This window comes from Nannobrachium achirus (genome assembly GCF_963921795.1).
Source record: "Nannobrachium achirus genome assembly, chromosome: 19".
Classification (NCBI taxonomy): Eukaryota; Metazoa; Chordata; class Actinopteri; order Myctophiformes; family Myctophidae; genus Nannobrachium; species Nannobrachium achirus.
In genome coordinates, this window is record NC_137826.1 from 33,617,868 (window position 1) to 33,762,046 (window position 144,179).

A 144,179-nucleotide genomic window follows, 5' to 3' on the forward strand; every position below is an offset into this window, starting at 1 on the left:
ACAGGGTATCAGCATGGTTATGTAAGTGTTGACTGACACTGAGGAAGTAGGCTGCCAGTAGCTCTGTTCCAGGTATGCCGGTGGAATATTCGATGTTTGACAGACCTCTCCCTTGTCGTTAGCGGAGATTCTATGTCTGTCGGTTTTTCGTTCGTGTTGTGATTCCATTGCACCCATAAACTCCAGTGTCTCCTCGGTACACAATCCAAAGTAAACGTGTTTGGCGGTAGAGTTTCATCCATGGTTGACATGGTGAGTTCCTTAAGCAGCGAGGTAGCTCGCGGTGCCAGTTCAGCCCGGCTTGTCACTTCAGCTGCATTGATTGGCCAGCTGCCATATTACCCTCTGGGCTGATAAAGCTTTAGCTTGGTTAACTGCTGTATAAACACAGAGGGAAGATATGGCAGCTGACCAATAAGCTTGTCTGTCCTTTCTACAGGGTAAAACCTCTTTTGGTTGGTTGGTTGGTTGGTTGGTTGGTTGGTTGGTTGGTTGGTTGATTGATTGATTCTATTATCAATCAATGAACAGGAAACAGCAGGGTTTTGAATAAATGCTTTCAAAATCAAATAAACTCCTAACACGCCACTACAAAGCCAATGTGGAGTGACAACGCCAAACAAGCTGATAAAAGTGGCCAGCTAAATATCAGAAGTGATATTGCACTATAATTGTAGATCTGTTCATGAGGTAATTGTATAATCCCCATATCCTAAAGGCCGATTTGACTTTTATGCCAAATAAATAAGTCAGTGTCTCCAAAAATGTAGTTACTGCACTTTGGCTTTGTGGGGCAAAGTGTACTTTTATTGAGTTTGTGGAGAGTGGGTGGGTTAAATTCCCTCTCCTTCACACATGATGTGTGATGATGTAACTATCTTTTGTACCATGTCTGTGGGCTGTGGTGTAAAAGAAAAGCAAGTTCAGATGTTAGAAGAAAAGCGACTTTACTGTAACAGATGTTTTCATTCAGTAGGGCTTATGCCACCTCCAGAAGGATCAGTGGCACATTCTGGTCTGCCCGCACTAACGTCCTCTGCCCACTCTAAGCACTGATCCCCATCTAAAATACAACATTACACTTTCTCAATGCAACTGCAATATCAGCCAGAGTGACATGAGGTGCATACACATGTGAGCATGTGCGTTTGATTTTTATTCATTATCACCATCATCATCATCATCATCATCATCATCATCATCATCATCGTCATCGTCATTATTGTTGTGATGAAGCACATGGCAAGATGACACTGTTTACAGGCTTTGAGAAGCACTTATACGAACAGTGCTAAACAAAGCCTGTTTCTTACAAAAAACAACAATAGACTAACATCCCAACATGAATACAATCCACCACGGCAATACAAAAAAATCAATATCAATCTTTCTTCGAGTCATGAGAAACGTCTCCCTATTTTCACATTTGTCAGTGTTTTCAGTAGCTAGCTTCATTAGCTGAATGTGTATCCTGTCGTACAGTAAGCACTGCCCACAAATCCCTATCTTCTACAATAAGCCTATAGGTTGTTGCTACAAATATAAACACTTATATCTGCAGGCCACGACCTGGCTTTCCATCCTTGTTGTTCAACATCAATCACTAGGTCAGCACAATCTTCCCATAGAGTATAGAGCTGGGCGATGTCTGCTCAAATTTGACATTGCGATAGGCAAACCAACATTGTGACGGACGATGGCATGGTCCTATTGTGGATTAGATTAGGATCAATTCACTTTGCAGTTTGTAAATGACACACCGGAGACATCCTTGCAAAGAACAAGGAGAAGACAAATATAAAACAACATGCACTTCCCTTTTACTTTGAAAACTTTAGTTACTAGTTACTTTGTAGATTGATTATTGTTACAAAAGTTAACATACATTAACCACTTCAACCCTTTTGGCCATTTCGGCCATTTGAAAATAGACGATCTACAAGCTAACAATGCGACTCTTTGTGAGCTTGAAGATCTAGTATTTTCAAAAGATTTGTATACATTTGAAAACTTGACACTCTGCATAATGAGTGGGCTTTACTTTTACTTTAAGTATATTTTTATGCCAATACCTTTGCACTTTTACTCAAGTACATTTTAACTTATGGTCACAATGATAATGTGATAATGTGTGTGATAATGTGTGTAATATTAAGATTAGACAACCCACGCTGGGTCCTATAATTTCATTCACGTCTGTCTCCTTGTACACTTGTTCCCTTGGTCGTCGTAAAACCAAGAAATGTGCCGTCCCACTCAGACAGCAGTGTAATCATCAAGATAAATATCACGGCGATGACATAACATGTTTGATAATTAACCTGGGCAGCCCCAGTTTAACTCATGGGATGCCCACGAGGTGTCTACACGCCAATCTCTTTGATGTCGCTGGAGGCCCACAACGTTTTGACGTGTTTACTGTATTTACAGTATTAACTTTAAATCTCACCGTTAGGTTGGGGCTACGCATGGATGTAGCCCATTAGCCGCTAGTCGCTTCGAGTCGACGCTGAGAGCATCGCATGGCCGTTTTTCTCCATATACTCCAAAGCATTTCCCCATCTTTAACGCCCTTTATCTCTGATGTTTGTTTTATGGCTAGCGGCAAAATGTCCAAATTTTGATCGGCAATGAACAGTTATGATCAACACTGGTCCATACAGAAAGTTACACAACAACACCTGTCTGCGCTCATGTGACCAAGTGACGTCATGACGCATGAATTTTACGCAGCAGGGCCGGATTCAATACAATGGTGGTGGGCCGGCCTGGCAGCGAGAGGGGATAAATGGGGCTCAATCCAGGGACACCCGATGTGTTAAGATTGGATCTTTGTTCCCCTCAAACTATAAAATAATCTGGGCAGATAATCGGTTCCGACGTGATAGATGATTTAATAAAATAAAAATAAAATATTTCTTCACCTCTGCCTCTTTTCTAAACAGTTGTTTGCAGCGCTTATGATGCTGAACCATTATCATGGGTGGCCCTTTGTAAAACTCTATATGTGCAGCTGTGTCCTCTCTCTGGCTTTCCTCTGTGATTACACACTGTAATCTGTGTGTGTGTGTGTGTGTGTGTGTGTGTGTGTGTGTGTGTGTGTGTGTGTGTGTGTGTGTGTGTGTGTGTGTGTGTGTGTGTGCATGCGTGTTTTGTTCTGATACCACCAAATATGAAATTGCAAAATAACAAAACAAAAAAGAGAAGAATGAGAGAACGAGAGACAGAGCGACAGACAGACAAACAGACAGACAGACAGACAGACAGACAGACAGACAGACAGACAGACAGACAGACAGACAGAGAGCACAATAAATATATTGTAGACATTAGAGATCTGACACATGGTTATCCATTATGTTGTAATAGAAGGTCAGGACTTCTGCAGGAAACTGTCCTGGGCATTACAAGAGAACTATCGAGTGAGTCTGACCATGTCATTGAGGTTGTCAAGTTAGCATTTACCAATACTGATGTTCCAGTGAAAATCAGGCATCACGACGATGAGACTCAACAATAAATTCTTGGCAGCCCACAACTGTCCCATTTTGTTTTTGCACTGCTATGAACATGAAATGTCCCCCTCAGCACTTCTGAAATAACAGCCCATTCAAAATGTGGGGGAGAGACACACTATCAGAAAAGATAAAACAACACAGCAAAAGGTGGTAATTTAACACTATACTGTAGAACCTCACGGGACCTCTCTTACATTGAAGTAGTTAAATTAATTAGTACTAATTAATGAACATTTTGAACTGGCTAATGAATTGAATCTTTTGCAGTTAACTGGCTAAAATAACTACATCGGCACCTTTGGATTCTGTAATTACTACATTTTATTACACTAGCAATAATTACAAAGACAATTCAGCATGCAGTTCTTTTAAATATATCCATATTACAGTACGTGCAAAAATTGGCCTACATTGATCCTGGAAATGTTCACACAAAACAAAGACGTGCAACCGCTGTCTTTACAGTCAAAATAAACACAGTGGCATATAGGCTACATAATGTGTACATGACCTGGGAAATTGGCCTGAGTGTTTCTTAAGCTTCGATATTATAACAGTGCTGGGTTTCTTCTCCAAAAACACAAAAACAACTTCAGATGTTGCCTAATCACTCATGTTAGGACCCCAAATATGTAAAAGAGGGAATAACATGGCAATAAATCCAAAGCCGCGTAATATATATACAATGGAATATATACAATGGCATAACATTCCATGCCATGGTGGGCTATAATAAAAAATTAAATTAAATTACTGGCTTAGTCTACCTGCAGCTAATATATTACCTACACAAGGCAGAGTTTTCTGGGCTTTGAGTTGAAAAGGTTCATCATTGGTCCATCATTAAATATGAAGGAAAATATGCACAATTCGAGAGTTAGTAGATTTTATTTGAGAACTCATAAAATGCTTTCTACTGTATACACGTGTACATTTTTAACCGGTGACCTGTAATCTACATACATGTAAAGTGAATTTGAAGTCATACAAAGAATGAAAAGAAATTGGGAAGTCATATTGTAGACAAGGTACTATAGATCGACAGGCTACACAAAGTTGTCTTACAAATGTGCATATAGATAGACAGGCAGACAGACAGACAGATAGATAGATGGACAGATGAATGAGCAGTGATTGGATTCTATGGCGCTCTGGGAGCAATTAGGGGTTAAGAGTCTTTCTCAGGGACACACATCGACATTGCTGGCCTGGCCTGCAATCAAACCTCAACCTGGAACAACCAGGGGATCTGTCTCCCCAGGTGGGCTCACTAACCACTCAGCTATGGCCTCCCCCCACTCCGCTATGGATACCTAGGGCCTCCACGTACTCTAGGATTGGCCCTGTGTAGGGTATTTTATATTTTAATAATGTTTTCTTGTATGGATGTGGATGTCCGCTTTTAAAAGGTTGCAAAGGGATTCTGTTGCAAGTGGTTGCAAGATATGAAACTGGTTGCATCATGAATCACTGGTAGGCCTATGGACTTTTGAGGCTCTGTTCCATTTATTGTAGAGGAACATTTCCAGTGAGTCAACATGCATAACTGCAGCACCCTGACTCTGTTTGACCCAAATGGAACAGAGCCTTAATTAGATCATTGGTAAGTAACACCTGAACAGGACATAACATTACCCTAATATACAGTATATGCCGTATGTCACAATTTACTATTTCTGTGTTTGTTGTCCTCATCAAGGTACATACATATGTATCTCTGTCTTGCGCATGCCAACAGAGTATGCCAGCAGAGTATAGGCACAAAAGGGACACACAGGAACTCTGACAAAGCCTCTGACACTATACAAAGCCTCTGACACTATATGACTCAGACATATTGGTTGGATCGGCAAAGCGACGTACGGTAGGTGTGATGTGCTCACTTCACACCTACACACTAGAAAATACTGTTCCTGAAGAAAGAGTGTGGGTTTGAGTAGCATGCCAAGTACAGTATGATGATGATGTATGATGAAGACATACATATGTGCACATCATTATATTGTCCAATCATAAAAGAGACATATACAGGGACGTACTGTACATACACACAAATTCACGAGCAGCAATCACCGATCAATAACTACTGATGTGATGCAGGTGGTTTAGTGTTATTGCGACCGTCAGGTCGCAGTTACTATCAAAACCTCCACCGGCTGTGAGTCAGTCAGTCTGTCAGTCAGTCAGTCAGTCTGTCTGTCACATCACACTTTTCCCCTACTCATATTTCTGCCACTGTTGCCCCTATCCATGCCAAACTTTGCACACACACTCCTTGGCTGCCAAATAGGGTTGCCAACTCCCAGAGTTTAAAATACGGGACACCTCCTTATACTTCTGACGAAACCTTCGGTGCCACAGGCGCCGCCGAAAAATCAGGTATTTTCGGTTATAAAGTTGGCTAAAACGTGTATTTTCCTATATTAAATCATATTTTTCCTTTCACAATATTAATTCGGGTGTCTTTGCTTGCTTGCTTGCCTGCCTGCTTTGTCACCTTGTTGTTTAGGCTATCACCTATCATGGATACATGTCTAATCTGTTTGTACAAATTCTTCTTTTTTTAAAGACATTAAACAATGTTCTGAGCCGAGTACTGTCGTATGCTCGCTCGCACGCACTCTCACAGGCAACTTGTGGACTGAACCTACAGCCCAAGGGATTGGTGTAGGCAGGGGGCGGAGACTATAGCAACACTGTGTTAATGAGCTGCCTACAAACAGCGCAGCGCCTCACACAGCAATGGGATGCAGCACTTATCTCAGAGGAGAGCAGAGTGGAAGCTCACTGACAGGCAGAATCACTGTCATTTCTCAATTAAATCATCCCATCATTCATATTTATCACCCAACCTTAAAATACGGGACAAAGAGCGTCCCGTATCAGTTCAATACGGGACACGTCTTTTAGTTTCCAAACACGGGACGATCCCGTATTTTACGGGACGGTTGGTAACCCTACTGCCAAACCACAACCTCAACCCTTCTCACATGGCCCTCTTCTAGCACCACCATGAGGCCCATTCTTGCAAAACACATTTTTGGACACTGCTCCTACAGATTTTGCCCTAAAATCACGCAAAGCGATACACAGTATCTCTAAAGTCACGTCATCAACATGGATCTGTCCCATTTCCCATATTTCCTCCTGATTGGAAAACATTGCCTTCTAAAGTTTGTGTATGAAGGTCGCTTATCTCCCGATTAGGGAGTCTTAAGGGGAACACACACCAAATGCGGAGGCGGCACAGAGGCGGCGCGGAAGTGGCGCGTCAAAACATACAGGCCTATTATCTTCAATGAACTAACCCACACCGGCGGCGTCAGACGCGCACAGGTGCAGGTCTGCCGCCTCGCCTGCCGCGCCGTTATGCCGCTGTTCTATTTTTCCAGCGTTGCCGCACGGTGAAAATGTTCTCCCCACCGAGAAGCCCCTCACTGCAGAGTTGTCCCCACCAGGGGAAATGGATGCGCCGCACGGCAGCACGCCGCATCCAGTTGGTGTTACCGTGCGGCACTTCACGCACATCAATACCACAACGCGACACTGCGCAGCCGCCCACGTCCAGTGTGTGCTCCCCTTTACTGGTCACAAGGCAACTGAGTTTTCTTACTTCATGTTTTGACAGTGGAGTGTGTATTAACGCTCTTTCCACAGAAACCTGGCAATTGGACATTAGGATAACCTTTTGGATGTTTAGGCATAGAGTTAGAACTCTTTCTAGGAGTGTGAGTTCAGTCACACGCCATAAGATTGCCTTATTCATTACTAGAGGTCTGCTACACGGACCTCACGCACAACTACATCCCACCGCCACTCCAACTGATATTGGGCAAGACATTGAACCCCACATCACCTCCAATGAGTTGGTAGGTGCTAGTTTGCCACCTGATTGGTGTGTGAATGTGGGAAGTGACATGGTGACATGAGCGTGACTTGGCCTCCCTTGCCAATATTAATATACAGTAGGATGACATCAACCTTATTCTGGGCCATGCTCCATCACAGTGGTAGGCCTAAATGTAGGATGATATCAACCTTCTCCTGGCCCATGCTCTCTCACAGTGGTAAACATTTTGGCTGTGCTGGCTGCCTGCTATACAAGTCTGATGAAATAATCTCTGCTTGTATGATCACATTTGTTTATTTACTCTGAATGTAATATTTGAGAACATAGAATAGTGACAATAGTCTCAGTAGTCTTTCAGTCTTTTCTCCATACTTGACCTACAAATTCCATACTTTTCCATGCTTTGGAGACCGACCGATCAGGTTGCATCTGTAGATTTGCCCTGGTGTCGCGAGTTGATAATTGCTGTGAGCTTTTCTGTGGCACATGACACCATTGTACAGTAATGCTGGATTCACACCAAATGCGTTGATAGTGTATGAGTCAACAGATCAAATTAATTTTCTATGAAGAGCATGCGATGTAAACGAGCGGTGCATGATGCACACAACATGGCAAGGTTTTTAATCAGACCGTTTATCTGAAAACTTGCATTAAGTTTGTTGAATTCAACTTCATTGAACACGGCCACCTCGCTATGATCTGGTCAAACTATCACATAGTGCCAATATGAATTAACATTGTATTTCCTGCATTGCCCATTTTTCACCTCAAATGTTCTCAGGGACAAATTTGTTGAACAATTGAATTCAGCTATGAAATGAGATTGTATATCGTGTATTACTTGGCCACGATGACAGTTACAGCAGAACGAACGGCGAAGCACTGCCCAACGAAGCATACATAAAGTAAGTGAACCCTCAAGCATGACAACAAACAATGTAAAGTTTCAGGTAATAGTGTCTTTACTGGTAAGCTCAGACTCAAGGCAAGACAGGAAAAATGTCAAAACTAGATAACAATTCCACCCATGGTCTGGTGAACAGGCATGGTCTAAAGAGGCAGGTCTGGAAAATCAGAGGCATAATAAGGCTGGACCACCGGCGCCTAACTCTGTCCCCACTAGGGGGAGCACAAATCTTGGATTTTTTTTTTATTTTTATTTTTTTTATTTTTATTTTTTTGCGCCGCAAAGCGGCGCCGCGAAAATCGGTTATCTGCGGTTATAAGGTCGTCCTTTATTAAGTCATTTTCGGGTGTCTTTGGGGCTTCAGGGGAGGACCTGGATATGTTGCTTGGTGCGCACCTTTTTTTTTAATAGGCTCTGACATGACCAAATAAATAGAACACTAGGTCTATGCAAGCCTTTCAGAGCTGCACATTAAATAGTTATCCTATTCAACAGTGCCATTTTTAAAAGCATTGATGAATAGACGGAGAACTATGGCAGATTGTATCAAGATATGCTGCACAGTGCACACCTCGTAGTTGCTCATGCAAGACAATATAAATAATAGCCTAGTAAAGAGAAAATACGCCGGCGATGGCCGATCTTGTCTTTTGCACCTGATAACTGCACAGCAAGCGTTTTATTGGAGCTGCAACAACGTGAAAGCCTTGTGATGCCACAGAGAGAGAGCAGGGAGAGGAGAGCGATACATTCTAAGAGGGAAAAGAGGAGTAGACCAAGGAGGAGGAGGAGGAGGAGAGAAGGGAGAGCAGAGGTAGAGTGAAAGAAGTCGGAGAGGAAGGTAGAAGGAGGCGGAGGTGGAGTGAGAAGTGGAATAAGAGGAGATATCGCAGTGTTTCTCAAACATTGTGACACAACACACCAGCATGAGAGAGACAGACAGAGAGACAGATGAGATGCTCTACTCACATAATACTGTATGCTGCTACGGAGATTCCGAGAGGTTAACGTGCCGTATTTCCAAAGTGTGTTCTTGTTTAAGTCACTGCATGGTTTAAATATCCTATCGTAAATATGAACTGTGGCTATAATATATTGTTTAATCCACGTGGGTCCGTGTTTACTTAGTTACACTAGAGTTTCGAGTGTCATGGCAGCTGGGTTAAGACGGACTTCCTCTAAAATCGGATTTCAAAATAAGAGAAATAAGAGACTCTTGTAATGATTAGTCAACACACTACTTTTATTTTTAGGTCTACTTAAAGGACGTACGTGTTAACGTGCAGTAAGTGACTCCAGAGCTAGGGTCTGACGCTAAATAAATAATTAAATAAGTACGCAAAAGCACTTCACGTTGTTTGATCGGCACGCAATATTCCTGCGGGGGGGGGGGGGGGGGGGGGGGCTGCAAATCTGGGGGAGCCGTTGCTCCCCTTGGCTCCATTGAACAGGCGCCAGTGGGCTGGACGGATACATGTAAGCCTCTCTCTCTGTGTGTGTGTGTGTGTGTGTGTGTGTGTGTGTGTGTGTGTGTGTGTGTGTATAGTATACAGTATGTCCAATAGACCTTTGAGAGCCCACTGAAAATCTCAAAAGCATGTTTATCTTATCTTTGATCAATCAAACGATTGTGTTACTGCTTGGCCAATAAAATAACTCACCTTTCAAGGTTTTACAGAAAGAAAAAAATCACACCCGTGTGAACTGAGCGGTGGTTTACCCACCAACCCTGTACTATACTGTACATATTCTGTGTTCTATATCTATGAATTCTATGTGTTCTAGATCTATGAATTCTGTCTCCCCCCCCCCCAGGCTAGTCTCAACAGCACCCTCTTACCCCCCCCCCTCCCCCCTTCCCCCCTGTGTGTGTGTGTGTGTGTGTGTGTGTGTGTGTGTGTGTGTGTGTGTGTGTGTGTGTGTGTGCGTGTGTGCGTGTGTGTGTGTGTGTGTGTGTGTGTGTGTGTGTGTGTGCCTGGCCTGGCCTGGCCTGAAAACAGCGCCCCTCCCTTAACATGTGTGGTCATAAAAGGTACTGTAGGGCAGGCTACATACAGACAGACAGACAGACAGACAGACAGACAGACAGGCACGGACGGAGACAGACATACCCACACACACGGCCACGTATAGGAGCGTTGTGACCACCGCTCAAAAAAACATAATTAAAAATATATATTAATGTTATATTATCCTTAAAATGTTAGTGTTCTGTCAATTAGTTGGGGTCCACTTGCAATATCCTCACAGCACCACCAGCAGGTCCCGACCCACAGGTTGAGACCCCCTGCCCTAGACCAGGGATGTAACAATAATCACAGAGGGATTGACGGGGACAGATCAACAGGCCAGGCCAGAGGATCACCTCCCCTCCCCCAAGAGAAATGAGGAGAGATGTGGTCAAGCATACACATCATGCAGCATACTGTACCACTCAAACAGTGGGTAGACCTATACAGTATGTATGCATACTGTACCACTCAAACAGTGGTCAGGACCCATACTGTACTAGCCTGACATAGCCAGACTATATATCGTAATTGCTGGACTATAAGCCGCACCTGAATATAAACCGCACCTGCTAAATTTAGAACAAAAAACAAATGTTTACCTATATAAGCCTATTTGTTGTTTATTATTTCAAAACCTTTTCGAAAACATTTTTATTAATTCAAAAAACTAATTCAATGATTTTTTTCTTCAGTAATTTAGTGAAGGAAAAAAATCCATAAATTAGAAGAAACAAAGTTAAAGGAGTGATACAGACCAAAATAGGACCCCCCCTGAATGAGAATGTTTCCACAGACCTTCTACGTGGTTAGGTTGATATGCCTCATTTCTGCCCATTCAGAGATTTGTAAATTAGTCCCCTCAGCTAAAACGGGCTTATCGTCACTATCCAAAAGCGCCCATTTCGTCCGCTTAAAAAAAGTTTTATGAATCTTCCAGACATGCTTCCTACAGACACCACACACAGTGTTTTAGCGTTTGAAGTGTTAATAGCTTGTTTACTGGGCAAAGGAAACTGGAGCAGAATGCTGCCTCGAGCTCTAGCAAGATTCTCGCGAGATTTCCGCTCTAGCTCTTGGAGCCGAGGCAGGAAGTGGCCTGCACTGTAAACAAGCTATTAACCCTTTAAACGCTAAAACACCGTGTGTGGTGTCTGTAGGAAGCATGTGTGGACGATTCATTAAAAAAACATTTTTTGAAGCGGACGAAATGGGCGCTTTTGGATAAGCCCGTTTTAGGTGTGGGGACTAATCTACAAATCTCAGAACAGGGGTGCAGAAATGAGGCATATCAACCTAACTAGGTAAGAAGGTCTGTGGAAACATTTTCATTCCGGGGGGGGGGGGGGGGGGGGGTCCTATTTTGGTCTGTATCACTCCTTTAAGAAGTAGTGATAGCTGATCTACAATTAAGCTCACAGCGCGGCACGAAGTGACACGTCGTGATTACATTAACATTAGGGATATCATCCTTGAGCCAGTTCCTGGAAAATGCCTTTTCCGCAGCAACCAGGAGGATCTAGTTAAATATTTGTCCCCTGCTTGTATAGACTCCTCCATGTGAAACATCAAACAGTATATAAAAAAAGAACTGCAATATCAAGCACAACTGCCTTTGCAGTGAAATGTTAATTTGTAACACTGCTTCTAAATGACATTTGGAAAGAACAGTAAAATAAAACAAACTATTTGAAACCTATTTTGGTTGGCATACTGTATTCACCTTATTCCTGGCCTTCTCCAGGGCGCTGCCATTGTCTCTTACAGGGGGCATCATTGAGTTTTTCTCTGTGTGCTGCTTCATTCAACATCTGTTCACTTCCTCGCTAGAAACCTCATTCTGCAGTTCATTGGAGTGACCAGTAAAAAAGGCAAGGCGGAAGTGTGGAAGTGTGGGAGGCACGCTGCCACTCAAAGTGACTACTGGCCAATCACAGCGTGTCTTTTCCAGTGACTTATCCATTAAATTCAATAGAGCTTTATTGGCATGTTTCCTAGCTGCAAATTGCAACTCTGAACTCTTTTTTGTAATATGTTGAATCTAGGGTTGCAATACCACCCATTGGCAGCCAACGCATCCAAACAGTTTTTGCTATTTGATTAGCAAATTGATCTGATTATAAGCAATTCAGAAGCAGGTGGTACACAGGAATGTAGAGTGATTTTCCACAAGCGCTTCTAAACTCCAACACTTGCATGGACTTCTTTACAGACGCTCCAGAACCGAAGGAGGAGTCTACCTTTCTATGTCTATGGGCTACCACAGGTGTAATCAGTGTGTTGCCAGATTTTACAAGAGAAACAAGTGCCAGGTCTATGAAAACAAGCCCAAAAGAAGCAACTAGGCTAAGTTTTACCACTTTACATCGGCTATATGAAAAGGGTTAGGGTTAGGGTTTGCTTTTTTTAAGGAAAAAAGTAAAATATTTTGAAAAACCCAAAGCATGTATGGGGGTCCCTGGCTGGCACCACATATTTTCAGATGGGGGTCTACGACAAAAAAAAAAAGCGCATAATGTGTCATGATGTGACGCATTGTAAGCTTGTAGATAGGCTATTTTCAATAGGATATCTAGGGCTGAAGTGGTTATTGTATGTTTTTGAATAAAAGTAACAAAAGTTTTCAAATAAATGTAGTGGAGTAAAAGTACAGTATTTGTCTCTCAGATGTAGTGGAGTAGAAATAAAAGTAATGGATATTAGAAATACTCAAGTAATGTACAAATACCCAAAAAATGTACTTAAGTACATTCATTAAGTGAATGTACTCAGTTAATTTACACCACTGAAATTGGAAATTCTCAAGTAAAGTAAAAATACCTCTAAACTACAATATGCTACATGAGTAAATGTACTTTACACCACTGCATAGGGCACAACATGATTGTTTTCTTTGAGCGACATCATTAAATATTAACCACTTGAACCCTACTTCATTGATCAGGGTACCCTAGGGCTCAATACTTCTTCTTTGGTCCACCAAATCCCTTTGCCAAAAATAGCTGATCTACAAGCGCACAGCGTGTCACGATGTGTTATTTATCAATAATTTAACAAACTATAGCAGACACATGAAACATCAAACCCGAATATCTCTTTCTCCATGGGACATTTTTGAGTGATCTGCTGTACACTGTCCCTATCTCCCTCTTTCCCTCCCTCCAATAACAGACTGCAAAGTGCTAGCTCTTTAGCTCTTTCTCTGTTTTAATGTATCCCTTTCCTCAAGTCTGTCTCTGTCTGTCTCTAGCACACACACACACACACACACACACACACGCACACACACACACACACACACACGCACACACACACACACACGCACGCACACACACGCACGCACGCACACGCACGCACGCACACGCACGCACACACACACACACGCACGCACGCACACACACGCACACACACACACACACGCACACACGCACACGCACACACACACACCAGTAGGTGACTTGACTGTGTTGTTGTTCATTTGTCATTTCTGAATAACTCTATACAGGATGTATGCCGTTTAAGTAAGCCTTGCCAAGCTCTGAGGCCCATCTCCTGTTTCCTTAGCGCGAGGCAGCTTGATGTACAAGTGCACCCTTACTTACCCCATTGCAACCCTTGATGCTGAGTGCCAAGCAGGGAGGCATTGGGTTCCATTTGTAGTGTCTTTGGTATGACCCGGCCGGGGATCGAACCCCCACCTCCCAGGCTCAGGGCGGACATTCTAACCACAAGGCCACTGAGCTGGTATGTATGCCATTTACAGTGATAATACACACACTGTCCACACTGAACCCCGCTACATTCTTATTTAAAAATAACTTTGTTGACTAGGTTGGGCAAAATAGGATCATCATATACAAATGTACATCACATGTAAGGTTTCCACTGAAGCAGCATGGTACGTATGGTCAGAAATTAACCTGCGGTCACTGAGGATCGGCAACATGAAGAGCATAAGGCAGTCTGATCAGCCTGGGCCTTAATCCGTGGTTGAGGATTAACACAGACAACAATTCGAAAAAGCTTCAAAGTGCACTTTGACTTAAGGGTGGTTGCTAGAGTAAAAGGCATGGGCGGGGTCACTGAAATCAGTAGGGTTCATCGTCCAAGGTAGCCTGACACTCAGCCTGAATTGCATTTTGTTTCACTCCATTATTGAGTCTGAACTTGCTTTCAGCAAAGGCAATTTCTGGAATGGGCGTTGCCAAAGAGGCAGTCTTCTGCAATTGGTTCACCGTCTGACCAACACAACAGTAGCAAAGCAGATGACGTAGTGTTGTTATGTGGCTGGCTAGTGGCTAGCCTGTTGCTTGCTAGTGCTACTTGCTAACCAAAGAAACAGGCAGAATAGGAGCGCTACGAACTAGTAATCAAACACAACATAACATGTCTGCTACTGATGTTTCATAGCGAGATCGATACGATCGCATGTTACCACGACCGGCGACAAAATGTTTATGTTTGGGAAAGTGCGGTCCGGGCCGGCGGCAGCGCTGGGTTAACCCCACCCACGCTGTTCACAAGACGCTGATTCACAACGCTGATTCGCCATACGGATTTCCAAACGAGGAAAACCTCTTCAGTGAGAGCAACACCAGACTCCCTGAATCGCCAAAACAAATATTGAAAGGGGTGTGGCTAGCGATTCAGGCTCTGAACCAGGCTACGTCCAGGGAGCATGAATGCGCGTATTTCATGGCAATCCACCAATTAAATTGGGAGATAATGTTGTGTGCAGAAATGTTGGCCTAAGGGAGCGGGAGGTATACAGGAAAGGCCATGGGGTCATCAAAATCAATAGGGGCGACCATTATGGTCAGCATGAAGGTGTGTTCTCTCTCTAGATCGTCCTCAGACAAGCCCTCCATCGTCGCTTCCAGTCATCCCAGTTCTCCATATACATCTGGCCAGCTCGTTGGTGCTTTGCGCTCCTGCGTCTTTCTTGAGTACATCCACATATGTTAGTGTGGGACGTCCTCATGACCGGTGCCAATGTGTTGGTTCCCACAGCTTTTCTGGCTGTTGTCTTTGGCAGTGTGCTGCTAGTCTCATTCTCCTGGCTGCTATTTTATCGCTCACCGTTGGTATTCCAGCATACAGATTCTTGTTGGTAACATGTGTTCTCTTGCTGATGTTGAGCACTACATGTAACATTCTGGTGTAGCACCCGTCTAGAGACCTCTGCAGAGTTGGCTTCAGGGTCCAGCATTCACTGCCATATAGGAGAACAGATATCTAGATTGTTCTAGATATCTTGTTTGGGGGTCAAATGTGTGCACATGGACATTTTGGCCTAACGGTGGCACTACAGGAAAGGCCATGGGTTCACCAAAATCATGGCAATCCAGACAGTAATGTAAGAGAAATATTGTTTGTGACCAAACTTTTGGATGGCCAAGCAATCGACCTACATTGTGTCCTTCAGAAAAGTGATGCCCTGTCTTTTCTTTTCTTTAAGCCCCACCTCCTTACATTTGACATAAGCTGAGACCCCATACATGCACACACTAACACACTTGAACCCTATACTCCTCGTTCTCTGTGACAAATAGCAGCTATATATAAAAGTAAGATTTTGTAGTTCACACGACGTGTTGTAAGCACATGCTACTGTAGCTATTTCTGACTATTTTGGAAAATATAATGACCCACAAAATGCAAGTGATGATTTTGTGAAATACATTTTTTATTTGGACTACTTCCAAGCAGACAAGGCTGTGCGCTCCCTCCCTCCGAGGTGGTGGAGGTCTCAGCCCACAGGGGGTGGAGCACTCTCGAGGGTCCCCTCTTCTTCAAACTAATTGCCACTTATTGAATCAAGCAAGCTGCAAGACGAGCATGTTCTGAAGGACACAAAAAACAAAACTGATTGCAAGTCATGATAATAGATTGTTTGGCGAATGTCGAATGGACAACAGCAGGCCATGCACCCTGTGAGCCAGCACCATACGGTACATAGGGATCAAATAGGCTAGAGTAGCCTGTGGTTTTCAACCCTTTTCATATCAAGGACCATCATTTATTAGGCATTTGAGCCACACACCACCATTTGATGAGATTTAGCCTCTCAGACCCAAACCATAGAAGATTTTGTTATCGTTGGATAAGATGTTGTCCACAATTCCATGCTGTATTGATGTTGGTAACATAGGAGAGATGACAGGCAGACATTGATCAAAATAACACATGTTCTACATTCTCTAATTGTGTAGACTTCTTGTAAATTAAATAATGCTGATGATTAACAATCATTTAACTCTTGAGAGCTTAAAATGAAACCAAATGGACCCAGTAAGGGTCCATTTGGTTTCATTTTACACTCTCAAGAGTTACAGATCTATAAGGGTCCATTTTGGTTAAGAACTCTCCACCATTTAGCTGGGGACAAACGATTTAAAATAGTGAAAATAGCCTATCTACAAGCACACACCGCCTCGCCTCGCATTGCGAGGTGTTGTGTGCTTGTAGATCTGCTATTTTCACTACTTTTGTGCGACGCTTTTGTATGATGAAGTAGAGCTTTAATTTACGAAAAAACATACAAATTTTAAACTTGGAGATACAAGGTTTCTGCCCGACAGTGACGATATCCTACAGAGGCCAACACCATTACGAGACCTGAAGTAAACATGGCGGTACAGCCAGTGCATGGGAGAATCCGATGCAGCTGCCCATAACATGATGCTCTAATTCGAGGATATCAAAATGATATGTCTATTATGTCTATATTTCCATGTTTTAAAGAGTTGGAAGATTTATATAATGTTTTCTTTTGTTGGTACATCATTATTTAATTCAGTGATGAAAAATGTACGACCAGAAACAGTCCTTCTGGGACACCTATGGGGCCAGGGGCCACAGGACCTTTTGCCCCTATACGGTAGCATGGCTACTGGCCTCACCTCTAGCAGGAATTAATTTCATCTACTCTTAAATATCTACTCTCTCTGGTTTGCTTTCTTCAATATAAAATATATGGTTTTCATTACAGAAAGGCCGTCTCTGATTTCTTTCAAGTCCATATATAATATGTATGGACTTGAAAGAAATGTACCGGTATAGAATCAGAGACCATTATGACATTGGTCTAATAATGCCACAGTGTGATACAATACAGATACATGAAAATGTTCCTGATCCTGTTGCTTTCAGATTATAGCAGCCAACATGAGGGAGAAAGCTCAAGCTTTACTGCCTGTGGGGATTTATTCCTTAAATGTGGTTTTACACAAATCATGTATTTACCTGTAGCACCACACATTATGGAGATGTACAGTATTGTGTTGAGAGTGACATTTTATTTGACGTGCTTTATTTTTTCTTAGTCTACGAAGAACATGGAATGCTCACTAGTGCCTTGGAACAAAAATGCATTCTTGCTTTTTGCAAAAATAAATTCTTGCAGTCCACTGCCTTGTTATGATTTCACCTACTAGACTATAACCAGAACGTTATACTTTGCAGCGGAGGATTATGAAAGTCTGAAATACATTTTCACGTGGATTGCCAATTTCAGTCAATCAGGAGAGAGAGCCCTTTTATCAGCTTCAGTGTTATAGTGTTCCAGTTCAAATGTTGTCTTCTCATTTCTTTGTGTACTCTTTTCCAATTTCACTTGTTTATGCTGTATCCTGTATGAGTTCTCCTGATTGGATAGAATTGTTGGAGAGATGGGAGATCGCTGACAGTGAACAACACTCTGTAGCATTGATTACTTTCACAATATAGAGCTATGTAGCACTTATTTTAACCATGAAATATCATGTTACCCAACCTTTAACAATCAGGTATACCAGGCCTAATTTAATATGAGTGGGCCAATGAGTCAATCTGATCAACGACTTGAAGAATTGAAGGCTGTACCTTCAACAGCCAAGGGGTTGCGGTACTTGAGCGGAAACCATATTTATATTCTCTGCCAAGCCAATAAATAAAAAAATAAGAAAGTGCTTTCTCACTGCAGAAGACCACACAAGAGCACCTGCAAGCTACTGCTGCTTTTGAGCACCTTGTTTGTCATATTAAAACATTCACGTGCAATTTGAGAGGTTTGAGGTGTCAAATACAGAGGAATCGTACTTCAAGGATCCTTCACTCTCTTCACTCAGACTCTTAATATCAACACAATGTGCTTTCTGAGGCCAGGTAGGCCTTTTAATTTTTAGATTCCTCCTACATAGCATGGTGCTATGTAGGTTTAAGGCCTTCACCCGACAAGCCACAATACCCTTAATGCATCTACAGTATGTGCGAAATGCACCTAATATGGACATGTAAAATATGAGGCAAGCCTCTTGTGTGTTTAGCCTAATAAGATTATTAGGAATAACAGGCTTATGATTGAGGTGTGTTAATTGTAATATGTGAAAAGGTAGTATCAGTAGAACAAAACACTCCCTTACAAGTATGAACTGGAACTAGATAGCACTTAACTTCAAACTTTAGGTGTGTGAGTCACATATCAGACAGACAGAGGAGACTTTTTTCCTTGTTGTAAAATTATTATATCATGTTATGTAAAGCAATCACACATTACTTACTCCAATCTCCATCTAATTCTTATTTGAAATAATGTCTGAAGTATTTAATATTGTAAGTCATTGTACGTTAATTTAGTTGTCACATAGTTGTTTTCTTTCAATCTTCGTATTAAATGAAATAAGAATAAATAGGCCTAATGTGGTCTACCACTATCTACCAAGCAGAAGGGATTACCCACGGTGCTGCCTTTAATCAACATGCATAACTTGTTAGCACTGTTAGCTTACTGTTATTATGAAACTAATAACGTGTTTTCAAGACAATTGTACAGTACAAGCCAATATACTAACAGAATGAGGCAAATTACAGTAATGAAGCAAAACAGTGCTGAGAAGTACATAGGATAGGATAGAAATAGTTGTTCACTTGTTAACACGGTAATCCAAATCCAATACTAGAAATATATGGCATTGGTCACATTGTTCAGAGTTGCAAAGACAGAAATAAATCGATGCAAAGGTTAACATTTCTTTGTCAGATCTCCAACCTAGAAGAATCTCTGCTCTCATACCTATTCTGCAGTAAGGCATCAGTGCATTGAAACAACAGGAAAGAAATGGGGGGAAATGCTGACAGCACTTCATTGTTTATAGTGCAGTAAACCACAGCATTGTCCAAACCATGTGCTCTGTGGCCTAATGACCTGACAGATACAGGCTTCTTTGACACTAATAGGCATCAAGCCAATATAAGGAAACAGATAAAATAAATATGACTATGGGCTAACCAATAAAGTTCAAAACAATAATTTGGTATAGACATAAAATAGCAAAATAGTCCTTTAAATTGTAATTAACTGGCAAATAATTCTAATAAAAACCTGTAGAGGCTAGAGTGTGAAATTACATCAATTGTAAATAATAAAATAGACCCCTAGACCCATGCTGTAGGACTGAAGCCATAAGTGCTTCCCCAACAAAATACGGAGGACACGGAAAAGCAGACCATAATTCAATATGATGTACCTCATGCTGCTCACAGTATTCCACATTTATAAGCTATTTAAATGAACATAATTCCCAAACAGTGTGCTAAGAAAGGCACTCATTCAATGGGATAGCCATTTGTAGTTTGACAGCAGTGAGGTTTATGAATTCAATTATGAGGGGGTTCAGGCAACAACATTTCTGCTCTAAACTTAGTGGATAGTGACATCAATGCTTGTTCCACACAGGCAGAGCAAAAAAAGAGGCGCAATGAACCCTGAACCCTCAAGGATTATGAAATATTTATGTTTCATACTGCACCTTCAGAACAAGTTCAAAACCACCAGAAAATGAAATGCAATCAATCAACTTCAGAATTTGCTGATTGTTGTCAACCTTCCTGCTGTGCTTGCAGACTACAGAGTGCCAGTAGTGTCCCCACTGGCTAAGGAGGGGTTCCAGCACCAAGGACAGTGACCATTCAGCAGTGTCCCCACTGGTTAACCACTTGAACCCCAGCTTCACTATACTGGGGAGAACATTTTCCTCAAAATAGCATGCAATGCGTTGTGAGCTTGCAGATCGGTTATTTTTGGTAGAAGGAGATTTGGTGCAGACGGGAAAAAAGCAATTCAACAGTTACAGTGCAGTTGCAACCAGGTCCTTTTTGCTAAGACAAATGGGTTTAAGTGGAAGTTATCTCACGTAGCCAAACAACTATTCCACAATCTTCGAATGCTATATAGTCTGGAACTACACCTCCTGAAATCCGAGTAATGGAAGCTGGCATTTCCGTTCACAAAAATATATTTTTAAATGTAATTTCTGATAAGCAGCAATATACAGTATATGCTTAGATGATTTTGATTCATATTACGATAAATGTGTGTGACTGTAAAAACGAAACAGAAGTGGGGAGGAGGCTTCACATCCGTTTTATCGCTTCTCAAGACGGATACTCATGATCAGAACCTCCATCTCCCAGACTATATGACGGGAGCATTTGCAAAGTATGGGAGGCAACAGTCTGGCTGCGCGAGAATAAAGTAGAAGGGCTACTGCACCACAGACAGACAGAGGCCATTCAGTAGTGTTCTGACTGCTAAGGACTGGCTCCAGCACCAAGGACAGTGACCATTCAGTAGTGTTCCCACTGCTTAAGGAGGGGCCTCAGCACCAAGGACAGAGACCTTTCAGTAGTGTGCTGCCCACTGGTTAAAGCGGGGCTCCAGCACCATGGCCAGCGACCATTCAATAGTGTCCTGGGTCCAGATTGCTAAGGAGGGGCTTCAGCAGCAAGGACAGAGACCATTCTCAATCGTGTTTCTCTACTGGCTAGGGAGGAGGAGATCCAGCACCAAGGAGAGAGACCATTCAGCAGGATGACTTTTATGTTTAAACGTACATTTAGTAGAGCCGTTTGGCCATTTGGCCACATTGTCGGCTTTGAATTAGAAAAGGGGTCTTCAAGGGGGTCCTCTGAGTTACTACAGGGGGGCTGCCAAATCTTTGTCTGATAGGATCATGTTTTTTACATTAAACACTTGAACCATAGCATCCCTATTCTGAGTGGAACATTACCCAAAAATAGCAGATCTACAAGCTTACAACGCCTTGCGTTGCGACTAGGCGTTGTAAGCTTGTAGATCGGCTGTTTTTGGCAAAGAAGAGCAGATTAAAGTATTTGACGGTTCAAGTGGTTAAATGTCTGAATTCTGAAAATACACATTACTCCAACATGATGACAGTGCTGTCAAACATGTCTAAGCTGTCTAAGAAATCTATGAAAATCTATCTTCTGCAACACAATTTTATACAATATGTAATGGGGGTCCCTGCTTTATCTCTCTCTCAGCTAAGGGGTCCCTGGCCTGAAAACGTTGAAGACCCCTGAATTAGAAATATTATAGTGTGTTGGGTATATGCTTAGAGATAACCAAATAAGACATATGTTACGTCTTATAATAGTTAGATTAGTTCGATACATATTTATTTTAAACGATAATAATAATGAATAACCTAACACGTGCATTGACCAGGAATAAGTAACGCCTAGATTAGACTTGATACCGTACATGTCAGGGTGTAAACTGGATTTTCAGCCTTGCAGCTCCGCCACATCTGATAAGTTCAGTGTATCTAAACCTCTTCCATTCAATTACTGTGTCCCGCCAGGACATGACCTCTGCAAAATAAGCAGACTGCTGAGTACTGGACTACAATAGCAGGTGTCAGCTCTTTGGCAGGTGCTGACCTGCTCTGGTGGGACTGTAAGTTGCTGGCCTGTCTTCTGGATTTCTTCATCTTTAACCTCCAATAGCTTTTCTCTCTTGTGCGTAAGATAACTCTATAATGTATTCTGCAGTTGTTTTTTACCTCCACCTACGGAGTTGAACTAAGTTGGATGGGGTTTATATTTTCATCCCAGTCTATTTATTTTTGTGTCTGATTTGTAGGAAACTTTCTGGAAAGGATTGTCATGGGGTATAAGAACTGATTAGCCCTTTACACAGATTGGCCAGTTTTTCAAATGATGATTATACACTTTACAATAGTATTGTATATTAATACATACAATACTCTAATATACACCATAGTATTTTATGCCATGATTAAATCTAAAATAAAATGACATCAACATACTCTGCCTCCTTGGCAGAGTCTGAATATGTGCTCTATTGAGCACATATTCTATTTCAGTAGGCAAATACCAAGCATATTCTCTTGATATTATAAGTCAATACTGTATGTATCATTACCTAGGCAGCATCCTGTTATAGTCTATTCAGAGATGCATAATATTCACAATAATTGCATCTGTTCTGTTGTTGGGTATTTTAATCAGATTCCAACATTTTTCTCTAATTGTGCCCAAAGGCATCAAGACAACCCTCAACCCCCCACGCACACGCGCACACACACACACACACACACACACACACACACACACACACACACACACACACACACACACACACACACACACACACACACACACACACACACACACACACACACACACACACACACACCCCAAACCTGTTCTGAATATCCACATATTCCTCACATTCCCATGTCTGTGGCACACTGCCCCACTTCCTCTGCTCTCAGAGGTTTGGTTGATTGAAAGCGAAGAGCATACACAGACGGATGTCAAGAAGAAGGACAATGTTTACCATGATGTTGATCCCATTTCCTACTAGGTGGTCTGCATCACTCGCTGCTGACTGAGTGCTGAGTTCAAGGAAGCGGTCCACCACTCCCAGCTTGATGCCAGGCTCTGCACTCTGGGTGGCACAGAACACCTACTCTACAATGTTCCATGACAAGAAGGATATAAAAAGATAAAAAATAAATAATGAGTTGCATTGATGGTTTAACATCTAGAATTTAAAAAAAAAGACTGGTATTTGCAAAGAAAACAGATTAACTCTCAGAAGCAGCAGAATAGCAACCTATTAATCCTGCTGTTTGAAAGCCTGAAAGTAGTTAAAGACCATGGGATTGATATCCTACGTGTGTGGTGGTGGTGGTGGGGGGAGAGAGAGATAATCTCTTTTATATTTTTGATCCGTAAATGTGGTGTTTGTCCCCTTATCCCGGCCACTTAGTCTCCGCTTTGGGTACGTGACGCTAAAATGCACTTAGACTGTGAAAAGCAGGTCAATATAACCACATGTGTTGCCCGTGGATAGCCTTGGGATTATTTCTCACAAAATGTCTTAATTCCTCTGTTCGCTAATGATCCCCGGAAAATGCCCTCTAATCTCCCTTCCATTAATTAAAAAGAGCATGAGCCCACAGAAAGCCATCTGCTGCAGTTTCATTCCAGCAGACAGATTGTGTTTTCAGCTTTAAACAAGAAAAACTGGGTCTTTGTTTTCTTCTCTTATTTTCTCTCTTTCTCTCTTTAAGAGCAGACGAGTGAGTCGTACATCAGAGGTGGACAACGAGACAAAACCACTCTATTTGTATCTCCACTCTAGGTTTCATTTTTAGACATTAGAATGGTTAGTAAAACGATGTGGGTCTTTTACATAGACTATTAATTATATTTTCTGGTCATTAGGCTACCTTCCATGATTGGCTTTTTTATTCAACTATAGATACTAGACCACGACTCTCTTCAATAGTGGGACATTGAGTGGCTGGCTAGGCCAACCTTCAGCTGCCAATCTCAAATTGTGTAGCCCATCTGACACATGGTTTTGAGCTTTTCCTTTATTCTGAGAAACATTTACCTGGACATTACCTGGAATAAAATATTTCAATATAGTCTCTAAGCCTACTTAGATTCTGACAGAGGTGGAACATCTATATAGGCCTAACAGGTGCACTTATTATTTAACTAAGAACTCTCTCCAACTTAGGTTTAGGCTAGTTTGCTATTGTTTCACCAAATTCGTCCTAGGAAAGAGGAATTTTATTTGAATTAAAATGTATACAAAGCTGCTGATCACTTTATAATTGTGTATATACTGTATGTTCACTATGCAATCAAAGTTTCCTTTCATTTATTAATAAAAAATGCTTCTGTTCCATGACTGTGTTTTAAAACTATGTTTTAAAGGTCAGAGATGCATAATATTCTCAATAATTGCATCTGCTCTGTTGGGTATTTTAATCAAATTCCAAAATGTTTCTCTAATTGTGCCCAAAGGCAGCAAGACAACCCCCAAACCCTACACACACACACACACACACACACACACACACACACACACACACACACACACACACACACACACACACACACACACACACACACACACACAAATTAAAACCTTTTTTTATTAGGTAGAAATTGCAATTGTGGTGTAGAAAAGTTTTATTTCTGCCAATTAAAATGCATTTGATATTTCAACATTCACCAGGACAGCATGTCAATCTTCTTGCCCCATGGTTGGCTGTGGAGGTCAAGTGAAAGGATAAATGGTCACTTTGGCTATGTGCTATTAGTCTGTTTCCAACATTCTGAATTGTTTTAATTTGTTTTTTTTAGTTCACTTTGTAATGTGTGTCACCTCCTTTGTAGGCTATTGTGTTGGCCTATTATTTTATCTGTAAAAAGGGGGGGAAAAGAAAAGCTCAAGTGTGGGAATTAAGAGCTTTGCTTTTATGTCTAAAGCCTAGAGGCTGTGGCATGAATTTGATCGGGCTAGTAGGCAATGACAGATTATGGTGCATTGTGTTCAAATTGGAATTGGAGCAGATGTGCATGGTTTTTCTCCCTATAGGAACAGTAGGGCCAATAACAGGCGCGCGCGCACGCTGCCCACACCGCTAATCAGAGGAGTAGCCTTAACTCCTGTCCACCCTCCGACCGACACATCCACAGGACTGACCGCGGTGTGAGGCTACACAGACCCAGCCAGCAGCCATGTCAACTTGTAAAGACAATTGTTTTCTCAAAATCTGGCTATTATAGCCAAGTTCAGTTTTGCGCATTTTTAGCAAAGGTATAGCGTGAGTATATGGGTGGGTGACGTGACGTAGCGTTTTCGCTGTCCTCGGTGTCAAACATGTATAAATAAAAAATATATTTGTCAAAAACCTTCTGAATATTGTGCAGGACATTAAGCTTTATGTGAACTTACTCAAGATTAAAACATTTCATTCCTCATTTCTTCAGAATCTTCAACCAAACATGGTAAATGTCATCTGGTGTGACTGTCCCGACCTTGTTTCTCAAAGTGGGAACTTGAATAAAACTAAGAAAAGGAATTGCTAAAATTCATTTAAAAATGAATTTAGGCAAAAAAAAATGTCTATTTGTGAGCCTATATCTTTTCAAAGTCCAAGCATAATGTTTTCAGTCATTTCTGATCAAAAAGATTTTGTCCCCCAAACCAAAATCATCTGGTGTGACACTAGTTTGGAAAAATTAAACAGGCAATAATTTGGACACCTACTGGGCTAGAGAGGTCCTTCTTCTGTAAGGCTATTCAGCACTCCCAGCACAACTGCAAGACAGGTGTCTGAGGGGAGTTATGATTTTAACATTTTCATGAAATGCCATCTTGTTGAAACTTTGACAAGTGTGGCACTTCTGGATGTCATCTGGTGTGACACCTTTTTCATTAATAAAGCAAAAGTTATTTGAAACTTTGGTCATAATTACATGTAAATCTAGGTTGTTTTGTTATAGCTAGCATGTTGTTAGCATGCTAATGTGTACCTGGTAGCCTCAAGGTAGTCCTAAATGCAGAAAACGTCATCTGGTGTGACACTTCGTCATCTGGTCTGACATATCTGCTTGTCACGCCAGATGACTTGATTGTCACACCAGATGATATATACTGTATTTTCCTACAGACATAACAATAAATAACAAGTCCCATGTTTCTTTTGTCCATTTAAAACATTTTAACATGTTTAAAACAACGTTTTAAACATTTTTACATAATTTAATTTAGCTTCATTCGGTGATACAGCAAATTCATCAGACAGAGCAGAAACCCCTTCACAGAAACCTAAACCTTATATTGTGGTAACACTTTATAATAACTATCCGTTATAAGCAGTTAATATAAGACACTTGACAACAGAAAATGGGTGGTAACCGGAATCGCACAAACTGCTTCCTCATGAGCAGCATTCCTTATACATGGGGATTCAAGAGGGTCACCTGGAACTTTTCAGAGCGTTCCCATGGAAAGGGCGCACCTGATGGTGTGGGAGGGGTGCTGAAGCGTAAGGCAGACATGTATGTCCTCGGAGGCAGTGACCTACAAACACCGAGGGATCTGTGTGAGTATTTACAGAAGTCCTCTGAAAAAGTCACTGTCATGTGGATCGAAGAAGAGAAGATATCCAACATGGATGAAATGGTCCCTCCATCAGTGCGTCCAGTGACTGGCATCAGCACTACGCACCAGGTTCTTTCTATCTTCCCGGGAAAGATAGTTTACAGAGACCTGAGTTGTTTCTGCCAGTTTCCTCAGATCTGCACCTGTCACAACCCACGGAAATTACAGTTCGACCAAGTCTCCAGGGCTGAGGTGCCAGGTGACAAGACAAGTGATGAGTAAGTATAACTAAATCATTCTCTTTGCCAATTTTATGATACCTGTAATTGTACCTGTTTAATGACAATAAAGTAACTTATGTCATCCATTCATTCCTTTTCTTCCTTAACTAAGTGGTGGCCCATCTGCGGAACTGCCCCCTTCCCAGGTCAGCTGCAGGCCCAAAACAGCTTCCGGAGCTCAGTGAGTATAACATACTTGGCAAACTTGAGGACTTGCTAGTAATTACATTTTACTACTAAAAACAATCTACCTGACAAATAAATTACATTTAAATGTCTCCTCCTGAAGGTCTTCTACTCAGGTGCTGGACACAAGTGCATCTATTGGAGAGGCCCAAGCTGAGGATTCAGACACCTCCTCAGATGAATACACACAAGGACAGTTTGTCATAATCAAATATGAGGGAAAGCCATATGTGGGGCAGATTGTTACCATTAATAAAGAGGGGCTAGAGATAAACTGCATGAATCAACTTGGAAAAATGAAAAATGGTTTTGTCTGGCCAAAGGGGCGAGACTGCATTTTCTACAAAGAGCAGGAAGTTGTCTGTGGCATAGCAGAACCGCAACAGGGCAAACGGTTTGCTACCCTCACCAAATGTGACTGGCTGATGTACAATACAGTCTAAATGTCTATACCCTCACCAAATGTGACTGGCTGATGTACAATGCAGTCTAAATGTCTATTCTAATCTAATACTTTTGTACTTTCACTCACTGGACTGGACAATGAGGTAAGGTAGGACCCGAGACAAACATAGCGAAAATAGCTGATCTACAAGCTCTCAACGCATTGTGCTGCGAGAGCTTGTAGATCAGCTATTTTCGGAGTTGCACAACCCAGCACTCTTTAGCTAGTGGAGATGTGGTGTAACGACATGATTCGTAAATAAATTTGTTCAACTCAAAATGCTGTGTTCAAGTTCAGGAGACTTCGGAAAAAAGTAATACACCTGAATGCTGAGTTGTTTCCAATAATTGGTGTTAATAAAATGTTGCCTTGGCTCCCAGTGTGGCTATGCACCTTATTGTCTCTTTAAGATCCTTCTGCCGTGGGCCGGCAGAAGACTTAGGTGTGCGTAGCATTCCTGTGCACATCCTCATCATCCATCTACTACTACAATTCTTTGTTATCCTATGTTAAGGCCCAACAATACTATCCTGTTCAGAAATATTAAGGCCATGTTATTTAATGTTAAAGCAATTTTACTGTTGCTGTTTTTCCTGGGTAATTGTTTAATCAATCAGTAAAGTTCAGTACTCACTAATAGGTAGGTTAAAACACAGTTTGCTTTGACACATGAAGATATGGTCATCTGGTGTGACACTAAGTCATCTGGTGTGACATTCCAAATAGTGAGAAATCATACCTTTATTAATGATGAAACCGAAAAAATGTGTATGGTTTACATAGAAAATAGTATCAGGAAGAGTCACAAATATTTGTGTAATTTTAAAGAAAGTTTTTGTCAGAATAAAATTAAAATATGTTGAAAGATCGACAACATGGGCCTCACACAGAGTGTTGATTATGAAAAAAATATACAGATTCAATTAATTTTCACAAAACTATAGTGGATCAAAGGTTAGTTATGATAAAGGACTTTGATAAAGTGAGTAACTTAAGAAAGGTGTACTCCATTTTCATTTTATGAACAATTATTGTCATGTCACACCAGATGACGGTTTTAGGCACAAGTACAACAAACTGCTCAATAAAGTCTGATTCCAATAAAATATCTAAAAACAAAATGTGTTTCCATAAAGTTGAGAGTGAGTAGAACAAAAGTAAATACTTTTTATGCCTGCTATTTAAAGTTTTTTTAAAAACATGTTTTTTGGGGCGTCACGTCACTGACCCATATATAGTTTTATTCTTGATTTGAACTACTGTGGAACTGCGCTTAAATGGATATGCGAGGTGCGGAAAGTAAACGGACGGCGAAATGGCAGGTAATCTGTCTGGTGTTTATTTCATGTTTCTTGAACATAGTTTGTGGACAGATCCGCTATTCGATCCCCGAGGAACTGGAGCACGGGGCTTTTGTTGGGAATATTGCCGAGGATCTGGGTCTGGATGTGAACAGGCTCTCTGCGCGCAGATTCAGGATCGTTTCGGGCACGAAAAAGCAATATGTGGAGGTTAATTTGGAAAATGGCATTTTGTTTGTCAACGAGAGAATCGACCGTGAAGAACTATGCGAGCAGAGTTTGTCCTGTTCTTTTCATTTGCAAGTTGTGATCGAAAACCCTTTGGAACTGTACAGAGTGGAGATGGAGATTTTAGACGTGAACGACAACTCTCCCAGCTTTCCGTGGACCGAGTTTAACCTGGATATATCCGAGTCCGCCGTGCCGGGGTCTCGCTTCCCTCTGGAGAGCGCGCAGGACCTGGACATTGGAACCAACTCGCTCCGCTCCTACTTGCTGAGCGTAAACGAGCATTTCGTCCTGGACATACAGACACGCAGCGATGGAAGTAAATTCGCAGAGCTGGTGTTGGAGAGCCCGCTGGACAGGGAACAGCAGAGCGCGCACCAGATGGTCCTCACGGCCGTGGACGGAGGCGCGCCGGAGAGGTCGGGGACTGCGCAAATCGATATCACGGTGCTGGACGCGAACGACAACGCACCGGTGTTTGATCAGTCCTTTTACAGGGTCCGGCTCGTTGAGAATGCACCCAAAGGCACGGTTGTAATCAGACTCAACGCATCCGATTTGGACGAGGGCCCCAACGCAGATATAACCTACTCGTTCAGTGGCCACGCGCCCTTGAAAGTGCGCGAGCTTTTCAGCGTCGACCCTCGCACGGGAGAGATCAAAGTTAAAGGGCTGATCGACTATGAGAAGGCCAGGATGCATGAGATCTATGTCCAAGCTAAAGATAAAGGGCCTTCCGCCGTGGCGGTCCACTGTAAAGTGTTGGTGAATGTGCTGGACAGTAACGACAACCTCCCAGATGTCATCCTGACATCAGTGTCCACACCTGTCCAGGAGGACTCGGCCCCGGGCACTATAATAGCTGTCATCAGCGTCATGGACCGGGACGGGGACTCTGTGCACTGTGAGATCCCACACAATGTGCCCTTTCAGCTCCACTCCTCTTTCAAGAACTACTACACGTTGGTAACATCCGATTTTCTAGACAGGGAGGACGTGGCCGTGTACAACATCACCATCACAGCCAGAGATACGGGCTCCCCGCCCCTGTTCACTCGGAAAACTATTTTAGTGCAAGTGTCCGACGTGAACGACAACGCGCCTCAGTTTAAACAGCCTTCCTACAGTGTCTATTTGACAGAGAACAACGCGCCCGGCGCCTCCGTTTGCTCGGTGACGGCGCTGGACCCCGATTCGGGTCAAAACGCCTATCTGTCTTATTCCATTCTGGAAGGCAGTATCCAGGGAATGCCCGTGTCGACCTACGTGTCCATTAACTCGGATAATGGCAACATTTACGCACTGAGATCATTCGACCACGAGCAGCTCAGAAACTTTCAAATCAAAGTTCAGGTTCAAGACGCGGGCTTTCCTCCCCTGAACAACAACGTCACTGTCAATATCTTTATTTTGGACCAAAATGACAACGCACCGGTTATTGTGTCACCGGTGCCACAAAACGGCACGGCACCCACCGAAGTGGTCCCCAGATCGGTGGACGCTGGCTACCTCGTTGCCAAAATCACTGCCACTGACGCAGATGCTGGTCAGAACTCGCGTCTGTTTTACCAGATGCTCCAGGCGCCAGACCCCACATTGTTCAGCATCGCGCTGTACACAGGCGAAATCAGGACAATTCGCCGATTGGTGGAGAGAGACCCCACAAGGCAGAGACTGGTCATTCTGGTCAAGGACAACGGTCAGCCACCCCTCTCGGCCACGGTTTCCATCATCCTGTCAGTTGTTGACAGCGCGCCAGAATTACAGCCTGAATTCGGCGACCTCGCACTGAGCCCACATTACAGCTCCAACTTCACTCTGTACTTAATAGTGTCCCTGGGCACGATCTCATTCACGTTTCTAGTGGCTATTATTGTCCTGCTTGCAATAAAGAGTTTCAGGGGCAGACATTCAATCAGGGAATACAATTTCTCCGTCTGTGGCTGCTGTTGCCGCTCACGGTCAGAGACATCTACAGTAGATATGTTCAAAAAGTCCAACTTAAGTGTGCAATTACCCACAGGCACTTCGAGCTGTGCCGAAGCAAATGGCAACGGCACTATATCCCAGGTGTACTGTTATAAAATGTGTCTGACACCAGAATCATCCAAAAGTGATTTCATGTTCCTCAAGCCATGCAGCCCAATAATGGCCGTTCCACAGAATAATGCCAAGAGCACAGACTATCTGACATCTGGATGGAGCACGCTAGACCGCAACGAGATCGTCAACAACAGAGCCACAACTCCAAATGAGGTATAGCCTAGGCCTATATAGGCTATAGGGGACAAAGACGAAACTAAAAATAAAACATGAAATAAGCTAATTACATTTTAGTTTTTCCCAGGATAGTATTCCTGTCCTGGGACGATTTTTTAAGTGTGCCTGCTGCTCCCTAAGTGTGTGCAACCTTGTGTAACTCTGAAACATGTCAAATGACACCACCCACAAGTTTGTACGACAAACGGTTGATGAGTTATAACCAAATAAAGTTTCGGCCAATCAGAAGAGGGTGCGGGGCTAAGTTAAACCAATTAAGCTGAAGAACTCTGAAACATGTCAAATGACACCACCCACAAGCTTGTACGACAAACGGTTGATGAGATAAAGTTTTGGCCAATCAGAAGAGAGGGCGGAGCTAAGTTAAACCAATTAAGGTGAAGAACTCTGAAACAAGTCAAATGACACCACCCACAAGTTTGTACGACAAACGGTTGATGAGTTATAGCCAAATAAAGTTTCGGACAATCAGAAGAGGGTGCGGGGCTAAGTTAAACCAATTAAGGTGAAGAACTCTGAAACAAGTCAAATGACACCACCCACAAGCTTGTACGACAAACGGTTGATGAGTTATAGCCAAATAATGTTTCGGCCAATCAGAAGAGGGGCGGAGCTAAGTTACACCAATTAAGGTGAAGAACTCTGAAACAAGTCAAATGACACCACCCACAAGTTTGTACGACAAACGGTTGATGAGTTATATCCAAATAAAGTTTCGGCTTAAGAGGGACTGGGATTACGTAATACCTTCGTTCCTATTGGCCTAAATCCAGACACCAAGTTTCAAGACGGTACCATGCTGTGAACTGGAGATTTGGCTGTTTAAAGCCCAGCCAATAGGAATCCAGAGGGGCGGGGCTTAATCAATTACAGCTCGTCCCTATTGGCCGGAAAAAGTCCAGTCATGTGAGCGTTTTAAAGTTTAAATCACCCCATTCTAAGTCAATGGGGTTTTTGGGGTGTCGTGTTTGCGAATTACATTAATAATAGCAGTAATAGCACCCCATTCCCGGCCGAGCCGCACGTTTTGATGTATATATTGCGGGGGTGGCGTAAATCATGCAGCAGTTATTACGTGCCGAAATTTGGGGCGAAATGACATAATTAGTGACCTATAGGAGTAATTCACCCCCAAAATGACTTTTTTTCTATTGATTATTCACCAAGACAAAAATGTGAATACAATAAATGTACCCCCATTTGTTCCGGATAGGGACCCAAATGGATTCGGGTCCCCATCCGGAATCAATGGGGGTAGATTTATTCTAATCAAAAAATTTTCTTAGGAATGCGACAAAAAACTAAAAAATATTATTGAACTCAAGTCTCCATGGGGTGAATAATCAATAGGAAAAAAAAAGTCATTTTGGGGGTGAACTACTCCTTTAAGTATGGCGGATTGCAATAAGTGTTTTGCCATTGCATGGCAGGCACACTTAACTAGGCTACTTTGATTGTTCAGAACTAGTGGTGAAAATGAGAAACTTCTGGGAACCCAGATTAGTTCAGAACCAACCTACATAGTTCTTTTATAGGAAAAGAGGCATACTGTATAAATAGGCTTGGCTGAATTTGCATATCTTGAAACATCTCTTGCATGTGTTGTGGGGGCACCATTAAGGCCAGCAAGATGCATAAGATTGTTCTTTTATTTGATATGTTCACTGAAATTCCTCATGTTTTAATTTTACAGCTTAAGAATGCAAACAAGGACTGGACTTTGACAAAGAACCAACGGAATCTGGAATACAAGAGGTGAATACAGTCAGTGGTGGAAAAAGCACTAAAATGTTTTACTTAAGTAAAATTACACGTATTGGTATCAAAATGTATTTAAAGTACCAACAGTAGAAAGTATACTCATTATGCATTGCAGAATGTCCCATTTCACAAGTTTTCAAAAGTATAAATGTATAAAACATCCTTTGAAAATAGCAGATCTACAAGCTGTGATGGAGTAGAAGTAAAAGTACTTAAAATTGGAAATGCTCCAGTAAAGTAAAAAATGCCTTAAAGGACCAGGTCACCTCTGGGACAACCAGATCTTATTTTATTGTTGTGTGGGACACGATCAACACAATCCTGAGTTATTTTTTGTCCCACACAACAATAAAATAAGATCTGGTTGTCCCAGAGGTGACCTGGTCCTTTAACCTAAAGTGCAGTACTTAGTTACTTTACACCACTGAATACAGAGTTAAACCAGGTACAACACATGCATGAATGAGTACATCTAAACACTCAAACATATACGTTTTGTTTCTCTCATTCGTAATCGTAGGTACAGTTCAAATCTAGAAAGGACACTTCCTCGTCCACCTAAACACAATCCAGATGGTTTTTCTTGTCCTGTGGCACCGCAGTATTGGACCTGGGGGAATCACATGCGTGGTGGTATGTATGAAGTACTATGAATTTAGGTTCCTCATTTGCTCTGAGAAGACATCTATGGACATGACACTGATTTGGGCCTGCCTGCACACATGTGCTTTAAATGTTGTACGCTTTCTAATATCATGTTATATTGTACACACAGACCAGTGTTAAGTTTGTCAGCTTATTTAGATGTAGTCTTAGTCTTGTAGACAAATACTTAATATTTGTAGTCAATTATTTTGTCATTTCTAAGACGGTGAAAACTAAAAAGGTTTAGTCCAGTTTTAGTGAATTAAATGAGGACAATACAGGTATTGGATTTAAGACATGACTGGGGGAAGAGAATTATCATAACATATATTATTTCACCACAGCTTGAATTACATTTGTATACATAGCATATAACACAAGCAGCTGCTCAGCAAAGAAAGAAAGAAAGAAAGAAAGAAAGAAAGAAACATTGCCATGAGGAATATAGGCCTATACACAACATACAAACAGTAGATACTGTATACTGTATTCCAGAGCCAGAAACAATCACTGAACATGTTTCATTGCCACCCAGTCATTGGGTCCCAAAATTACAGCAATAGTATAACAGCTTTTATCACATTAGTATACAGACAGCATACAACACAAGCAGCAGAAGCAAATAAAATAAAGAGTTCCTACCTTGAGAAGTCTTCTACTTGACTTCCTCAATTGTGTGATTCATGGCCAGGGTCAAACTCATGGACATAAAGATAAAGCTCACTCTCTCTAGTTCATCCCTGATAGGCCCCAAATGGCTTTCCTCCATACATCTGGCTAGCTCTCCAGTCCTTTCCTCCCCTGCTGGGAGCTCTCTGTGTCAATGGCACCGACCAGCCATGGCTGCCATCTTCCCACTCAGCCTTGGCAGCCCCTCATACAGATGCTTGTTGGTAGCATGTTCATCCTGGTTGATATTTTGTATTGCACATTGCATTCTGGTGTAGCACAGTGGCCAGGGACCTCTGTAGGGCAGGCTTCAGGGTCCAACATTAACAGCTTCATAGGAAAATTGGACTCTAGTCTACACTACAGTAGTAATTCTCAACTAGAGCGCTACTCCACTTCAGCATACAGTATATTATGTGTATTGTAGTCCTCAGCACCATGGACAGCACCACTCCACTTCAGCATACAGTTTACTGTAGTCTTCAGTACCATGGACAGCAGCACTCTACTTCAGCATTGTAGTCTTCATAATACCATGGACAGCGCCAACCTGCGCTTGCTTCCTTCATTTCAAGGACCCAGTCAGTGGTTTTCAATCCTGTTGCACTTCCCCACACTGGCCATAGCATTCAGAGCCCTCCATGCAAGCAAGGGTGTCCCCCTGCAATAGTTGACAGCGTTAAAGTTAATTTTATATTGGATAGTTGACAGATATTTAACCGCAGAACCATCAAAGTAAGGCCTACTCAACTTTATATTTGTAATTTGTATTTTCAATTACTTCAAAACCAAATGATATGTTGAGAGATGTAAATAGTAATTCTACATTTTACCCCTTTATTATTTGTTAATAATTACTGCCATAACTGTGGAACTGCACTTACAAAAGAAAATAATAATGCCTTGATTGAGCAGAGTTGTTATATGGACATTATGAAGTTAGGCTATGACGTAGATGAAATCTTCATGTATTCCTTACACACAGCCAGATCCTGTCCTATACCCTCCTGCGTCGGTGAGTCATAGCGGCAGCATTAAAAGTTGTGACGCACTGGATGTGTCACCCTGCTGCAACTTGGAATTTCATATCACTTTGAAAGTTGTGGCAGAAAACGTGTGTTTGGTAAAATATCTCCACATTTCCACGGGATTCACATGGATGACATTCACCTATACCCCACAGGGTCCAAATGATTGCAGGACTGAACATAATGAAAACTTCCAGGAGCACATTATGTATGGGGCACAGTGCACAGGTCCCCAATGCACCCGTCAATGATGTGCACCCGTTTTCATATGTTCAGTTCAGCAGTCATTAAGGGTCCCTTTGGAGAGGAGAATGTGCTCTGTGTGAAGCTCAAAAAGTGGAGATATATTACTAAACACACATTTTATGCCATTACTTTCAAATGGATATGAAACTAGACGACAATAGCTGACTCCAAGCCAATTAATTATTGGGCGAGTACCCAGGCAGCCACATTTTTTTTCTTTTCCTGCTTTTTTTTTTAGACTAGGCATTTCCCTTTTGGATGTTGCCCCCAGACTTTAAGTATTACAAGCACAATTAATAAATAACCAAGAAAAATATGTTGAATTCTATGGTTTATTCAATAAGGCTATACAGTCAAAAGTGAAACAAGACAAAATAGGCCATCACTTAGTGTGTGTTAGGCAAGTCAGTAGAAGGTCTTCTATTAGCCGTTTGTTTCAACAGGATATGTATGTGCTGTGTTACAAAATGCAACAACTACTAGGCTACTAATACTACCACTATATTAATGTGTAATAATAATAATAATATAATAACCAGTAAGACGCCTAAGGGTGAAAAGTGACCTTGTGCAGGACGGAATTCACACAGGACGGAATTCATTTGCAAGTGTGATTGAGTTTGAGTTGCGGTTTGTTGTTCAAGTTGGACAAAATGTGCACCAAATATGAATATGACTGACGTCTGACATCATAGATGTCTTATGTTGAGACATGAGACTCACACAATATGTCCATATATGGGCATTCCAAGCTATGGGCTTAATATTGATGACATCAGGGATCTCCATATATCTGCATACAAGCGACAAGGACAGAATTCATTTGCCAAGTAAGACTTGTGTCGTGGGAGCTACACTGGTTAGACTGACACAATATGTATGTATTGGCATTCCCAGATATGGGCTTAATATTGATGACATCAGGGATATCCATGTGGTAAAGTGACTGACTTTCCCACTTTGCCATGATTATCATCACTTCCCTTGTTCCAGCCACATGGTCAGCTACAAACATTTCAAATGCTAGTATGCTAGCTACCTCTATGTATTCAGAGAGTTTGCTTTATGCCTTGACCCCCATTATTTGAATTTACCTTCAATATTCCTTCAAGTTCCAAATAACACACAGCACATTTGGTTTGTTTAAAACATACATTATTTATTCAAAAGATCAGCTTTGCTAAACCTTACTTGCTTCCTGTGATGTTACTGCTCACTGATTCTCCAAAAGAGTCTGACACCTGGCTCAGAGGCTCATTTTATAGTGAAGAGCAGGTGATTGGAGCAAACCACTTGACAGGGGAGTTTGAATTGGGCCAAAATGTTTATTGCTCATAAAATGGAACTGGGTTACCAAACAATATAAATGCTTACTTTTATGATTGATAATGATATGTGATGTGTTTATGAAATGTTTTCTTAGCTTGATTCACTTGAATTGAAGTTGAATTTAGGTAGTGTTCCTGATTGAGGAAAGTTGGTTTGAACCAACTAGGGGAGGTCCCTCACTACTTAAGGTCTTTGGAAATTGCTTTGAGTCAGTCATTGTCTCTGCACTAGAGAACTAGGGGGCACAATGCTCAGGGAGAGCTCTGTCCCTTAGCAGTACTGAAGTCCGATAGTACTTGTACCGATTGCTTGCGTTGAGGTATTATGGTGCTTTAGGCATTGTTTTTTTCATGTATTTATTTTTTGTCTATTTTTCTACTTACATTTTTGAATATTTTTGTCCAACCAACTTGCAAGAGAAATAAATCTCCATTTTTGAAACGCTCGTTTGTCTTGTTCTGTACACCTGCCCTCGTCTAAACAAACTCATTTACAGGGCATAAAAGGGATTCCGTAATAATGATAAAAAAGCATAAAATTATACAAGTTGAGACTCATTCAGCATGTCAAACTATCTATTATTGAAAAAAGGGGAGATGACATGCACATCCAACCCTAGTTGGGCAGGTGCTGAGCGAACGAGTAGATACTAGAAAAATAAACAAAAACACTCGCACACTGTGGGCTCACATGCGAAAAAGAGTCTGAAGAAGAGCAGTGTTGCTCGAAACGTCACAAAACTATTATTATCATCAATATGACCTCATAGTACTGACATCGTAGACAAGCTTCTAACTAAGTAGTGGATACCACAATGGGTACAATGAGTACTCTGACAACAAATTACAACGGGTATTGCATAAATGCAATCCCATCTTCCAAGTCAGATATTGTATACAGTATTTAGTTTTTTGGCAAAATCTGGCACCATTACATCAATGTGCATTGTCCCTCTGCTAAGTAAATAAGCCCCTAAGTATGAGATCAACAAATCTACTCAGATGCATAGTAATTAAAGCATTGGAAAACGAACCTACAGTAAGAATTACATCTTGTGTGTCTTTACAGAGTGCAAAATGTCTCTTCAGGAGGGAGCAGTTCCTAACTACTCATGGACCCAAAGGTATACCCAGCCTCAGTCTACACAGACCTCACCCGACTACCAGCACAACGTATACATCCCTGGCACCCCGTCTGGCTATTGCACTCTGAAGCCAGCATCCAGAGGTGAACTAGATGTGTACAACTCCTTCTCTACTTTTGGGAAGAAAAAAAGGTTCCACGCCACCCTGGACAAAGATGATGACCTCAGTGATATCTTTAAATGATACACATCATGTTCTTGAGCTTAGCCTATAATACTATTTAGCCACTTCGTTGCATGACCCTCTAGACAGAATGACGTGCAGTAACTGAAAAAAGTGTCAACATGACCTGTGGTCATGCAACAAAGTATATAAATAAGCCTTTAGTGGGGATTCTATGGCATGTCCTGCTCAAATATATTCTATACTTTACCAAAAAACTCTATTCAAACATTGACATTCTAGATGGCTATTAGAACATTATTTAATATTCTGAGGTTTTGTGAATGGCCATATCTGGAACAAGAATAAAGGGCCAACATGTCAGTTTCACACACCGTTTGCATTTATAGTAAATGGATGAGGAGGACATATTATACTCTCAAATAAACTGTCTTAAGTTCTTGATACAAGGCCTGGTGATGTTACAGTAAAGGAAGAAAAGGTGTTATTAATGTTTTGAATTTATGTCTAACTTGTCCTTTGGCTTTTTTTGTGAATGCAGGGGCATCAACCTTTTCCATTAGCAAGTGAAACTTGTACATTGTTTATTAATTATGCATATATATATATATATATATATATATATATATATATATATATGATTATGTATATGAATATGATTATCTTAAAAAAAAAAAAAAAAAAGGACAGCACAGTAGGCTTTTGGTATTCCTATTAGAACCCTGATAAACAGACTAAACAACTTTACTTTGTTGTATCTCCTGAAGTAAAAATACAGGTTTGTGAATACAGGTATATGGGTGAGACTGAATATAGGCTAATTGAATAAATATTTATTTTAGTTGAGCTAAGGGATCCAAATAACTATGTATATAATGGATGAAAATAAAGCTGGTTTCAAGTTGGATTTTAAAAGTCTTTATCTTTTTTTCCTTAAAAAATAAAATAACTTGTTATGACCAAAATATGAGTACAACAAGACCACTGATAAGAACCAATATTTGATATCAACATCATTGGATGGTCACATAGTGTAGACTCGAGTATAAAGAGCTCACCTCCAACCTCAAATATACTTTCAATATGTTCTCCTTCCCGTGAAGGCACCCTAGTACAAGGCCATACAGTAGTACAGTAAGGGAGTTATTGACTAAAAAGGTAGCAAACTGAATTTGTACAGAAATGGCACAAATGGAATTTTCTTATTAGTGGGAAACCATACAGTTTGTATCTTTTATTTGTTTTTGTTTTTCTGCCTCATCATATCAGCTTTGGGTAATACTTCTACAAGTAGTAGTGAGCACAGAGCTTTGAAAAAACTGTTATTATGCACATTGGCTGTAATATGACATTTCAACAGCAGTGAAAGTGCATTGTGTACCTCCTATGAAAATATTTACACAATGACACTGCTATAGTTATTAAACTCATAAACATGGATTATATTACTTATTACTTAAGGCAGAAACTACTATTAGAGCACTATTGTTCAAATTGGAAATGAGTCAGTGAGTTGGGACAAACCTGGTGCAAGCTTCATTATCGAACTCCTATTTCCCTTTTGACAATCTTTTGTGGACCCTTGGTCCTGTGCTCTACATCACCATTAATTGGCAATTGTGGATTGTGATATCATTTCCATTGGTCACCGTGACAACAACCTATTTCTTTCATCCCCAGTCCCAAACTCCCCATTTCAATATGTTTTCTTTCTCTCTTTTCTTTCTTTTTGAGGGTCCTTTCCTTGGATGTTGTGGTAAAACTGCCTTGTGTCACTTCATCCTACAGTAGGTGTGTTATCCACTTGAACCCTATCAAGTGGATATAATCCATATTTTGGGGGGGGAGGGGCAGCAACTCGTTGCAACTCGTTGTGAGCTTGTAGTACTCCATTCCTTTGGCAGCAACATGATGCTGTATAGTAATTAGTTAAAGGCTCCGTTAGTTATCTAGTTTCCCAAACAGTGGGTCAGGACCCATTTGTATGTCACAGACCAATTTTTATGGGTCACGGCTCGATCATTGTATACCGGTATATCTTTTTTAAGCATTTTAAAGCAAACAAATCAAATACATTCCATAAATAAAAACATATAATAATTAAGAAGTAGCCGATCTTCAAGCTTGCTTGAAAAGTTTGGGAAACACTGTCTAAATTGTAGGACGAAGGCTATACATTCTCCTGGTGGAGGCTCCTGCACTGGCAGGTGAGCCAGTAGGATATGGCAGCAGTGACAACGCAGAAATGTGTGTGGGAGGAATCAATAAAAAAAGGGGTACAAAATAATTGGCTACTCTACAGGTTTAGAACGGTGTCCCCTGCTTGTGAGTTCCAATCAGAAGTCTTGGCTCACTGAATACAATATGTGGGCTGGCAGGGTATGGTTTGTTGTTTGCTGTTTGCAGAAGAGCCACTGGGTGGTGCACTGGAGCAACATATATCTGTGTTTTAATTGGGCTGATAGGGTCTTTAGAAAGGTAATCAGTCAATCCCCATCTCTCTGTTCTCCCCGTCTTGCAGTGAGACTGGAGCCATGACACAGTCTAAAAATATACAGCAAATGGTGCAGAAAGACTGAATTCTAAACTGACTGAACTGGTATGAAAGGTGTGGTGAAGCATAATACAATTAGAATCAGTACAGCACATATAGGATAATGTTACTTCCTATACATTACCAATGACACATACTCTTTCATTTAGGCAGGGGTCATCAATATGTCCATACACGGACAAATGTGTCCTAGTTTGGTATTTTTTACACACCATTATAATGTTCTTATTTTAAGACCCAATTACTAAATGTCAAGTCTCCAGGTTTTCTTCAGAATATACAGTATATGACACTGTGTCCACTAGTACTAGCGCTCACATATATTTACAAGGCCCCGATAACTCCGAGAGTTATCAGTCCATTTGGTTCCATTTGAACACTCAGAGTTCCAGACCTGTAGGCCTACATGTTGGCTCACTGAAAAGGCTCTGCAGAAGAAAGAAAGAAAGAAAGAAAGAAAGAAAGAAAGAAAGAAAGAAAGAAAGAGAAACTGAAGTAAACCAAACACTTAAAGGACAGAGTAAACATTAATGATGTGTTTTCAGTGTGACTTGGGTAATTATTATGTTGTTCAATGTTACGTCCATGAGTGGCAGTAACTCACTGTTTGTGTTCAAAGGTCAATCATTAAGCAGCTTAATGTATGCTTAATTTAAGCCTACATGTATTTTTATACTGTATGTGACATGCTCAATTGAAGGGTATAAGAGGACGGCAGGATTTTGGACGAAAGACTCTCTTTTATTTCTGGTGATTACAGAACTGACTGCCATGCCTGCAAGTAAACTTGTGGTCGTAAATGGCACAGATATCAGACAGAGGCTCTCGTCTGAATGCTCTTATGGTTGATGTAGGCCAGGTGTAAGAATCTGCCATCACCCACGCTGCCTACAGCAGTGATTTCTAAATGTTTTAATTTCAAGGACACCCATGCCTATATTAGCCACATATCCCAATAACTCCGAGGGTCCATTTGGATTCATTTGTACGATCTATACAGACATAAGGGTCCATTTGGTTCCTATTACTATAAATAATTTAACTGAGTTCCAAGGGATCCAGTTAAGTTACCCAGGCCTCGTGGACTCCTGGGGGTCCCCGGACCCAACTTTGAGAATCACTGTCTGGCAGTAGTTTAAAGTCAACACAGACCCAGCTTAGGCCTATAGATATAGGCTATTTTCGGCAAAGAGACCCCTGGGGGACCCCGGTCAACTAGAGTTTAATTTATGTCCTTGCATAATGTGTCATATACTGTAATGAGAACAAGTGCTAATGTAAGGCTGACACATTAACCTAAAATGGAGGGGGGGGGGGGGGGGGGGAGCAGTTAACAGTTACTCAATGATGTAAAGCAGTGGTTCTCAAACCTGGGGTCGGGACCCCAAATTATTTAATGGGGTCCCCAGATGATTAGCTTAATGTATTTTTTTAAATTATTATTATTATTTTATTTATTTTTTATCTACATGCTCACAACACGTTGCGAGGCGTTGTGAGCATGTATCAGCTATTTTCACAATATTCATCTGTGGAACCAAGTCACATTAAATGTAATACGTACAATTGCAAGTGTTTGTCAGGGTGGGGGTCCCCAGTTCAAATATGTTTACTTTGGGGGTCACAGCCTAAAAGGATTTGAGAACCCCTGGTGTAAAGTAACTATTAAAGTACAGTCATTTATTTACTTACTGTACTTTAGTACAATTTTGAGGTATTTGTACATTACTCGAGTATTTCCAATACTAAAACTTTTACTTCTACTCCACTACATCTCAGGTCCAAATATTGTACTTTTACTCCACTAGATTTACTTGAAAACGTATAGTTACTTTGTATATTATCAGGCTAGGCAATACAAAACAATAAAACATAGGCCTACATTAACCACTTCAGCCCTATACATTCCAGCCATTTGAAAATAGCTGATCTACAAGCTGACAATGTGTTGCAATGGGACACATTGTGAGCTTGTAGATCTGCTATTTTCAAAAAGGTTTTATACATTGAAAACTTGTGAAACGGGACATTCTGCATAATGAGTATATGCCTACTCTATACTTTTGGTACTTTAAGTACATTTTAGTAGCCTACTTTACTTAGCCTACATTTTGAATTAGCCTACCTCTTATACTTGTAACCGAGTAGGCCTATTTCTACATTGAAGTATTGATACTTTTACTTGAAATGTGACTATGTGAGTAGGCTGTATACTTTTTTTTTATTGATAAAGTGCTAATGTAAGGCTGACACATTAACTAACCTAAGAAAGTGAGGAGGGGGCATTAATTAACAGTTACTGTATGATATCTTTGTTAAAACAGCCTATGAATCATACATTTCTTAAAATCACACAGCAAGAATGGGGGACTGATCAATGCTTCGTCCATCCCTAAGTTAAATGGGGCCACCCACAACAAATCCTAGCGACGCCTCTGCACAGCGCACCGCTGGAGATCATAGCATCCTTTGGCCTACTGCAACGCAGCATCAGCATCACTACCACGCGTGGAGATAAAGACTGACAGCGTTTGAATTCATCAGCACAAGAACCCGAATCAAACGACAAGCTTGTTGTTTCATTTATCATCGTTGATTCGTTTTGAGGTGGGGGAAAAGAGATACACGATGGCACGCATGAGGGCATGGTGGGTCGCTGGTCTTTATGGCTTCATGGTGCTGTGGGGATTCGCTTTCTCCATCACTCGGTACTCGATACCAGAAGAAATGGAAGACGGGTCTTTTGTCGCCAACTTGGCCACAGATCTGGGACTCGAAATTCGCAGTTTGGTGCAACGGAAAGCGAAGCTTGACGTCGTGCACAGTAAGAATTATTTTGACATTAACAAAGAGACCGGAGAGCTGTTCATACGCGAAAAGATAGACCGGGAAACCATATGCACCAGCAAGACCACGTCTTGCTTTCTGAAAATGGATGTCATACTTGAAAACCCCATTCGCATTTTCAACATCGAGGTAGAGATAATGGACATTAATGACAATGCGCCGGTGTTTCGGAGAAAGACAATGCACTTGGACGTATCTGAGTCAGCCGCTCCCGGCGAGAGGTTCTCATTGACGAACGCCGTGGATGCAGATGTTGACACGAATTCTATCAAGACCTACTATCTCAGCGAAAGTGAGTATTTTATCATTGACATACAGACGGGGAGCGACGGCTCTAAGTACGTCGATCTGGTGCTCAACAGCAATTTAGACCGAGAAAAGCACGCCGTTCACTATTTGATTTTAACAGCTGTGGACGGCGGAATCCCCGCCCGCTCGGGAACAGCCAGCATCATAATCAAGGTTCTGGATATCAATGACAACGCTCCCCTTTTCACCCAGCCGATATATGCGGTTAATGTCAGCGAGAACACCCCCATTGGAACGGTCATAATGGTTTTGAACGCAACAGATCTGGACGAGGGCATGAACGCCGAGTTGATATATTCACACACGCTGTACACGTCTGAAAAGACGCAAGACATATTCTCACTGGATCAGAATACGGGAGAAATAAAAGTGAAAGGGGTGCTCGATTATGAGGAGAGCCAAAGCTTTGACATGTATATACAGGCCCAGGATAAAGGACCAAACCCGCTGTCAGGACAGTGTAAAGTGATGGTATTCATCACTGACCTGAATGACAATTATCCCGAGGTGACCATTAAATCTTTAAAAAATACAGTGAAGGAGGATATTGCATTAGGAACACTAATCGCAGTAATAGGAGTCACTGACAAGGACTCCGGAGTTAATGGTGAAGTTGACCTCACTTTGAATCAACAAGAAACATTGCCATTTGTTCTAAATAAGTCATCAGAGGACTACTTTCAACTACTCGTCTCAAAGCCACTGGACAGAGAAATCATCAGCAAGTATGACATCACACTTAGAGTTACAGACCGAGGTTCGCCAGCCTTATCTGAGAGTGAGACAATCACCCTGGAGATTCTGGATGTCAATGACAACGCACCAATGTTCCCACAGTCCTTCTACACTATCCACGTCGTGGAGAATAATGTGCCCGGGGCGCTGCTGACAACTCTCAGCGCTTTTGACCCAGATCTCAATGAGAATCAGTACTTGGTTTATTTCATAATGGAGAAGGAGATTGTGAACATGTCCATGTCAATGTTGTTCTCCATCAACCCAGAGAACGGTAACCTCTATGCCCTTAAGACCTTTGACTACGAGAGAGAGCGAGACTTCCTTTTCCACATTGAAGCAAGAGACTCTGGCGTTCCTCCACTCAGCAGCAATGTGACAGTCCAGATTATCATTCTGGACCAAAATGATAACAGGCCACTTATTGTGTCACCTTGGAGGGCACAAGGATCAGTGATAGAGGAGGTGATACCAAGGTCCACAGATAAGGGACACCTGATCGCCAAAGTGATTGCCATTGATGCAGACTCTGAACAGAATTCCAGGGTCACCTACCAGCTCCTACAGATTACAGACGCATCACTATTTAGCCTCGATCAGTATAACGGAGAAATACGGACGACAAGGATGTTCAGTTACAGAGACCCACGCCAACAGCGACTAGTTATAGTGGCTAAAGACAACGGTCAGCCCGCTCTCTCCGCCACGGTCACCATCAAGATCACTACTGTGGAACACGTGATGTCATTTTCTGAGACGACAGAGGGGCCAGTCGAATATTACGACATCTTCACGGACATAAACCTGTATTTGGTCATTGGTTTAGGGTCTGTGTCCTTTCTTTTGCTGATTACCATCTTGGTAATTATTGTGCTGAAGTGTCAGAAACCAAAACCAAAGCCCCTCAAGATGCCCCCGGGAACTATCAATAGGAACAGTATTATTAGCAGAAACAGCATGATCAGTCAGAGGAGCTCCACCATTGCAGACTCCACACTCATCTCCAGTGATGCCTACTGGTATAGTTTGTTTTTGGCCGAAACCAGGAAGGGCAAGGTGGTCGTGAGGCAGCCCATCGTGCCCAAAGGAGCCGGGTACTTTGTGTCCAGTATACCCAGGAGTGGAAGCATACCAACTGAGATCAGCGACTCCAGAGCATCTACACTACAGGTATTATGCAATTATGTTAAGATGTACAGTATGTGAAGCATACCATCAAACACTGGCTCAGAGACTCAGTTGTGACCTGACAGTTGTTTGGAATCTATGGTGGTATCGGTAGATGAAGGTGACACAATGTACAGTTAAAATAATGATTTTTACACAGAAACACCTGTGCTCATACCCACCAAAACTGGTTGTGTAACAAGTCTAACAAGACAGGAGCTGAAGAATGACATTCTTCAGGCTTTTTGTTGTAGTGTAAACAGGACATAATCATCCCTGCATTTTGGCATGAAGACCCTTGATTTTGACCTATCAGTAATACTTTATAGTTTACAAGCTGAAGAGCCAGGAGCCCAGAGGTGAAGATTTGACAAAATGTGACACTTTGCATATCAATTTTGAGACATTTAGCCATTATCTTAAATGATATACTAGGCCGATGCCCTTTGGGAATTTCCTACTCGATAAATCGGTAAAGATGCAAGGTGGGAATGCAAGCAATATTTGGTTATGCAATTCCTGTGTACTTGTGGTGTCTTACAGTACCCATAATCATAGTATATTAAAGTTTTAATACAACAATTCCAACATGGATTAATTTCAACCAAGAAATGTCCACTATATTATTAACATCTGGAGTTAATAATAATAGGACTCCTGGGGATCCCCAGACCCTACTTTGAGAACCACTGATGTATTTTAGTAGCCTACATGTGTATGTGTTTGCATGCCTGACTGAATCTAGAGTCTACATTGTGCCTGCTTTGCTCTCTGTCCCTCTCACACACACACACTCACACTCACTCACTCACTCACTCACTCACTCACTCACTCACGTATACACACACACACACACACACACACACACACACGCGCGCGCACACACACACACACACACACACACACACACACACACACACACCAATGAACCTGTTTCTCTTTCTATTCTGAAGTACTCAAAATGAAAGGAAGTCCATTCTACAGATGGAGGTATGGTGGCTGCAAATTACATTTTGTAGGGGCACTGTGATTGTGTAGAAGAATTGTGTTTCCCAGTTTTTCTGTTTTGGTAAAAGTTTTCGTTTTTTCCCTCTAAAAGAATTGGTTGTCTAAATGTTACACTTTTCAGTGTGAACCCCCTTTGGTGACCACACTTACTAGCTGTCAGAATGTGTGCAAAAGTGGACCCTTGTGGATCAATTTCCACTCTTGGGAGTTAACTGAGGATCTTGGCTCCCACATACACTCCTCCCCATTGACCTTCACTGTATCATTGTGAGGTTTGAATTTTAAACTGGCCAATTTTCTAAAATGAGAAACCAATCACTTCCAATGGGGTCGAGATTAGGACAACATTGGCTCTGGTCAGAGCTGTATTTTTGCACATCTGGCTTGCTTGGCAGAGACTCAGGGCAACATGATGACGCAGATTGAAAGGGATTAGCACTGTGCTGAATAAGGTATCTGTGTGTGTGTTTTATACCTGAGAGCAAGGACTATATTAAGTCCTACCGCTTAAAGATCTCATGACTCATGCTATATGCTGCTATATGGTAGTTTCAACAGTTGGGACTTCCAAATGAAGCTATCTTCCTCCCTCCTCATATATATTGTCTAATGTGTTACAGTTGCTACTGTGTGGTAGCAGCTGTAAGTACACAATGAAGTCCTCTGTGTTAATGTTTCCATTTGTAACGCACAGAGTGTATAAATGTAACCAAATGGACCCATAAGGGTCTGTGGGTTTGAATTATACGCTCTCAGAGTTAAATGAACACTCAGGATTTTACAGTGTAGTAGTTGTAACTTGTAACATTGGGCCACCAATCTTGACACTGTGATGCCTGCCTGTGCATGCCTTAATGGTACCTGTCTCCTTTCTGTTCCCCCTATTTCAGTCATTTGATTTGACTTATACTGTGCCTAATGCATCTGGACGATTTAAGGTTTTGGCAATACAATTTGGACGTTAAAAGAGAATGATCTGAAATAATATTTGGGGCGAATGATACAGTGGACTTGAAATGTGAAAAACCCTATGGCATGATTTATTTTATTTACACCCAATATCTAAATCCCTGAAACCCACTGATGTGTCATTAACGGTGGCAGTGACCAGCCAGGTTCCAGTGTCATTGCTTTGCATGAGTGGTGACTACTGGTTCACTGTCGAGTTCACTTCCCGTCTGTGGTTAATTCTGTTTTCTGTTTCTTGGCAGGGATCCAGTCGAGACCTACCATGATATCATGGGCTTCATGGATGTCTCTGGCTGGAGCGATTCCCTGAAACTCACATTGAGGATGTAAAACAATCACCATCATTCAGTCCCTGGGTGTCAACAGCCATCTCTTTTTTCAGTTGTTCCTGTAAAGCCTGGTTTATTCTCCATACAACTGTGTTGCACACCGAAAAATAGCATATCTACGAGTATCACAGCACACCATGATGCAATGCATCATGAGCTTGTAGATTTGCTATTTTCTGTGTGTGGCACATTGTACAACGGCGAATAAATTAAACAACTTTCAACACCTGCACCATGTAAAACTACTATCTTCCTTCAAGCATGAATCTGCATGAGATGCAGAGTGTGTTCAAAAAAGAAGATACAAAATATTAGTAAAAAAAAGAAAAGAAAAGAATAAAGAAAATAACCATTATAAGCATATCTGGAGAAAACTGGAATGACCTCATGTAAACCACCATCTCAGTAACATGTTAGAAGCAGTGTGTACAGTTTGTAAACAGTTTGTATGGAAGGTTTCCATCTTGTCATATTCAAACTCTCTGTGACAGAACAAAAATCAATTATCTCCGGGTTCCTATACAGCACTGGTTCCCAAACACGGGGTCGGGACCACTTTTTGAGGACACATTTTTAAGGGTCCCTTCATTTTTTGTTTCCTACATTTTGTCTTAAATTATTGTTATTTCAAAACATTTCCAAAAAAAGCTAAACATTTTGTGAATGAGCTAATTAAATTATTTTTTCAGTAATTTCATGAAGAAATAAAATAAACATCTAGGAAGCTCATAACGCGGCGCGAATTTACTCGTAAGCTTGTAGATTGTAGCTATTTTCACTAGTTTGGGTCCTGGGTAAACGTCTAATTTCTCTTTTGGGTCACAGGCTAAAAAGTTTGGGAACCTCTGCTATACAGTATACAGTAGGTTGAAATTATTACACAGTCAAATCCTCAGTGTTCATTTATTTTTTACACTCACAGTGGATTTGACTGTGCGTGTTAAGGGGAACACACCCCGGACGCGGAGGCGGCGCGGAAGCGGCGTGTCAAAACATACGGCCCCATTATTTTCAATGAACTAACCCACACCGGCGGCGTCAGACGATCTCAGCCGCGGGTCTGCCGCCTCGCCTGCCGCGCCGATGCGCTGTTATATTTTTCCAGCATTGCCGTGCGGTGAACATGTTCTCCCATGGTTCTCCCCACCGGGGGAAATGGATGTGCTGTGTGGCAGCGCGCCGCATCCAGTCGGGGTTACCGCGCAGCACTTCACGTGCGTCGATACCACGAAGCTGCGCAGCCGCCCGCGTCCAGTGTGTGCTCCCCTTTAGTCATTGGTAGCTCTAAACATTGTTGGAACCGTGGGTCAGAAGAACAGTACTGTTGCGATCTCTTCAAGTCAATCAGGGTCAAGCAGAAACTTCCATAAACTTGTAAAACTGTAGCTTTTCATATTCAATGACAGTGGCATTTAACATTTTCTATTGTATCAGCCATTTCAAAGATTAATAATTGTAGAAAATAATTCAATGACAGTGGCATTTAACATTTTCTATTGTCTCAGCCATTTCACAGATTAATAATTGTAGAAAACAAAAGAATGGTTTTACAGTACTAGTTTTTCTTTTTTGTTACATTTCTTACCCAGTGTTGTGCAAGATGGTCAAACAATTTAACATGGACTACAACTGACCTTTTAACAATGAAATCTATAGGGATTACCTTTCAGATTTTCAAAACATGGACAGTAAAACATGTCAAATGGGCAATAACTTCATACAGGGTGCTTAAACAAAAAACTCTCTCTCTCTCTATATATATATATATATATTTAAGGGGGGAAAGGTATTGTATTAATAGAGGACAGTGCAATACACTTATCTAAGGTGGGGCAGGTGTAGAGAGCTTACACAATAATTGTCATTTCTACAATCTAGATATGGAATTATTTAAATAATGGGTACAAACGAATGAATGTGTCCAAAAAGTGCTATTTTAGGTACTAAAATACATGTCCAAAAAGAAGAGGTCACATTTGGGAGACTAATATTCCAATACATTTCAGAATTGTAACTTTGAAACATTCATAACCATTGGTAATGAAATAACCTGAACTGTCCCAGAAAATGTTCTTGCACAAGAAAATGTTCTTGCACAAAACATCTGGCTGATAAGAATAACTTTGATAATTTGATAATGCAATCCAAAGAATATGTTTTTACTGGTAGGAAACTACCTACATTGTTTACTCTCAAAGATCACTGTAATTTAGCCTACTATATAAAAATAACTAGCACTTGTATTTACATGATGATGCGTGTGAGACTTTGGCCCCTTATTGCCTAGAAATGTCCTGCAATTTCCCCAAATGCATCATAGCATTTAGCTCTCTAAACCTAGCTCTCACTCTATTACATTATAATTCAAGCAGAGATGAGCTGTATTCATATTATGAACAAATTTTGAATCTGATACATTTGGAGAAAATAAATAGGTTACAATGTATGCTGTGAGGATAAGTACTTTATAAGAATTAGACTGTTTAAAATATAATAATGAAATGTATTTTATGTTTACCAAGATGCACTGGAATACATGGCCCTGGCAAGCCATGTATTTAAAGTTTACTATGTTTTATGAATATTCATGTTTTTATATGCATAGTTTATGTAATTATTCTTAATGCCGCTTTTTGTGAGCTTCTTTAAAATAATTTTGTTTAGCATATTTGTATTTCAGTGGCTCTAATGTGGTTTTGGTACTGTAGAGAAATATAAATCAAACAAAAAGGAGAGTACTTTTATTGAAATATCCAGTGATCTGGAAGACAGCACTTTGGCAGTCTTGTGATGCCCAAAGAAGAGTAGAGCCTGACCGATGCCAGATTTTGTGAGTTTGATTTCGGAGAGTCCTAGAGTAGACCAGTGGTTCTCAACCTGTGGGTCGGGACCCCCAGGGGGGTCACCAAATTACTTTGGGGGGGTCCCCAGATGATTAGCTTAATGTGAAACATTGTTTTCTCACTAACAGTCAACAAACCAACATAAAGTTTTAAGTGTATAGAGGGTACAGGTATATGCACATTTCTAAAGTGACCATTTAAGGACTTTTTAATACCTTTAAAAAGACAAAATAAACAAATTGGGGAATATTAGACAGAAATTGTGAAAACAGACGATCTACATGCTCACAACGCCTCGCAACGCAAGGCGTTGTGAGCATGTAGATCTGCTGTTTTCACAATAGAACCGTGTTATACAAAATGTAATTCCTCAACTCTTAGTGCTCGCCAGGGTGGGGCGGGGGGTCCCCAGTTAAAATATGATTATTTTGGGGGTTGTGGCCTGAAAAGGTTGAGGACCACTGGAGTAGTCCACCAATTGATGATGTTTTGACTTATACGCTGTCAAAAATTGCTAAAACCGTTCTAACCGGGCTCTACCAAAGAGCTCTACACAAGGAGCTACAATGTAAAATCATGCTAGTTCAACTTTGAGAGTTTACAAATATAACCAAATAGACATGTAAGCCAGGCTCCATTTGGTTCCATTTGTACACTTTCAGATGTAAAAAATACTTTACTGTGTAGACTGAACAACATTGTGATACTCAGAGGAAAGTAAGACGATAAGCTAGAGTGAATATACTATAGTTATTATGAATATGTACATTTGCATAAAAAAAGAAGATTATAGCCACTGTCTCGCTGCACATGGGAAATAATAAAGATTAAGAAAACTGTGCAATCTTTCTGATACAATGCCTAGCACAGTTACTTAAAAGAATCATGATAGTCAACTAAATCATTGCTGAAACTTTTAGGACCCCTCCCGAAAAACAGTCTGTGCAGAATATTCAGACTGACTAAAAAACAATCAGTATTTTGTCAAGCAATGGAAAATAACTTGAAATAGTGTATATCTGCCAATTAATATCACAATCACAGATTCACAGTACAGTATTCAGCAAAAAAAGGTATATTTTTCCATCAGTAGTGGTCAACTCGAGCAAAGAGTCCAGATTCGGTTGCAACTCTAAGCTGTAGAATGTATCTCACAGATTTCCCTGTAATATATTCTGACAAAAACAGCATAATCTTCACCATAAGTATAGATGTAGATCTACAAAAAGAAAAAAAAAAACATCCACACAATTGACAGCCTGTCTGTTACGTTTTGATAAGCAACATGGGATCTCTCCCGAAATAATAACTGCAAGTGCATTGTATGAACTTGCATAGTTACAAAAAGTTAAATCATAGAAAGAAATAAAATAAATATACAGATTGTAATTCTGATGTGCTCCTTGTGTGCCTTGTGCATTGTAATAAGGTATTGACAAGTTATAAATTATACAATGGTGCTTAGAAACCCAGATATCAAAGTCATAATTATTGTTATTGTCCAGATTCCATCTGGACTGATTTCACATCCCAAACATTAAATGTGGACTCTGGTTTTATAGATTAAGCTGGCTGACCTGAAAATTCTGAGCACTAATTTGTTACAACAGATGTTCTATATGAGGACCAGCGAAAGCGTGTAAATCTGGCAATGCATAACTGCTTTATACTTTGTGATTTTTTTATACAATATGCTTTTTGATATCTGCTGTATTCACTGTGACTGAATGGCACAGGGGGGTGTTTGTGTCGCTTGCCTGCTATACAGTATGTGTATCTATGTGTTATTTCTTTATTATGTCAAATGCCTTGTTATTATCTGCATTTTTTATTGTCAGTCAGAGTGTACAGTATGCATCTGGGCTGCATAAAAATGCAATTCTATGACTCAGTATGTATCTTTGATAGTGGATCAAAACAGTATAGGAGAGAATGGCCTTGTAATTATTTTTAAATACAGTTTAATATCAGTTTCTCGTGTTGCTTAGTTGGCTTAAATGTTCTGCCCGATCATGCGGATTTGAATAAAGCTTTTTAATCTGTGTTACTGTTGTGTCTGCTTTGAAAGAATTTAAGTTCTCAAATCTGAACATCTACACAAACGCACTCAGGACTCTCATGCACACATTCTGACCCAGTTTCCCCACTTTGGTGCTTTGTACTAATTCAGGGAGATTGAAAGCAAAATAATGGAGACATTCCTGCAGTTCAAATCACTAAAGTAGACACAAATAATAGCTCTCTCAGTGTTATTCTGTCATACTTAAAAGCCAGATTCTAAACGGCACAGTCTAACCCTAAAAAATGCTCCCCACTATTCCTGCAAAGTGCTTCCTGCCTGCAGTCCTGGAGGATATACATGAGTGATGGCTCAGTAAAACTGCCTGGTACCTAGGAAACAATTACCATGACAACCACGCTCCCTTCCTATGACAAAGAAGGTAAATGAGAATGAACACAGTCTGCTGGGTTATGGATTTGATCATGTATGCTGTGCTGTTTGCCATTTGCTGCATTTGAAGGGTGACCCCCCCCCCCCCTCCCCCCTAAACCAGTGGTTCTCAACCTGTGGTTCTGGACCCCCACGGGGGTCTCCAAATTATTATTTCTTTTGGGGGGGGGGGGGGGGGGGGTCCCCAGATGATTAGCTTAATGTGCGACATTGTTTTCTCACACAAACAAATAGAGGGTATCTGCACATTTCTAAAGTGAAATTTAAGGACTTTTTAATACCTCTTAAAGTGACAAATTAAGAATTGGCCAAATTGTCAAATATTAGAGGCAGAAATTGTGAAAATAGCCGATCTACATAGATCGGTAGATTTCACAATTGAACTGTGATATACAAAATGTAATGCCTCAGTGCTCATCAGGGTGGGGCGGTGGGTCCCCAGTTAAAATATGACTATTTGGGGGTTGCGATCTGAAAAGGTTGAGAACCACTGCCCTAAACAACAACAAAAAAACTGTGTATAAACTATCACACTTGCAAACTTGTGTGTCTTGAGACTTAATGAAAAGTAATAGTTTGTGACATCAACCTGAGAACACTTTCAGTTCATACTGATTGGGAACATACCGGTTTAATATCACTGTATATTGTATCACCCTCTTGTGTCTGTTCCATGTACTAACGAGATGTGAGGTCATGATTTGGACCCTGGTCTCGCATCGTGGGAATAAGAAAATAATAGCCAGTGAAGGTGTCATAAAATGTATAGCGCCGTTGTATACTTAAATGTATAGCCATACTGTTCTGTTAGTGGTCAATGTATCTACCTACTGTAGTCCCAAAGCCACAGGCCGCCTCAGGAGAAGACCTGTAGTGAACCTGGCCTGTAGTAACTAGGGCTGCACAATATGGACAAACTCCATATCTTGGTATTTATGCCAAGTATTTCGATATCGATATGATATACAATATTACCATAAACATTTCATATTGCAGTGGAAACTAAGCATTATTCAAAAACCTCAGTTCGAAGTGGAGTGGTGAATTTGAGCAGCTACCCTGTGTGTGTGTGTGTGTGTGTGTGTGTGTGTGTGTGTGTGTGTGTGCGTGCGTGCGTGCGTGCGTGCGTGCGTGCGTGCGTGCGTGCGTGCGTGCGTGCGTGCGTGCGTGCGTGCGTGCGTGTGTCTAGGCTGCGCAACAGTCTTCTCAATCTGTTCCTGTTTTTATAGCCACGTACTGTGTACTAATGAAACATAACTTCAGCTACGCACCGTTGTACTAAAGAAACATATTGGCCACTTGGTCAAAGTTCATCCTAACAGGGACAGACAGACAGACAAAGTGAAACATTGCCTCCCAATGTTTCGCTTTGTCGGCTCCACCGCTCCAAAAAACAGCATAATAACAAGTCAATATCACTCTTGATTTTAAGTGCTATTGGGTTCCCACACTTGTTATTTGATATTCTAAAGTGTAGCAAAAGTCAACATGGGCAACGATATGGCCGATATATTGCCCAGGGCGATATATTGCCCATATCTTGCCTTTTGCGATATTGATATTGCACATGGTCATACCTCGATAACAATACGATAGCGATATATTGTGCAGCACTAGTAGTAACCACAACAGGCCCAAGGGGAAGGCTGAGAAACCACGGCATGCAAATCTGTGAGACAACATTATGAATCTGTGAAATTAGATTTCACAGATCATGACAGATCATGACGTGAATACAGTCATGTCTTGTGAGAAACCCCGAGAGAATGTGGAGGCTTGACCTCTGGTGATCAGGTGGCCGTCCTCGCTTCCTGCGGGGGGGCCATGAGACCTAAGTGGCTGAACGCCCAGAAGCTCCCTCAGGCCGGGAGGACAATGAGACCTCTATTCACAAACCTTTAGCTAATTTGATGAGCGGCCCCGAGCCTCGAAGCCCCGAGATATGACCCCGAAAATATCCTCATGGGAGGATGAGATCATTCTATGGGGAGGGGTGGGTTAGGCCCCAAAATATGGTGTGACTGAAGAGGCACTTAAATTGTGCATGATGAGCTCTATAAGCTCCTTCGTGTGTGATTGGCAAGAGGGCCTGCTTGATTACTTATTCTATGTGTAGTAGATGCATCTATTATTGCGCTATGTGTCTGGTGTATTTCTCTGTGTTCCACTGCACTATAGCCCACTTTCCACTGCAGCTTTAGCACCAAACTACACTACATGACACCGCACCACACCACATACAAATATCGACATTTTTCATTACACAAAAGTATCGTTAAGAAACAAATTGACCATTTTAACTGTGATTATAATACAATATAAATTTGTATTACAACTATCCTAATTATAATACACTATAATGGATTATAATTGTTTTTATGATACTCTATAAATTATTATAATATTTCTATGATAATTATAATACATTATTATAGATTATAACAGTGATTATATAATTATAATACACTATAATAGATTATAACAGTGATTATAACACAATAGAATCTATTATCATGTATTACAACTATATCCTGGAGTGATCAGTCATTATGAAGTGTTTGGCCCTGTTTGGCCTAGCTCAGACCTACTCTGGAGTGTATACTTTTTAGTACCACGTTTAGTACCACTTTCACACCACTCTACCCAGGTCCTTGTAGTCGAAAACCTGGCACAAGTGGGCAGTGTGGAGTGGTGTGGTATTGGGCCATGTCAGTGGAAAAGGGGTTTATGAGACCTCCACCAGGATTAATAGGTGCAACTTCACCAGCACTTCGAAGTCCTTCCGGTACTGTTTAATGAATTATGGCACAGGCATACACGGACACATTTCGGCGTCAAGCCTTCCTCATCGTTTATGGCAATGTAGACGAGCTGTGTCAATTATAAAGGGGAGACCTTGGTGAAACACAGAAATCGGTCCGTCTAGACACAAAATGGCACACTAAAGTAATAAACATCTCCCCATACCCCCCAAAGTCCCCATACCCCCTTTGAACAGATGATTCTGATACAGTACAGAACAGTACAAGTTCAAAATGGTCCCTGTAGGTACACTCCCTTGACTTACTGTCATAAACAGGAATGCAGTGACAAAATACAAAACGCATAATGTCAGAATCTAGATTACACTGTCCTATTTAACTTCAACTGCTCTGAATACACCACCTCAGACCCAAGATACCAACCCCAACCATTTGCAAAAGGCAATAATACACTCTTATTAAAATAAAAAAAACTGCCTAATAGTAATTCCTCATTTAACCCTTTGGAGTGTTCAGTCTGCAAGTTGTGTATCCAAAAAGCTTCTCTTTGTAAAATAAGCCTATCTCTGTCACCACCTCTCTCTCTTTCCCATGTGGGAAACCAAACATCTATCGCTCATTCAAGAGGGAGTCCACCATGGCCAGGTGGAGATACAGGGATTATGAGCATCAGACAGGGCTAATTGTTAAACAGTATGTGTCCTAGCGTCTAACTTTCTCAGTAGAAGATAAGGGATACCACTTCAAACCACTCCAGATGTCTTGGTTATTTTGTATTCTGTCATACTCTACCACACAGAATGGTTAAAATAATATCATTAAAATAAGCCCCAGATTGCAGTATTATGAAGAGAAATAATCAAATCCCAACAGAGCATACCAAGCCTAATGGCCCAGTCATTCCATGGCAGTAGGAAATATCATGCATTTTATCATATTATCCTATTACAGAACAGTACACCCCATCAACATAATAACCATCATCTTACTTTCAGTTTCTCTTTTTGCATCTCTCCATCTTCCCCTTCCCCTCCCAAATCTCAAATAATTACTGTTCATAATCACATCTACACTGTAAACACCCAACTCAGTTCAGCGAGGGCATCTTGGCACAACTTTAAGTTCATGTCATGACCAGGGGTCTGTTTCACCCCCCACTGTGAAGTCTGCCCAGTCATCTTTGGCTTTTAAGTCTTGCAATAAATACATGTGGGGTATCTTGAACATGGAACAACTGGTGGGCAGTTCTCCTCTCAACACTGCAGAGGGCAGAGCAAACCATGTGCTGTGCCATGGGTTTTCTAGTAGAATGGAGCTCTCTACTGCCCTCTGTCTGTCTGTCTGTCTGTCTGTCTGTCTGTCTGATTGTCTGTCTGTCTGTCTGTCTGTCTGTCTGTCTGTCTGTCTGTCTGTCTGTCTGTCTGTCTGTCTGTCTGTCTGAATGTCAAACTTATACCTTTGACATTCAATTTATCTTTATTTTTATAGTATTTGACTTTTTTTCTTTTTAACTAATTTTGTTAATATTTAAGTTGATTAATCTCAAAACCTTGTTACATTTTCCGTTAAGCCTTCTTTTAGGCTTAGATTTATTGGTCAACCCCCTCAAACTATTTATTCTTGTTATTTATATTTTGTATTATTATAATATTTATTTATTTAAATTATAGTTTAATTCGTTTCTTATTTGTGAAGCTCTTTGAGATTTAAAATTAGATGCTATATAACTTGTTATAATAAACTGCAGTGTAACTGCAATCAAACTGATGAGGTCAGTGAAAAGCCCATGATGGATGGCTTTCCGTGTAAAGACTTTCTCGCCATTTGAATTGTCGTGACTTCTTCTGCTCATTGCAGCACTACCAGTCAAAGTGTGAGTGTGTCAGACAGGCAGTGAATACTTGACCTGCATTTGGACCAGTGACTCAGAGTAGTGGAGAAGAGACCTATTAGCCTCCATCTCTGCCTTATTCCTGATTTATCCTTGTATGACACTGTTCCGCATTGAAAATAGCAGCTCTACAATCTCTCTGCGCATCGCGTCTACAATGCGCTGTGAACTTGTAGATCGGTTATTTTAAGTATGAGGCTCCGTCATACGACAAATGATGTATAAATCAGGCCGTGGTGGACACACGTGCAGGGAGTGAGGTCATCAGGAAATGCCCAGAGTTGTGGTAGCTGCTTGCACAACGCTCACAAGGAGAATTGCCTGTGTGTCATTTGTCATATTTCCCTCCAGGCAAAGAGCCGTTGACTGGGTGGAGAGATAAAGTGTAATGCATCACCAGAAAAAAAGTTGAAAAAAAAAAAAAAAGTTGTCACTCCCTGACTTAGAGACTCAGACTGGAAACTCATTGAAGCCATGCACGGAGCAGGAGGTAAAACATGTTTGAACAACATGCTGGTATGAACTGTAATCCTATTAATATTGTTGGTTGCATAGCTTTTGTATTGCATAAATATTGATTTTGATCAAATACAATTGTACTTTGGGGTAGACAGAATAATTACGTGTAAGAGGGTGCATACCAGCAGGCAGAATGCAGTTGTGAGTGCAGTCAGTTTTAGGGTCAGTCATGAGTGAGCGATGCCTGTAGCAGGTTGTTGTGCTATGGGGTCACTGCTGCATTAGTTTGTACCAAGGGCTGTGTTTTGGTTCTTTCAGATGACTGCACCTAAGCCAGAATCTAGCACACTTACATAAGTGCTGTGAGGTACAGAGACAAATGTGACTCCTCACATTGGGATGAGGATGATATTTGGAGACAGAATATTGGGAGTCAGTCAAGACCGATTAAAATTTTCTAGGTTTTTGAGGTGAGATTGACACATAGTGTGGGTCATGGATATTTATTACGAGGACATTCCGTTTCATATTCATATGCATGAGCTTGAAGCTTCACCATACATGCATATTATCAAGGCAATGCACAATATCCTCCTACAGTTTTATATAACCTATAGAATTTCCCTTATGTTCCCTCAGTTTAGGGATGGGCTTGGGGATAGGGTTCAGGTACATGTTAAAGTTGAGGGAATGTAATAATATAGGTTTGCTCCCATTTCACAGAGAATATTCAGTAGTGCCCCCACTGGTTTGGGAGTGGTTCCAGCACCATGGAGAGTGACCAGGAGGCATTTCAGCACCACAGACAGAGACCATTCAGTGGTGTCTCCACTTAGGGAGTGGTTCCAGCACCATGGAGAGTGACCAGGAGGCATTTCAGCACCACAGACAGAGACCATTCAGTGGTGTCTCCACTGGTTGGTTAGGGCAGTGGTTCTCAACCTGTGGGTCGGGAGTCGGGACCCCCAAATTATTTTGGTGGGTCCCCAGATGTTTAGCTTAATGTTAAAGGTGATACACCATGCATTTAAAAAGTATTTATGTCATATTGTTTATGTCCCAAAAACGTTTTTCAAAAGGTTTGAGGCTAAATTACCACTCCTGAATAGAGAGCTTCTCTCATTTTTGAATGGCTCTCAGAGCATTTCAGCTGCAGTACCACCTTTGGCCTGAACTGCGCCCCCCCCCCCCCCCCCCAAAAAAAAATCTTTTTGAATTTTGTTGTTGTTGATGATGACGTCACAATCGGCAGATGACGTCACAATCGGCAGCAAATCTGGATAGCCTGTTTTGAGAACCCGTGGGATACTTTTAACCTTCGCCTGCTCAAAACCAGAGAAAGACACAACGGTCAGAAATGGGACTTTGTGAGGATAGAAGGTGCTAGTGGGACCCCCAAAAAAGGTTTTAAAATAGGAAAAGTGAAATTTCATGGTGTATCACCTTTAACATTCTTTTCTCACTCAACAGTAAGCAGACCAACATACAGTATAAGTGTATAGAGGGTATCTGCACATTTCTAAAGTGACAATTTAAGGACTTTTTAAAATGACCAATTAAACATTGGTCAAATATTAGAAAATATTGTGAAAATAGCAGATCTACATGCTCACAACGCCTCGCAATTTTCACAATCGAACCGTGTTATACAAAATGTAATGCCTCAACTCTTAGTGCTCGTCAGGGAGGGGGGTCCCCAGTTAAAATGTGATTATTTTGGGGGTCGCGGCCTGAAAAGGTTGAGAACCACTGGGTTAGGGAGTGGTTCCAGCACCATGGAGAGTGACCATGGGGTTTCAGCACCAAGGGCAGCAGCTATTCAGTAGTGTTCAGAAGGCTGATATTGTTCCAAATGAGTTGCGGTAAGATTCTTGATTATTGCTGGCAAATGAATGTGGACATGGTGGATGATCTAACATGAACTGGAACAGCAGCATCCAGACCATTGAAGAGCATAATGTATTGTTATTGAAGCAATATTGTTACTATTGATAGGGCATCTATTTAACCCCCTGTGCTCTAGGGGTATTTCAAAGCATCCTAAGACCTAAGTGTGTTGGGTCACGGGTGTTGTTAAAAATTCTTATGTGAAGAGGAATATTGATGAAGAGGAACCGACTGGAATCAGTTTTCCTGGTTCCCATGAAACATGTCCAATAAATAAAAACAAGACTAGAGTCTAGCAGCCCCTAGATGCTGTGACGATCCTTACATCCAAACAGACCAAAGATGTTTGAACTTACTGACATCCTCTGCTCTTACTAGTGGGGATTTAACAAAGAGAACATAAAATAAATTGGCCTTAGGGTGGCGCTAGAGGAAATACCATGCGGGTCACCAACAGTAAATCATTAGGGTTCATCATCTGGGGTGCATGAATACACTAGAGGAAATGCCATGACTTTGGTATATAATTGGATAAGTAGGCCTGCTATGTCATGTTTGTGACAGGTAATCAATCTCAAGTTGTCATACCAACAACACTCCAGACACAATGCACTGGAAGTAACATACTGACATTGATAAAATGACACACAATGACAGCTTTAAGGTTCATGAGTTAATCTCACAGGCATGACACATGTGTCATGATTGTGTCATGTCAGTCTTATTATGAACACATCTTTAAAGGCTGCTTTGTTCCATAATATTCCAATTACAAAATAATATGCCAGCCTTATTCATTTTAATCACAGTATGATTGTCTTACAGTTATATAGTTGCCTCTGCATAGATTATTCAAAGGTGCCTTTATGGCAATTCTGTATTAGACTCATTGACCCAGTGATCTACAGTAGGCCTATCTTGCTCAAGGCGTTGTGATATAGTTGATGCCAGCTGTTGTGACCGACTTACAGTAAGCTTAATTTATACTCACACATGAGTGTTGCTAGCGGAAAACAGATTTTCAAGCTAGCGTGTCACATTGTTAGCTTGAAATCTACTATAAATTAAACTTCAGGCCCTGTCTTTTGGCCATGCAGTCTGTTTGGACCTCAGCTCCATCAATCTAGCACTGGCATTGATGTACAGTATGTGTATGATTTTGTAGCTTACACTGGTTTCGTTTACCCTTAATGATGCCCATTACATGACTCAAGCCTATGATGTTATAATCCCAACATCCACTGTGTTACCCTATCACAAGGCTGCTGATTATTTGGTGATTAACAACTGTTTTCTTGTATTTCCGTTTTTCTTTTTTTCTCCCTTTGTGCTGATACAAGCCACTCAAATGCACATTTCATCTTTATTATACTCAGGATCTTGTATAATTTAGAAAATGAAATGTTAAATGTAAATGGGTGTTTAATCAAGCATGGAGCCAAATCTCCTTTCACCATGTGGAGGGTGTTTGTGAGCATCTTCCAGTTGAGTTAACTTTAACATTTTCCTCTCTAATTATGAATATTATTTTTGCTTGTTTGTTTGTTTTGTTTATTTCAGATATAAGGAAGCTGCACATAAATTAGTTTTGGATAACAACAATAGAGATTAACCTTCAAATTACAAGGAAAAACTGAGTTGAATATATGCATGCAGCATTTCTGTATGGTGTTGAAACACTTCTTGACCTCTTTTGAACTGTTTTGCTGCCCCAGGTTTTTGGGTATTTAAGCTACACGTTATTATGATTACTATTCAAATATTAGGATGAAAAGAAGAAAAGCCTTTTATTCTCTTGAAACATTTGGTCCTAGTTGAAAGAGTAGGATTGTGTGAAAACATAATATTTTGATAATACTGTATTGAATTAAAAATAAATAAATACATAAATGTAATAATAAACGAATAAATCAATAGGCTACATTAACAAACAAAGCAACTAATTAATTAATTAATACATGTATATAAATTAATTACTTAATTTCTTTATTGCTGTACAGTATTAATTAATTCAGCAAGCTATAGGCTAACCCAAATGTGCTCGTTTCTTTCAAGGAATAATGAGCTATATTTGCGATAGCCTCGCTTAGCCCACATACGACCGACATGTAGGCTAATGATATGCAGCAGCAGCGCCTTCATCAATGGGGCTGCTTTAAAGGCTACAAAAACGAAAATGAGACGTCTGCTGTTATTGCAGCAGCAGCACGGTAGGTTATCTCAGATACGGTGATGCGAGCTGACAGTGTGAGGTCTCGCACTGACACCGATCACTGTGAAGGGAAAGGTTGTGATTGTCAGTGCGATGCCTGCAGCCTCAGTCTGCATGTGTATTTACCCAAATGGTTGCCATGCGTTAGGTTGCGCCCACTCGCCCACAATGCTGCTGCAGTCACAGTCGCTACAGGCAATAACATGCGACTCCGGTTCTTCCAGACAAAGGAAGACAAATAAGTCCCAGTCTACCAAACGACTGCACACGTTTGATGCGCTGGTGACACAATTAGGGTAACGCGTTTTATGTGGTGTAGATTTACATTTAGTGGACTACACAACGAGAGCAGCATTCACATTGTATGCAGACAGAGCAATTATGGATATTAGCTAGTCAACATTGTGATAATTATGAGCTACACCTGGCAGTGTCCATTACACTGATTAGATCATTCTGGGTCCCATGCACGAGTGTATATGATATGAATGACAAAAGAAAGAAAAATAATAACAATAAATGAGAGCGTTTTGGTTGTTTCGCCATTTAATGTCCTGGGGTGTGTATATAGCTATCCTATATGCTGGTAATGGAGGGATGGAGAGGAGAGGAGAGGAGAGGAGAGACGGGTGGGGAGGGGGGCTGCTGGCTGCGCCAGTGTGGAGACTGTGTGTATGTGTGTGTGCGCGCCAGGGTGGGAGACGCAGCTCCAGTGGAAACACACCCGTCAGCCGCGCGCAAAGCAGACAAAAAAAGGCAGCTCTAGCACGGACAAAGAAACTATGGGTGCCACGCTGGAGACTCTGGGTTCTTCATCTCCGGCGGTTCACGGGATGGATGATGTGATCCTGTTTCACTTAACGGGAAACTAATTAGCCCACTTTAATGCGGTGGTGGGATGAGAGATATTGCGAGCTAAAAAGACGGAAAGTGTGTTTGATCCGTCTGCGGATTCGATGAGCTTGCAATGGCTTTTGCCGCCGGGATATGTAACTGTATAGGGAATCACGTGCCTTTTTATTTTGTTCTATTTTTCTTATGTTGTGGCCTTTCGTTTGGACAGTTAAAATACACAATTCCGGAAGAATTGGAAAATGGAGCACTGGTCGGCGATCTGGTGCAGGACCTGGGACTGGACATTCGGAAGCTCGGCACCCGAAAGATCAAGGTAACCTCCAGCAGCGGTAAACGATATGTGAATGTCAGCCCCAAAAATGGGAGATTATTTGTCAACGAGAGAATCGATAGAGAGACATTGTGTGATATAAGCGGCACCTGCGTCCTACATTTCGAGGTGCTTCTCGAGAACCCGTCTGAGGTGCACCATGTTGAGGTGGAGATCCTGGATGTCAATGACAATGCACCGCAATTCCCCAGTGATGAATATCAACTGGAAATCTCGGAATCGGCTCTGCCGGGAACTCGTTACCCTATTGAAATTGCCCAGGATCCAGACATGGGGTCCAACGCGGTGCGCGTCTATCGTCTTAGTACGAACGATCACTTCGCACTGGTTTCTAATAAACCCGCCATGAATGCAAAGCACATTGAGCTGGTGCTCAAAAGGCCCCTTGATCGCGAGCAGACGCCTTACCACCAATTAATTCTAAGTGCTGAGGATGGTGGGACGCCGGAGAAAACGGGCACGGCCAGAGTCAACGTGCGTGTCCTGGACTCCAATGACAACGTGCCCTTGTTTGATAGCTCGGTGTACAAAGTGAAACTGTTGGAAAACTCGCCAAATGACACGCTTGTGATCAAACTGAACGCAACAGACCTGGATGCGGGCACAAATGGGGAAGTGTATTATTCCTTCAGCAGCTACACGCCAGAGAGAGTAAGACAGATGTTCCTAATGGACACCAACACTGGAGAGATCAGAGTACGGAGCAATGTTGACTATGAAGAGACAAACTCCTATGAGATGTACATTCAGGCGATGGACAAGGGCCCAGGGGCTGTGGCAGCACACTGCAAGGTGGTGGTAGAGGTGGTGGACGTGAATGACAATGTTCCCGAAATTGTGTTGTCATCCCTGTCCAGCCCGGTGAGGGAAGATGCTCGTGCTGATACAGTCGTGGCCCTGATCAGCGTCACCGACAGGGATTCAGGGGCCAACAAACAGGTGAGCCTGGAGATCGCCCCGGGCCTTCCTTTTAGGATCAAGTCGTTCAGAAACTACTACACTCTCGTTACCTCAGCTTTCCTTGACCGCGAGACCACTGCTGCCTACAATGTCACCCTCAGCGCCACTGACGGTGGGAACCCACCGCTCTCTTCTCAGAAGACCATCCAGGTGGACGTGGCAGACGTCAACGACAACCCGCCGCGCTTCGAGCAGACGTCGTACACCGTCTACGTGACCGAGAACAACGCCCCCGGGGCCTCCCTGTGCACTGTGAAAGCGCAGGACGCGGACATTGCCGAGAACGCGCGCATCACCTACACTGTGCTCAACGACAACAATCATGGCATCCCTGTCACCTCCTATGTGTCTGTGAAGGCTGACACGGGCGAGGCGTATGCCCTGCGAGCCTTCGATTACGAGTCACTCAGGGAGTTCCACTTCCAGGTCAAAGCTCAAGACGGAGGCATCCCTCCTCTCAGCCGGGTGGCCACCGTCTACATCTACATCATGGACCAGAACGACCACGCTCCGGTGATAGTCAACCCCAAAGCTAACGGCACGCGCTCCATAGAGACAGTGGTGAAGAATGCAGAACCCGGTGCCTTGGTGATCAAGGTGGTGGCCTATGATGCCGACGCAGGCCCCAACGCGTGGCTGGACTACATGCTGGACACGGCCACGGACATGGATCTGTTCAAGGTGCACGAGCACACTGGAGAGGTCCGCACCACCCGGCGTGTCCTCGAGGACAACTCCACCTCTTTCAGCCTGACCGTGCTGGTGAGAGACCATGGCCAGCCTGCTCTCTCGTCCACCGCCACCATCAACGTGGCCGTCATGGAGGTGCCGCCTAAGGTCATCCCCGACCCCAAGAGGATTATCCGACCCCACAGCTCGTCGGTTTTCTCCAACGTCACCCTCTACCTGATCGTGGCCTTGAGCGCTACCACCTTCGTGTTCCTGGTCACCGTGGTGGTGTTGGCCATCGTGCGCTGTCACGCATACTGCTCCCAACCAGGGTCCTGCTCTCCCTGCTGCGTGTCACAGAAACCGCCCCCGGATGGCGGGAATGTCAGCGTAAATGCCGCCGGAGGGGGCGCTGGGGGCGGCGGGGCGCAACCCAACAACAATGTGGTGCTACGGAGGGACCTCAAAGTGGAGCCTCACTACATCGAAGTGCGTGGTAATGGCTCTTTAACCAAGACCTACTGCTACAAGACCTGCCTGACAGCCACCTCTGGCAGTGACACTTTCATGTTCTACAACACCGGGCGTCCCATCAGCGGCACCTGGGGCAGTGGGGGGGCAGAGCGCTTCTTCACGAGTGGGAGTGGATTTGTACGCCGGCTGAGTATGCCTGATGCATCAGGCCTGCAAATCTGTCCAGAGGTGGGTAACACATTTTTGAATATGTAGCCTATTTCTGTTCACATGCTTTGAAGCCAAAAACAATTGATATGGTAATAATCTATAGATATGGTTTGGTGTTACTGACAATGTAGCAACACCCAACCATTTTAGATGGAGCAATATTTTTGCCATTCCAAGTCACAAACCACCACAATGATATAGCCTGTTGTACAGTAAGCCTGTTTACACAGAAGCCTATTTTCATAGAGCCATTTGCTGTCAGTAATTACGGTATGCCAACAATAAATCAAGAATATGAGAATATGTCAGGTTATTTAACCATTCCTGATTTATTTACTGCTGAAGTGAGTGCTTTTGGGGCCCTATTCTCTTTGTTCTTCTCCCAGTTGCACTGTGCAGCCCCTCCACCCAGCTGAGCACTCACACTGCATTAGTGTCAGTCCTGATGTTTTTCAGGAGGCCTGCTTTATTTCTGCTGGTTCAGGGATTTATGCTTCAGTTTGATGTTGTCATCACATCTACACTAAGAACAGATCTGCTTGCTTACTCTATGCGAAATGGATTTGACCTTATCTCACTTTGCCAGCTCTAAGTACTACCAGTGTGAAGAATTGCATAATATGTGAGTTTGTTGTGTGTTGAGTGTGTGAGTACACTTTCTCAGCAATGCACTGCTTTGGATTAATTATTTACACAGTTGTGCATATTCAAACCTGGAAATAATTTTGTACCTCGGATTGTTTAACCCCATGAACCCTAGCATCCCTATTCTGAGCATGTAAATGTGTGAAAATAGCATGTACAAGCTCACAACACATTGCAAAGAGGACTGCCCATAGGTCCGACATCTCAATACTCCGACTACATGGCTATGCGTGAAAATGACAGATAGTGAGTTTGTATATCAGACATTTTCTTCAAAGAGGTTTGGTGTTTAGGGAAAAGGGAGTGGGCCAAGGACAGGCCCTGGGGGACCCCGGCCAATCAAGTATATAGGTTTTAAGTGGCTGATGAGCAGCTTGACAGGACATGGACTGCATGTCAAGTTGAAATTGGAACAGCTTGGTTTTGGATAGACACATTCTGTAACCTTTTATAGCAGGAGTTTCTTTTCTCATTTTGTCATAATATCATATCTGCCAGATGTGTCTTTCACAGAACCATTCAAATCAGAGGTTTGAGGTCACTGACAACCTAATCTGCAGATTATTTGCAGTACTTTTAAGGAGGCTCTCTCAGTTCATGTGTGCTTTAGTTAACTGGGCCGTGCATCCATGGGATTTCACTGTTTGTAGGATTTTTGTCTCTGTTTAATTGGCGTGAACTCATGCTTACAACAACGAGAGGTCTGGGTTGCCTGCTCTAATAATATAAGCCTGTGTACCAGTTTTGTAGGACTCAGATGTTGGCTTGTGTTAAATATAATTGTGTGGGTATCTTTTGACAAAGTTCCATTGTGTTTAAACGATTTTTAAAATGTGAATTGATTTGAAAAATCAAGCTGAAAATATTCCCAGGAGAAAAGGTTTCCTTGCTAACAAAATTGTAATGTTAATGACCTATTATAATAATGACATTACCCATTTTGGACAATGATTTTCCAACATTGACTAAATTATTCAGTTGAGAAATTGCAAACAAATGCGAAATCCACAAAGAATCACTAAAATGACATATATGTCTATGCACGTAAGCTGTGAATAGATAATAATGTATTGACAATAGAATGGTATTTCAAAGAATACTCAGGGACAAACTTTGGTCCTGAAGTACCACAACGTTATTTGCCACTGTGGGTTTCCATTTAATTATTTCCCTGAAATGTAAGCTGAATGACAAAAATGAATCACACAGATAAACAAACTTAAGTGAATATCTGTAAATAATCTTAAATATAGAATGACCAGTACAAGTACACCGCTAAATTCTATGTCTTGTTTCTGGAAAGTGCAAAAACAAATTATAGTCTTTCTTTTTTTTTTACACTCACAGTCCTTTCTACTATATTCATCATCACGCAAGTAGATTTGATCTTGCACAGAAGAAATTACTTTTGTCCGTTGATATTGTGTACAGTACAAGCCCTGAGACATTTGAACTCTACTTGAACCTGAGTAGACAACAGTTGCACCATGTCTTTGTAAATGTATTCTCTGTCTGTTAATGTGTGGGGTTGGATATGTTGTTCGGTGTCAGGTCATTGGCACAGAGGTACATGTTTCAAGATTGAAACATGTTGTTCGGTGTCAAGTCATTGGCACAGAGGTATATCAGATCAGGAGTCTACATCTAGATGAGTCATTAACAAACTTAGGAGGTCATCAGTCATTAGTAACACACTAATTGAAACGCTGGCCAAGATAAGAGTGGCCATGAAAATGAAATGAACCTCCAGCATCTGTTTCCCAGTCCCATAAATTTGATTTACTCAGAGAGACCGGGTCTCCCTGCAGGAAATACTCCCTTCTGAATTGAGCACTGGGACACATGCTGTGCTGTTTTTCTCTTTCCTGAAATACTATTCTTTCTTTCTTTCTCAGAAACATTTCCTGTGTCCAGTATATGAATACCACGGGTTACCAATAATCAATGGTTACCAAACAGTTACCATTAACGATTAGCTCATTCACATAACCGATAATGACTTCAAAGTAGCAAACAGCAGCAGAAGTAAGCACTATTAAGTGCCTCTTGTGTAAAATAAAATATTGGGTCAGGACATGAGAGTTAGGACATGAGAATTACCAAATTCTGAGAATTACCAAATATCAGCCACTTTTACCTGATATACGTAGGGAACTGCATCACAAATATACATTTTATGTCGTTGTCCAATTTCAGTTGTCTGAACAAAAAAGAAAGAAAATCTACATGTAAGATACAGATCAACACACCAAGTTGCAACATAAAAGCTAACATCCTACATGTTTACATTGACCTATTTACCAAAAAACCAACAGCACATACAGTACAGTAGAAGAATCTAATAGCCCATGTCAATTATGGTGTCAGATGTTGGAACATTAAAATAATTAATTCATTCATGGCTGATCTCAGACAGCACATGCTTCATTCACTCTGCTAATACAGAGGTGGAGCATGTGGTTGCCTTGGTGACGAGGGCTTCCACTCATTGGAGCAATAATTTACCCAGGGTGTTGTTGGGTGTTCCCTCTTCCCTGCCCACAGCACTCAAACCACCCCCATGAAGAGCGGACAGATTTACTCCCCGTTAACTCACTCACAAGGCTGTATGGAGGAGGGGGGAACATTAACAAAGTACACTTACTTGAGTAGTCTGTACATGAGCACATTTTTATAGGTACATTATCTGGGAAGGGAACATGTAAATTAGTGAATTAACCACTTAAAGGCATAGTTCATCCCCAAAATAACATATTTTCTATAGATTACTCACCCCATGGAGTCTTGAATTCATGGATATTTTTTTAGCTTTTCTCGCATTCCTAAGACAACAATTGGATGACCGATCTCTGTGTCTCCATAGGGAACTGCTGTTGTCATCACAACGATTGATCGATAGCCTTATAGCCTTATCGATAGAAAATGTTATTTTTGGGGTGAACTATCCCTTTAATTTAAGCCCTATTTCAAATATAGTGAAAATAGCCGAACTACAAGATCACTTCTATCACAACGTGAGATTGTATGGTATTTTCACTATTGTTGATATTTTTGGTATAAGTTCTGGAAAATGTTTGAATTTCTTTGGAAAATGTACTATGTAATTTTGTATTTTTGGATACTCAAGTTCTTTTTAAAGCAGGTAGCCTACTTTTGAATACTATTTTTAAAGTAACATCGATAAAGTAACAGATTTACAGGAAAGCAAGATTGGGTGTCTGTGGATCCATCAATATTTCTTTCAAAGTCCTGACTCTTTTAACCACTTAAACCCATAGCCCTTACCCGTTCAAAGATATGAGCTCCGAAATGATGTGCAGTGTGTGGGTTATGGGATGTGCACTGTGCACACAGTATATGAGGGATGGAAAGTAACTTTAACTGGTGCTTGCATGCTAATATGTAGGAGCATCAATGTAAGAAATACCCGTTCCATTTAACGGCTACAGAGATACTGTGTACCGATCTGCATGATTTTTGGACAACATCTGTAACAGGGCCAGAACCCCCCCCTCCCCCCCCCCCCCGTGTGTGTGTGTGTGTGTGTGTGTGTGTGTGTGTGTGTGTGTGTGTGTGTGTGTGTGTGTGTGTGTGTGTGTGGGTTTGTGTGTGATTGTGCATGGCCTGAACAACAGCGCCCCTCCCTTAACATGTGTGGTCACAAAAGGTACTGTAGGCTAAATAGATATAGATACACCATAAAAATGCTAATATACAGCATACGATTTGTGAAAGTGACAAACGGGCTTCACAGTTATGTCAGGTGTGTTCATATGCTGATGGTGATGCGATTTCAGATCAATTGCTCCAGCCACCGAGGAGAAACGCTGAGACAGACAGACAGACACTCACTCACTCACTCACTCAGACATTCGCAAAATTATAGTATAGATAGTAAACTAATACTTAATTAAATGACCGGAGTCAGCTCTGTACTTGGTCCGCTCGTTTCTCCCCTAGACACCAAAAATGTCTTTGCCGAAAAAAGCCGATGCGTTGTGAGCTTGTAGATCTGGTATTTTTGCAGAAGGTTAGCCCCAGTAAAGGGAGGCTAGGGTCAATGGTTGGTCTCTCTCTGTGTGTGTGTGTGTGTGTGCGTGTGTGTGTGTGCGTGCGTGCGTTAGTGCGTGCGTTTGTGCGTGCATGCATGCATGCGTGCATGCGTGTCTGTGTGCTTGCGGCTGGCCAACTGCAGTGCTTATATCAGATCCAGGGCTGGGATGTGTGGAATGATTTATTGATGAGACCTCAGCCTAGCCTGGCTTCACTTTGTATGAGATCAAACTAATCCTTCCCTCTCTCTCTCCCTCTCTATCTTCCTCTCTCAGCCCAAAGCCCCTAATGCTGACTGGAGATACTCCGCATCTTTGAGGGCAGGGATGCAGAGGTAAGCACTTTACCCCTGTTGTCTTCTAACCTTTAACTTTTTTTGTGACTTTTGGTCTTTGACAACAACAAAAGAAAATTACGCAAAGCCACTCTACAGCACATCCACCGTGCTATTGTATTGATCAAGGATGCACACCTTTGGGCCCTTTCTGAAACAACAGAGCATCTTTAAACCCTGACACAGCACTACTCACACATAGCCTCACTCACACAAACACACATACGTACCTTCAGACAACACAATGTAACATCACATGTGAGCAATTACCACTGTCAGTCACAACTACTCTCTATCTGAGCATCAATGAGGTTCCAGTTCCTGTTGCTCTGCAGTGTGATATTATATAGGTCATCAACATTCTGCATGTCTCTCCCCCCCAGTTACAGTCTTTACGCAAGAAGCATGAAGGACAAATGAGCTGACGATGACCTTTCTCAGATCATTGTACACACGCACGCGCACACTTGCATGCAGATACACTGTGAAAGATCCACACCTCTCCAAATCCAGGAAGACTGCAAGACATGACATTTGACATGTGTTGCCCCCAGTAGATTTGTTAATAAACCACTTAGGACTGATTTATACTGTGTCCTGTGACGACGTTGCAAGGCAAAAAATAGCTCACAGCTTGTACTGTACAGTAGATCGGATATTTTAGAAAAATCGCACCTGTGCAACTGCAAAGTGCACGGTGCAAACATGACACACATGCATATCTCCTTGTATGGGACGTTATGTCCGTGACGTCAGTTACTTTGTGTGTATGGGGTCATTTTTTTGGATAATACATTTTGGCTATCCATACATGGAGATCCGTGCTCATACACACATAGTGAAATGTAGGAGTGGTTTGCACCACTCAGATAAGTTTTAACATTTTTCACCTATGATGATGTGCCAAAAATAGGGACGCGAGGGTTGAAAGTGGTTAATTTGTTCATATCAGTATTAAGTGTTTTGTTTGTTTTTCATTTTCATACCATAATTGCAGTTCTTCATATTATATTTTAAATGTGTTTCTTTTTTTTTTTTCTTTATAATTTTTATCCCACAATTTTGTAACCCATTTTTTCACCCAGTGCCAATTGCCTATGTAATCCTGGGCTCTGCTCTCCCTCTGCCAACCTGGGGAGGCAACGGACTGACCTCATGTTTCCTTCTATGCATGTGGAGTCCAAGTTGCTTCTTTTCACCTGACAGTGGAGATTTCCCTGGTTTGGACGTAGCGCGTGGAAGGAACACGTTATTCCAACCAGTTCCTTTCCCCTCCATCAGGCGCCCCGGCTGGCCAGGGGGAGGCATTATTGAGACCAGGATTACGTGCATGTTTTTGTGAGGGTATCAACCCTAGGAGACACGGGGAGAACATGCAAACTCCACACAGAAAGGCCCTATCGCCAAATGTGTTTCTATTGATTGTTGTATTCGTTTGCATCTCACGTTACTCTTCCATGCACCCCCTTCTCCTTCCATTTTCTTTTTTTCTTTCAGTGATCAATATTATGTATAATTAATTAGGCATGGACCAAAAGAACATACTAACTTTGCACATACATAGTCATCAGTTAATGCTTCTTGTCATTAACAGACATGTTCCACAATTCATTGGTAGCTATTATTATTTTCCCTCCAGTGCAGGAATTACTTAATATTATAAAATGCTATATTTTATAGATTCACAGATTACTCTCTAATTTATTCATTCATTATTGTACGTCTTATTTTGTCATGGTCAAAAAATGCATTGTAATCATGCAATCAAAAGCAATTGCAGTCTCAAAGAACTTGAACAGCTGTATTAGAAATACAGAAATGAGCTGGACAATTGAAATAGAAAAGCAGCCTCCTGGGGTAACTGGTGGAACAACCAGTTCCTGTGGACCCGTGAGGACCCCAGTTAAAATCACACTCGTCATGTCTCACAGGTCTCACTCCCTGCCCACTCTTTCCTGTACTCTGCACTAAAAGTAAATACATGCACAATAAAAGCCTTCCCTCATTGAATCTGGTGTTATAGCCCTGATGTGGAGTGATTGTAAATTATATGTATCATGGCATATCATCATTGTATCATAAATTAGACGATCAATAGGTTTTGTTGCGATTGGCCAATATCTTTTAAAATGGCAGTTCCTTTGCCATGCATGCGCTGCAGTCTTAACCTCCACACTCATGATGTCCCACACCACACACCCTCCAACGCCTTACAGATATGGGCCATCCACTCCAAGCATGATAACCATAGCTATAATTAAAACTAGAGTTTTAGAAATTGTTCTGGATGGCATTGTCCATGCCGTTTAAGCATGCACAACTAGCGTAGCAGCATACAACACCTTCATTACTGACCCACATTCCTCATTTAGACAGCCCTACTTCTAAACTTGCCGCACCCAGCCTGGGCCTGGGTTGGTGATTACTATATCTTTTGTTTTATATTCGAACTAAACTATTATACTACTTAACTACAGTATTGTAGGCCTACTGTACTACTAATCCCTTCTCAGTTACCTTCATGGTCCTTATGCCCCTGCACTCTGCTTAGCTTGTATTTAACCAGTTTGAATGCTATGTCAAATTTCTAATCTACAGTATACTTAAAAACTGTATCAACTCAAAAGAGTTTGCTTTTCAAAAAAGGAAGTATTCTCACAGGGACAGTATAGCACATATAGTGCTGCATTGCAGAGGCCATGGCTAGGGCACCTACAGTACATCACTATAAGTTATATATCGTCACTATCGGGCAGAAACCTTGTATCTCCAAGTTTCAAATTTGTAATTTTTTTTGCAAAGTAAAGCACTGCTTCATCACACAAGGCCGTCGCACAAAAGTAGTGAAAACAGCTGATCTACAAGCGGTGCGAGGTGTTGTAGATCGGCTGTTTTCACGAGTTTAAATCATTTTAAAAATGATAAATACAAAACAAACGGTTTTGGCCATACAAGGTTTCCACCCAACAACGACGATATGTTAATTTGTAATGTATGGACAAATCCATTTTTCCTTTATTTTATTGTTCATGCCTCTATGTATTGTGTGTTTTGCTTTGCTTTTCAAAATGGGGATACGGTACAGGAACTACAGTATCTAGTCATAATTATGTTATGTTATCAACTGATGTTCTGCAAGGGAATGTTTGAACATTTCACTAATTTCTGGACATAACATTTGTTTTACGACAGCTGTGGTTCTTTCCTCCTCTCTGCTCAGAAATGATACTTGAGTAAAGTACCATTATGCATAGTTGTGTAACTGCTTTGGCATTCGATCAGAATTTTGTCCTTGACTCGCCAAGCAGCCAATAAATCGCAGTTGCACAACGGCACGATGCAGTGGCGCAACGCAATGCTTGGCCGCCTCTAATGCACAGCTGGGAATGTGTGTTTTTTTTTTGTGTTCCAGCTCTGTCCACATGGACGAGGCCTCCATGATGCAGGGAGCCCAGTCTATGATGCAGGGAATGCAGGGAGCCCAGTCTATGATGCAGGGAATGCAGGGAATGCAGGGAATGCAGGGAGCCCAGGGAATGCTGGTTCAAAACTGGCCCACCGTTTCCAGTGCTGCAGGTGAGAGCAAGCCTGTCACACAGGAGGAACCACGGGGAGACATCCAAGAACCGTGCCAGCTGAGACACCAGAGACAGGCCTGGGGGTGGTTGTGGAGAGCCCATGATAAACAATTACACACATATTCACCCAAAAAAGATGTCAGCCACAAGATCAAGTGGCACAGATCTAAATAGGCAGCCAAGTAAAAAAGAAAGAAAAACAAACAAACAATGCTGGGACAGAAATGCAGGAAATCTGGGACAGTGGTAATAACTGCATAGCGTAGGCCTCACAAACTATGCTATTTGCAGCAGTGGTAAGTTCAAGCTAATAATTAAGCACATTATAGATGCTATTTAAAATAAACGTAGAAAGGCAGTGAGACTTTGGGTCAATGCATGGGGACAGTGGGGTGAGTTTTGTTGCTGTGCTCCAGTGAAAAGGCTTCACTGCTTGCCTAGGTTGTGCTCACATCGATTTTCTGTCCACCATCTGGAATTAGAACATGGGTATGAGGGACTATGGTGGAGGACAGCACAGTCACCCAGCCAGTCAGTCAGTCAGTCAGTCAGTGAGAAGGTGTCTGATTTAATCTATGGGAAAGCTTCTCTCTGTGGGCAAAAGAGGGTGAATGGAAAGGGAGAGGCTCAAATGGAAAAGTTTGTCTCTTGTCTTGCAAAGAGACTAGTAAAAGTAGGAGTTATGCTGTGTATTGTGGGTTTAGAATTGAGGCTTCATTTTGGAGGGGAGTCTTGTGTAACAAAAGGAGTGGCTCTGTGTTGCAGCCAGGTTGATTATTATGCAGCAGTGCTACATTTCCATTAATCTTTTGTGATTGCAATGAAGTTGTGTGTTACATTGAAATGCATTTTCAAAAGACAGACCTTTTGTACATGGATTTTATTGCATAAGACTTGTGGCACTGTGGAAGGAAATACAGTTGTCTGAGGTGAGGAGTGATTAAGGATAATAATAGAGTTATATAAGGTGGATCGAGAGAAGCTATCGCATTCAAAGCAATTTGGGGAAAGGAAGATGAGCACAGGAGAAATGCAGGCGGATGGAGAGAGAGAGAGAGAAAGCGAAGTATGGGGGGATGGAGAGAGAGAGAAAGAAAGGTAAAGAGGATTGGCAGGTTCCTGCAGTAGTGTTGTTGCTAGGGAACGCCATGTGACCCGTCGCTAGGCAACACTGTCTAACTGAGGGATTGCTGCAGCAACCGCACCCTCCTTCAGCAGGGAGTGGGCGAAGGCAGTTCCCATGGCAACCTGTCATATCTCTGAATGGAAGATTTAGAGACAGGGAAGGGGTGTTGGGGGGCGGGTGGGGGTACGACAGGTGTTAAGAGGAAAAGAGGGGTGTCATGCAGTAAATGTCAGGAAACAATACATACGTGGATTGACTTGGAATTACCCCTTATGTAAAATCCTCTAATACGTGTGCCGTGTGCTGTACAAGGTTCTCGAAAACTGGTGCACACTAAAGATGGAAATGTAACAATGGACCTCCAAGTCTCAGACATATTAGTGCACTTAGAATGTAGGACATGAGAAATGAGTGTGGAAACACCCTGGCATCCAGGAGGTGTTACTACAGGGGAGCTAGGGAGCTATATTGACCTGCTTACCAATGATAATACCCATCAGCCATTTCAAAGGGATGCCTTGCAGTGAGACATGGGCTACAGTATTATCAAGCATAACCAGTGCGACATATAATCCTCCATATTAGCAGACACAATGACACTGGGCAAGCGGAGCATGTTACAGCTGCAGCACTTTGCTCATTAAATTTCCCCCCCTTTTTTAAATGATACACAGGCATTAATATAAAGAGGCATTGCGGCAAAATCTAAGAAATGGGTTAAAGCTACAAATGTATTAAATTACAGAGACAATGTAGATGATCTAAATAAGATGATTTTGAAATAAAGTATGGGTGCCTGACATCTGAAACCTGGTCACAGAATCTGGTAATACAAATACATACTACATGCATAATGTATGTTTTCATACTGTCTTAATTCACATTAATTGTAGTTGCATAATGATTACAGGGCAGTACAGACACCTGTTTTACAGCTATACAGCTATTGCTGGCTATATAATTGGGCAAGGGAAAAAGGAGGAGACTGACCACATTAAGCGAGCCGGTCCAGACTGAAACATAGACCTACACTTCACAAACAAAGCGACCAGACACTTTGCATTCAACCTTGTCTGCGCTGCTTATCAGCACTATATTCACACGTTCAGGTGCGCACGTGCACGCTCATGCACAGTGCACACGCACGCAAACATGCACACGCGCGCGCACACACACACACACACACAGAGAAGAAGCGAGGTGGGGATTTCAAGTCAAGTAGTTTTGTATTCAGTTTTGATAATGTGTTTCTCCAGGTTCAGTGTATACAGTATACAGGTAATGATAATACAGTGATTAAGAAAACAACAAACTGAGTGCAATTTGGAAAGATAGACAGTACAGACAACAAGTGCAAACAACTGAAGTATAAGTACAATGTTTCAGTTGTGGATTGAGAACAGTAGTACACACAAACACATGCATGGACACAAGCTTTATGTGGTGCAAACCCACAGACATACTGTACTTCCATCATGAGTATTTCATTAATACCGGTAACTAGACCAGCATTCTAATTTAAAGGTGATACACCATGCATTTAAAAAGTATTTGTCATATTGTTTATGTCCCAAAAACGTTTTTCAAAAGATTTGAGGCTAAATTACCACTCCTGAATAGAGAGCCTCTCTCATTTTTGAATGAGAGAGAAAAAAAATCTTTTGAAAAAAAAAAAGTTTTTCTTCAAAAACGGCCGTCGATGACGTCAGCGACGTCAGTAAATCTGGACAGCCTGTTTTGAGAACCCGTAGGATGCTTTTAACCTCCGCCTTCCCAAAACCAGAGAAAGACACAATGGTCAGAAATGGGACTTTGTGAGGATAGAAGGTGCTAGTGGGACCCCAAAAAAAGACACAACATACACAACCAACATAATATTCACTTGATTAACACACTGGGTACCCAGGATTATTCAACATTTAATCGGCATTTGCCATGGAAACCCGGCATTTTAGCTTGTTTTGAAGGGCTGGCAAAAAAGTAATCTGAGTAAATGTAATCAGAGTATGTCCTGTTTATTTTCACTCAGGACAGTTTTCTAACACAGGCCTCAGTGCTTTTGTAACGGCCAGTAGAGAAAGCCGCGTTTTAAACATGAAGGTGATTTAAAAGCTAGATTAGGAGAAAAATTCACTTTTGTGCAGCAGCGTAACACTGCTGTGGATGAGGGAGACAGGACTTCCCGGTCACGTGATCTCGCGCTGCATTTCGGGAAATTGAGTGTTTTTCTTCACCGTCGAGTGCGCCGTGGGCACCGAAAAGAGTATGACGCGTTGGCACGTCGAGTCTGGGACCTCCTATAAGTTAACTAGACAAATGACAAATGAACATGAATTTATACACCTTTATACTGTAAGGTATATTATACTGTAACAACAGTTTGCACTGCCAGTTATAATGTAGCCTATAATGAACAAGCTTTTGAGACCTCAAATCTATATATCACAGCAATAGTATGTTATCCATAAACAGTCATTCAAATATTGCGTATAGTCTTTTTTAGGACATTTTGCGACTGATACGTTGTGGTATACTTTATCTCATTAGCTAAAACATGAAATAATGTAATTTTAATGGCAAGAGGAGTTACAGTCAAACATGGTTTAAATGCAATGACTTGTTGTTTGACAGCATATACTACTCGTACTGTAGGTCTACTTTTAATTTAATAAGACATGTACGCACACACACACACGCACGCACGCACACGCACGCACCCACGCTTACTTAATAAACTGTGGACAATTTGTTCACACTGTCCATGTTCAATTAAAGGATCTGTCAGACACGGTATGGTCTGTGTGTATTTTCTGAATAGTCTAACTTCCCATTGGGACACGAGAATTCATTTCAGCACTCCAGCTATATCATAATCATAATTAGCCTACAAATGGGAACCTAACAGAATCCCTTTTCAAGGGCCTGTGTTTGATCTAAATAAACTACAGACAGAAACTAGGTCAATGCAGAGGGAACTGGTGTGGAGGGCCTGAGAGGAACCATGTCTGCACAACCCGCCCAGCCCTCTCTGCTTCTTTCCTTCATTCTTTCTATCTATCGCCCATCTCATCTTTACTCTCTATCCATCCTTTTTCAAGGACCATTATTTATTCGCCATTTGAGCCCCGGACCACCATTTGATGACATTTAGTCTCTCAGATCCAAAATGTCACGATTTTGTTTTGGTTGGATAAGATTTTGTCCCAGATTCAATGCTGTATTGATGTATTACCATAGGAGAGATAAGCAAACGCTGATCAACATAAAATAATAATTTAACAGAGCGTAAAATGAAACTTTTCAAGAGTCTTTCAAGAGTTAAAAGATCTGGGTCCAGATCTAAGGGTCCATTTGGTTACCAAGTACCAACTCTCCACCTGGAACCGCCTAAAGGTCCAGGGACCGCTGGTTGAAAACCACAGATCTACGATCATCATCACATTCTTTTTCAGTCTGTCACTTTTATTATTTCATGTTTTCATGAAATATTATACACTCTTTTTTGTATTAAAAACAAGCTTTGTATCATATTTTAGTGTCTGAAGCTTTGCCTTGGTTTACAGTCACTTTAAAAGGCTTTTTATGTCCCAAGATCCCCAGCACTGTCCTGCTAGGGTAGAATTACTTGCAGTCATCCCAACAAATAGATACGCAGAGTCATTTTGTGGTGTAAAAGAAAATCCCTAAAAAGGTCAGGTTCCCTCTAGTGTTACCTCCTCCTGTGGCTTCAATAGCATTGCTGTCTGGAAATGATTCACGTTCCATATCCCTGACCCCACTGTTCCCACTGTTCCCAGTAACACTGCCCTGAAAATTGCTTCTTCCAACCTTGACCGACCCTTATAATACAAGGGCCAATCAAGGTTAGAACCCAAGCTGACATTAACCATTTAAAACTAGGGATGGATCTCGTTCATTTTTATTGATAATGAGCACCTTATCGATCCTGCTTATTGAGCCGAGCTTTTATCGAGACCACTATTGAGCGTTTTCTAATATTCTGTGGAAAGACGTGAGATCCAAATTCTGAACAGAACTGGTATCTTTTTTTTATTGGCCAGTTGTTGTGACTGTGAGTTTGTGGCAGACCACCATCTATGAAGATGACAATTGACAAAAGTAACAAATATTATCATTACATATCATTGCTGCCATTTTAAACATAGCTGTAGTAAGCAGCTGCCAAATTGTCCTTACCTTTTAACGTGGGCACGCGCATGTATCGTGCACAATCTGTGCGCGACTCATCTAGTAGACGTGTAGACTCGGTGACAGCTTTCGAATAAAAAAACCCCCATTGAAATAGACATATCCGTTGCCACGCTGTATCCCTGCTTATCCGCCAGTGTTTACATGAAAAAACATTGAAAAAAGCCAGCTGTGCACGTAGCCTTTTCCAAATCGTCACTCTCGGGCAGAATCCTCGTATCTCCAAGTTTCAAATGTGTATGTTTTTTCGTAAAGTAAACCCATGCTTCATCAGACAAGACTGTCGCACAAAACTAGTGAAAATAGCAGATCTACAAGCACACAACGCCTCGCGGTTCGAGGTGCTGTGTGCTTGTAGATTCACTATTTTCACTATTTTAAATTGTTGTAAATAATGAGGAACTACTGGGAATGTGAAGATCAGGACACTTAAAGTAATGAGTAACATTACATTTTCTTCTTCTTTTTGCTCCCACATATGAACCGAACAAGATGGAGAGGGCGGGGGGGAGCTGTCACCTCCAGTGGGAGCAGGGATCAACTGTAACAGCTGGCAATTCCAGTATGGAGCCAGGGCGGCCTATGGTCCACCTCAGGCACTGAGACAGGCCGGAGACATCCCGCCCGAAGCCTTCATCATCCCCGGCTCCCCCGCCATCATCTCCATCCGACACGAGCCAGGCGCCGCGGACGTCGACAAAGGTGAATTCATAAGCTTCGGCAAGAAGGACGAGAAGAAGAAGAAGAAGAAGAAGAAAGAGAAGAAGGAGAAGAAAGAGAAAGGGAAGGAGGATGAGGAAGAGTAGAGGAGACGGGTGATGATTAAAAGAGAGCTAGCAACAAACTGCTGTCCAAATTACTGAGCCTGCGAAAGAAAAAATAATCGCCAAATGCATATTTTAGAAACAAGGGATCCTCCTTGGGGCGTATTTGCATAGACACTGTAAAGTGGCCATGCCCCCATTAGAAGACGTTTGGCTTCACTACACTATCTGAATATGCCAAACACACGCCTCTTTGCTTTTCTTGGCCCGTTTAGGCCTACGACCTGAATGAAGCCTAAGGTTCTGGGTAGAGAAATTGTTCTTAGTAGCTAAACATCTTCTAGAAGGAAATGCAGGATTAAATCAAACAAACAGGAAGGATTGTATTGGGCTAGAATAGCCTTTCTGTGACAATTACTTTCTGGCCCACCCCTTCCTGAATAAAACCCCCCTGAAAAGGAACAGTATTTGTATCTGAAAAGTATCATCTTAGCCCCCGAGCCCCTCACGTGCCCACACCCAGCCCCCCCCACTCGAGTCACCAATAGAGTTGAAGAGGATATCAATCTAAAAATGGAAACAGAGGCTTTCATCTCACACATAACATGAAAGCCTTTTATTAATTAAGAAATACGACTTTTTTTGTACAAAATACAAAAATAAAAAAGCAGCAGGGCACCTGACATGTATGTATAGTCCGTTGAGATTAGCATTAGTAAGTGAATGTGGTACATTCTACATGGGACATGTAGTCGACCACTTACAAAGATCTGTTCCCAGTGAAACATAGCACAGTGCGGAGATGATCTGGACCAGGTTGCACCAGCTATGCACAAGTTTGTTCCTAAGTTAGGGCTTAAAAGCCCTTAGAAATTACTTCAGTTTGTGATGATTCTTAAGTTATTGGGTTTTTACCATCAGTTCCTAACTATTTTGATGGAACATAATTACAAAGATAGGCTGGCAACAATTCAAATTTAAGACTTGTAAATTAACTTTCTATGAGGATTGAGTTATAAAACGGTATGGACTTACTGAAGAAAAAAAAAAGAAAAAAAACTATGCTGTGTGCAGAACAAAAAAAGACATATGCTTTACTGTTAGTGCAATTCTGTGACTTTATATCATTTGCACCTGCTTTAGAGCTTGCTTGAATATTTAATTGTTACTTAGGTTTTAAAGCTGCATTCTGTGACACAATACTGATGAACAAGTGGAAGTACAATAGCAGGGTGCTATGATTCAAAACGAGCCAGCTCTGCCCTTCCCTTTGCGGCGCCTACACATTCATACAGTATTGTTGTCATGGCTTTTATGATATCAAAACATGTTGCACAATGCAGCTTTAAGTTCTCCAAACCTTTTTGTGGTGCCGCTGCTTGTATTTGGGTAACGCTGAAATCGGGACTTAATTGAAAGTCACTACTTGCATTATAATTAAGGAACTAATAGGGCCACTGATGCAACAAGCCCCCTTGGCCTTGCCTTCTCTCATAGAATATGGCACAGGTTTACAGTATGGGGCCATTGATACACCTACAGTATATCAGCACACAGAGTCCTCCAGAACACAAAACGCTACCTGTATTTATTTCCCTCTCTTTCTTTCTCTCTCTCTCTCACACCCAAGACACACACACACACACACACACACACACACACACACACACACACACACACACACACACACACACACACACACACACACACACACACACACACACACACACACACACACACACACACACACACCAACTGCACATAATATATAACCTAGCTGCCAAGACTGAGGCCTGTAACATTGCCATCTCTTCAGTAGGAGTGTAATATATGGCTGGGACACAGGAAAGTTGCGTGTTGCTTCATTTCTGTTCAAGCCTGATCCTTCTGCTTCTGTCTTTGAATGTTAAATAGTTGTTCTTAAAAGCCCTATTACCCCACTGCCTCACCTGCTTAAGTGCTTGTAGGATTTGCTTGCCCGTTGCCTGTCCCCCCCCCCCCCCTTACCCCCTCTGTTCCTGTTTCTTCTAATCAACATGGTTGGAAGATATCTTAAAACTCTCTTCTGGTGAATTGTTCAGTTGTTAAGGGTGTGACTTCACATTTATACATACTGTACACACACACACTAACACACACACACACACACACACACACACACACACACACACACACACACACACACACACACACACACACACACACACGTGTGAACACAGTGCATCTTCCGTGTCAGTGCTTAAATCTGAGTAACCATTCACAAGTCCTAGTCCTGTTGATGACAGATCAGTGTCATCTCTACCGTTACTGTTTTGTTTTTGAAATGTCGCCTTACAGGGACCTCTGAGAGGTCAGCAATAAAGTGGACCGAGTTTCGACTGTACTGTTAAGAACTGTGAGAGAAATTGGAGAAGGGAAAGAAGAAACAGAGCTATAAAGTAACAAACATGCAGGTAGCAGCAGGTGGAGTGTTGCTGGAGTTGAAGTTCACTCCACTTTCGACATAAAGAAAAAACAACAAGACTAAAGAGTCTGAAAGCCCCTAGAGGGGGTGCTGATCCTTATACCCCATGTGAACTAAGTTGTTTGAAGCATTTGGCCAAAATTGTCTTCCTTATATCCCTGCGCTCGGCCATTAGATATTGAGCTTTCTGGTGTGCAAATTTTGGGCTACGGGTGGTGCTAGACTAGAGGAAAGGTCAAGAAGATACCAAAATCAGTAGGATTCATCTTCTGGGGCACGTGGAAGTGCAGGAAGGAGCATGGCAGTCCTGCCTATAGTGTTTGAGAAATCTTGTTTGGGACCAAAGTGTTGGAAGGAGTAACAGAGTATCATTAGAGCCCCATTACCACCAGGGATCACAAACAGCAAACATAATTTCAACAAGACAATCCCCCTCCCCTTGTACAGTATATAACCATACATACTAACCGCTCAGTTCAAATGGGCTCAAAGCAAGTGGGAAATGTTTGGTGGTTGTATTTTGTGTAGATACTGCACATATTTTTCTTTTATTTTTTGCCACAACGAGAAGTGACAATTAGGTTCACTATTCACAAGGTGAGATTGGTGCTATCAGTCACTGGTGGAAAAGTGGCCAACTTTTGGCAACACTCCCGCAGTAATACACATCAAAATATGAGTTTGCATCATCTAACTTGGGCTCTGTCGGAGGATTTGAAATAATGTTGGAAGTTAAAAAGAAAAGGTTTAACCAAAAGAGAATGGTTATCAGCAAGCAACAAAATGATGAAGACGAATGGGGTCACAGTTGTGAAATGAGTAAAGTTATCGTCACTGTCGGGCAGAAACCTTGTATCTCCAAGTTTCAAATGTGTATGTTTTTTTCTAAATTAAAGCCGTACTTCATCATACAAGAGTGTTGCACAAAAGTAGTGAAAATATCCTATCTTCAAGCACACAACGCCTCGCGGTGCGAGGCGTTGTGTGCTTGTAGATCGGCTATTTTAATCGTTTTTAAAATGATAAATACAAAACGAACGGTTTTGGACACAAGGTTTCCACCTGACAACGACGTCATGCTTCATCGCTATTTGCAGACATTACACATTTTAAATACTGAGTGTTCATTTAAAATTAAGGGTCCATTTGGTTCAATTTGTAGACTTTCAGATGTAAATGTGTAGAAATGACCTTGTTAGGTTGTTAAGAGCATCATGGCTGAGTGCTAATAGGTCAGGTATGGTAGAGAGAGACAGTGACAGTCGACTTCAGAATGGAAACGAAAGTTTCAAAAAATCTTACCTGGTTGTTTTATTTTTTTATAGGCTGTTGTATAAGCAGTCATTGTAGGGGTGGAGAGGCGGTTTTAGTGCTGCTATTGCTTTTTAATCCTTCCCATACACACATGCTCCCTGAACCCCTTCAGGTGTTAACTCTGTGCTGTCAGAATCACCAAGTGGCTGTTTGCATGTTATAAGCAAAGGAAACAGATACTATATAGATAATATATATATATAAATATATATACATAGGTATGTTTTTCCACTGGGAAACAAGTATTGGAATATGTACACATCTATTACAGACACACACACACGCACAACAGACAAACAAACCACACAACAAACACACACGCGCGCGCACAAACACACACACACACACGCACGCACGCACGCACGCACACACGCGCACACACACACACACACACACACACACACACACACACACACACACACACACACACACACACACACACACACACAATTTACAAACAAATGAAAAAACTTACAGGAAACACTATCCTGCAGAAATTTAACCTTCTAGATATACATAATGCTGTAGTGTTATGCTATGATATGCCTTTGTTACAATTCTTTTTTAATTTCTACCCTTATAATTTTGATATTATGAAAATCTATTAATTTCACTTGTGTTAAGCTTTTAAATATTGATCAATTGAACCACTGTATCGTGAATCCAAATCATTTATTCATCTTCCATATCTATTCCATGCCCAATAGCCAATATATATACAAAAACAAAACAAAAATAAAAATAAAGAAAGAAAATGACCAAAAAAAAAATGACGTTGAAAAAGTTGATGTATTCTCTGCTTGTGTATAGTGAATGTTCCTCAGTCACTGGGTGTGTGTGAATGGCACTCATCTGTTGACAATGACAGTGCAGATCTGTTGATAACATTTTTTTGTACACCTGCTTATCATTGTAAAGGTGAGAATAGTGATTATTATGATTTCATCAATCTGGTATCGTGTTTTGTTAAAAAAAATATAAAGAATCACCAATAAAAATCTTTTTCTTAATTATCCCAAGTTGTGGTTTTACTTGAGTCTATACAATACGGTGCGATACAATATAATTTATCTAACTTTAGGGATATTTTTTGTTGGGCTCAGTGCCGCTGCATAACAAATGCGATTCTACATTTTACACATTGTTGCTGTTGGGTGGAAAGTCTGGAAACCTCTAATGTCCAAAACCGTTCCTTTTTTTTATTATTATTTTCAAAACATTTAAACATTACAAGCACACAGCACATGGGAGATGTGTTGTTTGCTTGTAGATCTGCTTGCTATTTACATGCGGTATAGACATGTGACACAGTCTGCAACATACTGTACTGTTATTCTTAGTTATGTTTGTTTGGAAGCCAAGTTGGCAGTAGTAGTAGTTATCACACATAAATGAAATGGCACAGGTAAGAGCATATTGTCACTGTCAGGCAGAAACTTTGTATCTCTAAAGTTTCAAATTTGTACTTTTTTAGTTAGTATAGCCCTGCTTCCTCACACAAGACTGACGCAAATTAGCAGATCTAAAAGCTATGTTGGAGACTTATTAGTTTGACCCAGGAAAGTTATGACTTCCATCACTACAATGATATATATTTAACCTAATGTAGGCTTCAAATCAATTTATATCTTGAACATTGTAGGCAATGAGCTGAATGAGGACAACAACTTCAATGAGCTATGGAATACAGTTGTTGAAATGTGAAAAGTGCAACATTTCTACGATCTTCAAACCAAAAAGAACCACAAGACAGCAAGCATGGTGTCACATGCACACTTGGACTGAAAACATAAGCTGAAGATTAATACAAAGATATATATATATAATTTACAATCGTGGATTCCATGTGTCTCCACTCCAGATGGAGAAACATTTCTCACAGTCTAGCTGTAACATAATGAAGAGAATGCAGGCCCTAAACCAGTGTTTCTCAACTTTAAAATGTCAAGGTCTCCCCTTAACTCTGACAGTGTATACATGGTTCCATTTATACACTTTCAGAGTTACAGACAAAAGAAACAAGGAGAACGGTGTCTTACTAGTACTGTATAGTACTTTCACTTTCAAAAAAGCTTTTGCCTGGAGGGCCGGATAACATTTACATCAAATATCTAAATATTGAATCAAGCAAATTAAAAACTGTTCAGGGTGTTCATAAAAGCCTGATTAGACGATGAAATGACCAAAGGTTTTTCTAAAAGTGAAATGTCCCTTTAAGGCTCTCAGCCACTCTCCTCTTTGAGCTTTATCATTTGTGTAGGATTCATTAAGTTGTCTTGCCAGTATAGAAAGCCAGCATGCTAAAGTAATCGGCATGCTTAGAAAACCAACAGAAAGCAGGAAAGTACGTCTCTGAAACTCAATTTTCCCAGACCCACAACTTAACCCCACTTGCCCCCCAATGGAAAACCTAGAACCACCACTAGTCACCACTTGGGTACTCTATTATTTTCTGCCAGGAGATAAAAGCTCACACTCAAAGACAGGGGATGAATCAGCCAGTATTATCTGCTCTCCTCTGAGCATGGACTGCTAGAAGGGACTGGTGTTCTTTATTCCCTAAGACCTTCATGGTAGACTCGACTGGCAGACTGCAAATGGGCAAAAGCTTAGATTTGAAATGTACTGAGAGGATACCGCATCATGCCTGCATTCCATACTAATAAGGCTCTATACAAGCAGAGCAGATACATACTGTACATTTCAGATCAACCATACAGTCATGCTGTTGCCTGGAGCATAGGCCGTCAACATGGGCTTGCCCAATGGACACCAAGCCAGGAAACTGCAGATCTGAGTTTAAAGAAAAAAGAAGATTCCTGTACGAACAAGATGAATGCACAGGGGTGCTATGTGTGGCAATTCATATTTTTCTATAAGCCATGACAGGGATGTTGCTCTGCCGTGTAAATGCACTAAACTAAATACAAACCTTCTGAGTTTGAAACGCACATATAGGCCTACACAAGAAAAAAGGTAATCCAAGGAAGTATCAACAGTGATGGTCCCATGTTCTGTGAATGTCTGAGGAAAGAGCTCCATCTAGTTGGAACCCAGAGGAACCATCATTTCAGAATGCTGCCCCTCCCTGTATCCTTTTTCTTTTACCAGCAATTCTGACCCCTGGAGTTCACTGCTGAGAACTGCAACTGACCCATATTACCCCCCCCCCCCCCCCTTTTTTTTTAAGTCTCATTCTTGTCTATTCAACAGAAACCTTTACTTGAATATCACTGACTCGTAAGTTTGTTAACGTTTCTGCCTGCGGTGGCATATCCTTTATCCTACAAACAAAACAATCAAGGCAACCCCACACCCATGGGTATTATGGGTGTTTTCTTTTCATGACATATTTTTATAATCTCAACCCTTGTACAAAATTAATCACAATGAAGAATGCACATTATAACTACCACAACATCACTTATAAAGTGTATTTTGTTATAAGTATTTGTGCATAATTATAAACATTTAAAACAAGTGTTATGAAGCCTATAATGCATCATGAATGTGATTATAATGCATAAAGAGTTACCGGGTAGTTATAATGTGCTGTTCCGCTGAGATGCACTATGACCAGCACCTAATTAACGTATTAATAATACTTCATAAACCTTGTTGTAAGTTGTTATTCATAATGTTGTGAAGCCTTCTAAGTGCATTATAATGCATTATAAATGTGCATGTAATGCATTATAAACCCAATCTTAAAGGAGTAGTTCAAAATGACAGGTTTTCTAATCAAATTATGGACAAAAGAAATATAATAAAGATTTCCATTCATTCAAGGCTTCATTGGGTGTGTAAGTGATAGAAGATGTGAACTACTCCTTTAATACACAGTATATGTTTGTAATTTTTCTTATCACAAATATTGTTTTATAACATGTGCTGAGAAGATATGCATCATAAGGATATATAATATATAGTGGTATTCCCCATTGGGTTAAATACTTGTGAAAAGATACATTTGCCCTAGCTGGCCTAGGAAAACATTCTGCTTCTTTAACCTTTTTTTAGGTAAAGTGATAATTTACACACAGTCCCTGCTCCATTGATGCAAGTCACTTCCTCTCTCTCTCTCTCTCTCTCTCCCTCCCTCCTTACCTCAATCTCTCTCTCTCTCTCTCTCTCCGTCTCTCTCTCTCTCTCCGTCTCTCTCTCTATCTTTTTCTCTCTCCCCCTCCCTCGCTCTCCGTCTCCCCCTGTCTCTCTCTCCTTTCTCCCTCCCTCCCTCCCTCTCTCCATCTCCCTCTCTGACTCTCTGCCTCCCTCCCTCCCATTCTCCCTCTCCCTCTCTCCACCTCCACCTCCTCTCTCTCTCTCTCTCTCTCTCTCTCTCTCTCTCTCTCTCTCTCCTCCCTCCCTCCTTCTCTCGTTCCAGCTCCCACCCAGCGGTATGTATGTGTGCATTTTGGGGGCTGGTGACAGAAATAAGAGAGCGAGGAGCGGAGGTACAGTAGGGAGGAGATGGGATAGTAGGACAGAGTGTGTGGCGAGCAGGGCAGCATACAGTCAGCACCACTACCACAGCACACTGCTGTCTGTGTTCCAAGTGTGCAGTGAGCAAGGACCAGAGGAACAGAGAGGGTTCATGTCGCTGCTCTCTAACTGCCAGGGCAAATTAGTTCAGAGTCAGAGGCTTTTTGAAGTACTTGCCACGAAGTAACCTTGCCTTAGCAAGAGAATGATTGCCTGCAGATTGCTCTGAGTTTGCATCACGCTAAAAAGGATTCGAAAATATGAAGACACTCCTATGAGAAGCTTGAGAAGCAAGAAGGGCAGAGAAGAGACGGGGAAACAGAGGCGAAACCCCGGACCCCCTTTACTCTTGGAATCCAACCAATGACAAAAGAGACGTCTTGCATCTAGGTCCAGGCAAACAGTAAGGTGAGCCCGTTAAACATGCTCAATAAGTATGCTGATACTGTAGGTAGCATTTCTGTTGAGGTTAAAATGACTTCTTTAAATACATGGTTCTTTGCCGTTTGAATTGTGAAAAATAAATGAACACAAAAATAAGGACAAATGTTTCTCTGCATACTTGAGAACGGTGATTTAGCAGTGGACTAATTAGTGCTCACGAGGACAGGGCAGGGGAGTTGTCACTTACTGTTAGACAGTGCCAACAGACATGGGTCAGTTGTTGACTGAGCCCAAGTAACATGAAATGCTATGACAACCAAATAAGGGATGATATCCCTACAGGTACAAATGACTAGAATGATGTGCCTGTAATGTTGACATTACTGTGGACAGCCTGGAGCTGACGGGGACCAATGGGGAGGTGGTGCAGGGGAGCTTGTCACAAAATGTTTTGCATAGTTTGTCCTAAATTAGCACGCACAGGCATGTATGCATGGACAAGTGCACGCACGCACGCACGCGCGCGAGCACACACACACACACACACACACACACACACACACACACACACACACACACACACACACACACACACACACACACACACACACACACACACACAAACACTATTTGATGATTCAGACGACTGTATCATCAAATACTGTACAGTACATGGACACACACAATATTACACACACACGCGCACGCACACACACACTCTCTCTCTCTCTCTTGCACTCCTGGCCGTACAATGTGTTGTCCTTGTATTAACTATACTCGTACGCGTCATTTAAATGACCTCCCTTACACAAACACACAAATAGGGACCCACAATGACATGCACGCACACACAGTCACACACACACACACACACACACACACACACACACACACACACACACACACACACACACACACACACACACACACACACACACACACACACACACACACACACACACACACACACACACACACACACACACACACACACACACAAAAGAAAAACTCTGACACCTTTGTGTTTGGCGTCTCGCTTAAATGCATGCTGGGCTTAATTAAGTCAGTGGCATAAAGGCCCTGGTCCAAGGTGAACAGTGGGGGAGGCAGCAGTCTGCTGTGGCACAAGTTACCATGGGAGACAGGAGAGAGAGAGAGAGAGAGAGAGGTTGGAGCTGTGTGTTGATTTTGAAATTTTGTGGAGAAGGTAAGAGCTGCATAGGAACTAGGCTCGATGCAGACTTTACCCTGCAAAGAGAAGCAGGCTGGGTGTGTTCTCGTTGTGCAACTTCCTACTAGTTTGAAATAGTAGCACAGAAATATACAGCCTTGCCGTTATAAGACGGCTGCCCTCGCTCTTACTCACAGCCTATAGTGATTCGTCTTGAGACACAGTTTTAACCACTTGAATTGACCGCCAACATTGTTTCTTGACTTACAGTATGTCGTTCCCTACCACGCTTTCGGAGAGAATTTCACTAACCTTTGAAAAATCATAGAATATTATGCGTCGCTCCAATTTGCTTGCGCGATTATCCACTCCAAAGATATCCGCTTCCGCATCGAGCTTGCGCCCAGCCCTGTCTCCTATACACATTCATTATGGCTATTTTTTCACTTAATTCCCTAAAAAAGGGGAAACGCTGTTTTTCTTTCGGTGCCATCATCGACGTGTCAGGTGACCTTCAGGTTACCCCGGGAATAATTGGTGACCCATAAGCTAGCGAACAGCGCCATCCAGTGATAGGTTGTCAAAGTCGTGGGCAGCGGCCTGGACCATTGGTATTCGTCATTAAATTAGTGAGCTAGGGATAGTTCTCACCCTAAAAATGACTTTTTTCCCACCCCATGGACACTTGCATTCTTGGTATTTTTGTCTCCACCAGCCGAAGGCTGAGGGAGAGTATGTTTTCCCCTCCGTCCGTCCGTCCGACCGTGCGTCCGTGCGTCCGTGCGTGCGTCCGTGCGTCCTCGCAGTTTGTGAACAGCTAATCTCAGTCACCGTTGGCCCGATCGCTGCCAAACTGAGCACACACACTCCCTGGATGCCAATCTAGAACCTCTGCCCCACATTTTTCAAATCAGCCTCATGGTGGCGCTATAACAGGCCGATTTGTGTGGCCTGGTTGTTACCAGCTAATCTCCGGCGCCGTTGGCCCGATCGCTGCCAAACTGAGCACACACACTCCCTGGATGCTAATTCAGAACCTCTGCCCCACATTTTTTAAATCAGCCTCATGGTGGCGCTATAACAGGCCGATTTGTGTGGCCTGGTGGAGACCTGTGCTCGTTTGTTTTGTTTTGTTTTTATCGCATTCCTAAGCCAATCATTTGATGACCAGCAGTGGTTCCCTATGGAGACACAAAGAGCCTGCTTTGTTCCCCATAGACCATATTCACCTAGCACTAGCAGCCATGTTTGCATATTGCATTAAAAACCCGGGGTGGCAACGGGGTGGCATTTCATTAACAAGGTGGACACTGTGTGAATATGGTCTATTGAGACACAAAGAGTCTCCTCAAATGATTGTCTTAGGAATGCGACAAAAACTAAAAAATATCCATGAATTCAAGTCTCCATTGGGTGAGATAATGGTAGAAAAAAGACATGCTGGGGGTGAACGTGAACTATCCACTTAAATCCCAGCAACCGAGATTGTGGGGAAGATTGTGAGTTATTTTCAGGTAAATCTTTCCCCACAATAACAGAAAACTGACAACACACTAGCACAGAGCCCTGAGGGACTCCGCTCAACCGGGTGTAAGTGGTTAAACCCTCTAGTCTCAGTGAAACGGACTTAGGTTACAACTGTACTCGTGACCGCTTCTTTTCTGTCTCCACCATATCTCTTCGGCAGAAATAGCCCAATCTACAAGCTCAAACCGGGTCGCATTGAGACCTTTTTTTAGCTTGCAGATCTGCCATTCTTGGCGAATGTTCTCCCCAGAATAGGCATGCTGGGGTTCAAGTGGTTAATTAATTTACGACTCCTGCTTGAATCTGGCACATTCACACATGGTCTGCTTAGATGCATACTACACAAACATAGCCTGTTAAGGATAACATGTTGCACTGTATATTTACTCATATTCATTGCTGTTGTACCGTATAGGGTAACAATTTAATTAAAGGCATTAAAAATGCATTATAATGCGCTCATAATGCATTATAGAACCAACCTTAATATAAAGTCTTATCAAAGCTTTTTATATAGTATATATATGTGTTGATCAGTAACGGCAGTGTTCCGTCTCTCCAGCTCTTTGCTAAACAGAAAATAGTCAAAATACATGTTCAGGTGGGCTACAAATTTCATCTAATCAGGAGAGAGTACCCATTTATCAGCTTCAATTTGATAGTGTTCCAGTTCCAATTTCGTCCGCTCATTTCATTGTGTCATCACTTCCAATTTCACTTGTTTTTCCTGTACTCTGTATGTATGAGTTCTATGTCCTGATTGGATAAAATTGGTATCCAGACCTGAAAATGCATTTTCGAATTACCAAAGAGCTGGCTTACTGCGCCTCTACCTCACCCTAGGTTTTAACAGCGGGCAACAGCCGGCAACTCTGGGCGATGTCGTCCAAAACAAAAGATAAACTATTTTCATGTTTTTGGGCGAAATTTTTCACCATTTCCTGATCGCCTGCTATCGCCATTATAGTTGCCAGGTCCCATTGACAAATAACGCACTTCCGGAAAATACGTCCGACCGTCGCCCGCTGTTGCCCGCTGTTAAAACGTCAGTCAGACCAAGTGCAGGCAAGGGCCACACTTTATGTTATTGTCTACACATATTTAGCTACAGTATGTATCTACAGTATGTATCTACTATCTTCTACAGTATGTATCTCTATGTATCTATGTATCTATGTATCTATCTATCTATCTTTGTATTTATGTATCCATCCATCCATCCATTCATCTATCTGTGAACCTTCTGTCTCTTTTCCTTTTAGACAAATGTACTGGTGGTGAGTAGGTGAGGAGCTCCTGCTTACTCGGGTTGTCAGACATTTCAATTCGGTTGGAAAAAAAAAGATGGGGAGACGGGCCGCTGACCTGACGACCCAGGTGCCGGTTCTAGGGGTTCCTGCCCTGGTCGGGGTGCGCAGTTGGAAGACGTACGGCGGCGACCGGGCTGGCGGAGCGCTGCCACTCACATGGGGTCTTCAATGCAGTGTTGGAGTTCAGACGTCTCCGTCAAGAAGACAAACCCCAGCCCAGCAGCAGTCACAGTCACAGGACACCTCTGCTTCTCAGGCGGAACACTGTACTGGTCAAACATCCCCAGCCTGCAGTGTTATGAAGGAAAGTGTAAAAGACGAAGGAACGTTACCGGAGTGTAAGAAGAACGAAAGAGAGAGCATTTTAAAACAGAGAAGTGTGGAAGCCAAGACCAAAAAAGAAGTGACATTCAAAGCGCTTGTGGGTGAGCCCTCCGAGGACGTGCCCTTGTGTCACCCGAGCGCGGGGATCTATTGTTATGCTAAGGCAATCAAGACCAACCCACACTTTTCTGGGAGTCTCGTGACTGCCAGGCCTAAACTGAAACTTAATGTCCGCTACACCAATGGCAGCGTGGTCGATTCGGAGGCCATTGGCGGGATTAGCATTGATGGTAAGGATGAGGCAGTGCCTGCAAAGAGTGCGACCCCTCATGGAAGGGACGAACCGAACCTCAGGCTTGAGGGTCATTGTGTGGAGCAGTCCGGACAGGCACAGCTGTTATCTGCCACCCGACCTTTCAGAGTGCCACAGAAAATATGCAGTCAATGCGGTGGGAGACAGAATGGAGCGGCTGGACCGACCATTCTAGAGGAGAGGAGTGGTTCTACCACTGCGTGCCCAGAGGGAACAAAACTGAAGTCAGCGCTCACCTCGTTCTCAGCTACCCCACATTTCTTGACTGACGTACACAGAGACCCCAAGCAAAGCAATTTTCAAGACTCTGAAGCCATTTCGATCAGAGATAGAAGGTCTGACCTAACTATCAGACCAACACTTTTCAGTCATAATGAAGAGTTGAGACAGACAAGCACACCAGAGCCTTCATGTCCAGTACATTCTACCACTGGAACCACTGGGGATCATCTTACGGTTACTCCGTTACAGACACATACAGTTCACCATAATACATCCACGCACCTCACAGCCATTTTACACACTAACACCCTCACAGTCACTAAAGCTACTATTGAAGCAAAACAAGACGATGTCAGCTTGAATTCCCTAGAAAAACAATCAAAGGTCCGAAAGATCTCCCGACCAACAAGATTCAAAATGCCACCTCAGTTGGCCATAGCCACCAAGTCAAACTTCCCATATCCAAACTCTCACCCTAAACACCCTACGACCCCGCCGCCGGTTACAACACAATATCACACGTCACACTATGGAAGCACATTTCTTCTTCCCAAACCTGGAAACACACTACTTCACACGACTCTGTCAGATGCAGCTTATTCATACAAAGCCACTCCTGCTAGACCTGCAGAGACGGAAAACACACTCCATACAACCTCCCTCTTTGATCCCTCGAAGACAAACAATGCAACCACACCTCTTAAAACAGCCAACACGCCACAAAAAACTATGCACATTCTTTCAAAGCTTGCATCAACAATACACATAGCCTCACATACTTCTCAAGACACATGCATAACCCCAAAACGATCTGTTATCTCAACACAAGTGCTTAACATATCAGACTCCTGCACTCACCAATCCAAAGAAACCCGTCCACTTAGAACTACAAACACGCCCATCACAACTACAGTGACTGATGCGGCTCAGAAATCCATCACATCCACATCTTCAAGGTTTGAGAGCATGTCACTCTCTCTTAAGCCCTATTTTCTTGACAGCGCAGTGCATTCAACAGCATTTCCCCAAGCTGCTAGTGTAATTCATACAGCATCTACATTTGGCCAAACGTTGCCCCCAGCTAATAATCAAAGCACAACTACATGTTTAACTGTACACACTAGCACCGAGAATACGACTAAACCTAAGATCTATGAAATAGAGGCTAAACCCATTAATGTTAATGCTGCAATCCTAAATACTACAAGCTACTCTGCTCATACAATAACACCTTACAAAACCTTGAGCACTTTAAAGCCACCCAAATCTACCAACTCTGAAACTGTACCATACCTCGCTTTGAGCCCTAAGCCCTCTAATACTTTATGCTCAGCGAGTCCCTCTCAATCTGTGAACACAACACTACCACCTAAACTCACTAATCTTATCACTGAGACACATACCATTACAACTCCAAGCTGCAGACCTCCATTTCCTAGTACACTATACAAACGTATACCCCTTAGGACCACTCCACCCAGTGTAAAGAAATCACCATCCACAATTACCTTCCCTATATCTACAGCATTGAGTGCAAACTCTGGCAACATTCTTTTATCACAAACAACTTCCCCTCATCAATCAACTGATGTATTGCACAATACAAAAGTGCCTAACCTCGATAAAGCACACCACATGTACACAACTTGTCAAATACAAACCACAACAGATATCACAACTAAACCCTGCAATGACTTGGATATCTACAATGATATTTCAAGTCATCAAAAGCCCACAACGACTTCAGGCAAGCTGTGTGCGCCACCGATGACTCTCTCACAGAAGCATAACGATAATTTTACAAACACTTTACTGAATCACGACCAACATCTGGTCCTTTTGGACACATCTTACTCAGACATACAACAACATGGCAAAACAAATTCTGAAATGTCCACCACCAATCAACACATAGCGAGCCACACAATCACACAATATACTGTTCAGCCCTTTCCAACCAAGACTTCCAGTACTAACTCAGCTACAAACACAGCCAAAGTGCACCCTCTCCCTAAACCACTTATTCAGAGCAAGTCAAATCACCATAAAAACTCCAATGTCTCACAGGTCATTAACCTTAAGAATTACATTTCTCTGATAAAGTCACAGAGTCCCTCGCTCCGGGGGTGTGAAGACGCAAGACGACAGCAAGGTCATGCAGACACGACACACGATGCACACAGTAGCACACACCCAAAAGTCAGAACAGCAGAGGAGACGCATTTAAATACAGACCCATTTGCCTTGGGCGTAGCAGCCGAGCATGCAAATATTCAACTTGAATCCAACACAGAGGAACAGAGACGTGCAAATGACTCCATATCCTCTGTCTTAGCACAGACAAACTGTAAGCCCCTCATCACGTCACAGGCAAACAGCCCGACACATGTCAATCCCGTCACCGACACATCTGAATCCCCAAACTCTGATTCAGGCCCGTCATCACCAGCACAGACACACACAAGTGTCCCACAACTCCCGCGGGCCCCTTTAAACACAGTGAGAGATCTTTGTACGGACGCAGCTGCAGATCCCGGCAGCATTTCCACGTTGCCAGCATCGTGGATGCACTTGGCAGCCCTTTCCCACCTCAGCTCCACTGGGAAATACAGAACAATCAGACCGCCTCCACGGCCCAGTTCAACAGCCCTCCACCTCTGCCTGGAAGACTCTAGCCTGGCTCACTCTCACCCGGTTGCGGCGGCCCCGCTGCTGCCCCTGTCCCCGCGGGCCTGCACGTCGGCAGGCCTCTGGCAGAGGCTGCAGCATGTGGAGGCCAACCTGGCTGCCAACCAGGACAAGATCAGTAACCTGCTCAACATCATCCATGACCTGGAGATGTACCATGCCCGCGGCGATGGGTAAGAGACTACTCTGTGTGTGTGTGTGTGTGTGTGTGTGTGTGTGTGTGTGTGTGTGTGTGTGTGTGTGTGTGTGTGTGTGTGTGTGTGTGTGTGTGTGTGTGTGTGTCAGTGTGTGTGTGTCTGTCTGTCTGTCTGTCTGTCTATTTCTCTCTTTATATATCAAAATAGTGTAAATACCTGATGTAGCTCACAACGCCTACAGTCGCGTCGCGTTGTGATCTTGTAGATCAGCTATTTTGCACGGCACTGTTCTGCAAGAAAGCACTTGTGCTCACGGTAAATTGATTGATTTAAATACAAGAAATGAAGAAAGAAAAACTAGATTATTAAATGAATCAAAAAAGTATTCTATAGAATAACTACAAAGAAAATAATACATTGTTACATCCTTGGTTCCTATGCCCACGCAGACAAAATAAATACTTCCTAGGCTATAGATATAGATATACCAGTAAATCGGGAGATAAGCAACCTTCAGGTCGCATGTAAAAGTCGGGCTGATGTTGGCGCTAAATGGGACAGATCCATGTTGATGACATGACTCTAGACATACTGTGTACCACTTTGCGTGATTTTAGGGCAAAATCTGTAGGAGCAGTGTCCAAAAATGTGTTTGAAAAAATCGGCCTGATGGTGAGGCTAAATGGGATGGGACAGATCCATGTTGATGACATGAGTCTAGACATACTGTGTACCGATTTGCATGATTTTAGGGCAAAATTTGTAGGAGCAGTGTCCAAAAATGTGTTTAGCAAGAATGAGAAATGAGGGGTGGAGTTTGTGGTTCGGCAGCCAAAGAGTGTGTGTGCAAAGTTTGGCATGGATAGGGGCAACGGTGGCGGAGATATGAGTAGGGCAAAAGTGTGACGGACAGACTGACTGACAGACTGACAGACGGACGGACGGACAGCCGGTGGAGGTTTTGAAAGTTGACCTTTGTGTCAACTATCAAAACCTGCATGTGTAACTTCCTCTCAGAGATATTTCTTAACTGTTATACGGTCATGAACACAACAGAAAGATTACATTTTCCATGTATACCTTTTTGCTCAATAAACGATGACTTACAGTAACTGTTCTTCCTTCACAATATTACAAATGACATCAGTATTATATGATCGCCTTATTATAGCTGGGGCATAGATTGAAACACTATTAATGGGCATGTAAAATAGCTATTATTATAGATAGTGCGTGCGAGAGAGAGAGAGAGAGAGAGAGAGAGAGAGAGAGAGAGAGAGAGAGAGAAAGAGAGAAAGAAAGAGAGAGAGAGACTTCTGAGTGCTTTTCAAAAAGATGTGTCTTTGAGAGTTTCCTTAGGCTGTGTAACTCTTCTGGCCCAAATAACAGGATTTAAGGCAATGTGTCTGTCAATCATTCTTATCCATGGTGGTGTGCTAATGAGTTGTGAGTGACTCTGAGGCCACATTTCTGTTTCTAACGAACAAGCTCTTTCTAGCTGGTCTGAACCGCTCCGTGATACGGTGCTCATTACTGCCACTAGAAGGTTGGATTGATGTCATTGTGAGAGAGGAACCCGCTCAGTGGCCTTGTGGGTAGAGTGTCCGCCCCGAGATTGAGAGGTCAGGGTTCAATAGCGAAGACTATAAAAATGGGACTCATTGCCTCCCTGCTTGGCTCTCAGCATCAAAGGTTGGATACAGGAGATAGCCTCCGGCCCTATAGAGCATCGCAGCGGAAGTGGATGCCTGGGGTCACTTTCACTTTCACCATTCATTTTCGCCATAGACTTTTACAAAAATATTTATAACAATTATGTTAAGCCTCGAACCAAGCCATCCAGGATGGAGGTGAATCATGATCATACAACCTTTGATCCTATGTGAAAACATATTTTAATATTACATTATTTGATATACTACATTTAATAACTACCCTTTGTTTAGCGATTTTCAAAATGTTCTTTTCATAGAAAAAAAGGTTATATGGTCATGATTCACCTCCATCCTGGATGGCTTGGTTCGAGGCTTAACATAATTGTTATAAATGTTTTTGTAAAAGTCTATGGCGAAAATGAATGGTGAAAGTGAAAGTGACCCCAGGCAATCCACTTCCGCTGCGATGCTCTATAGGGCCACATGGCCGTTGGTTCCCAAGGCTAAGTATATGAGAAAAGAAAGGATGAAAAAACAAATGGGGAAATAATTGATGTTTATAATTCTGTGTTTTAGTCGGCGATGCCACACCACTGGACAGGACCTGAAAAACTGTTCAACCTGCCAGAAGACTGCTTGCATAGTCTATAGGTAAGATCGTTATTTTAAGAGCCAATTTGACTGACATTGTGCTTTTGTTTTTGCATTGCTGAGTTGTAGGCTGTCCTACAAATCACTCTTGTTCACCACTCCCTACATAGTAAAATAAAGAATGAGTCTTTTCCACTTCCACTGAGCTTGTCGATCTGCAGGTTTTCTGCAAACGCTTTCCACTCAATATGGATTCTGGGATTTAAGTGGTTATATGGGTCATGTGGGCCAATGTAATGTACATGGTTTATTACATTGCTACATTTTGAGGTGCATTTTGCATAATCTGTAGTGGACTGTGTGAAAATCTTCACTAAAGGCTTGGAACTACCCTACAAAACCGCTGACACATAATTAGTCCACTATGCCTACAGTATACCAATCCTAATGATTTGGAACACGGCCATAAAATTCTACAAAGTAGAAATTTGATTTTTGTTTATACTGACGATTGATGATTTGACTTTGCCACTCTGCAAATCAGATTACAAACATTCATTTTATGAAAGTCAGACATTCACTTTGGTTTTCCGAGGGAGATTATTTATTTATATGGTGATAATGCCGTCTGATTTATCTTTGTGGCAAGGGCTAGAAACAGATTAGATATTAATCTACACATTCAAAAACAAAATAAAGGAAAACAAATGTGGCATTATGAACTATGGCAGAAAAACTATATTCAGATGATTTGAAATCAATACATTACTAATATGTGATGGATTGACAACATTTGTCTGGATGAGAATTTCAATTGACAAGAGGCAATGAGAGTGAAGCCAAGAAACAAATATGAACTGTAATGGAACATACAGTACAGTATATCATCAACACAAGTAACACTGCTCAAAATATGGACTACAGCATTCTCTGTCCACTGAAGTGGAAGAAAGGTTTCTTCTGCTGCAATAGGCTGAACAGCATCAGTATAAATGCTAAAGTCCATGTTATTAAAAGTTAACAAAGACAAGAAGGTAGTATAATGTTTCCGCCAAACTATTTAGGTCATGCTTTTCCAGCTCTGGATTGTGTATGATCCACCAGATGAAACACATGGAGCATGGAAAATAATAACATTTTAAATCAGTGGTTTTCAACCTTTTTCAAATCAAGGTTTGTTATTTAATCGGCATTTGAGCCACAGACCACCATTTGATGACATTTAGCCTCTCAGACCCAAAACGTAGAATATTTTATCGTTGCATATGATTTTGTCCACAATTCCATGCTGTATAGATTGTGTACCATAGGAATGATAACAGGTCAAACAAAATAACAATTCTTCGACATCCTGTAATTGTGTAGACTTCTTGTAAATTAGGTAATGCAGATGTTTAACAATAATTTAACTCTTGAAGGCATAAAATGAAACCAAATGCACCCATAACGGTCACCATCATTTAGCTGGGGACCACCTGGAACCCCCTAAAGGACCACTGGTGGTCCCCGGACCACTGGTTGAAAACCACTGCTATGACCCCTTCCCCCGTCTTCGTGCTCACCATCATTGCAAAGTGTATCTTGTGCCGCAGTATAAAAGCACAATGTAGACAACCTAATCTTGAAATATTCAAACATTTCCCCTTGAGCAGCTTATTTTAAAAAAAGGCAGAAAGCGTCTTCACATCACAAAAAGGGTTATGTAAGTTGATGTATTGCCTGCTGTCTGCCTGAATCTCGTCTGCATTTCCATTCTGACTAGACAGGTTTCTAGAGAAGAAACACGCTTTCCCATAACATTGCAGTCACTCTTGACAACGGTTACAACGCGTCACTTTGTACCGCGTTGTAAGCTTGCAGATGCTATTTTTACATGTATAAAAGTATTAAATACGCAAATAATTTATTTGTATATGTACTGTACATCATTTGTCATATCTGCCCTGTTAATCTTTTATTACGAAGCCTAGAAGCCAAATATAAATGCAATTCATATTCATAATGTTCAATGACAAACAATTAAATCGTTAATCACAATTATTTGAGTGACAACTTTAGATTTGTAACCGTGACAGCTCTAACTGCGTGTACTGTATGCTCACAGTGTGGAATATGACTTCCGGCAGCAAGAGAGGAGTTTCTTGGCGGTTCTGAATGATCATCCAGCGACAACGTGTAACACTCCGCCTTCACCTCAGGCCCAGCATCCCAGCCGCACCCTGCTGACAGACAACATTATCAAGAGCATGTCCAAGTCCAAGGTTAAAAGCAAGAAGCTGTGCAAGGTGTTGTTCAGATGGCTGCCCAGGAAGATTCAGCGAATGTAGATCTTTGTTGGTGTCTGTGATTATATCAAGCCTGAATCACACTTAGTTGTGTGCTGGTGTCGCGTGCCAAAAATAGTCGATCTACAAGCTTACAATGTGTGTCACGCTGCAACGGGATATGAGCTTGTAGATCGGTTATGTTCAACCAAGTGTAAATCAGGCAATTAGGAGTGGATACCCTGTCTTATTGTGAGCAGAGATTGTGAGAACCATTCGTCACCCTTTTCCCCCACTATACAGAATGGGACTGAATCCCTGCTTTGTTACTGTATTTCCCAGCCGAGCTCAACTCCCTGGTGCTTTCTAAGGAGACAAGAAGTACTTATTTGTACATGCATTTGGCCTTGACCTTTGTAAAATCCATCTTCTCTTTCATCCATACATTTCTTTCATGAAAATGATTGATGTTTTTGTCGACATGCAGATGTCCGAAAACGTCATAGAAAGGTTTTCATGGAACTGTGGCACACAAGAGCAGCATATTATCCTATAGAACTGTATTTATGAAACTGTATTATGTTCTCTTCTCACTGGCATGAATTATAAAACATGGGGTTCCCAATGTGAATTGTTATTGTTTCCCTCACAATGCAAGCTTATTTCAGTCAATGTATGATAGATTTTTTAAAAATAGAATCCTTTCAACAAATAAAAATAAATTGCTTTATTTGTTAACTTGTTAAAAGCCTCATTTGCTATTGAATTCTAAAATCGAAAGCCATAGACTGGGAGCTGCCAACAAAATGTTTCAACTGTGTCTCCACAGGTCTAGCATTGGAAACTCTCTCCAACCTAACAAGGTTAGACAGTTCACTGACAGTTGAGGGAGAAAGTGGAAGCTTCATTTTTAATTCAGCATTCCCAGTTGTGCCAATGGTCTCCAACTCCCTGAACAATCTGAAGCGTAACTCAACTTCTTAAAAGGTTTTTAGTGAAACAATGACATGACGAAATGCTGCAGTGAAGCATTGTAAAAGCCTACACAACACACACACACACACACACACACACACACACACACACACACACACACACACACACACACACACACACACACACACACACACACACACACACACACACACACACACACACGGGAGGGAGACCGCACACACACACACATGCACGCATACACGCACGTATGCATTTGCATTTACACCAAGAATAAGAGACCACTCTTCACTAGCTATAAGAACAAATGGACAAAACATGTATAAAGATAACTCATGACAGAGAATAACATACACAAACGTGCACACACACACACACACACACACACACACACACACACACACACACACACACACACACACACACACACAGAAACTAGACTAAGCCATATAACAGGCTTTATTGTGTGGAAATAATGTGTGGCCTTAACTTCAAGATCACAGTTAAGTAAACAGCTTGTTAACCCATGTGTCCCTATTTTTGGAAACATTTTTTCGTTTTCTCTTTAAAAAATATATAGTTTATAAAGCGTGGCTAGATAGGAAGTCATAAGAATGAGTTGTCAAAGCCCCTGGTGGATGAATTTGTTAACGCTCTATACCAGGGGTTCTCAAACCTTTTTTAGGCCGTGACCCCCAAAATAAACATATTTGAACTGGGGACCCCCACCCTGACAAGCACTTGGAATTGTAGATATTACATTTAATGTGACTCGGTTCCGCAGATAAATATTGTGAAAATAGCAGATCTACATGATCATGTAGATCGGCTATTTTCACAATGTTCGCCTCTGCTTACTTAATATTTGACAGTTTGGCCAGTCCTGTCGAATATTCGACTATTCGAACACTTTGAGGTCGAATAATTCGAATACTAAAAATCACTATTTGTCAATGCCCTATTACACACCATATGAAGCCTTCATGGAGATTTTTTTCTTTCTGTTACATTCCTAAGCCTAATTGAGTCTCCTACTGACCGATGACCCGGTCCAGGCACGTGCACACATAGACATCAAAGGGGGCTTGAGCCACTGCCCTTTTATTTGTCTGTAAAAAAGTGCCCTCTCCAGACCATGAATGTGTTTTTTACGATGGTGAAAGAAATGCAAATGTCCTCTTTCCATACCATACCTGAAGGGTTTCAAGAGAATTGCCTTGTCCAAAAGAATGCAGCATCTTATGTTGAAAGAATTGCCCTCTCTGTGTAGAAATCCATGCCGTTACGCCACATCTCCAGTATTGACTTGATTATGCTTAGTTTAGTGTGATATCAAGTACTGAAAATAGCCGACCTACTGGCTCACAACAAGCTTGGAGGTCTGCTATTTTCAATATTTCCACCAAAAGGCACTTTTAGAAAGTTCAGCCCCTGCCTCTCTAACATTTTCTGCACGTCCATGACCCGGTCATCAAATTATTGGCTTAGGAATGCATGCGACAAAAACAAACTAAAACATCTCCAATCAATTCAAAGCTCCATTTGGAGTGAACTACACCTTTGAGTGGTTAAAGTGGTGGCCAGATGAACAAAATGTTGCAATACAAGTGTCTTTTTCACATTGTGATAGAAAGAGGCACAGTTCAATTAAAACAACTTCTCTCAGTGATGTCTGGGTGGTGTAGAAATCCTGTAAATCACTCGCCCACCACCACACAGCCCTGGTTCTATCCACGGCAGGGCAGGGGTGCCTCTCTGGCTTGGCCGGATGCCCCATCCAACACAATGAAGGCGTCAGAGATCATATCCTTGTTGCTGCAATAGCAACCCCTGCTGGTTGGCTGCTGTGGCAAGCGCGTGTGTGTGTGTGTGTGTGTGTGTGTGTGTGTGTGTGTGTGTGTGTGTGTGTGTGTGTGTCTGTGTGTGTGTGTGTGTGTGTGTGTGTGTGTGTGTGTGTGTGTGTGTGTGTGTGTGTGTGTGTGAATGTGTATGTGTGTGTGTGTGTGTGTGTGTGTGTGTGTGTGTGTGTACAGTATGTGGGGGTTCAGTGAATCTACTCACGGTCAGGTGAAAAGTCATGGCTGGCTGCTGGCCCCATGTGTACCAAAAAGTAGTATACTTACGTATACTCTGAGTATACTTGTTATGAACTAAGTATACTTTGTCTAAACTAATACTTTGGTAAGTATACTTTTCTGTTTACTTAAAATGTACTATCAGGAATATACTTAACAAAAGTATACTTAGTTTATACTGACGAGTACACAGCAAAAGTTTAAGTATACTTTTCCTTCATTTCAAGTGCAGCCTATATTCTATAGTACTGTGTTCTTATACAGTATCTGGCTTGTGGGTGTATACTTGTATATTTCTCACACTGGCTGCTTGAGGTAGTTGCCCTACACTGTGCACCTGTAGTGCTTATGCTTGAGGTATACTAGATTTATACTTGAACTGCACTATTTTCATACATGAAGTATACCATTTATATACTCCAAACATACTATGCGTGAACTTAATGTACACTACTCTTTTACTTGCAGTGTACTTGAATTGCACTTTTCTTATACTTGAGGGGTACCATATTTATTTACACAAAATGTATATACTACAAACATACTATGCGTGAACTTAATGTACACTACTCTTTTATTTGCAGTGTACTTGAATTGCACTTTTTTTTATACTTGAGGTATACTATGGTCATACTTCAACTGCACTACTTTTAAACTTGCACCATACCGGTTATATACTCTAAACATACTGTGCGTGAACTTAATGGACACTACTCTTTTACCTGCAGTGTACTTGAATTGCACTTTTCTTATACTTGAAGAATACCAGTTATAGACACACACCATACTGTGCGTGAACTTAATGGACACTACTCTTTTACTTGCAGTGTACTTGAATTGCACTTTTCTTATACTTGAGGTGTACCATGTATTTTCACAAAACATACTATGGGTGAACGTAATGTACACTACTCTTTTACTTGCAGGGTACTTGAATTGCACTTTAATTATGCATGACGTATACTACGATTGTACTTGAAATGCACTATTATATACTCCAAACATACTATGCGTGAACTTAATGTACACTTGCAGTGTAATTGAATTGCACTTTTATTATACTAGAGGTATACCATTTATACACAAAACATATTATGTGTGAACTTAATGTACACTACTCTTTTACTTACAGGGTACTTAATTTGCACTTTTCTTATACTTGACGTATACTACATTTATACTTGAATTTCACTACTTTTAAACTTGAATTGCACTTTTCTTATACATGAGGTATACTATGGTCATACTTCAACTGCACTACTTTTAAACTTGCAACATACCAGTTATATACTCTAAACATACTGTGCGTGAACTTAATGGACACTACTCTTTTACCTGCAGTGTACTTGAATTGCACTTTTCTTATACTTGAAGAATACCAGTTATATACTCAAACCATACTGTGCGTGAACTTAATGGACACTACTCTTTTACTTGCATTGTACTTGAATTGCACGTTTCTTATACTTGACGTATACTACGTTTATATTTGAACTGCACTATTTTCATACTTGAGGTATACCATTTATATACTACAAACATACTATGCTTGAACTTAATGTACACTACTCTTGTATTTGCAGTGTACTTGAATTGCACTTTTCTTATACGTGAGGTATACTATGGTCATACTTCAACTGCACTACTTTTAAACTTGCAACATACCAGTTATATACTCTAAACATACTGTGGGTGAACTTAATGGACACTACTCTTTTACCTGCAGTGTACTTGAATTGCACTTTTCTTATACTTGAAGAATATCAGTTATATACTCAAACCATACTGTGCGTGAACTTAATGGACACTACTCTTTTACTTGCATTGTACTTGAATTGCACGTTTCTTATACTTGACGTATACTACGTTTATATTTGAACTGCACTATTTTCATACTTGAGGTATACCATTTATATACTACAAACATACTATGCTTGAACTTAATGTACACTACTCTTGTATTTGCAGTGTACTTGAATTGCACTTTTCTTATAATTGAAGTATACTATGGTCATACTTCAACTGCACTACTTTTAAACTTTCACCATACCGGTTATATACTCTAAACATACTGTGCGTGAACTTACTGGACACTACTCTTTTACCTGCAGTGTACTTGAATTGCACTTTTCTTATACTTAAAGAATACCAGTTATATACTCAAACCATACTGTGCGTGAACTTAATGGACACTATTCTTTTACTTGCATTGTACTTGAATTGCACGTTTCTTATACTTGACGTATACTACGTTTATATTTGAACTGCACTATTTTCAGACTTGAGGTATACCATTTATATACTCCAAACATACTATGCGTGAGCTTAATGTACACTACTCTTTTATTTGCAGTGTACTTGAATTGCATTTTTCTTATACTTGACGTATACTACATTTATACTTGAATTTCACTACTTTTAAACTTGAATTGCACTTTTCTTATACGTGAGGTATACTATGGTCATACTTCAACTGCACTACCTTTAAACTTGCACCATACCAGTTATATACTCTAAACATACTGTGTGTGAACTTAATGGACACTACTCTTTTACCTGCAGTGTACTTGAATTGCACTTTTCTTATACTTGAAGAATAGCAGTTATATACTCAAACCATACTGTGCGTGAACTTAATGGACACTACTCTTTTACTTGCATTGTACTTGAATTGCACGTTTCTTATACTTGACGTATACTAAGTTTATATTTGAACTGCACTATTTTCATACTTGAGGTATACCATTTATAATTATATACTACAAACATACTATGCGTGAACTTAATGGACAATACTCTTTTACTTGCATTGTACTTGAATTGCACGTTTCTTATACTTGACGTATACTACGTTTATATTTGAACTGCACTATTTTCAGACTTGAGGTATACCATTTATATACTCCAAACATACTATGCGTGAACTTAATGTACACTACTCTTTTATTTGCAGTGTACTTGAATTGCACTTTTCTTATACTTGAAGAATACCAGTTATATACTCAAACCATACTGTGCGTGAACTTAATGGACACTACTCTTTTACTTGCATTGTACTTGAATTGCACGTTTCTTATACTTGTTGTATACTACGTTTATATTTGAACTGCACTATTTTCAGACTTGAGGTATACCATTTATATACTCCAAACATACTATGCATGAACTTAATGTACACTAGTCTTTTACTAGCAGTGTACTTGAATTGCACTTTTCTTATACTTGAGGTATACTACGTTTATACTTGAACTGTACTATTTTCTTACTTGAAGTATACCATTTAAATACTCCTAACATACTCTACGTTAACTTACTGTACAGAACTCTTTTACTTGCAGTGCACTTGAATTGCACTTTTCTTATACTTGAAGTATACCATTTATATACTCAAAACATACTGTGCGTGAACTTAATGTACACTACTCTTTTACTTGCAGGGTACTTGAATTGCACTTTTCTTATACTTGACGTATACTACGTTTATACTTGACCTGCACTATTATATACTCCAAACATACTATGCGTGAACTTAATGTACACTACTCTTTTACTTGCAGTGTACTTGAATTGCACTTTTCTTATACTTTAGGTATACCATTTATATACACAAAACACACTATGTGTGAACTTAATGTACACTACTCTCTTACTTGCAGTGTACTTGAATTGCATGTTTTTTATAGTTGACGTATACTATGTTTATACTTGAACTGCCCTATTTTCATACTTGAAGTATAGCATTTATATACTGAAAATATACTATGTGTGAACGTAATGTACACTACTCTTTTACTTTGAATGTACTTAAATTGCACTTTTATTATACTTGAGGTATACTACGTTTATACTTTAACGTACTATGCGTGAACTTAATGGACACTAATGTACACTACTCTCTTACTTGCAGTGTACTTGAATTGCATGTTTTTTTATAGTTGACGTATACTATGTTTATACTTGAACTGCCCTATTTTCATACTTGAAGTATAGCATTCATATACTGAAAATATACTATGTGTGAACGTAATGTACACTACTCTTTTACTTTGAATGTACTTAAATTGCACTTTTATTATACTTGAGGTATACTACGTTTATACTTTAACGTACTATGCGTGAACTTAATGGACACTACTCTTTTACTTGAATTGCACTTTTCTTATACATGACGTATACTACGTTTATATTTGAATTGCACTACTTTTAACCTTGAAGTATACCATTTATATACTCAAACTATACTATGCATCAACTTAATGTGCACTACTCATTTACCTCTAGTGTACTTGAATTGCACTTTTCTTATACATGAGGTATACTACGTTTATATTTGAGTTGCACTTTTTTCATACTTGAAGTATAGCATTTATATGCTCGGAACATACTATGCATGAACTTGATGGACACTACTCTTTTACTTGAATTGCACTATTCTTATACTTGACGTATACTACGTTTATATTTGAATTGCATTAATTTTAAACTTGAAGTATACCATTTATATACTCAAAACATACTATGCGTGAATTTAATGTACACTACTCTTTTACTTGCAGTGCACTTGAATTGCACTCTTCTTTTACTTGAGGTATACTATGGTCATACTTGAACTGCACTACTTTTAAACTTGAACCATACCAGTTATATACTCAAAACATACTATGCGTCAACTTAATGGTCACTACTCTTTTACTTGCAGTGTACTTGAATTGCACGTTTTTTTATACTTTACGTATACTACCTTTATACTTGAACTGCACTATTTTCATACTTGAAGTATACCATTTATATACTCAAAACATACTTGAATTGCACTTTTCTTATACTTGAGGTATACTATGTTTATACTTGAACTGCACTATTTTCATTGTAGCGACGGGGTGCAACTAATTAATAAGTATTGTAATGGTTAAAGAAAGACAGTGTGAAATATTATAGCTTTGGAAATGGAGGACTGTATACTCTGGAGTTGAGGTTATGCCCACCACAGGGCTCCAGTCAAAGAGCAGTAATCAATGATGACACTTGATGGCGTTTTATGTGTTTTTTTATAAAGGAGGTAGTTGGTGGACACAAACATACACAATGATGAATGGTATCTGAAAATATAGAAATACTACATAAGGATAAGGAGACAATAAACAATATGCAGTAGTAACCTACACAAATGTAGCATATTACTGAAATGCCATGCACTCATGTGCCAGCTTAGACCCAGCATGCACTCACACACAGGTTAGACTAGGGCCTGTTAGCTTAGCCACTGAAGTTTAGCTAGCAAACACAATTACAAAAACAAACTTTTTAAACCACACACAGATCAATTCTGATACAATGACCTGTTACCACATGAACCATTATTGTTCTGCAGGACAGAAAACAACTCACTTTGTCAAGAACGCATTCTTATGTGCATATGTTTGTTTGTGGCTGCACTCATGCATGTAAACAGTTGGGGTCCTCTGTTCTAGTGGTGCCCAAACAACTGCCTCAACTAAAGTGTCACCTGGGTCCTGATCAGAGGGTACCTGAGGCATGCCTGCTCTAAATGGGGACAATAAAGGTGGTGATGGGGTTTGGTGTTGCTGAACTGTCTGTAGATTTCACTCTGAATGTGTAGACTTGCCGGTCCCATTATACACCTACAAATGAACAGATAAAGCACATTAGTTATGGGAGTCAACAGTAGTAATATACTTTGAATTGACAAGTAGAATGCCAAGATGTGTGATGATAATACCTTTGTCTGTTCTCCTCCTCCCAGGGTGGTGTTCGGGCAAAAGAGTTCCCTCCGGGAACACACACCCTATTTATAGTCCTGGGAGGGTGAAACCAAGTGGGAAGTGGATAGAGGGGAGATTGAGAATGATTCTAATGCATTTAATAATACAAAAGTACTTAAAACACTAGCACATGGATATGCTCCTTTAATTCATATCTCCAATTACCACTATGCCCACTAAATGTGTACACCCACCATACATTATTAAATGCATTAGAATCATTTTCAATCTCCCCTCTATCCACCCCCCACTTGGCTTCACCCTCCCAGGACTATAAATAGTGTGCGTGTTACCGGAGGGAACTCTTGATTATTTGGAGGGACCCTGTGACTGGGGGGAGGTTCCGGGAAATGGAGCGCGGCGTGATGATGGAGTCGGAGTCAGAGAGCGAGATTCAAACTGAAGAAGATTCAAGAGGAAATGAAAATAAGAGGAAAAGAGAAGGAGAAAGCGCAGCAAGTGATGGCAATGACGCGGAAGAAAGTTATGTTGTTGGAATGAGAGCTGTCAAGAAAGTGGATGGGATCTTTAGGGATCGGCACAGTGTTTCAATGTTTGTCGGGAAGAAAATAGGAGAGGTGAAATCTGTTCGAATTGCTAGAAGTGGATTTGTAGTAATAGAGTGCAAGTCAGAAAGGCAAATGGCGAAGGCATTTGATAACATTAAGAAGTTTGATGGACACAGAGTTGACTGTTTTGAGCTTGGTGGAAAAGCAAGGAGTGTGGGCGTCATAAGTGGCGTGCCGCTCTCAGTGGAGCTGGAAGCATTTCGCGACCAGATAAGTGTACACAAAGTAAGGAGAATGAAACGCTTCAGAGAGGGCAAAAGTGAGGACAGCGAGTCGCTGTGCATTGAGTTTAATGATGAGTTGCCAGAACGGATGTATGTTGACTATGTTACATACAAAGTCAGGCCATTTGAGAGAGGCCCTCTTAGATGCTACTCCTGCCAGGAATACGGTCATGCTGCAGCGGTATGTAGAGGAACCAGGAAATGTGCGAGATGTGGAGAGGTGAAATGTAAAGAAGAGTGTACAACAGAGAGGAGTGAGCCGACATGTATCCACTGTAAAGGGAAGCATTATGCAGGGGCATCAGTGTGCCCTAAAAGAAGAAGGGAAGAAAGTATAAAGAAGATTCGAGTTGGAAAGGGAATTACTTACGCAGAGGCAGTAAAGAGAATGGAGGAAGGAAACAAAAGGGTGATTGAAAAACATGAGGAAGAAAGAACAAAGAGAAAGGAGCAAATATGCATGGACAGAAAACAGTTTTTGGCGTTTATCGCCATGGTGGTTAACTGCGCAATGGAAATTAAAGGGAAAACAGAAAGAATCAAGATGATACTAGAGGCAGCCAGGAGATTCCTGAAGATAGAGGACATAAGTGGAGAGGACTTGGACAACCTATTGAGGGAAGGATTTGCTCCAGCTCAGGATCCTGGGCCTGGGGTATAGAATGGACTGAATATCGGATAAAGGGACTTGGGGGGGATGTTATAATGGGATGGACTTTGAAAAGTATCGCATAATAGTTCAACTATAAATAGAGTAGTGCAAGGAGTGCACTACATACTCCGGTATTGTAGGTGGCGGTATACACCTTTCGGTTGTCACCCGCCATTAAACTTAAAGAAGAAGAAGAAGAAGGAGGGAACTCTTTTGCCCGAACACCACCCTGGGAGGAGGAGACAGACAAAGGTAAGGGTTTTTACAAATAACAGCTTTACATTATCTTCACAAATCTTGAGTATTCTACTTGTCAATTCAAAGTATATTACTACTGTATATTACTAATGTGCTTTATCTGTTCATTTGTAGGTGTATAATGGGACCGGCAAGACTACACATTCAGAGTGAAATCTACAGACAGTTCAGCAACACCAAACATTCCCCCAACTGTTTACATGCATGAGTGCAGCCACACACAAACATATGCACATAAGAATGCGTTCTTGACAAAGTGAGTTCTGTCCTGCAGAGCAATAATGGTTCATGTGGTAACAGTTCATTGTGTCAGAATTGATCTGTGTGTGGTTTAAAAAGTTTGTTTTTGTAATTGTGTTTGCTAGCTAAACTTCAGTGGCTAAGCTAACAGGCCCTAGTCTAACCTGTGTGTGAGTGCATGCTGGGTCTAAGCTGGCACATGAGTGCATGGCATTTCAGTAATATGCTATGTTTGTGTAGGTTACTACTGCATATCGTTTATTGTCTCCTTATCCTTATGTATTATTTCTATATTTTCAGATACCATTCATCATTGTGTATGTTTGTGTCCGCCAACTACCTCCTTTATAAAAACCACATAAAACACCAAGTGTCATCATTGATTACTGCTCTTTGACTGGAGCCCTGTGGTGCGCATAACCTCAACTCCAGAATATACAGTCCTCCATTTCCAAAGCTATAATATTTCACACTCTGTCTTTCTTTAACCATTAAAATACCTATGCAGAACTGTGTTCGAATATTAATTAGTTGCACCCCGTCGCTACAATGAAAATAGTGCAGTTCAAGTATAAACATAGTATACCTCAAGTATAAGAAAAGTGCAATTCAATGTTTTGAGTATGTAAATGGTATACTTCAAGCATGAAAATAGTCTAGTTCAAGTATAAACGTAGTATACGTAAAGTATAAAAAACGTGCAATTCAAGTACACTGAAAGGTAAAGAGTAGTGTACATTAAGTTCATGCATAGTATGTTCTGAGTATATAAATGGTATACTTCAAGTAATAAAATAGTGCATTTCAAGTATGAAAGTAGTATACCTCACGTATAAGAAAAGTGCAATTCAAGTACACAGCAAGTGTACATTAGGTTCACGCATAGTATGTTTTGAGTATATAACTGGTATACTTTGAGTATGAAAATAGTGCAGTTCAAGTATGACCATAGTATACCTCAAGTATGAGAAAAGTGCAATTAAAGTGCACTGCAGGTAAAAGAGTAGTAAACATTAAGTTCACGCACAGTATGTGTTGAGTATATAAATGGTATACTTCGAGTATACAAATAGTGCAGTTCAAATATACACGTAGTATATGTCAAGTATAAGCTAAGTGCAATTCAAGTACAATGCAAGTAAAAGAGTAGTGTCCATTAAGTTCACGCCTAGTATGTTTTGAGTATATAACTGGTATACTTCAAGTATAAGAAACGTTCAATTCAAGTACACTGCAGGTAAAATAGTAGTGTACATTAGGTTCACGCATAGTATGTTTTGAGTATATAAATGGTATACTTCAAGTTTAAAAGTAGTGCAGTTCAAGTATGACCATAGTATACCTCAAGTATAAGAATAGTGCAATTCAAGTAAAAGAGTAGTGTCCATGAAGTTCACGCATAGTATGTTTTGAGTATATAACTGGTATGGTTCAAGTTCAAAAGTAGTGCAGTTCAAGTATGACCATAGTATACCTCAAGTAAAAGAAGAGTGTAATTCAAGCGCACTGCAGGTAAAAGAGTAGTGTACATTAAGTTCACGCACAGTTTGTTTTGAGTATATAAATGGTACGATTCAAGTTTAAAAGTAGTGCAGTTCAAGTATGACCATAGTATACCTCAAGTATAAGAAAAGAGCAATTAAAGTGCACTGCAGGTAAAAGAGTAGTGAACATTAAGTTCATGTACAGTATGTGTTGAGTATATAAATGGTATACCTCGAGTATGGAAATAGTGCAGTTCAAATATAAACACAGTTTACGTCAAGTATAAGACAAGTGCACAGCAAGTAAAAGAGTAGTGTACATTAAGTTCACGCATAGTATGTTTTGAGTATATAAATGCTATACCTCGAGTATGAAAATAGTGCAGTTCAAATATAAACGTAGTATACGTCAAATATAAAACAAGTGCAGTTCAAGTAAAAGAGTTGTTTTAATTAAGTACACGCATAGTATGTGTTGAGTATATAAATGGTATACTTCAAGTTTTAAAGTAGTGCAGTTCAAGTATGACCATAGTATACCTCAAGTAAAAGAAGAGTGCAATTCAAGTGCACTGCAGGTAAAAGAGTAGTGTACATTAAGTTCACGCACAGTATGTTTTGAGTATATAAATGGTACGATTCAAGTTAAAAGTAGTGCAGTTCAAGTATGACCATAGTATACCTCAAGTATAAGAAAAGAGCAGTTAAAGTGCACTGCAGGTAAAAGAGTAGTGAACATTAAGTTCACGCACAGTATGTGTTGAGTATATAAATGGTATACCTCGAGTATGGAAATAGTGCAGTTCAAATATAAACGTAGTATACGTCAAATATAAAACAAGTGCAGTTCAATTAAAAGAGTAGTGTCAGTTAAGTACACGCATAGTATGTGTTAAGTATATAAATGGTATACTTCAAGTTTTAAAGTAGTGCAGTTCAAGTATGACCATAGTATACCTCAAGTAAAAGAAGAGTGCAATTCAAGTGCACTGCAGGTAAAAGAGTAGTGTACATTAAGTTCACGCACAGTATGTTTTTAGTATATAAATGGTATGATTCAAGTTTAAAAGTAGTGCAGTTCAAGTATGACCATAGTATACCTCAAGTATAAGAAAAGAGCAATTAAAGTGCACTGCAGGTAAAAGAGTAGTGAACATTAAGTTCACGCACAGTATGTGTTGAGTATATAAATGGTATACTTCGAGTATAGAAATAGTGCAGTTCAAATATACACATAGTATATGTCAAGTATAAGCTAAGTGCAATTCAAGTACAATGCAAGTAAAAGAGTAGTGTCCATTAAGTTCACGCCTAGTATGTTTTGAGTATATAACTGGAATACTTCAAGTATAAGAAACGTTCAATTCAAGTACACTGCAGGTAAAATAGTAGTGTACATTAAGTTCACGCATAGTATGTTTTGTGTATATAAATGGTATACTTCAAGTTTAAAAGTAGTGCAGTTCAAGTATGACCATAGTATACCTCAAGTATAAGAATAGTGCAATTCAAGTAAAAGAGTGGTGTCCATGAAGTTCACGCATAGTATGTTTTGAGTATATAACTGGTATGGTTCAAGTTCAAAAGTAGTGCAGTTCAAGTATGACCATAGTATACCTCAAGTAAAAGAAGAGTGCAATTCAAGTGCACTGCAAGTAAAAGAGTAGTGTACATTAAAATCACGCATAGTATGTTTTGAGTATATAAATGGCATACCTTGAGTATGAAAATAGTGCAGTTCAAATGTAAACGTAGTTTACGTCAAGTATAAGACAAGTGCACTGCAAGTAAAAGAGTAGTGTAAGTTAAGTTCACGCATAGTATGTTTTGAGTATATAACTGGTATGGTTCAAGTTTCAAAGTAGTGCAGTTCAAGTATGACCATAGTATACCTCAAGTAAATGAAAAGTGCAATTCAAGTGCACTGCAAGTAACAGAGTAGTGTACACTAAGTTCACGCATAGTATGTTTTGAGTATATAAATGGTGTACTTCAAGTTTAAAAGTAGTGCAGTTCAATTATGACCATAGTATACCTCAAGTAAAAGAAAAGTGCCATTCAAGTATGACCAAAGTCTTCCTCAAGTAAATGAAAAGTGCAATTCAAGTGCACTGCAAGTAAAAGAGTAGTGTACATCAAGTATGTTTTGAGTATATAAATGGTATACTTCAAGTTTAAAATGAATGCAATTCAAATATAAACGTAGTATACGTCAAGTATAAGAATAGTGCAATTCAAGTAAAAGAGTAGTGTCCATTAAGTCCACGCATAGTATGTTTTGAGTATATAACCGTTATACTTCAAGTATGAAATAGTACTGTTCAAATGTAAACGTAGTACAATTCAAGTACACTGCAGGTAAAAGAGTAGTGTACATTAAGTTCATGCATAGTATGTTCCGACTATATAAATGATATACTTCAAGTATGAAAAAAGTGCTGTTCAAATATAAACGTAGTATACCTTATGTATAAGAAAAGTGCAATTCAAGTACACTAGAGGTAAAAGAGTAGTGCACATTAAGTTCATGCATAGTATAGTTTGAGTATATAAATGGTATACTTCAAGGTTACAAGTAGTACAGTTCATATGACCTTAGTATACCTCAAGTACAATAAAAGTGCTATTCAAGTACACTGCAGGTAAAAGAGTAGTGTACATTAAGTTCACGCATAGTATGTTTTACGTATATAAATGGTATACTTCAAATTTAAATGTAGTGCAGTTCAGGTATGACCATAGTATACCTCTTGTATAAGAGAAGTGCAATTCAAGTAAATAAGTAGTGTACTTAAGTATACATCTGAGTATATGAATGGTTTATTTTAAGTAAGGGAATAGCACAATTCTAGTGTATGAATACAATAATTTAAGTATACTCATATATACTTCATGTATACTTTAAGTAAACTTAGAGTTTACTCGAGTATACTCAAAAGTGGGCCAATTCAGATTACTTTTAGTACAGTAGGTATACTGTAAGTATACTAACTAGTACACTAACTAGTACATTTGTTAGTATACTACTTGTACATAAATATCAGTATACTTGTACTTAAAGTATACTTAAGAAATATACTCAAAGTTGACTTAAGTATACTTAGAAAAGTAAACTTGAAGTTTACTACTTTTTGGTAAGGGATATACTGGAGCAGGTCTACACTATGAAAATCTCCCTCCGTCTGTCTGTCTGTCTGTCTGTCTGTCTGTCTGTCCATCACGTCACACTTTTGCCCCTACTCTATCTCTGGCACAGTTGGCCCTATCGATGCCAAACTTTGCACACACACTCCTTGGATGGCAAATCACAACCTCCAGCTGATTTCTCACATGGCCCTCTTCCACCATCAGGCCGATTTTTTCTAAATACATTTTTGGACACTGCTCCTACAGATTTTGGCCTAAAATCACGCAAAGCGTTACACAGTATCTCTAAAGTCATGTCATCAACATGGATCTGTCCAATTTCCCATATTCCCTCCTAATTGGCTACGATTGCCTTCTAAAGTTGGTGTATGCGACGTGGCGGTCGCTTATCTTCCGATTAGGGAGTCTTACTGGTAGTCTACAACAGTGTAGAAGACCCATTGGGTCATAGATTAACCTTTTTTTATGGGTTGCCAGTGCCACTAGTAAATATCTTTTTGTTTTGTTTTGTTTTATTATTAAATAATTATTATTTCCAAAGATCTCCAAAGAATTCCCCCCAAATTATATTTTTTCCATAAATAAAAGAAAATAATGTAATAAATAAAAGAAAATAATGAAAGAAAGGACCATTGGACGGTTCCCTCCCATCATCTCTCATCCAATCGGTGCTTATCACAGCCTCTTCAAAACCATCCTGGATTCCTCCATTCATCGCGACTATCATTGTGTATTGTATGTAGCGTAGGCTAGAGACCATCGCTAGTGTAGGAAAGTGACCATCGCTAGCGTAGGCTAGTGACCATCGCCCATCGTAGTATGTTTATTCAGCTTGTTGCCTTATTGTTGCTATTAGTTGTTTGTAAGTGGTTGCTATCTCAAGCCTATAAACTTTAACTCCAGGGCCAGGTTAAGTATTTGTACTGTTACTCTATATTTCTCTTAGTTGGTTATTTGTAACACATCAGGTTAGAGGGCAGGATCCAGTCTTTGTATGTCTGTTTGGTTAACTAAGGATAGTGTAGTCAGGTTTTCTTCATTGCTCTTTTGGTTAGAATTGCGTTCTGGGGGGTCTGCTGGCCTACTGGTCCAGGTGCATACCACTTTGGCATTGTCACATAGGCATGGATGCCTGGGCGGTGTCGCCGGTTCGATTCCCGATCCGGACGACCTGACCTCAAAGGCATAATAGCCCAAAATCTTAAAAAAAAAGAATTGCATTCTAAATTGACTGGGAAATGTTGTTTAGGATTTGGTTCCTGCTCGACCCTATTCACAATTGTTCTTATAGCACCTGGTTTCACCTTTGTTTGCATTCATTGTATGCCTAAAACGAAGTTAATTGTCAGAGAGTCACATCAACAACAATAATAATAATAATAATAATAATAATAATAATAAACCTAATAAATAATAAGGACCGTTGTCCTATAGGCCTAGTGCTTAAGGTGAAGGTGCTGTGAGAAAGCTTCTTGCTCCTGGGTTAAAAACATGTGTATGCATGCAAAAGCTGTAAATTAGTGACCTGTGTCAGTGTCCTTGGTGTGTGTGTGTGTGTGTGCGTGCGTGCGTGCGTGCGTGCGTGCATGCGTGCATGAAAGCTGTAGGGTAAGATCACCACTGGCATTACAATACAACTCATTATTATTATTAATATTGGTTGATACAGTATACTGTAAACAATGTGTACATCTTCCTCTGTGAAGGAGGTGCAGATGCAGTACTGTATGTATAACTGCAGGAGTTCCCAGCTATAGGCTGGTGCAGAGATTCTGCAAATCTCTGCACCGGGGTCCTGCAATGCTTCAAAACCTGCACTGCTAGGATTTATTGCAGCAATAGCATTATACGTGGAGTCCCGGAGACAAAAGAAAGACGGGTCTATAATGACACAGCATCATAAATATTTGACTAGGAAGAAGCAACGTCAATTAAATAGTTTTATACTTTATAAAAGCTGTTTTCCATTGTGGATAGAAGATAGAGTAGTAGTAGTAGTAGTAGTAGTAGTAATAGTTTACAAAATATTACATTTAAATGGTTAAATGATTAAGCTTCATTTGATACATTTTCGAGATGTATGAAGTCACTTTCAGCAGAAACAGTTAGGTTTTTCATTGTGTTATATGTGATTTTGTAGATGGAATCAGATATTGGGGTAAGATTACTTACAGTACACACCCAGCAGCAGTTGTCTGCTATAACCAAGCATATTAAAAAACAGCAGCTGAACAGGGAGTCCCTGAACTTTCTGTTAAAGCTCATCTTCAGACGAGCAGAGATTAAAGAGATCCGTCTGAAAGAGTCTGTGATTTTCTTTGAAGCTGTGTTATGACAATAATATAAAATAAAACAAAAAAACTTTAAAGTTTACTGCTTCCTATTATCACACAGCATGAGCCAAGGTTTCCAGTCGTTGCTTAAGAAACCTGGTGTGAAATATGGAATGAGCACTTCTGAATCTGTCCACATGATTGCAGTTTACTATTATTAGTAGTATTACTGAGAATTTGTGTTCAAGACATTACAAAAACGTGTAGTGTGTATAAGACGTCGGGTATTCCTCCTGTGGCAGAATCATATTGTCATTGCCGTGTAGAAACATTTTATGTCCAAAAAACGTTTTCTTTTCTTTTCATTTCATTGGTTAAATATTTTTTAAACCCACAGACAGACTTAACTACTTTATTTTTTTCATCTACCTGTACACTACAACCTCACAAAGTGTTACATCAAGACGCATTGTGAGTTTTGACACTGGATTATGACATTTTCAGGGGGTCCCCAGCAAAAAAAAAAAAAAACAGCATCAAATATCAGTTTAATCCTATTCGCACAGGAATTCATCTGCAAGTGTGATTAGAGTTGCGGTTGGTTGTTTAAGTTGGACAAAATGTGGACAAAATATGTTTTCCAAATATGGATATGACTGACGTCTGACATCATAGATGGCTTATATATAGACCACATCAGACTCACAAAATATGTCCATATATGGGCATTCCAAGCTCTGGGGTTAATATTGATCACATCAGGGATCTCCATATATGGGCATACAATAACCTGACTCCACCAGATGGTGGCAGCAGTGCGTACCGCCCTACTTTTACCACCTGGATTCGCTTGGGTAAAACCGATGTAAGGGGCGGGCCATTGTTTCTTTAGCAAGTGATTGGATGGGGCCGTCTGTCTATCACAGTCTGGGAGTGCCAACTCCAACCACTCATATTGGCCTGTCTGCATGACGTTACACCCAGAATCCGCCACTTGGGTTTCTGTTGGCTCAGGGACGTGTAGCTGCCGCTGATTGGTTCGGACTGGGACTTTACAGCATTACCCAATATCCACTCTCTTTGAACAGTCCCAGATGTTTGCGCAGGGCGGTACGCACTGCTGCCATCATCTGGCGGAGTCAGGTTAGGCATACAAGGGACAAGGACAGATGTCGTTTGCAAGTGTGACTCGTGTCGGGGCAGCCACACTGGTTAGACTGACACAATACGTATTGGCATTCCCAGATATGGGCTTAATATTGATGATCTCAGGGATCTCCATATATGGGCATAAAGGGGTTTCTGTTAATGTGGTTACCCTAACAGGGCATCATCTGGGAGCGTCCATATATGGGCATTGCCAAATATGGGACAACAATGTGATGTCACAACAATGAAATGTCACAACAGGCATTGCCAAATATGAGTCAACAATGTGATGTCACAACAATTAGATGTCACAACAGCTATAGACTATAGACATTGAGGTGTTAGTGACTCTGTCTCGGACAAGATGTGCTGGTTTTCATAGTTAACTGTGACTTACGTCGCAATAAACAGTACATAGAAATAAACAATATTACAAACCAAAATGTTTTCGAAACAAATGGGTTTTTAACAGCTTTCCAAAAGCATCAACTGACTCAGCATTTTTTATTGACAGTGGTAAGCCATTCCAGAGAGTAGGGGCTACCACTGCAAAAAGCACGATCTAATCAGTAACAAGTCTGCTTTATGCCACTGAGACAGTTTATGGGAATTTGACAACATGCACAGTAAAATCCTCAGTGTTAACTTTGTGTTAACTATGTAACTTTTTTTTAATTAATAAAACTAGTCCTGTGCCCTGGGGGTATGCTTCTTCTTCTTCTTTCGTGTATCATCGGCATTGATGATTGGTTGACGACATTTTTATTTCACAAGAAGACCCTCACTCACCTTCACGTCACGTGGCTAGTCGTTAGGTAGGCATAGCTACACGTTGAAGGTTGAATCTCCATATATGGGAATAACCGTTGCATCTCTCCATATATGGAGATAACCGATGCATCTCACCAAGTCTGACCTCACAAGCCCCATATTTGGACCCGGACAACCTATAACTCCATATATAGACATAGCTGCTGACATCAGTATGACATCACATAGTACACAGACGAGCGCTATATAAAGGGTGATTATTGCCTCCCGGGTTGAGATGCGAGCAGCAGCCTGACTCCGACACAACTTAACAGCTCACTAGCCAGTTCTCATGGAGAGAGCCCATAGCCTTCCCCACGAGTTGGGATATCTGGCCTTACAACCCAGATATCTCATAAGCATGAGGGTTTTGACATCTCGGTTAAGTTCTTACCGGACACCACTGCGGCGGGTCCTAATCCTAGAAACCAGTCCCTTTGGAGTAGCAATTTTACATGGTATGCTATGCACAGTATATGAAGGATTGAATGTATGTAGGCGTCTCAGAAGTAATGTTGGACAACTCAGACCGGTGCCCGTTGGGCAGAACAGTCACCACTGACGTCCAGTTGTGCAATACCTGTCTGTGATGTAGGCATTGTTTCAGGATGTGGCTGTTACCATGGTGGCGACACTGTTTATTATCAGTGATGTCAGCTTGCTCATCTCCAGATTTGGGCATTGTTTCAGCTAGTGGCTGTTACCATGGTTGATGTCACCTTGCATGCTCATCTCCAGATTTGGGCATTGTTTCAGCATGCGGCTGTTACCATGGTGGTGACACTGTGTAGTATCAGTGATGTCAGCATGCAGACGGATGGTCAGATGGCCGTTGACAGACATTCGGTAAATTAATAGTTATAGATGTAATTTTGTCCAATCTGGATGGTACAGTATCTTATATATACAATTGAGCAAGAGCCGCATCCCACTTCCAAGCCCATTCACGCCCACTTTGCATTCACTTCAACTCAACTTCAACTCAACGGTAGGGAGAAGGACGTAAGGAATACCGCCCATAACTCTATCATTGGCCCCCCGTTGCCATGGTGACCGCCGTCCATTGGCTCGTATTCCCAGCTATGGGACCGGCGGATCCAATTTCAACCGAGGGGGGCGTAGCCAGAACACACACACACACACACACACACACACACACACACACACACACACACACACACACACACACACACACACACACACACACACACACACACACACACACACACACAAAAATAGCTAATAGTTAGCTCACAACTTTCCACTTTTCTCTTTCACCTCAATCGCAGTAACATCCGTATACACCACTTGGCTAGGACTGATCACGTGGCACACGGAGTTCTTAACCGGAAGTGCGTCCGGCGGTCAAATATGTCCGACCGGAAACGTGCGCTGCGCCACAATAGTTCCGCCACAATAGTTCCGCCACAATAGTTCCCCCCAAAAAAATTTTTTTTTTTAAATTATATAATACAATATAACTTATACAATTGGGGTGGTTGTATATACAAACAAGGGTTCATGTAGTTTAAGGTGCAAGTGATGAAATGTTTACCATTGAGATAGATAATAGCCAGCCTGCTTGTTCAGGGGAGGAATCGAATCTTGACCTTCAGGTCAAAAGGGTGCCGCATCATTATTCCGACATCCCATTATTTCTGATGTCCTGTTGGTCCGACTGGCCGCATTATAACTAAGCCTATATCCCTATCCCTAATCCTAACCTCACACAAGAGATTGTGTCTGAGGAAAAAAGGTGCAGACCTACTATAGAGCCTTAGGGGATCCCAATACTTTAGGCTTTAAGTGGTTAGAGTTATAAATTAACAACGAGGATCTCGCTGTGTGCTCTTTAACAGAGGAGAGACCTTTGTTAATCCCACTGGGAAGATTCGGTTTCAGCTTCACCCTGCTGATGGCTGCTCAGATGGTCATGATGAGACGATGAGCTGTTAGGGCAAATGTAAACAAAGGGCAGGCTACCTGTGACCCTCTCATTACCAGACTGCCTCTCTACCCTCTCAGCTACAGCCACCCCACACACAGCACTACTTGCAGTTGCTTTTTATTTGCTTTAGCATCTTTTGGAAAGTGTAATATGGGCAACTAATTCCCCATCATCACATTATGTGCATGGCAAATGTTTGTGTCTGCCATGCCATCGTCTATGCTAACTAAACAAACAGGTTGCCAGTGGCATTAGACAAAAGCTAAACAAAAGTAAACACAGTATGATACATGATGTACAGACAGATAAACAAAGAAGCAAACGAGGCAGCAAGGGAACCAAGCAGCACTGCTGCAGTCAACAACCTTGCTTGTACAGTATATCACTTCTACCTGTGGTGTTTAGGTTACCTGTTATGAATCATAGCCTTGTATGCAGCTGTATTGCAGGTTTTCAGTCCCTTGTGTATACTGCACTGTGGTAGAACATTTATAGTTAGCTTGATATAGAGGAGAAAAAAAAAAAGTTCATTATAAGATCTCCAAAACGAATTTCCATAAACTTGACTTGCCAGCTAACTACACCGAGTTTGTAGGCATTTAGACCAACTTCCGGAGGGGATACGCAGTCTCAAGAGAGAGAGCTCATATTATCTTCTCTGCAGCTATTGGGCATCATATTGAAAGATTCATGATAGCATCCCTCCGCTGGTATTTAGCCTCCTTTCTCTATGCATGCCAAAAATGACAAACTCCTACTGCAGCCTCTCCATATGCAAACAACCACTGCAGCTGCTCCATGAACAGAATAAACAAAGTGCAAGCTGTTAAGTGTGTCCTGTGTGTGTAAGCATGTGCTTGAAAGGAGAAATTCTCTCCACATAAGAGTATAAAGTTGTAAAACACAAAAAAAAACTCTCCCATGTATGCATTAGTTTGTTGAGTCTGACCCGATGAAGAGCATTAGTTCAAAACGTCATCAATAAATGACACTGGAGCAGATGAGTGGGCAGGTTTATTCTTGGTTTATTGTGTTACTTTCCAACACAGCACCTCAACCAAGTGATGTGTGTATTCTATTAGTTTTTGCGTGAGTTTGTCCACATAAGTTCTTGTTATAGAAAATAAATATGTACCTTCCCGTTTCCTCCGCCAAAAGTAAATACAACGGACTCTATCCCGACTTTCTCTTTCTATAAATGGAAACATAGCTGCCAGTTTGTTTCACAGAGACAGGGCACTAGTGACTCACTGTGACATGGAGACTCGCCGGCGGTGTTCCTTGGGGACAGTGAGGAGTGGTGGAGGGCCATGAGCACACTTGGGATGTGCCCACCCCTCCTCCGCATCCCCCTCCCAGGGCACTGTTCTCCAGGGTAGTGGAAGGGGGGTTTATAGCCGCCGCTATTCATTGAAATGTGAGATTGGCTTGCCCGAGGATAGAAATGTAATATGACAGCGCACTGTGGAGGAGAAAGGATACGGACACTGGCAGACTTTCCATATGGCAAACCAGGGAACTTGCCTGGTGGGCATTGTGATCCTAGCGTCACTTTCTTTCAATAAATTGGCTCTATGTATTAATTCCTGTTCCTGTGTCATTATTCTTGACGCACATCATTAAAGGTAGGGTAAGTGATATTTTTTGGTGAAACAAAACGTTCTCTTTTTTTTTAAGGTTAAAGCAATATTTTATGATAATAATCATTGCTATAGACTGAGTTTTCAATAACAGGAGCCTCCCCATCTCTTTAATGAACAGAAAACACATTTTCAGGTGGGTTGCAAAGTTTTGGACAACCAGGAGAGAGTACCCATTTATACTGTAGTACCGTATTCCAGTTCCAATTTTGTCTGCACATTTCTTGTGTCAGCACTTCCAATTTGACCTGTTTCATCTGTATCCTGAGGTCTCTATCCTGATTTGATAAAATTGGTATTCTGACCTGAAAACGCATTTTCTGTTTAATAAAGAGCTGGTGAGACATGGAGAACAAACATTCTAGTCTATAGCAACGAGTACTATCAGAACCTTGAGCTATTTAACACTTATTCAACACTTAACCAAAGAAAATCACTTACCCTACCTTTAACAGAGCCACATTGCAGAGGTGTGAGGTTAACGGGAGCACTCCTAATAGGCTTGCTAGCAAGCATTCATCATCTTTGATGCTTGTGAAACAATACTGTCACAAGGTGTGCTTTCACCTGGCCTCAGAAAAGAATAAGTAAGTAAGCCTTGCCGAGCCATGAGCCCCTATAGGGCAGGAGCCTATCTCCTGTTTCTGTAGCGTGAGGCAGCTTGATGCACAAGTACACCCCCTGGAGATGACGCTAGTATGTCGCAGGACCGTATCCCAATCCAACCCTTGATACTGAGTGCCAAGCAGGGAGGCACTGGGTCCCATTTTTCAGAGTCTTTGGTATGACCAGGCCGGGGATCGAACCCTGACCTCGCAGTCTCAGGGCAGACACTTTAACCACAAGGCCACTAAGCTAGTTAAAAGAAAAGAATAGATGCTGAAAAATTGTAAGGTTTGTTATTTTTTTATTATATTAAAAAAAAAATGTATTTTTCTGCCTTTATTTGCCTTTTACAGTCGAACCCTCGACATGCTGTCAAGCTGGATTAAAAGCCTATAGGTGCCTGGACGTCTACACCAGCCGTCCAGATAAGGTTTGTTATTAACTTAAATCATACAGTGTTAAGGAAAATATTCCACATCTGGTGATTAGCTCCTTTGTTGTCCCAAAACAGACATTCATTTCCCAAACAGCGGTAATGACGGCGAGTGTTTATCTAATGCACTTTGCCCTTTGTGGTGGATTAAATATGATCTGTTGCTGTTGGATCAGCACACTCATCATCACGCAGTCATAAAGCCCTATACATTTTCAAACCCCAGGTTCATACAGTTTATGTACCTCTCCAACTGCATCCCTGGCCACACCAGTGCAGTTCACACTCCTTGAGAATTACTTAGTTATTTAGGCAAAAGAACAGAGCAGACAGGAAACTGAAAAGAGAGATTAACTGCATTTCACATGGCCACATTAAAATCAAACATTTTATCAAGTCAGCCGTGTTAATTTGTGTTTATAGTTTGTTTCGTTATCATTTTGGTTACAAGTCTAGACTTTTTTTAATTCTCATAATATTAGCCAGAGAAATGATCTACTGTGTCACAAATGTATGTTACATTCTCCCCGTCTTGTCGAACAGTGAACATAAATATGGTGCCTGATCACAAACATTTTATTAGAGCTGTCAAGCAGTGTATTGAAAGAGGTAGGACATTATTAGCTTCTGCAATTCCCCAAAAGAAACATAACATCACAAATATATAAACAACAGTGTTTACCCTAACTGTAAATTGCATACTCTTCAGTTCTCCCTACAACAGATCGGATCATCACACAATGTAACAGTAACAGGATCCCTCTCTCTCATCTAGCTTTCTCTACACATCTTTCACAAGTACAGTTCCCAGTTGTGTCCAGCAGATGGGGAAAGAGTGTGCTAATAATTTATCCAATCAAGGTTTAATATGAGCAAAAGTGAAAGCCTACCTATGGTACCTATTTAAGTATTTTGAAGCAATTCAATTCAATACAAAGGAGCTTTATTGGCATGAGAATTTTGACTTCAGAAATATCTCCTTGATTCCAGCAAGAGCAACATCCTCTGCAGAAAAAGTCCTTGTGGATTGTTCCTGGCCAGTACAGTAGGAGTAGGTAATAAAGATAAAAAGATTAACAATAATAATATTGGCATCATCTCTTGATCACTCATAACAATTACTTTCATGATAGCAGGGTAATAAGGCCAATACAGCAACAGAGGGAATATGCGGGTGACGGTTGACAGTCAAATGTCAAACAAAGACATGGGTGTCTTATCAGTTTCATTACAGAAGTTCCTTCATGACTCATGAGCATGTATAACACTGTGTCCTTCACTATTGTGACGACATTTATTATGCACCAAATTGATTTCCTTTACCTGCTTGCATTGTGGCTCAATAAATGGACCTTTAAATAACTGCTTTGTTTTGTTTTGGGGTTTTCTGCATCGACTGGACTTACTTTGTTTCCCGACCAGCGTATCCTTATCACAATTTATTATTTACAATCTAGGCATCTTGGCAGACACTCTTATCCTCAGTGGCTCACAGTGTGTATCACATCTTGCTGCAGGATATTATTTGCGTATAAAACAGTCCTCTGTTGCCTTTACCGTCTAGCTCAACATTCTTAATGGTTCAAATGTTCTCCACCAGAGCTATATCACTGTCCTTCCCTTGACCAGGTCAGTTTTTATGGAGCGAAACATGTTGCTATTTCTGGTTAAACAAATATAGGTCCACATGGCTTCTGTGATTCTCAGGCTTTCTCTTCCGCAGTAATTGCAGGACTGCACAGCTCCCAATGGAATGACAATATCATGAACCACCCTCACTCTCTCTAAGAATAGAAACCTGAAATGCTTATGATATCTAAGGAAGCTGTTAGTTGAAGTGTGTGCGAGTGGGGGTGTCTATATCTATCTACTGTATATCCATAATTGGAAAATGTAACCCCTGGTGTGTGTGTGTGTGTGTGTGTGTGTGTGTGTGTGTGTGTGTGTGTGTGTGTGTGTGTGTGTGTGTGTGTGTGTGTGTGTGTGTGTGTGTGCGTCCGTGCGTGCGTGCGTGCGTGCGTGCGTGCGTGTGTCACAAACATAACATTTAAAAACACAGACTATCAAAATTACTAAAATTCAAAAAAGTTTAAAAAGCAATAAAAGCCTCTAAAACAAATAAAATGGGCCACACATCAAAGCAGCGACAGCAACTGGTAAGAGCTTCCACGATAATCTTTTTAAAACTCCTTAACGAAATTAAGGATGCCAATTTAGCTTGAGTCTGAATACCAAGACCAAGGGCCAAAATAAAATAAACGTATTTTGCCTAGTGAAGCAGGATCTCAACTTGGCATCGATCAGGTCATTGTGACATTGATGTTATTCTCATGAGTTATCTGCACATTTCTTTTATAGCCAAATCTATTATTTGTGTATTGCATACATGCCCCTGTGTGTGTGTGTGTGTGTGTGTGTGTGTGTGTGTGTGTGTGTGTGTGTGTGTGTGTGTGTGTGTTTGCAACGTGCTTGTCTCCTTTCCGACATGTCTCCATTCCGACACTAACCCTATCTCTAACCCTTACCCTAAACTTAACCCCTATGGAAGTGTCGCCACTCCGACAATAAGAAGTCAATTTCGGAGTGGCGACATGTCGGAATGGAGAGCGACACCCGTGCGGGCGTGTGTGCATACATAAGTGTGCAAAAAAAAAAAAAAATGTTAATTGCTCCCAATAACTGAATATATAGACTCAAAAACAGACCAAAATACATGCTGATCTTCTGAAAGTATGAAACGTCTCATGAATTGCCCTAAAATTCAAGTGAAGGAGATTAAAAAAAACAACCCCTGTTGCCTCAATTGTTTTGAAGACGTGGGAAAGATTTGTGATAACATCAGTATATGAAGGGGAGTGTTGAACAAACTAGAGGGGGGCGGGGGCAGACAAAGAGAGGGAGGATTGAACATGAGTATACGCAAGAGCAGAGGCAGGGAAGAAGAGGAGATCATTATGTTGGTTCCAGTAGGTTAGGTTTAGCCAGCAGACCCGACAGACATTGAGGACAAGCCATGGAAGGTGAGACTGCAGTCTAGCATTGGGCAAATATGTGCCGTTTAATTAGACAAATATACATGGGAAAGTTTTGATAAAAATGTAACACTGTGTTCTTTGTTCTAAAATGTAAGAGATATGTTAGTCATTCATTCATTTACCGTAAGTTTTGTTGTCTCTGGTTAAACATTGACTGCGTGTTAGCTGGCATGTAGGTGCATGGGTGGTATGATTCAGTGATACTGTGCTGCTCACTGCAGATGTATTATAGTTGAGCATTTTCTGGTAGTCTTAAACATAACTTTTATTTATCTTAAGACAGTGTAGTGTCAAATCTACTCGACATATTCTTTACTTTCTTCTCCTTGTCTATTTTCTTTCCATATCTCTGGTTATTAGTTTTAGTGTTTATTTATTGAAGTTTCACTTGAAGGTACAGTATTTGATCAAGACAGTGAGTGAACAATAAGGTCTTCATTTATATGAAGTAATCCTACATTATGTAGCCTTTTATTCAAAGGAACTCATTTCAATTATTCATCTGTGTGCTCTTAATGCACTTTTATATTACTTCAGGTTGCTTTTCATAACTTTGTGATATATACTGTATTAATCTTGAATCCGTGTTTTTGTTCTCCTTGCGTCAGTACGGTGCGAACCTCACAGATGTGTTGACATAATTAGAGCAGGGTAAACATGGCAGGGTGTTTCCAGATGGTTTGGAGATGAGCATATCAATATTTTCTAGCTATCTTAAAAGATAATATGGTACTGCACTGAATCAACAGCAATAAAGTAAAAGTTGTTTATATTATAGATACCATATACAAATGCAGGTTTGTTTTTATTATTGGATATGACTTAGGCGTACTGTTTCGCTATGGCTATGTATTTTTTATGGTGGATGGATGTCCTTTTATCAAATCATTCACGTGGGCTGGAGCACATTATCTTCTTGACAGTGGTGGAAAGTGAAAAATAAGTACTGTACTTAAAGGGATATTTCACTTTCAAAAAAACTTTTGGTAATTTTATCATCTAATCAGGCTTTTATGAATACCCTGAACAGTTTTTAATTAGCTTGATTGAATATTTAGATATCTGATGTAAATGTTACTGGCCCTCCAGGCCCAGGGCCTCTCCCCACACACACCCATTGTACAGTAACTTCAAACTGCATTTTAACCATGATAGATTCATTAAAAACACCCATTATTTTTTCTGGTGACTCATACTACCCTCCTAATATGTGAGCAGGCCGTGTTTTTTCGATAACTTTTTTCATTTATGTTTAATAATTATGTTTTTGTATTTAATTTTTTCCATTTTCCCAAATAATTATTAAAAATAAATGAAAAAAAGTTATCGAAAAAACACGTATTAGGAGGGTAGTATGAGTCACCAGAAAAAATAATGGGTGTTTTTAATGAATCTATCATGGTTAAAATGGAGTTTGAAGTTACAATGGATGTGTATGTGGAGAGAGGCCCTTCCACTGCTCCCTGTTGAAAGTGGAATATCCCTTTAAGTACAATATTTAGTTACTTTTTACTTTTAGTGTTTCCAATTTTCCGTACTTTTACTTCTACATCACTGCATAGGCAAATATTGTACTTTTACTCCACTATAATTAACTAGCCCTTACCCGTTCAAAGATATGAGCTCCGAAATGATGTGCAGTGTGTGGATTATGGGATGTGCACTGTGCACACAGTATATGAGGGATGGAAAGTAACTTTAACTGGTGCTTGCATGCTAATATGTAGGAGCATCAATGTAAGAAATACCCGTTCCATTTAACGGCTACAGAGATACTGTGTACCGATCTGCATGATTTTGGACAACATCTGTAACAGGGCCAGAACCCCCCCCCCCCCCCCCCCGCCCGCCCGCCCGCCCGCCTGCCCGCCTGCACACACACACACTCCCCCCCCCCCCCCCGTGTGTGTGTGTGTGTGTGTGTGGGTTTGTGTGTGATTGTGCATGGCCTGAACAACAGCGCCCCTCCCTTAACATGTGTGGTCACAAAAGGTACTGTAGGCTAAATAGATATAGATACACCATAAAAATGCAATTATACAGCATACGATTTGTGAAAGTGACAAACGGGCTTCACAGTTATGTCAGGTGTGTTCATATGCTGATGGTGATGCGATTTCAGATCAATTGCTCCAGCCACTGATGAGAAACGCGGTTTCAGACAGACAGACAGACACTCAGACAGACAGACATTCGGAAAATTATATGTTAGATTGAAAACTTAAGTTACTAGTTACTTGGTAGATTTTGATTATTATTACAAAACATACCAGGGGTAACTTGACACTAAGGTCTCAGAGGCACTTGCCCGTCGGGCAAGTACAGGTCATGTTCTACTTGCCCGAAGGTCATGCCCACTTGCCCGAAAAGAAAATTGTCCATTATAAAATGTTTAATTACCGCTCAATTTAACCCTTATTTCTTTACTTTCTGGGGCTGTGCGCTAAAGAAATTCATACCTTCATACCTCAATACCTTCAAATCCAAATGCCTGCATAGCTATGTTTAAATATGTCTATGGTTTCACACTTGTTACATTCCACAGACGAGAAGACAGAGCGTGCTGGCCATGTTCAGGTGTTTAGACAGATATCTGGTGTTTTGTTTATAGACGGTTGCGTCTCCTCTCAATGAGCACTTGCCCAGTCGGGCAACTTGAAAGCAAACTTCACCTGCCCGAAGGTTTTATTTACCGGGGGCAGGTGGGCAAGCCTTGGTGTCAATGCCTGCATACATTAACCACCATTTAAGCCATTTGAAAATAGCCAGTCTACAAGCTTACAATGCGTGTTTTAGAAATTGTAGACATTTTAAAATAGATATTCTGCATAATGTAAATAATACTTTTAGTTACTTTAAGTACATTTTGATAACAATACTTTTACTCAAGTACATTTTGAATTCTGGGCTTTTACTTCCTACATTGCAGCATTGATGAGATGTGAGTGCTTTTTCCACCACTGCTCCTTGAGGCGTTTTGGGCCTTTGTTTGCAAACCGTATAGCATATCTTTCTTGCATGCAGTTGATTCCATGCTGCATGGTCCTCTTTCTCACACTGGTTGTTCAGCAATATTGTTCACATTGTTAATGAGATAAGGTGGCATGAACAATGTTGCTTCATACAAACATATATTGTCAGAAATGTTATTGAACAGAACTTTTCAACAGTAGAATGACATTCAAATGACTGTACTGTACATGAATGTGATATGCCTACAGTATGTCAAGCCTAATTACCAAGTTCATTATTGTGATGAATCACAATGTCATGATACATACAGTTTACTGTTAATTGCTAATTAAGTACACATTGTGCTTTAACAAATATTAATACACATGTGGTTTAGATCCAATTACTTATAGAAGAGATCCGTTTTGTTTCGTATAATGTTTTTTTGCCGTGAGATACTGCAGTTTGTGGCTAGTCATTTCCCTTGGTGGAACCAGGGAAATTAATTAAATGTAGTTCAACCTTTTCAGTTTTTAGAGAATTACCCCCATAACACATCATTGTTAAAATGGCGCCGTTACAAAGAAACATGAAACATTCACCACAGTTGAACAATAACTACTGTATGTTTGACTGTGACCCAGATCAAAGCCTGTAACTAGGCAGTTTTCATTCTCCAGCATACTTGGTCTGGGTTCTCGAAACAGTTTAGAGTTCTTTTTTGGCCCGGGACGCTAAAAGTGTCTAACGAGCAAATTAATTATGTAATGTACTGTAAAATGACCTCAAGTCCTCCTCATGGAAACTGGGATTAGATTTCACCCGCTACCTTTTGTATCCCAGGACACAGACACATGAGTGACACGAGCGGAGTAGAGCGAGAAGAGAGAAAGCGCCGCTGGCTGGGTTTTTATTTTGTGGGGTTACTTCTATTGAATGCTCTATTAATCTTTAAGATGGCCCATTCCTGGCACAAGCCTCCTGTGGGATCACAAGTGAGCAGGTTGACCAAGGACACAGCATGACCCAAACTCACTTTGTAACGAACGTCACTATGGAAACGGGACAGTGTTTACGGCTCAGGGGAATCCATTGAAATGATTGAAACCATTCGTTTTACTTCTCTTAAAGGGCAGAGTGCAGGTGAGACAGGGACAAATTGTTTTAAATCGCTGAACACAAATCATGAATTTAGTCTTGAATGAATGAGGCACCGTTGAATTACTGTAGACTGAATGGCTACAGTTTTAGACTAAATGACTAAATTGCAAGAGGCTAGCCTTCTTTATAAAAGGTTCTGTGCAATGACTCAAGTGTATTGTGTCTTGCGAATCCAGTCCAACCAAATTTATATATAAAATAATAATACAAATACAAAATATAACATCATTATACCGGGAAAAAAAAGGAAATTAACTTTGAATGTTACTTTTAATATATATTTTTAGGAAGCAAATTTTTTTGGGGGAGGTTTATTCATAAATGTCTTAGCCAGCCGATTTGGTCATGTACGTACCAATATGCTGCTATGTTGATTCTTTACAATAACCTGCAAGTTTGTATCCTTATATCAAGATGAAAAGAGCTAAAAACCTTGAAAAGTCCTTGAAATAGCTATATAAATATGTTCGAGAACGTTTTAATTTATCTAACCGTAGGTACTGTACACACTTATCTATCATTGTAGCCTATTTACTTATGTTTTTAAGTAATGATATATCAGTACAAGTTATGTTTGTTTTTCATATCTGTATAACAGTCCATTGTTCTATTGCCAAAGTAAAATAAACATTTTAATGCTTCTAGCCTCATTATTAGAAATTATTTGACCAGGTATAGGAATAGAATCAACACCTGAGCAACTGTCAGAAAAGATCAATTCTCATTTCTGAGCAGTCATCGTTCAACTAAATAAGAAAGAACAGCTAATGTTGGGAGTTGTATTATAATAACAGTTTCTAGTGACCTAATCCTGACTGGCACCAAATTTTACCATTGTATTGATCTGCCTGAGTCTGTTATACCCCCAAGTCCCAACTCAAGTCCTTATCTTCCAAAATAGCCCAAATCAGGCTCTGTGGCATTATCCTCGTGGGATAATGGCTAGTGGCTACTATCAGTCAGTTTTATTTGTCACATATTTGTACAGAGTTACAGACGTATACAGATATACAGTATGTTGTGTCTTGTGCGGTATCACACATTTTATGGCTCTATAGTTCTTGACATTCACAGTGAGACAAACATTTGGATATGCATTACGCTTATCTTTAGCAGATTTCTCCACATGAAAGGCTGCTATATTATTTAGATAAGACTCCTAGGGCAAATACTTTTTAGGCCAATATTTGCTTGTTTACTCTTGAAAAATCTAATAAATCATGTATATCTGAATAAATTCAGTCTACATATCTAATGATTTGGTCTAGCTGTCTAATGATCTTGAGAAATAAGCTCAATTTTGCTCTTTTCCTTTTGTGTAACATACGCTTTAATATGATATGTTATTCATGTTGTTTAATGTCAGGGGTTTTCAACTGATTATATGAACCAGGGACCACCACCCTGAGTAAGAATTAACCCGGTGACCACTGTTGTGTTAGGGGAGATATGGGCATAGTGTGTGGCGGAAAAGCTTGAAATTAATTAATGACTAAGGGCTTTATTTAATTTGTTAATTCGAGGTTAATTAAATCAAGCCCTTAACAGTCATTATTTAACTGAGATATTCTAGTGGTTAAAAAAAAACACGACTGAGAGCCACTCACTGATCTATGGTTGCCCTTATTCTGTTCTCTTAACCGTCTTAATCTCATTTTAACTGATTCATTGCAACTTATGTTACATTTCCTAATAATGGAGATTCTAACTCCCTTTTCTGTGGAAGTTCCTGATGTCCGACTTCCCAGTAACTAACTAAATTGATTTGTCATCATACGTCACTCGGTGACTTGTGCAGTTTCTCAAGTAGTGGTCGATAAATAAAAAAGAAAAAACACTTCCCTACATTACTAAATGCATAGTCAGGGACCACATGCAATACGTTCACGGACCACCGGTGGTCCACAGACCATCAGAAACCCCCTGTTGTATGTTCATTAATACATCCTGAGAGGACTCAACTTCCACAGTGTGTGTAGTAATATCACACATTGATGGGATCTATGATGTTATCAGGTGCATATTTCTGCATTATTCTGTTGTAATAAATAGGATTGGTATCACCTATTAACATAATGCTGGTAAAATTCAGATCAGTGTCAACCAATGTTTGAACTGCAAGCCAAGTCAAAGACAATCAATATGTTAACATGCTCACAAGAAACCAGGATACTGAGAGTAATGTGGTTAAGGCAGGAAATCTCTGGTTACTCTACAGTGTGTGTGCTTTGGTCAGTATTTCCCCATACCCTCTCCAAAAAAAGGAGAAAAAATAAAAGAAAGACTGACATTTTGACCACTGTTACAATGCACACAATAATTTGTACCTTATCTATCAGTACTGTATGGAGTTTAAGGCAATAGTTAAAGTACCGTATTTTCCGGACTATAAGGCGCACTTAAAAGCCTTTAATTTTCTCAAAAAACTACAGTGAGCCTTATAGTCCAGTGCGCCTTATATATGGATCATTCCTTGACATTGACATTCCCTTTAGCACAGCTCCATCTGTTGGATGCATAACGCGTCTATTATGTGCGCCTTATAGTCCGGTGCGCCTTATATATGAAAACAGTTTGAAAATAGACCATTCATTGACAGTGCGCCTTATAGTCCGGTGCGCCTTATAGTCCGGAAAATACTGTAAGCCATTTCCATGCAACTGCAACATTATGTATTTCTCAGCAATACCCCTGTTTTAATGTAAATAATGGATTAAACTGCAGTACATAATAGGAGGGGCCATAGCCTTTTGACCCTACTGGAATAAGATGCCAGTGTGGATAAGCTAAGGATCATGTGAACCATTCCATAAGAATGCAAATGCAGACTTGCTCACCTGTTAATGAACCCTATGTGTTTTACGTATTGATGTCCCAATGCAACATTGATGTTCATCCAGATGTTTCATAATATTCTCATCTTTTAAAACATGTATTTAGTGTAACACCTAAAGTAACTTTTGACAGTCGCTTGCTTATAAAACATTTAGACGCAGCATCTGTGGCAAACCTCAAGTGTGAGATGCAGCCTACCAATCTAAATACATTTATTTCATCATTAATTTATTTAACACAGGTTATTTTATTTTTTATAGCATCAAAATGCCTTGCATTGAAATGTATTGAATTTCATTGTTTGATTCGCTTGGTTTTCTTCCACACAGTTTTTTGTACATTGCCCTCATTGTCCCTGGTGATGGCACTTTAGCAGTTGTGTTCATAAATATTGCCCATTTGGCATCTGTTGCTGTGCACTCCCCTCTTTTGAGAGCATCAAGGGTTATGAGGGGTTATTCATTTTCCTTGCCCAATTGAGGGCATCGTGTTATTGCTTGCATTTGTCGAGGAGCATTTAAATGATTGAGTTGTTGAAATGTCATTGTTGATTCTCTTAATGTATTTATTTCACACTGCACTTTCTGCTCACATGGGTTTTGTCCCCTCTTTGTGCTCTCTAAATAAAGTTGTTATTATTTATGTTATTATTATGATTATTACTAAATATAAACGTACTAATATGTAAATATGAAGGGTCGCTTGCCAGCAAGAGCTGAAATCTGTTTGTTCTCCAGGCAAATTTGTGATGGCATTGCTCAATAGCATTTACTGTAGACGGCTACAGTTGTAGACTAAATGCCTAAATTGTAAGAGGCTAGACGTCTATAACAGGTTCTGTATATGTGCATCAATATGATGTCAGAGCTCTGCATGGGAGCCACACCATTATTAGATCTCGTCTTGTCCTTTGACAAAAGACTGTAGACAGTGTCAGACACGGAAAGGGGATCGAATTCTGGGGGATTCATGTCTGTCTTCTGTAGGTGCTTTGAGTTTTTTTCTGACGAGTGCATCATGCACATGTACAACACATTTATGATAATTATCAGTGCAAAGACTTTGACAGACAACATCCCTAAACTGTGCCACATTGTTTCATAATGACAAGAGTCAGTACAACAATGTCAGTTGGTTTGAATTGCAACCGATCCAATCCTATAGTTAAGCACATACAACTTTATAATAAACTAGAAGCATTGCTCTTCCGAGCACAGAACACATGATTTGAGGAATTTTGTTCCAAAAATGTGTTTTTGCAAAAATTGAGCTGCTGGTGGCGCTATAACAGGCATTTGTTCCTTGACCTATTGGGAATGTGCGTGCAAAATTGCACGGAAATCGCAAGCTGCGTTTATGATTTGAGGCATTTTGTTCAAAACGGACCAATCCTGCAAACTTTGGAAGCCAATATAAGCCAACTAGGATGGAATATGAAATATCGGACAGATCAGTATTGATCACTTGACTATAGAGATACTCTGTAGTGTACTGATTTGCATGATTTTTGCAAATCTGAAGGTTTTTTTTGTTGGCCTCTAGGGAGTGCGCATACAAAGTTTTAGCAACGTCACCAAGGGGGCGTGGTGTTTGATATGGTAGCGGAAGCCATGTCTTCGGAACAAGGCGACACAATGACGTGCTTGAGACTACAGAGTGGCGGCAAATGACGGCGGTCTGTGTTTGTAAACATTGACTAGTTCTTTGCCGACAACATCGTCAACGGAGAACCCAGGATGTTTGTTTTGTTTAGTTTTCTTTTTATGGGAAGTGGCATGCACCTCTACTTCACGTAAAGGCTGTGTTCTTAACTGAATAGAGTGATGGGAATTGTTAACTTGTAAATGGACAATATACAGTATGGCAAACAGACTGATAAACAGATGGTGTAGTGTAGTCAACAATGCACAAGGTGTACACATTATTAGTGTGATAGAAAAGGCTGTGTTCATGTCTGCAGTGTAACTGTGAGTGGGCAGTTTGGAAAAGTAGGAGTGGTCTGTAGTTGATCTGCTTGAAAGTTTGGGATCTAGGTAATTATGCTCTAGGACTAGTGTTTTGGATTCCAGTAGCATGTGTCGTATATCAAACATATAATTTTCCAAAAATCTGTCTGTCTGAGTGTCTGTAACAGCGTTTCTCCTCAGTGGCTGGAGCAATTGATCTGAAATCGCATCACCATTAGCATATGAACACACCTGACATAACTGTGAAGCCCGTTTGTCACTTTCACAAATCGTATACTGTATATTAGCATTTTTATGATTTTTATGGTGTATCTGTCTGTCTGTAACAGCGTTTCTCCTCAGTGGCTGGAGCAATTGATCTGAAATCGCATCACCATTAGCATATGAACACACCTGACATAACTGTGGAGCCCGTTTGTCACTTTCACAAATCGTTTGCTGTATATTAGCATTTTTATGGTGTATCTACTATCTATTCTGCATCTAGCATGAGGCATATCTATTCTGTATCTAGCATGAGGCAACATGTTTAACCAGCTCTGTGTGTGTGTGTGTGTGTGTGTGTGTGTGTGTGTGTGTGTGTGTGTGTGTGTGTGTGTGTGTGTGTGTGCAGGCGGGTGTGTGTGCAGACGGGCGGGCGGGCGGGCGGGGGGTGGGGGGGAGTGTGGGGACACAGTATCTCTGTAGCCATTAAACGAAACGGGTATTTCTTACATTGATGCTCCTACATATTATCATGCAAACACCAGTTAAAGTTACTTTCCATCCCTCATATACACACATCCCATAACCTACACACTGCACATCATTTCGAATTCGGAGCTCATATCTTTGAACGGGTAAGGGCTAGTTAAAAGAGTTATGTGGAATATCAAGGAAGATAAAAACAATTCCAGATGTGTGTGTGTGTGTGTGTGTGTGTGTGTGTGTGTGTGTGTGTGTGTGTGTGTGTGTGTGTGTGTGTGTGTGTGTGTGCTTATAGGCTCCATATGTTAACTGCATTTAACCCATCCTAACTATTAGGAGCAGAGGGCACTTGTATGTGGCTACCCTACCCTAACAGTAATATGTCCAGCCTCAAAAGTGCTGCAACTGTAATTTGAAATGAAATTCAGCGCTAATATTAGTGTGTCTACAGACACAAGTCTGAAACAAGGAGACATTTGTGGAGGTTTCCGCTTGCCAGCCCATTGAGCCCCATTGTGAACCCGGACATATTGAGTACAGTAAGGTTTTATGTTAGAAATGTTGAGTATGGGTCCCCAGCATATAAAAACCACCGGATGCTAACTTGTATATGTTGAGCAATTTTCATAATCAGCCACTAAAGTTGGTGTCCCATTAACTTTACATTACAGGAAAAATAAGCAAAAAAATAATCTGCTTTAAGTAGCATATGAGGGGTCTAACTAGGGGTATTTCATGATTCTGAATCCATTGCAAGCATCCGTTTTGCACGAAAATCATTCCTTGGCGAAATATCGGCCTTGGTTTAGTGATTAAAAGTGCCGAATCATCACTTTTCACATGTTTCTGGGGTCCGTTTTAGCCCAAGGAATGTTTTTCATGCAAAACGGATGCTTGCAATGGATTCAGAATCATGAAATACCCCTAGTTAGACCCCTCATATGCTACTTAAAGCAGATTATTTTTTTGCTTATTTTTCCTGTAATGTAAAGTTAATGGGACACCAACTTTAGCGGCTGATTATGAAAATTGCTCAACATATACAAGTTAGCATCCGGCAGTTTCTACATGCTGGGGACCCATACTCAACATTTCTAACATAAAACCTTACTGTACTCAATATGTCCGGGTTCACATTCTGGCTAGTAGACTTAAAAGGCCGCAACCATAACAATGTACAGAAAACATGCATGGCTTTTACATTTTTCTCATTTTAGAATGATGCCATACAACATGCTAATGTAATTGATTTAAGTAAATCATTTGTTCCTTTTATTCACCAGGACAGTGCTTGCGTCAGTGACGGAAGACAACAGCTGTGGCACTATGACAACGGACATGGCAGACAAACACCCTCCAGTCAATGATTTTATGAACCCGATTAGCGTCACACAGGTGCCTCGCGAAGCATTGGCACTGATGGATACTGATAAGTGAACAGTGTGTCAGATCTCCGGAGGATCCCAACGACTTCCTGTTGACGCTGAGACAACACCAGCAACCATTAGCACTGATGAAAAAGCAGTGGTTGATTTGATGACTCTCTGCCAGGGGAGGGAGTCGGGGGACACCATGATCTCCACAGCAGTCCGTTGGCTGGTCCTGGTGTTCTTCATTATTGTGACCGTCGGTGGGAACGTGCTGGTGTGTCTGGCTGTGGGACTCAGCCGCCGGCTGCACCGCATCGCTAACTGCTTTGTCGTGTCACTGGCGGTGACGGACTTCCTGCTGGGCTTGCTGGTAATGCCTCTCTCTGCCAGCGTGGAGTTACGAAGCAATAGCTGGCCACTGGGAGGGGCCCTATGCAACATCTACGTCTCCATGGACGTGATGCTCTGCACAGCCTCCATCCTGACCCTGCTGGCCATCAGCGTGGACCGATACTTGGCCATTTCAGACCCGCTCGGCTATTCCCGCAGAGTCAGACCCGTCAGGGTGGCACTGGCCATGGCAACCATCTGGACCTTGTCACTGGCTGTGTCCTTTGTACCAATCCACCTGGGGTGGAACACAGCCGACTACAACACACAGCATCTGGACTGGGGCATGTGGGACGAGGACATGGAGGGCCGCTATTGCCTCTTTGAATGGAATAACAACTATGTGCTGTTGTATGCCTTTGCCTCGTTCTACCTGCCTCTGTTGGTTATGTGTGGAATGTATCTCTGCATATTCAGAGTGGCTCGAGAACAGGTTGGTGCTTTTAAGCCTTAAAACATGTCTAGTAAAATGGTAACATCTTGCATTACTTTCTGACATTCTCCAAGGGTGGAATTGTTTGAGGACAGGAAAATAATCAAGCCCATGTTGGAAGAGGTCCAAATAAAAAATGTCTTGCAAGTGATTACTGACAGCTCTCTAACGGTCTGCATTAATGTTTTAACATTTCTTTATCTCCCCCTTAGGTTCGCCGCATCCGTGCTGCCACGCCATCATTTGCTCGTACACCCTCTGCAACGGCCACAGTAAGGGAACACAAAGCTACAGTTACTCTGGCGGCCGTCCTGGGGGCATTTGTCATCTGCTGGTTTCCATACTTCACCTTCTTCACCTGCATGGGCATCAGGTCCGAGAAGACCCCTCCCACTACACTTCACTCTGTGGTTCTGTGGCTTGGGTATTTCAACTCGGCCGTGAACCCCATCCTGTATCCTGCATTCAACAGGGACTTCCGTAGGGCGTATGGAGAGCTTCTGCGGTGCAGGGTTGCGAGGTGCAGAAACATGCAGTTTCCCCTCGCCCGTGTGGCACTGCACAAGAGAGTGCCTCTTGCTAATGGCCAAAGGCACAGTATACCACCTAAGTCAATGTTGACCTATGTCAACATTGTCAAAAAAGACAGCCTCTCTGAAGGGGACAACCTCACTCTTCATGAAATGGAAAGGAATGGCAACATCACCACCGATGCACCAAGGTGAAATGTAATGGATCTACTGGCGCTGACGGTAGATCCATTACATTTCACTGTTTCACTGCTGTTGTTTTTAAAGGACAACTTTGTTTTTTACAATAAGGGTTTATATTTTAGATTGTCATTAGAGAAAGGTAAAGATGTTTTCATTTACTTCTTTCTATTGTTTTAGCAATTTTAATGATTTCAGTGCATGGGGGCATGTGTGTAAGTGCCTAAATGTGTCTTTTTAGACACAATAAGCCGTCAATTTCTTTAGTACTATTTATAGTAACACTACTAGCCCCCATAAGTCTATCTACCATGAAATATTGTGGTGCATCTTGGAAATGGGCTTATTGTATCTAAAAATACACTTGCACGCATGCCCCAACCAATGAAATCAATGTAATTAAATCGTTAAAACAATAGAAAGCAGTCAATGAAAACGTTTTAACGCTCATCTTTTCCTTTCCCTAATTACAATCTAAAATGTGAACCCTTGTAAAAAAAACAAAGTTGTCCTTTAAGTTGTGTATCCTTAAGTTTAATGTCAAGAATTACTGTAGGTCTAACCACTGTGTTTATCCATTGTATCTCTGTATATATATATTAGTCCAAAAGCAATGAATAAAGCTTCCAGCCTAAGCACAACACTTCATACAGTAGGCCTACACAGTTCAGATTTACTACGATCCAATGCTTAAGCTGGGGAGTAATCTAGGCGGTGTAGTAGTCTAAATTCCATTTCCTTTCTCCTCTTGTAATGTCATTTGCCAATTTCCATATTTGGCATAATATTGCTTCATCAATGTCTGGACAACTGCAGACTAAACAACATATAGGCTCATTTTCCTACTTATATTGATCTGAAATGACTGTCTATGGGGTCTATTAGGCAGAACTACCCCTGTCGTCCAGTTTCCCCAGCAGAACCCAGCAGCCCTCATAGCATAGGGTGGAGCCCAAAAGCCTATCGCTTTTACACTATTTGATGCGGTCAAGTGATTTATTTTTACATGAGTGTGTTACTACAGTAGTTGTCATTACAAACACATCCATGCCATTGTTGTCCCACAAAAGCCGCCACACTCTGCTAAACAGAGGTTATGCTGTTATGTGTTTGCCAAGTCCCGGAAAAGACGTGCTGTGATCGGCCAGTACAGTCACTTTGATTGGCAGTTGTGCTGAATGCTCACCCCAAAACATGATTTATGACACTGTGGCAGCTTGTGTGGGACAACCAAGGCATGGATGTGTTTGTAATGACAACTTATAACACATTCATGAAAAAAGAAGAAATCACTTTTGACCACAACAAATAGTGTAAAAGTGCAATGAGGGCTGCTGGGTTCTGCTGGGGAAACTGGACGACAGGGGCATTTCTGGCTAATAGACCCCATGGACAGTCATTTTTGAGTCAGTAGGAAAATTAGCCTAGATGTTATTTAGTGCGGAATTGTCCTTTAAGTCATCATTCAAATTTTTGGGTATGAATGCACACATTTAGAATAAAGTCTATATTATCCAAGCCCCAGAATGCCCCACTTACTAATTATGTTCTCCAATAGAAGATTGATAACAAATGCCAGGGTATTTTTTGTCCATTTAAATAACTTCTTGTTATATACAATATAATTTTGTGATACGTTATATTTCTTACACAGTTCATCAAATGAAAGCAGTATTTTTGTTTCATATAAATAGTAAATACAGTATGTTTCTTATATTCTGCCAGGGTTTAATATTGTAATGTTTGTTTGATTGTCAATAATAAATGTTTTAGTCTTCTTTTGTTCTGAAGTAAAGAGACCCCTTAATGATTAACCTGAGGGAATTCAAATATGTTATAGACTCAGCAATGTAGGGTTGGTTGTGAAGCCAATTGTTAGCGACTAACATCAGGAACTGACAGACCATCTTTTTTCCATATGGCTAATGAAACTAGTCAAAATCAGTGTTTCTTTTCTTTCTTCACATCTACTAAACCAAGTATTAATTTATTTTATTACATTTCTTGAAAACAATATTGGAAGCATCAAGCATCTGAAATACATTATTATTATGGGCAGAATTTTAAGTAAAGAGATCTTTCCAAAAATATATTGTGTTAAGAGTCCATGTATGGGGCTTTTAAGCCGTGACATCATTTTGTAGTCAGACCTCCAAGTAGATGTATTATCAATATCTGTCCCTCGCTATTTCAACAGATCCGAGACAAAAATAACGACTAAAGTATAATTCTACCACTTTCCTTTCAACAACAAAGAGAAGAAAAATTAGTAAATAGTAAAAATTGTAAAAAGATTCACGGGCGCATGGCCTTTTGCCCCCAAAAGTTCTCCTCTGCCTACAAAATGATGTCAGACTTAACAGCCCCATAGAGATCTTCAAACATACGCTTCAAAAGGGAGTAAAACTTGTTCATTCATATATATATATATATATATATATATATATATATATAAGGTTTTGTGGCAATGGTTCCGACCATCACATTAATGTGTGTTATAGTGTGTTAAATCTCGATACATTTTTCATGCCAAGCAGCGATTCTTCTAGAAGGCGAGTTTATTATATTACAGCAGAAAATAAATGTCAAACCAAAAGACACGTACGCAACTTTATGTGTTCGGGGTGTTGCGAGCTTTATCTCATGCTGATCAACATATTGATCGAAGTGTTTGTCTGTCTACTTGAAATGTTCACTCAGTGCTTGCACTTGCATTTGTATTTTGTGAGACGTGTCCTGTCAGTCA

The 144,179-nt window shown here is 40.9% G+C and overlaps 3 protein-coding genes across 3 annotated transcripts; all 3 read left to right on the top strand.

Annotated features, from left to right (window-relative positions):
• Nucleotides 1-28,692: 28,692 nt before the first annotated feature.
• On the top strand, nt 28,693-38,230 carry LOC308304783 (protocadherin-10-like; the record flags this gene model as incomplete). The annotated part of the gene is made up of 4 exons (XM_080749413.1): nt 28,693-31,200; nt 32,918-32,979; nt 33,506-33,618; nt 37,971-38,230. 4 exons carry the CDS (start codon nt 28,693-28,695, stop codon nt 38,228-38,230), a joined length of 2,943 nt encoding a protein of 980 aa, XP_080605539.1.
• Nucleotides 38,231-43,352: 5,122 nt separating this feature from the next.
• On the top strand, nt 43,353-80,955 carry LOC308304784 (protocadherin alpha-C2-like; the record flags this gene model as incomplete). Its single annotated transcript, XM_080749414.1, has 5 exons — nt 43,353-45,785; nt 63,556-66,111; nt 71,067-71,125; nt 74,538-74,701; nt 80,531-80,955. The coding sequence occupies 5 exons, from the start codon at nt 43,353-43,355 to the stop codon at nt 80,842-80,844; spliced, it is 5,526 nt and encodes a 1,841-aa protein (XP_080605540.1). The 3' UTR covers nt 80,845-80,955.
• A 59,147-nt stretch (nt 80,956-140,102) lies between these two features.
• On the top strand, nt 140,103-141,448 carry hrh2b (histamine receptor H2b; the record flags this gene model as incomplete). Its single annotated transcript, XM_080749415.1, has 2 exons — nt 140,103-140,723; nt 140,936-141,448. The coding sequence occupies 2 exons, from the start codon at nt 140,103-140,105 to the stop codon at nt 141,446-141,448; spliced, it is 1,134 nt and encodes a 377-aa protein (XP_080605541.1).
• Nucleotides 141,449-144,179: the final 2,731 nt, after the last annotated feature.